Source organism: Giraffa tippelskirchi, chromosome 4 (assembly GCF_054371585.1).
Source record: "Giraffa tippelskirchi isolate mGirTip1 chromosome 4, T2T-mGirTip1v1.2.pri, whole genome shotgun sequence".
NCBI lineage: Eukaryota > Metazoa > Chordata > Mammalia > Artiodactyla > Giraffidae > Giraffa > Giraffa tippelskirchi.
In genome coordinates this window covers 209,092,653-209,213,138 of record NC_137278.1, presented here as the reverse complement: position 1 = coordinate 209,213,138, position 120,486 = coordinate 209,092,653, and the positions used below count along the sequence as shown (strand labels likewise).

The 120,486-nt window shown below is 48.7% G+C and overlaps 4 protein-coding genes across 26 annotated transcripts; 3 read left to right on the top strand and 1 right to left on the bottom strand.

The window, feature by feature from the left end:
• Window positions 1–7,630: 7,630 nt before the first annotated feature.
• Window positions 7,631–15,641, top strand: LOC145546867 (polycystin family receptor for egg jelly-like). Of its 2 annotated transcripts, XM_081594983.1 has the most exons (2): window positions 7,632–12,342; window positions 12,487–15,641. In XM_081594983.1, the coding sequence occupies exons 1-2, from the start codon at window positions 7,704–7,706 to the stop codon at window positions 14,703–14,705; spliced, it is 6,858 nt and encodes a 2,285-aa protein (XP_081451109.1). In that variant the 5' UTR covers window positions 7,632–7,703; the 3' UTR covers window positions 14,706–15,641. The 2 variants fall into 2 exon arrangements, with proteins under 2 accessions (XP_081451108.1, XP_081451109.1); XM_081594982.1 differs by having other exon boundaries at window positions 7,631–15,641.
• Window positions 15,642–22,163: 6,522 nt separating this feature from the next.
• LOC145546865 (polycystin family receptor for egg jelly-like) lies at window positions 22,164–30,203 on the top strand. 2 transcript variants are annotated; one of them, XM_081594981.1, is made up of 2 exons: window positions 22,164–27,002; window positions 27,108–30,203. In XM_081594981.1, the coding sequence occupies exons 1-2, from the start codon at window positions 22,248–22,250 to the stop codon at window positions 29,262–29,264; spliced, it is 6,912 nt and encodes a 2,303-aa protein (XP_081451107.1). In that variant the 5' UTR covers window positions 22,164–22,247; the 3' UTR covers window positions 29,265–30,203. The 2 variants fall into 2 exon arrangements, with proteins under 2 accessions (XP_081451107.1, XP_081451106.1); XM_081594980.1 differs by having other exon boundaries at window positions 22,164–30,203.
• A 9,383-nt stretch (window positions 30,204–39,586) lies between these two features.
• Window positions 39,587–47,925, top strand: CDPF1 (cysteine rich DPF motif domain containing 1). Of its 18 annotated transcripts, none has more exons than XM_081594977.1 (5): window positions 39,659–39,922; window positions 44,305–44,417; window positions 45,290–45,401; window positions 45,797–45,938; window positions 47,423–47,925. In XM_081594977.1, the coding sequence occupies exons 2-4, from the start codon at window positions 44,305–44,307 to the stop codon at window positions 45,908–45,910; spliced, it is 339 nt and encodes a 112-aa protein (XP_081451103.1). In that variant the 5' UTR covers window positions 39,659–39,922; the 3' UTR covers window positions 45,911–45,938; window positions 47,423–47,925. The 18 variants fall into 18 exon arrangements, with proteins under 18 accessions (XP_081451099.1, XP_081451089.1, XP_081451103.1 ...); XM_081594976.1 differs by having other exon boundaries at window positions 47,375–47,925; XM_081594971.1 differs by having other exon boundaries at window positions 39,659–40,365.
• Window positions 47,926–48,102: 177 nt separating this feature from the next.
• PPARA (peroxisome proliferator activated receptor alpha) lies at window positions 48,103–113,330 on the bottom strand. 4 transcript variants are annotated; one of them, XM_081594957.1, is made up of 9 exons: window positions 113,182–113,330; window positions 111,978–112,124; window positions 78,459–78,641; window positions 76,136–76,385; window positions 69,328–69,488; window positions 67,790–67,928; window positions 66,675–66,877; window positions 59,648–60,095; window positions 48,103–55,319 (listed from the first exon to the last, which is right to left on the bottom strand). In XM_081594957.1, exons 4-9 carry the CDS (start codon window positions 76,347–76,349, stop codon window positions 55,072–55,074), a joined length of 1,413 nt encoding a protein of 470 aa, XP_081451083.1. In that variant the 5' UTR covers window positions 76,350–76,385; window positions 78,459–78,641; window positions 111,978–112,124; window positions 113,182–113,330; the 3' UTR covers window positions 48,103–55,071. The 4 variants fall into 4 exon arrangements, with proteins under 4 accessions (XP_081451083.1, XP_081451084.1, XP_081451085.1 ...); XM_081594958.1 differs by lacking the exons at window positions 78,459–78,641; window positions 113,182–113,330 and adding exons at window positions 107,405–107,531; window positions 112,372–112,469; XM_081594959.1 differs by lacking the exon at window positions 78,459–78,641 and having other exon boundaries at window positions 113,182–113,324.
• Between the last annotated feature and the right edge of the window lie 7,156 nt (window positions 113,331–120,486).

Genomic DNA, 120,486 nt, shown 5'->3' with positions numbered 1-120,486 from the left:
ACTCTTGGAAGGCACAAACAGAACCTTGTGGACCAGGACCCAGGAGAAAGGAGCAGTGACCCCATAAGAGACTGACCCACACTTGCCCATGAGTGTCCAGGAGTCTCCTGCGGATGCGTGGGTTGGTGGTGGACTGCTGCAAGGTTGGGGTCACTGAGTGTGGCAGTGCCAGCATGGGACCTTTTGAAGGAGGTCGCCATTATCTTCATTATCTCCACCATAGTTTGGCCCCAGGTAAATAACAGGAAGGGTACACAGCTCCACCCATCAACAGAAAATTGGATTAAAGATTTACTGAACACAGCCCCACCCATCAGAACAAGACCTTACCCCCTCAGTCAGTCTCTCCCATTAGGAAGCTTCCATAATCCTCTTATCCTTCTCCATCAGAAGGCAGACAGACTGAAAATCACAATCAGAGAAAACTAACCAGTCTGATCACATGGACCATAGCCTGGTCTAACTCAATGAAACTATAAGCCATGCCATGTAGGGCCACCCAAGATGGACGGATCATGGTGGAGAGTTCTGACAAAACGCGGCCCACTGGAGAAGGGAATGGCAAACCACTTCAGCATTCTTGCCTTGAGAACCCCATGAACAGTATGGAAAGGCAAAAAGATAGGACACTGAAAGATAAACTCCCCAGGTTGGTAGGTGCCCAATATGCTACTGGAGATCAGTAGAGAAATAACTCCAGAAAGAGACGGAGCCAAAGCAAAACCAGCACCCAGTTGGGGATGCAACTGGTGATAGAAGTAAAGTCCAATGCTGTAAACAGCAATACTGCATAGGAACCTGGAATGTTAGGTCCATGAATCAGGGCAAATTGGAAGTGGTCAAACAGGAGATGGCAAAAGTGAACGTAGACATTTTACAAATCAGCAAACTAAAATGGACTGGAATGGGTGAATTTAACTCAAATGACCACTATATCTAACTGTGGGCAAGAATCCCTTAGAAGAAATGGAGTAGCCATCATAGTCAGCAAAAGAGTTTGAAGTGCTTGCATGCACTCTCAAAAATGACAGAATGATCTCTGTTCGTTTCCAAGGCAAACCATTCTATATCACGGTAATCCAAGTCTCTGCCCCGACCAGTAACACTGAAAAAGCTGAAGAGTTCTATGAAGACCTACAAGACCTTCTAGAACTAACAGCCAAAAAAGATGTCCTTTTCATTATAGGGGACTGGAATGCAAAAGTAGAAAGTCAAGAAACACCTGGAGTAACAGTTAAATTTGGTCCTGGAATACAGAATAAAGCAGGGCAAAAGCTAATAGAGTTTTGCCAAAAGAATGCACTGGTCATAGCAAACACACTCTTCGAACACAAGCAAAGACTCTACACACGGACATCACCAGATGGTCAATACCAAAATCAGATTGATTATATTCTTTGCAGCTAAAGATGGAGAAGCTCCTATACAGTCAGCAAAAACAAGGCAAGAGTTGACTGCGGCTCAGGTCATGAACTCCTTATTGCCACATTCAGACTTAAATTGAGGAAAGTAGGGAAAACCACTAGACCATTCAGGTATGACCTAAATCAAATCCCTTACCATTATACAGTGGAAGTGACAAATAGATTCAAGGGATTAGATCTGATAGATAGAGTGCCTGAAGAACTATGGACGGAGGTTTGTGACATTGTACAGGAGGCAGTGGTCAAGACCACCCCCAAGAAAAAGAAATGCAAAAAGGAAAAATCGTTGTCTGAGGAGGCCTTACAAATAGCTGTGAAAAGAAGAGAAGTGAAAGGCAAAGGAGAAAAGGAAAGATATGCAGAGTTCCAAAGAATAGCAAGGAGAGATAAGAAAGCCTCCTCAGTGATCAATGCAAAGAAATAGAGGAAAACAATAGAACGGGAAAGACTAGACATCTCTTCAAGAAAAATAGAGATACCAAAGGAACATTTTAGGAAAAGATGAGCACAAGGACAGAAATAGTATGGAACTAACAGAAGCAGAAGATATTAAGAAGAGGTGGCAAGAATACACAGAAGAACTGTACAAAAAAGGTCTTCACGACCCAGATAATCATGATGGTGTGATCACTCACCTAGAGCCAGACATTCTGGAATGTGAAGTCAAGTGGGCCTTAGGAAGCATCACTACGAACAAAGCTATTGGAGGTGATGGAATTCCAGTTGAGCTATTTCAAATTCTAAGAGATGATGCTGTGAAAGTGCTGCACTCAATATGCCAGCAAATTTGGAAAACTCCGCAGTGGCCACAAGACTGGAAAACGTCAGTTTTCACTCCAATCCCAAAGAAGGGTAATGCCAAAGAATGCTCAAACTACCGCACAATTGCACTCATCTCACACGCTAGCAAAGTCATGCTCAAAATTCTCTGACCCAGGCTTCAATAGTATGTTAACCATGAACTTCCAGATGTTCAAGCTAGATTTACAAAAAGCAGAGGAACCAGAGATCAAATTGCCAACATTTGTTGGATCATCAAAAAAGCAAGAGAGTTCCAGAAAAACATCTGTTGACTACGCCAAAGCCTTTGACTGTGTGGATCACAACAAACTGTGGAAAATTCTTCAAGAGATAGGAATACCAGACCACCTGACCTGCCTCCTGAGAAACCTGTATGCAGGTCAGGAAGCAACAGTTAGAATTAGACATGGAACAACAGACTGGTTCCAAATCAGGAAAGGAGTACGTCAAGGCTGTATATTGTCACCCCGCTTATTTAATTTATATGCAGAGTACATCATGAGAAACGCCGGGCTATATGAAGCAAAAGGTGGAATCAAGATTGCTGTGAGAAATATCAATAACCTCAGATAAGCAGATGACACCACCCTTATGGCAGAAAGCGAAGAGGAACTGAAGAGCCTCTTGATGAAAGTGAGAGGAGAGTGAAAAAGTTGGCTTAAAACTCAGCATTCAGAAAACTAAGATCATGGCATCTGGTCCCATCACTTCATGACAAATAGATGGGGAAACAATGGAAACAGTGACAGCCTTTCTTCTCTTGGGCTCCAAAATCACTGCAGATGTTGACTGCACCATGAAATTAAAAGATGCTTACTCTTTGGAAGGAAAGTTATGACCAACCTAAGATGGCATATTAAAAACCAGAGATGTTACTTTGCCAACAAAGGTCCATCTAGTCAAAGCTATGGTTTTCCCAATGGTCATGTATGGATGTGAGAGGTGGACTATGAAGAATGCTGAGCGCCAAAGAATGGATGCTTTTTAACTATGGTGTTGGGGAAGGCTCTTGAGAGTCCCTTGGACTGCAAGGAGATCCAACCAGTCCATCCTAAAGGAAATCAGTCCTGAATATTCATTGGAAGGAATAATGCTGAAGCTGAAGCTCCAGTACTTTGGCCACCTGATGCAAAGAACTGACTCATTGGAAAAGACCCTGATGCTGGGAAAGATTGAAGGCAATAAGAGAAGGGGATGACAGAGGATGAGAAGGTTGGATGGCCTCACAACTCAATGGACATTAATTTGAGTAAACTCCGGGAGTTTGTGATGGACAGGGAGGCCTGGCGTGCTGCCGTCCATGGGGTCGCAAAGAGTCGGACAGGACTGAGCGACTGAACTGACTGAGAAGTTGTAGATCCCAGTGCTGGGTTGCCTCAGGCCAAATAACTACCAGGGAGAGAGTGCAACCCCACCCATCAGTAGATAATTGGATTAAAGCTTCATCAAGCAAGGCCCAGTTTTTCCCATGTCCAGTTCCAAGCATCCGTTCTTTGGCACTCAGAATTCTTTATAGTCCAATTCTCACATCCATACATGACTACTGGGAAAACCATAGCTTTGACTAGATGGACCTTTGTTGGCAAAGTAATGTCTCTGGTTTTTAATATGCCATCTTAGGTTGGTCATAACTTTCCTTCCAAAGAGTAAGCGTCTTTTAATTTCATGGTGCAGTCAACATCTGCAGTGATTTTGGAGCCCAAGAGAATAAAAGCTGTCACCGTTTCCATTGTTTCCCCATCCATTTGCCATGAAGTGATGGGACCAGATGCCATGATCTTAGTTTTCTTAATCAAAACATGTCCATTGAGTCAGTGATGCCATCCAACCATGTCGTCCTCTGTCGTCCCCTTTTCCTCCCACCTTCAATCTCTCCCAGCATCAGGGTCTTTTCCAATGAGTCAGTTCTTCGCATCAGGTGGCCAAAGTATTGCAGTTTCAGCTTCAGCATCAGTCCTTCCAGTGAACACCCAGGACTGATCTCCTTTGGGATGGACTGGTTGGATCTCCTTCCTGCCCAAGAGACTCTGAAGAGTCTTCTCCAGCACCGCAGTTCAAAAGCATCAATTCTTCGGTGCTCAGCCTTCTATATGGTCCACCTCTCACATCCATAACATGACTACTGGAAAAAACCATAGCTTTGACTATGACTATACAGTCCGTAGAATTCTCCAGGCCAGAATACTGGAGTGGGGAGCCTTTCCCTTCTCTAGGGGATCTTGCCAACCCAGGGATCAAACCCAGGTCTCTCCCATTGCAGGCGGATTCTCTACCAGGTGAACCACAGCGGAAGCCCAAGAACACTGGAGTGGGTAGCCTTGCCCTTCTCCAGTGGATCTTCCTGACCCAGGAATCAAACTGGGGTCTCCTGCACTGCAGGCAGATTATTTACCAACTGAGCTATCAGGGAAGCCCTTCATCTTAATTAACTTTCTGTAATATGGTTTTTGACTTCACTGCTGTCAGACTGTCCTTGCTTTTTCTCTCTGCCCTCTGATGGATGAGGCTGAGAGGCTTGTGTAAAGAATATAATCAGTCTGATTTCGGCGTTGGCCATCTGGTGATGTCCATGTGAAGAGTCGTCTCCTGTGTTGTTGGAAGAGTATCTTTGCTATGACCAGTACATTCTCTTGGCAAAACTCTGTCAGCCTTTGCCCTGCTTCATTTTGTACTCCAAGGCCAAACTTGCCTTTGGCCTTGATTAGGGTCATACATATTGATAATTACCTTAAATGTAAATGGATTAAACACACCAACCAAAAGTCACAGAGTGGCTGTGGGTGAAAACATGTTCATGTATGCACTTCCACTCACCACATCACTCTGCTTGACCCACCCACAAATTGTATCTAATTATTTTATATTGGTAACTTAATGATGTTCCTGTTATGGATTGGAATTGTAATTATCTTTTATTTTTGGTCTGGCTATTGATTGTGAAAACTGATAATCATCTTTTACAGTTGTGATTATATAGCTATTGCTCACCAAATACCATTATATGATAATTGGTCAAGAGAAAAATAATAGAACTGTATACCACCAAAATTAGGATCTAATAGAAAAACTTGTCATCACTTTTGAAAATTCAGATGCATATCAGAATTATCTTGAAATTTTTTGAAGAAGACAAACGGTCAGGTATTGCCTTTTTTCTCTAGAGCTCCAGATATGTTTCTAATGAGCAGTCATGTTTAAAAACGACTAGACTATATGATGATCCTTTACTTTTATCTAGTTGCCTCACTTTTTCTATTTCATATTTAGTGCTCCCATCTCATTTAGTTTATGTTCGTCCATTTTTTTCATCTTTTTTTTTCTTTTGACGTTTTTTCTCAAGCCTTTATCAAGTGTAGTAGAAAAGCTTTTGTATACATATATATATACATAATTATGTATAACATATATTTTGGAAAACTTACAAGTTTTGACTAAGAAAGTTTTCGGCTAATAAATAAATTTGCCTAATAAAAAATTATCACATTTTGATTTTACTTGTTTGACTTAGCATGAATAGAATGCTAGATTTCTAATTAAAAATAGATAAGCAACAAGCAACAAAGGCTTACTGTGTAGCATACGGGACTCTAGTCAATATCCTGTAATAAACTATGGAAAATAATTTCAAAGATAGTATTTTCTGTATTTGTACAACGGAGTCACGGTGCGGTGCATGTGAAGCACTGTAAATCAACCACACTTTGACAAAGGATATACGTTGGAAACAATAATAGTAACTACATGAAATGCCGAGAGTAATTACAGTAAATGAAAACGGTCTCGGGTTGTCGCCGTTCACTGGCTATTCTTTCCCACCCGACACACGGCACTTCGTCAGGCTCCTCTGTCCTAGACCGTCTGCCAGGTTTGCTCAAATTCATACACATTGAGTCAGTGATGCAACCTAACCGCCTCATCCTCTGCCCTCCCTTCTTTTGCCTTCAATTTTTCCCAGCATCAGGGTCTTTCCCAACCAGCTGGCTCTTCTCATCGGGTGTCCAAGTATTGGAGTTATAACAATAGTCCGTCCAAACAATATGCAGGGTTGAAGGTCTAAATAACTCAATTAAAAGGCAGAGATTGAATGAGTAGATAAAAGAGTAAACTTCTATTAAGTGTGGCCTGTAAAACACTACTTATAAACATAAAGACATAAATAAGTTGAAAGTAAATGAATGAAAAAAACAAATGCCACACAGACAATATGCACGAGAAGGCAAGTGTGGTCATTTTATTTTATATCAATCCCCCCCACCGGCCACCGCCCTGTTTTATTGAGATATAATTGACATGTCATGTGGCTATTTTTTTTAACAGGCAAAGGAGAACTCAAATAAAAGACTGTCACAAAAGATAAACACATCATAATGATAAAAGGATGAGATGGTTGGATGGCATCACTAACTCTATGGACATGAATTTGAGTAAGCTCCTAGAGTTGGTGATGGAAAGGGAAGCCTGGCATGCTGCAGTCCATGGGATCACAGTCGGACATGACTGAGCGACTGAACTGAATGATAATGGAGACAATTCAGCAAAAAGACATAACCACAATTGTATATCAACCTAATGACTGCTGCTGCTGCTAAGTCGCTTCAGTCATGTCCGACTTCGTGCAACCCCACAGACAGCAGCCCACCAGGCTCCCCCGTCCCTGGGATTCTCCAGGCAAGAACACTGGAATGGGTTGCCATTTCCTTCTCCAATGCCTGAAAGTGAAAAGTGAAAGTGAAGTGGCTCAGTCGTGTCCGACTCGTCATGACCCCATGGACTGTAGCCTGCCAGGCTCCTCTGTCCATGGGATTTTCCAGGGAAGAATACTGGAGTGGGGTACCATTACCTTCTCCGACCTAATGATTAGACCTCCAAAACATAGGAAGCCAAAATTAACAGAATTAAAGAATCAAATAGACAATTCCATAGTTACAGTAGGAGAGATTATCCTCTTCTCTCAACAACTGCTACAACTAGAAAAAACTGCAGAAAAGATACAGATCTAAGGAACAGCACCACCCTTCTCCACTTGACTCCCAAACAGAGGACAGTACACCCAACAGCAGTAGAATACACATTCTTTTCAAGTGACATGGAACACACAGATGGACTTAAGACAGACCACACGGTGGACTTTCACAAGTCTCAACTCGTTCAAAAACGTGAAGCATCGCACAGAATATTCTGTGACCATAACAAAACTGAATTACAAATCAATAACTGGGAGGATTTTTACAGACCCTCTAAGTACCTGTAAGTGAAAGTGTAACTTGAATTCACAGGTCAGACCCAAACGGGAAATTAAACGACTGATTTCCTGGGCCGCAGGAAGCCCACTGACCACGCTGACCCCAGGCCCCCGTGGCCCCCGAACCCCACGCCCGCCGTGACCCCGGCCCGCGCCCTGGCCGCCCCGCGCCCTACACGCCTTGTCCGTTGGCCCTCCGCCCTGCGCCTCCGACGCAGCTCGCACCGGGCGCTGCCATGGGGCCCGGGCCGGCTCTCCTGCTCCTGGGACTGGGCCTGGGCCTGGGATGTGGGCCCGGCCGCCAGCCTCCACAACCGGCTCCGCCGCAGGCGCCCGGCTCGCCGTCCCGAGACCTCCCCGTCCCGACGCCCGCCTCGGCCCGGCGTGCCCCGTCCGAGACCCGGGCCCTCATCCAGGTGCGGCGCCCGGAGGCCGCGCTCCGCTCGGTCAGGGGCTCCCGGGACCCTGGGGAGCGGGCCGCAGGCTTTGGCGGCCTTGGAGCCGGCCGCGCCCGTGTCAGCCTCCGGGCCCGCGCGGCCCCGGACGGCGGCATCTTCCTGAGCGGCCGCCGCGTCCTCTGCCTGCCGGCCGGGCGGCCCCCGGATCTCTCGCAGCGCTGCCTCCGCGCGCACGTCCAGCTGCGCGCCCGTCGCGCGGCGGTCGCTGCTGCCGCCACCGCCGCCACCGCGCCGGTGGACCTGCAGCTGTCCGCGCCCGGCGGCCGTCTCTCCCTGCGCTGGCTGTCCCGCCTCCCGCGCTCGCTCGGGCCTCTGGAGTGGACCTTCCGCCTCGGGCTGCTCGGGCCCACGGTCGCCGACAGCCGCTCGTTGCCCCGTTGGGCTCTGCACCGCGGCCGGCGCTCCTACCCGGGATTCGTGGCCCGAACCGAGTGTCCCACGGATGGGCCCACCCCGGTCGTCTTAGAAGCTGTCAGCCCGAACAGCTCAGAACCCATTGAGTCCTCGGTGTCCTGTCAGGTATCCCGACCGGCGGTCTGTAAATTGGACCCCGTGCGGATAAATAGGAACGACGATAAACCGGTGCGACTGACCAGGGACATGGAAGGCACCCTCAATGCCACAGTCAGCCTCTTCTGTCCAGTCCAACAGTACTTTCTACAGAAGTGGTATATCTATCCCGTGGCTTCTGTAGGGGACGTGCCTGACTGGACTAAACCTTTGAAAAACCCACCAATCAAGACAGATAGATCTGTAACAGAGTTGATTATACCCCCATATTCTTTCACTTGGGGGGTGTATCTGTTTAATTTCACGGTGGTTGTCACAACACGGGATTCCCGGATTCCAGGGCAGAAGGACTCAGATAGCATCTATGTTGTCATTTTTAGACGTCCCCTGAATGCTGTTATTTCAGGGCCTTCCAACATCACAATTAATTTCACAGATGGGTTGACTCTCAATGGAAATATGTCTTCTGATCCAGAGGAAACAGGCCCTCTAGAGAAAGAGAGACTTAAGTTTGTCTGGTACTGTACCACAAACCCAAGAAACTATGATGGAAAAAAAATAACAGTGATCAGCAAGGACGTTTGTCTCCCGGAGCAGGTTGATCTCAAGTGGACATGGGCCTCTGGTCCTATTCTCACACTTTCTCCAGAAACCCTTCAAGGTGGCCGTGTATATTTTTTCAGACTTGTGATCCAGAAGACCGGCCGGTCAGCATCTGCCGATGCAACGGTGCACGTGCTTCAAGGAGACCTGGTAGCAAGCATTTCATGTATTGAAAATTGTGACCAGGTTTTGGTTCTATCAGAGAGATTCTCGTTGTCTCTGGATTGCACAGGTTGTACAGCAGGCCGAGATGTCTATCGGTGGTCCATTCTGACGTCTTCAGGTCAGGAGGTGCCATTTGACTGGACAGGGCAAACTTCAACAGGACGGAATGGTGTTTACTTGTCTATAAAAGATTTTGCTTTTTGGCGTTTCAGAGAAGATAAGTTTTGGATTTCTCTAAATGCAGCAACTTGGAGTGGAGTCACCTTGGCCTTAAGGTATCCTTTCGTTATTCGCCATGTATCTGAAACCACAGAATGCAAAATCGTTCCAGAAAAAGGAATTTCCTTCATTACTCAGTTTGTTGTCATCTGTACTCGTTTAAAGGCTAAGAACATTGTTCTTACATATAAAATAATAGTTCCCGATGTACATGGATTTGGTGAGATCAGTTCTTTGAAAGAAAATAACTTTGGGTCCATCCTGTATTTGGGGAAGAATTGCACATCGCCCCCTTCCTTTCTCCCTGTTGGTGTGTCGGACAGTCATTATGCCTTGAAAATAATTGCTCAGGCATATAATACCTCTCTGGGAGCTTTTTCTCAGGTGAACTTTTACGCCACTGTGCAGCCTCCCACTGACGTAAAGTCATCAACAACTGTGCTGGAAGAGTTATCCAACTTCACCACGGGACCAAATTCCTCCCTGTCTACCTTGCTTCAACAGCAGGATTTTCTAAATGCAAGTTATTTAATATACGTAGTAGCTTCTGTCTTGAATAGCATGAAAACCGACTTAAGTCTGCAAGCTGACAAAATTAAACTCCGAGAACACCTTTTCAATCAGACACTCATTCTTCCTATAAACACGTTGGTGAATATTAGCCAGGTGGTCATGGCTGTTACTAAATTAACAGAGAAAACCTCTGAGATCAACGCATTCTCTCAGAAACTGGCCACAGTGAGGACTTGGCAAGCGAGCCAAGCCCTGCAAGATAGTCATCGGAGAGATAAGCGCATTTCTTCTGAGCAAATAGAAAGTGTGTGCACTGGAATATTAACAAGCTTGTCTAATATCCTGAAACTGCTGGTTCATTATGAAGTGTTCGAAGAGCCTTTCCACGTGGTTGAATCTCTAGCAGACACGATATTGGCTGTGAAAGTGCCAGAGAACGAGACCACTGCCTTGAGGACCTCCAACTTTAAAATGTATGTCAAGAAAACGGAAAAGTGGAATGTTACCAAGTTCTTCAGCACCCAGAAGCACTGTCAAAATTGTTTTTATCCCACCCTAAGTGTGAACAGCGTTCCTAGTCTGCCTGCCAACGCTCCGATTTCCACGATGTTTTGTGAATTTGCAGATGACCCTTTCCCTTGGCTCAATTATGGGGAAAACATTTTGACCCAGGTGGTTGGATTCCGAATGACAGGAGTCGAGGCCACAGGTGATGTGATTGAGATCCCACCTGATGCAGTGGAAGTGTACCTCATCAGGAAAAACCTGAGCTTTGGAACGTTTAATCTCACGGTGGGACCCAGGGCAGAGCCTTATGCAATGGATGAGTCATTGACAAAGACGACAGGGGCGTTTAGCTTTGTTGTGGACAGTGCAGCAGGGAGGGACGTGTTGATCCACATCATGACAGAAGTATCCGTGTTGTTCACGGTGTCTGTGTACGCCGGCCATGAGCTCACACCCACCGCTTTTATGGCCAGCTACCTGGTGCCCCATAAAATCCCTCCAATTGCCAACAAGAGTGACCTGTTTGACCCGGAGTGTACAGTGAAGGAGGCCCGAGTGGTCTGCCTCCCTGCGGCCCTGCTGCAGCTCATAGCTCAGCGAACCGATTCCTCCGAGCCCACCGTTGCTGTGCTTCTACAGGCACCTCGTTTCGTCCTAAAGCCCAATAACAAGTTGGTGAGAATTTCTGTTTTCAGCAGTGAATGCTTGGACATGTTTGGGATCCAGAGCGATTGGAGAGAAGATACCTGTGTTGTTGGAGAGAAGACCACTTGGCAAAGAGTGCACTGTATCTGCAAGAATCCACGGCGGGCCAAACGGCAGCTGGATATAATCAAACAGGCCAACCTTCGCCTGCGTACCCACTATTTGACAGCCAAGGTGATTGTGGTCCCTAACCCTGTGGATCTACAACCGGAGGTCATCAAGAACATCACTCACAACCCTGTGACCCTCTTAACGGTGCTTCTCATTATGCTGTTGTACTTGGTCCTTGCGTTCTGGGCCTTGCACAGAGATGAAACGGACCAGTATCTTAGGAACCATGTGATAGTTCTGCTTGATAATGATCCTTATGATAATGTGTGTTACCTAGTCACTGTTTTTACAGGAAGCCGTTGTGGTTCTGGGACCAGGGCCAATGTCTTTATCCAACTGCATGGAACCAAAGGTAGCAGCGATGTGCACTGTTTAAGCCACCCGCAGTTCACAACTCTCTACCGAGGAAGCATCTGCACTTTCCTCCTAGCGACAAAAAAGGACTTGGGGGACATCCATTCCCTCCGTGTGTGGCACAACAATGAGGGCAGGTCCCCCGAATGGTATTTAAGTAGAATCAAAGTGGAGAATCTGTTCAGCAGACACATCTGGCTCTTCATGTGCCGAGAATGGCTTTCTATTGACACCTCTCTGGATCGAACCTTTCATGTGACCCCCCCAGACAAGCCTCTGAAGAAAATGGACTTTTTCCTCATAGATTTAAGTTACAAGCTGGGGAGAAGCCACTTGTGGTTCTCTGTTTTTTCTGGTGTCATTTCTACACCGTTCAATAGGCTCCAGAGGCTGTCCTGTTGCTTAGCCATGTTGTTGTCAATGCTTCTGTGTAATATTATGTTCTTCAATCTAGAGAAGCAGAATGAAGGAGAGACACAAGAGTGGAGGTTCATCGAGTTGATGGTGATCGGATTGGAAAGTGCCTTTATTACCCTCCCGGTGCAACTGGTGATCACATCTTTGTTCATCTATTCCCAGAGGAGACCTCGGGTGACTCGAGGTGAGGTCACTCCTCGGATCCATCCTTTGAAACCGGCCGCAAGTGAGCACTGGGAAGAGCGGCTGGGAAACTGGCACGCCTATGAAACTGACAATGCACGCTCCCAGGAGCCTGTGTCTAAGAGACGTCGTGCGAAACCCAAGGCTTCTGTCAAGGTCACCTCTCAAAGACAGCCCCCGGCCAATCAAGCAGAAAGCAACGTCTCTCCCACCAAAAGTAAGGTCTCCCGTACCCAAAGCAAGGTCTCCAGAGCCCAAAGCAAGGTCACTCAAGCACAAAGCAAGGTCTCCGGAACACAACACCAGGTCTCCCACAACCAGGAAAGAAATATAAACACTAATAACCCAAATATTGAAGATAATACAAATGTTTCTGTGGAGAAGCAGCCTTCCCAACCAGGTTTGGCATCCCGCAAAGAGAAGACCAGGATTGTCCTGCCGCGATGGTGTGTCTATGTAGCTTGGGTATTGGTTTTTCTCATCTGCAGTATATCCTCCTTCTTCATCATATTTTATGGACTCAGTTACAGCTATGAAAAGTCAACAGCGTGGCTGTTTGCATCATTTTGTGCATTCATTCTGTCAGTCTTTCTAGTGCAAACGTCTAAAATTATATTTATCACAGCCTATAGAACAATTAAGGCCAAGTACAGTAAAAACATTTCATGGATCGGCAACTATCGCTTCACTGAGATCAAGCTCCACAACACCTGGAAGGACCCAGAAGAAATGCAAAGGAGCCAGGCATACATCATGGAGCTCCGAAACTCGAGAATGTACCAGCCTCTCACGCAAGACGAAATCACGATATTCAAAAGAAAGAAGAGGATCAAGAGAAGAGCTTTCCTGTTCCTGAGTTACATCCTCACTCACTTCATCTTTCTGGCTCTCTTGCTGAGCCTAGTCGCCGTCCTACGCCCCACTGACAGCTTTTACTATAATCAGTTTATTCGTGACCAGTTCTCTGTGGATCTGGCAGGCGTGACCAGGCTGGAAGGCATCTATCAGTGGCTGAACAGGGTGCTGTTGCCGCTGCTCCACAATGACCCGAATCCCACGTTTTTCCCTGACAGCTCCTCTAAAATCCTTGGCCTGCCGCTGATGAGGCAGCTGAGGGCTCAACCTGGAGACAGAGCGTGTCTGCCGGCCAAGAAATTTGTGGAGGGCAGCCTCAAAGGAGAGATTCGCTGTCACCCCGAATATGGCATTGACCCAGAAGACACAAAAAACTACTCTGGGTCGTGGAATAAAGTTAGTAAGCGGAACACTGGCAAGACGACCAAAGGGCTTACTTATAAGCCTCCAGAGAAGAGATGGGCGTACTCTTCCTATGGGCTGCTGCATACCTATGGCTCAGGAGGGTACGCCTTCTATTTTTTCCCAGCAGAGCAGCAGTTTAATTCCACACTGAGGCTCAGCGAACTCCAGAAAAGCCATTGGCTGGATGAGAAGACCTGGTCTGTGATTGTGGAACTGACCACCTTCAATCCAGATATCAGTCTCCTCTGCAGCATCTCGGTCATCTTCGAGGTCTCTCAGTTAGGTGTTGTGAACACTAGCCTGAATGCACACTCCTTCTCGCTCACTGATTTCAACAGAAAAAACTCAGCCAACTCAGCAGAAAACTCCTTGTACTTGGCCATCTTCATTTTCTTCCTTGCCTACGCTGCTGATGAGGTTTACGTAATCACACAAGAAAGGACTGCCTATGTGCAAAGTGTATATAATTGGCTCAACTTTGCTCTAAAATGCATCTTTACCTTGTGGATCGTGCTCTTTTTCAGGAAGCACTTCTTGGCCGTCGGTGTAGTTCGGGCTTACCAGTCGAACCCTGAGGATTTCATTCCCTTTCACGCAGTGGCTCGAGTGGATCACACCATGAGGGTGACTTTGGGTTTCCTGGTATTTCTGACGGTCCTGAAGACGCTCCGGTATTCCAGGGTCTTTTACGATGTGCGTCTGGCTCAGAGGGCCATCCAGACTGCCCTTCCTGGCATCTGCCACATGGCATTGGTGGTGTCCGTGTATTTCTTTGTCTTTATGGCATTCGGGTACTTGGTGTTCGGCCAGCACGAGTGGAACTACAGTGACCTGACCCATGCCACCCAGACAGTAGTTTCCTACTGTGTCTCCGCTTTTCAGAACACGGAATTTTCCAATAACCGGGTTCTCGGGGTCCTCTTCCTCTCATCTTTCATGCTGGTGATGATCTGCGTATTGGTCAACTTATTTCGTGCTGTGATTCTGTCTGCCTACGAGGAAATGAAGCAGCCCGTGTACGAGGCGCCCTCAGAAGAAGTGGAAGCCATGACTTATCTGTGTCGCCGGCTAAGATCTGCTATTTGCTGCCTGTGCTTCAAACCCAGGGCGGAAGACGGACCCAAGTTCTTCATTGACATGGTGTACGGGCAGCCAGAGAAGAACAGCCGCCGCTACCTGGGGCTGAAGACCAGAAACATTAATGGGAAGAAAATGGTTTACCTCGTCGCATAATCCATGACAGTTTCAAGACCCACAGGCAGGTTTCTCCCAAAGGCTCAGTTTCTGATCAAGGAATGTTTAATGGTTCAGTTGTGTTTCTACCCGTATCCTTCACAGTGCACACCCCACGTCTGGACACGTCTGCTGTGGTGGCCTCCCCTCTTGGGACTTGAAAGAGGGTCAAGGGCAGTGTGGCCTCTGCGGAGAGAGGAGGGCGACCATCTGTGAGTCCTGGGTTCATTTCCCTTTTTCTTAGAAGCTGCTGTCTTTGGCACCGACTGCAGTTTAGAGGATTAGAGATCTAGATTTGTGGGAGGGAGCTGAAAGGGCCCCCAAGCTCATCTCAGCTTGTCAGAAGCAGCAGGTGAATGCTCCTGCTGTTCCGGCCCCCCTCTCCCCGAGGCTGGGAGGCCATGGCTAGTGGTTCAGGGCAGAGCCCAGGTCCCTCAGCCCTGCTGGCCCTTCCCTTTGCTGATGGGACTGCAGAGCCTCCCCGCCTCCTTCCTCCCACCACACACACTCCAGCTGAGCAGGACTGGAGGGGCCTCAGGAGGGGACCCAGGAGTAGCCCTTGTGCCTGGAAATGGAGGAATGTGGACCAGGGCACAGCAATCTGAAGCTTCCCATGTGCTCCTTAAGGCCTCTGCAAGTATAGATGTACAATTTAGTAACGTTTCTGCCCACGAGACATGACTTTTGTTAAACAAAAAGGCGTGTGTGTGCGCATGCACTGTGGGCTTTACAATGGAAAATAGTAAATATTCCCTATAATATGTGTTGTCATTTATACTTCTAGGATTTGGGCTTTTGGTTATTATTGGCCTGGTGGATTGTTTACAATACATTGTTTAAGGAAATGGGCTAACAACTCTTGTATTTTCACCCCAAAGCATGTTTATGTAGATGCCGCTTTAAGCTTAATCAGAATTAAATGTGCGATTTCTTCCATAAGGTCTTGCAGTGATTTGTGTGACAGGGGTGGGTACAGAGATGGCGCCTGCTCTCCTGGTCGAGTGCCAGCAAATGGGTACAACCTGCAGGTGGTGACTGGTTTGTATCAGGTGTTTATCACTCACTTGACACACTGACTTCCCTGGTGGCTCAGACGGTAAAGCGTCTGTTTACAATGCGCGCGACCGGGTTCGATCCCTGGGTGGGGAAGATCTCCTGGAGAAGGAAATGGCAACCCACTTCAGTATTCTTGCCTGGAAAATCCCATGGATGGAGGAGCCTGGTAGGCTATACTCCATGGGCTTGCAAAGAGTCAGATACGACTGAGCGACTTTTTCTTTCTTTCTTCTTTCTTCCTGACACTCTGATGGTATTCAGCTGCACTGGAATGGCCCTGGCACCTCGCACCTTTGCAGGTATGGGCACGTGCACATGTAAAAGCCTTCTATCCCTTTGTCCCTGGGGTGGGGGTGATCTTCCTTGCCAGCTTAGATAATGAGGCTTTGTGGCTTGCCCGAAACCACCCAAACTGTTACGGTCAGAAGCTCAGTTCTGGCTTTTCTAATCCCTGGTGGGAATTCATGGGTGTGGCTAGGTTCTGGTCCACTGGTTCTTAGTGAAGTGCATGTTCCAGGAGTACTGTTCTTATTGTTGTTCAGTCCATCAGTTGCGTCTGATGTTTTGCACCCCCATGGATTTCAGCATGCCAGGCTTCCCTGTCCTTACCATCTCCCAGAGCTTGTTCAAACTCATGTCGTTGACTCAGTGATGCCATCTAACCATCTCATCCTCTGTCGTCTCCTTCTCCTGTCCTCAATCTTTCCCAGCATTGAGGTCTTTGCTAATGAGTCAGCTCTTCCCATCACGTGGTCAAAGTACTGAGCTTCAGCTTCAGCAACAGTCCTTCCAATAAATATTCAGGATTGATTTCCTTTAGGATCGACTGGTTTGATCTGCTTACAGTCCAAAGGACTCTCAACAGTCTTCTCCAACACCACAGTTCAAAAGCATCAGTTTTAGGCACTCAACCTTCTTTACGGTCCAACTCTCACATCCATACATGACTACTGGAAAAACCATAGCTTTGACTAGAGGGAACTTTATCAGCAAAGTCTCTGCTTTAAAATATGCTATCTAGGTTTTTCATAGCTTTTCTTCCAAGGAGTAAGCATCTTCTACTTTCATGGCTGCAGTTAACATCTGCAGTGATTTTGGAGCCCAAGAAAACATAGTCTGTCACTGTTTCCATTGTTTCCCCATCTACTACCATGAATTCACGGTCAAGTTCATGTTCCTGGGTAGCACCTCTCATTATCTCCCGACTTCAATCCTTAATTTCCTAGGCCTATAGCCTTGCCCAGTAACTATCTGTAGTGGACTGGTGCTGGGGTCAGAGTGTGGGCGCCTGCAGGAGAACAAGTGTGAAGGGAGAAAAGGGATCCCCCCACATCACCCCTTCCTGCTCCTGTGGTTGTGACCCTTCACCTTTGGTCACCCTCTGACTTCCTGAACCATCTTACCACCCACAGGTACCCACACAGATGGCACCCAGCGGGAGGGCCCAATGCCAAGGTGTCCAGGGGGCCTTCCTGCAGCTGACCCCCTGGGTGGTGACGCCTGGTCCCCGAGCACGGAGCCAAGGTTGCCATGATGTCCCCTGTGTCCCTCCCAAAAGCCCTCACTCAGGACTGCATCACAGACCGTGTCACCTCCTGTCAAGTCCCGCCTCTATTTCTGTGAGCCCAGAGGTCTGCAGAGACCCAGAGGCCCTGTGGCCCCAGGAGGGCACCTCTGCCCCCTGCGGAGGGGGAGGGTGCTGGGAGCCCTCCAGGGCAAGGTCTGGGGGACGAGCCCTGCTGAAAGCTGGGGAGCAGGTCTGTCCAGGCAGCATGGACGGTGCTCAGGCAGCCTGGGGGAGCCTGGCGCTGCCTTCTGTGGGCTGGGCGGCCTTGGCCTCGGCCTCCCGGAGCCCGGCTGCTCTCCTGTGAGTGATGAAGGGCTTAATGCCTCGTGGCATTGCATCCAGCAGATGGACTGGGCACGTCCAAGTGAGGGCCAGCGCTGAGCCAGGCCCAGGAGCGGTTGTCACTCCTGGGTACATGGTGGTCCCTCCCTGGGCCTCAGTCTCTGCTCCTGGGAGGGGAGGCGCTGGAGGAGGGGTCTCTGAGTCAGAGAAGCCGAGGCCCTGGGGCCTGCAAGCCCGGGTGTCCAGGATGCGTCCAGGGTAGCGGCCAGCCAATGTGCCCTAGCACAGAGGGAGGGGCCAGGCCTGCGGGAAGCACTTAGCATCCCACCCAGCTCTGTGCCCTCGGCTGCGGCTCCCTCCGGTGGGGGCGGTACTCAAGAGAAGGGCTGGCCAGCAGGCCCCAGTGCCAGGTCAGGAAGCCAGCCTGCTGACATAAAACTTACATTGTTATATAAGGGGCTAAACTTCTTAGGACGATCTGTGGTCTCTGAGCGGCCAGGTCACGCCGCGTATTTCTTGGGGCCTGGCTGCACTGGAGAGTCCACTTGTCCCTTCCGTCTGCCCAGGACCCGCACTCATCTCTTGGGGACCTCGCCCCGTCTGGTCCCCTGGAAGGTCTGATCGCGCTGCCACCCGCGCACCAGGCCACCCCGGGGATGCGGGTCCGCGGGCGCTCTGCCGATGGCGGCCTCCAGGTACCCGACAGTCGCGCAGCGGTGTGGTGGCGGCCATGGTGAGCGGGTTCCGCGTCCGCGGTGCGGGCTCTGCGCGTCGCCGCGTCCTCCCGCGTGGGGGCGGGAGGCGTGGCGGGGCCGGGCGCGGTCCCCGCCCACTACTTGCTTCCGACACACCCACCGCGCCAGGAGGCTTACCCTCCCGGTGCGGGGAACCCAGGGCCACCCCAGGCTGGCAGCTTTGGTGTGAGCCCCCGCCTACCCGATCAGACAGGAGCCAGGGGCGGCAGGGGCGGAGGGCGGGAGTGGGCGAGTGGGTGGGATGAGGGAGTCTCTCTCCATGGGGACCCTCTGAGAGGTGACTGCAGAGTCCCCTGGGAGACAGAAGAGCCCTGGGGCAGCGGTCCCTTTGAACAACAAGTGGGACCAGGGGCCGTGTTGTAAGGGCCCCAAGCCTGGGTGTCTCTGTCCTGGGTGTGGCCTGGACGGTTGCACAGGGCCTCACACTTAGAAGGACCCCATGCTCACTTTAAAGCTCTGCTGTGGTCATCTTGAAATCCTTGACCATCTTTGAACGAGGATCCTACATTTTGATTTTGCACAGGGCCCTGAAAATCATGTCGTCGGTCCTCTGACAGCCAATGCATTAGCACGTGCATCTTTTCTGAATTCCCCACTGCTCACCACCTCCAGAGCCACTAACCCCAGACTGAGTCAGGACCAGCTCACTCACATACCGAGTGTTCCTGCAGCAGGCAGGCCTGTGCCTTTGGTTTCCCTGGACCCCGCCTAAGAGGCCCCTGTCCTTTCAATCCTGTCCACCTACAATCTATCTCCCTCACAGCAGGAGGATGCTTCCAACCTGGAAATCAGATCAGGCCCTTCCCCGCTCAAAACCCTCAAACACTGCCCAACCCACTTGAGATAAAATTCAAATACACGACCATGGTCTCTGAGGCCCAGCTTGCTCTGGTCATCGGCCGTCTCTCCAGTGACATCTTCTACCACTTCGTCTCCTCTCTGCTTACTCAAGCCCCACTACTCACCTCTCTCCTTCCTGCCTCCCACAATTTGTACTTACAGTTCCCTGTCCTAGTTATGCCCTTCCCTAGCTCTTTGTGAGGCATGCTCCCTCATTTCATGCTGATCTGTTGGCTCAGAGGGTACCTCCTCTAAGAGGCCTTCCTTGATACCCCATCTCATTTTCATTTTTATCTCTTTAACTGCCTTATTTTTCATCTTATCACTTACCACACTCAAAATCCCACATGGTGTATCATGCTTGGGTTAATTTTGATTGTTGCTCACTCCTATTACAATGGAAGGTCCATGGGAACTAGGCTTAGTGTTGAAGCCTAGAAAAGTGCCTAGTATATACTAGGTGCTAGAGAACCCTTTCTGAAATGACTAATGTTAAACGAATTAATTGGGAATGAAAAGCAAAAAATCAGAGATCATAAGGGATAATCAGGGATAATAAGAAACAAATAATTAGATGACAGATCTAAACAAAACATATCAATCATTATATGAAATGCTGACTGTAATTACATTAACTATAAATGGTCTTTGGTTGTTTTTCAGTAGAAAAGCCCAGTTTATTATTTGGCAAGACATGGAGTGCACCTCGCCAGGTTCCTCTGTCTTCCACCATCTCCCAGAGTTTGCTCAAATTCATATTCATTGAGTTGGTGATACTATCTTACCTTTTCCTTCTCTGCCCTCCCTTCTCCTTTTGCCTTCAATCTTTCCCAGCATGGGGGTTTCTTCCAATGAGTTGGTCTTGTCATCAGGTTCCAAGTATTGGAGCTTCAGGATCAGTCCTTCCAAAGAACATTCAGACTTGACGGTGTAAATAACTCAATTAAAAGGCAGAGATTGACTGAGTAGATAAAAGAGTAAAATTCTATGATATGTTGCCTGTAAAAGACCACTATAAACAGGAAGACATAAATAAGCTGAAAGTAAATGAATGAAAAGGCAGGTTTTAGGCTGGTTTTAGAAAAGGCAGAGGAACCAGAGATCAAATTGCCAACATCTGCTGGATCATCGAAAAAGCAAGAGAGTTCCACAGAAATATCTATTTCTGCTTTATTGACTATGCCAAAGCCTTGGACTGTGTGGATCACAATAAACTGGAAAATTCTGGAAGAGATGGGCATACCAGACCACCTTACTTGCCTCTTGAGAAACCTGTATGCAGGTCAGGAAGCAACAGTTAGAACTGGACATGGAAGAACAGACTGGTTCCAAATAGGAAAAGGAGTACATCAAGGCTGTATATTGTCACCCTGCGTATTTAACTTATATGCAGAGTACATCATGAGAAACGCTGGGCTCGAAGAAGCACAAGCTGGAATCAAGATTGCCGGGAGAAATATCAATAACCTCAGATAGGCAGATGACACCACCCTTACGGCAGAAAGTGAAGAGGAACTAAAGAGCCTGTTGATGAAAGTGAAAGAGGAGAGTGAAAAAAAATTCAGAAAACTAACATCATGGCATCTGGTTCCATCACTTCATGGCAAATAGATGGGGAAACAGAGGAAACAGTGCTTGACTTTATTTTCGGGGGCTCCAAAATCACTGCATATTAAAAAGCAGAGACATTACTTTGACAACAAAGGTTGGTCTAGTCAAGGCTATGGTTTTTCCAGTAGTCACGTATTTGTGAGAGTTGGACATAAAGAAAGCTGAGCGCCGATGAATCAATGCTTCTGAACTATGGTGTTGGAAAAGACTCTTAAGAGTCCCTTGGACTGCAAGGAGATCAACCCAGTCCATCCTAAAGGAGATTAGTCCTGGGTGTACATTGGAAGGACTGATGTTGAAGCTGAAATTCCAATACTTTGGCCACCTCAATGCGAAGAGCTGACTCATTTGAAAAGACCCTGATGCTGGGAAAGATTGAGGGCAGGAAGAGAAGGGGCGACAGATGATGAGATGGTTGGATGGCATCACTGACTCAATGGACATGGGTTTGGGTAGACTCTGGCAGTTGGTGATGGACAGGGAGGCCAGGCGTGTTGCAGTACATAAGGTCGCAAAGAGTCGGATAGGACTGACCGACTGAACTGAAATGAACTGAAATGAATGAAAAAAACAAATGCCACATAGACAATAAGCTTGAGAAAGCCAGTGTTGCCATCTTATTATACTTCATTCCATTTCCTTTACCTATATATACTGTGATAAAATTGACATATAATACGCCTATTTTTTTTTTACCAGGCAAAGGAGAATTCAAATCAAAGATTGTCACAAACGATAAACACATTTCATAATGACAATAGGGGCAATTCAACAGAAAGACAAAACCACAATTGTGTGTCTACCTAATAAATAGAGCTCCAAAATATAGGAAGCAAAAGTTAACAGAATTAAAGAATCAAATAGACAATTCCACAGTTACAGTAGGAGAGATTATCCTCTTCTCTCAACAACTGCTACAACTAGAAAAAACTGCAGAAAAGATACAGATCTAAGGAACAGCACCACCCTTCTCGACTTGACTCCCAAACAGAGGACAGTACACCCAACAGCAGTAGAATGCACATTCTTTTCAAGTGACATGGAACACACAGATGGACTTAAGACAGACCACACGGTGGACTTTCACAAGTCTCAACTCGTTCAAAAACGTGAAGCATCGCACAGAATATTCTGTGACCATAACAAAACTGAATTACAAATCAATAACTGGGAGGATTTTTACAGACCCTCTAAGTATCTGTAAGTGAAAGTGTAACTTGAATTCACAGGTCAGACCCAAACGGGAAATTAAGTGACTGATTTCCTGGGCCGCAGGAAGCCCACTGACCACGCTGACCCCAGGCCCCCGTGGCCCCCGAACCCCACGCCCGCCGTGACCCCGGCCCGCGCCCTGGCCGCCCCGCGCCCTACACGCCGTGTCCGTTGGCCCTCCGCCCTGCGCCTCCGACGCAGCTCGCACCGGGCGCTGCCATGGGGCCCGGGCCGGCTCTCCTGCTCCTCGGCCTGGGCCTGGGCCTGGGATGTGGGCCCGGCCGCCAGCCTCCGCACCCGGCTCCGCCGGAGGCGCCCAGCTCGCCGTCCCGAGACCTCCCCGTCCCGACGCCCGCCTCGGCCCGGCGTGCCCCGTCCGAGACCCGGGCCCTCGTCCAGGCGCGGCGCCCGGAGGCCGCGCTCCGCTCGGTCACGGGCTCCCGGGACCCTGGGGAGCGGGCCGCAGGCTTTGGCGGCTTTGGAATCGGCCGCGCCCGCGTCAGCCTCCGGGCCCGCGAGACCCCGGACGGCGGCATCTTCCTGAGCGGCCGCCGCGTCCTCTGCCTGCCGGCCGGGCGGCCCCCGGATCTCTCGCAGCGCTGCCTCCGCGCGCACGTCCAGCTGCGCGCCCGCCGCGTGGCGGTCGCTACTGCCGCCACCGCCGCCGCCGCGCTGGTGGACCTGCAGCTGTCCGCGCCCGGCGGCCGGCTCTCCCTGCGCTGGCTGTGCCACCTCCCGCGCACGCTCGGGCCTCTGGAGTGGACCTTCCGCCTCGGGCTGCTCGGGCCTGCGGCCGCCGACAGCCACGCGTTGCCCCGTCGGGCTCTGCACCGCGGCCGGCGCTCCTACCCGGGATTCGTGGCCCGAACCGAGTGTCCCACGGATGGGCCCACCCCGGTCGTCTTAGAAGCTGTCAGCCCGAACAGCTCAGAACCCATTGAGTCCTCGGTGTCCTGTCAGGTATCCCGACCGGCGGTCTGTAAATTGGACCTCGTGCGGATAAATAGGGACGGCGATAAACCAGCGCGACTGACCAGGGACATGGAAGGCACCCTCAATGCCACAGTCAGCCTCTTCTGTCCAATCCAAAAGTACTATCTTCGGAAGTGGTATGTCTTTCCCGTGGCTTATGTAGGGGACGTGCCTGACTGGACTAAACCTGTGAAAAACCTACCAATCAAGACAGGTAGATCTGTAGCAGAGTTGATTATACCCCCATATTCTTTCACTTGGGGGGTGTATCTGTTTAATTTCACAGTGGTTGTCACAACGCATGATCCCCAGGTTCCAGGGCAGAAGGGCTCAGATAGCATCTATGTTGTCATTTTTAGACGTCCCCTGAATGCTGTTATTTCAGGGCCTTCCAACATCACAATTAATTTCACAGATGGGTTGACCCTCAATGGAAATATGTCTTCTGATCCAGAGGAAACAGACCCTCTAGAGAAAGAGAGACTTAAGTTTGTCTGGTACTGTACCACAAACCCAAGAAACTATGATGGAAAAAAAATAACAGTGATCAGCAAGGACGTTTGTCTCCCGGAGCAGGTTGATCTCAAGTGGACATGGGCCTCTGGTCCTATTCTCACACTTTCTCCAGAAACCCTTCAAGGTGGCCGTGTATATTTTTTCAGACTTGTGATCCAGAAGACCGGCCGGTCAGCATTTGCCGATGCAACGGTGCACGTGCTTCAAGGAGACCTGGTAGCAAGCATTTCGTGTATTGAAAATTGTGACCAGGTTTTGGTTCTATCAGAGAGATTCTCGTTGTCTCTGGATTGCACAGGTTGTACAGCAGGCCGAGATGTCTATCGGTGGTCCATTCTGACGTCTTCAGGTCAGGAGGTGCCATTTGACTGGACAGGGCAAACTTCAACAGGACGGAACGGTGCTTACTTGTCCATAAAAGATTTTGCTTTTTGGCGTTTCAGGGAAGATAAGTTTTGGATTTCTCTAAATGCAGCAACTTGGAGTGGAGTCACCTTGGCCTTAAGGTATCCTTTCGTTATTCGCCATGTATCTGAAACCACAGAATGCAAAATCGTTCCAGAAAAAGGAATTTCCTTCATTACTCAGTTTGTTGTCATCTGTACTCGTTTAAAGGCTAAGAACATTGTTCTTACATATAAAATAATAGTTCCCGATGTACATGGATTTGGTGAGATCAGTTCTTTGAAAGAAAATAACTTTGGGTCCATCCTGTATTTGGGGAAGAATTGCACATCGCCCCCTTCCTTTCTCCCTGTTGGTGTGTCGGACAGTCATTATGCCTTGAAAATAATTGCTCAGGCATATAATACCTCTCTGGGAGCTTTTTCTCAGGTGAACTTTTACACCACTGTGCATCCTCCCACTGACGTAAAGTCATCAACAACTGTGCTGGAAGAGTTATCCAACTTTACCACGGGACCAAATTCCTCCCTGTCTACTTTGCTTCAACAGCAGGATTTTCTAAATGCAAGTTATTTAATATACGTAGTAGCTTCTGTCTTGAATAGCATGAAAACCGACTTAAGTCTGCAAGCTGACAAAATTAAACTCCGAGAACACCTTTTCAATCAGACACTCATTCTTCCTATAAACACGTTGGTGAATATTAGCCAGGTGGTCATGGCTGTTACTAAATTAACAGAGAAAACCTCTGAGATCAACGCATTCTCTCAGAAACTGGCCACAGTGAGGACTTGGCAAGCGAGCCAAGCCCTGCAAGATAGTCATCGGAGAGATAAGCGCATTTCTTCTGAGCAAATAGAAAGTGTGTGCACTGGAATATTAACAAGCTTGTCTAATATCCTGAAACTGCTGGTTCATTATGAAGTGTTCGAAGAGCCTTTCCACGTGGTTGAATCTCTAGCAGACACGATATTGGCTGTGAAAGTGCCAGAGAACGAGACCACTGCCTTGAGGACCTCCAACTTTAAAATGTATGTCAAGAAAACGGAAAAGTGGAATGTTACCAAGTTCTTCAGCACCCAGAAGCACTGTCAAAATTGTTTTTATCCCACCCTAAGTGTGAACAGCGTTCCTAGTCTGCCTGCCAACGCTCCGATTTCCACGATGTTTTGTGAATTTGCAGATGACCCTTTCCCTTGGCTCAATTATGGGGAAAACATTTTGACCCAGGTGGTTGGATTCCGAATGACAGGAGTCGAGGCCACAGGTGATGTGATTGAGATCCCACCTGATGCAGTGGAAGTGTACCTCATCAGGAAAAACCTGAGCTTTGGAACGTTTAATCTCACGGTGGGACCCAGGGCAGAGCCTTATGCAATGGATGAGTCATTGACAAAGACGACAGGGGCGTTTAGCTTTGTTGTGGACAGTGCAGCAGGGAGGGACGTGTTGATCCACATCATGACAGAAGTATCCGTGTTGTTCACGGTGTCTGTGTACGCCGGCCATGAGCTCACACCCACCGCTTTTATGGCCAGCTACCTGGTGCCCTATCAAGTCCCTCCAGTTGCCAGCGAGAGTGACCTGTTTGACCCAGAGTGTACGGTGAAGGAGGCCCGAGTGATCTGCCTCCCTGCGGCCCTGCTGCAGCTCATAGCTCAGCGAACTGATTCCTCAGAGCCCACCGTCGCTGTGCTTCTACAGGCACCTCGTTTCGTCCTAAAGCCCAATAACAAGTTGGTGAGAATTTCTGTTTTCAGCATTATATGCTTGAATATGTTTGGGATCCAGAGCGATTGGAGAGAAGATACCTGTGTTGTTGGAGAGAAGACCACTTGGCAAAGAGTGCACTGTATCTGCAAGAATCCACGGCGGGCCAAACGGCAGCTGGATATAATCAAACAGGCCAACCTTCGCCTGCGTACCCACTATTTGACAGCCAAGGTGTTCGTGGTCCCTAACCCTGTGGATCTACAACCGGAGGTCATCAAGAACATCACCCACAACCCTGTGACCCTCTTAACGGTGCTTCTCATTATGCTGTTGTACTTGGTCCTTGCGTTCTGGGCCTTGCTCAGAGATGAAATGGACCAGTATCTTAGGGAGCATGTGATAGTTCTGCTTGATAACGATCCTTATGATAATGTGTGTTACCTAGTCACTGTTTTTACAGGAAGCCGTTGTGGTTCTGGGACCAGGGCCAATGTCTTTATCCAACTGCATGGAACCAAAGGTAGCAGCGATGTGCACTGTTTAAGCCACCCGCAGTTCACAACTCTCTACCGAGGAAGCATCTGCACTTTCCTCCTAGCGACAAAAAAGGACTTGGGGGACATCCATTCCCTCCGTGTGTGGCACAACAATGAGGGCAGGTCCCCCGAATGGTATTTAAGTAGAATCAAAGTGGAGAATCTGTTCAGCAGACACATCTGGCTCTTCATGTGCCGAGAATGGTTTTCTATCGAATCCTCTTTGGATCGAACCTTTCAAGTAACCCCCCTAGATAAGCCTCTCAAGAAAATGGACTTTTTCCTCATAGATTTAAATTATAGACTGGGGAAAAACCACCTGTGGTTCTCTGTTTTTTCTGGTGTCATTTCTACACCGTTCAATAGGCTCCAGAGGCTGTCCTGTTGCTTAGCCATGTTGCTGTCCACGCTTCTGTGTAATATTATGTTCTTTAGTCTAGGCAAGGAGATCGAAACAGAGCCACAGGAGCAGAGGTACATCAGGTCGATGGTCATCGGATTGGAAAGTGCCTTTATTACCCTCCCGGTGCAACTGGTGATCACATCTTTGTTCATCTATTCCCAGCGGAGACCTCTTGTTTCTCTGAATGAGGTCACTCCTCGGAAGCATCCTTTGAAGCCGGCTGCAAGTGAGCACTGGGAAGAGCGGCTGGGCAAGTGGCACGCATACGAACTTGCCAAGGCACGTTCCCCGGAGCCTGAGAAATCCAACAGGCATCCTGCAAAACCCAAGGCTTCTGTCAAGGTCACCTCTAAAGGACAAACCCCACCCAAGCAAGGAGAAAGCAAGGTCTCTGGCACCCCAAGGAAGATACCAGGCACCCAAAGCAAGGTCTCCAGGCCCCAAAGAGATGTCTCCGGCACCCCAGGAAAGGTCGCCGCCTCCCCAAGGAAGGTCTCCGGCACCCAAAGAAAGATCTCTAGGGCCCAGGAAAAGAATAAAAACACCAATAACCCAAATGTTGAAGACAGTCAAAGCATTTCTTCCGAGGGTCTGCCTCCCCAGCCAGGTCCGCGCGCCCTCAAAGCGAAGCCCAGGATTGTCCTGCCGCGGTGCTGTGCCGGTGTCGCCTGGCTCTTGGTTTTTCTTACCTGCGCAGTATCCTCCTACTTCATCATCTTTTATGGACTGACTTACGGCCTCGAAAAGTCAACAGCGTGGCTGCTTGCATCGTTTTGTGCATTCACTCTGTCAGTCTTTCTAGTGCAGCCGTCTGAAGTCATACTGGGGTCCGGCTACAGAACAAGTACCGCCAAGTATTCGAAGAACCTTTCATGGGTCAGCAACTATCGCTTCACTGAGATCAAGCTGCAAAACCTCTGGAAGGACCCAGAAGAAATGGACAGACGCCACCAGTTCGTCATGGAGCTCCGAAACTCAAGGATGTACCAGCCTCTCACCCAAGACGAAATCACGATATTCAAAAGAAAGAAGAGGATCAAGAGAAGAGCTTTCCTGTTCCTTATTTACATCCTCACTCACTTCATCTTTCTGGCTCTCTTGCTGAGCCTAGTTGCCGTCCTATGCCCCACTGACAGCTTTTACTATAATCAGTTTATTCGTGACCAGTTCTCTGTGGATCTGGCAGGCGTGACCAGGCTGGAAGGCATCTATCAGTGGCTGAACAGGGTGCTGTTGCCGCTGCTCCACAATGACCCGAATCCCACGTTTTTCCCTGACAGCTCCTCTAAAATCCTTGGCCTGCCGCTGATGAGGCAGCTGAGGGCTCAACCTGGAGACAGAGCGTGTCTGCCGGCCAAGAAATTTGTGGAGGGCAGCCTCAAAGGAGAGATTCGCTGTCACCCCGAATATGGCATTGACCCAGAAGACACAAAAAACTACTCTGGGTCGTGGAATAAAGTTAGTAAGCGGAACACTGGCAAGACGACCAAAGGGTTTACTTATAAGCCTCCAGAGAAGAGATGGGCGTACTCTTCCTATGGGCTGCTGCATACCTATGGCTCAGGAGGGTACGCCTTCTATTTTTTCCCAGCAGAGCAGCAGTTTAATTCCACACTGAGGCTCAGCGAACTCCAGAAAAGCCATTGGCTGGATGAGAAGACCTGGTCTGTGATTGTGGAACTGACCACCTTCAATCCAGATATCAGTCTCCTCTGCAGCATCTCGGTCATCTTCGAGGTCTCTCAGTTAGGTGTTGTGAACACTAGCCTGAATGCACACTCCTTCTCGCTCACTCGTTTCAACAGAAACTACTCAGAAGAAATCTACTTGTATGTGGCCATCTACCTTTTCTTTCTCGCCTATATTGTCGATGAGGTCAATGTCATCACGGATGAATGGACTGCCTACGTGAAAAGTGTATATAATTGGCTCAACTTTGCTCTTAAATTCTTCCTTACCTTGTTGATCGTGCTCTTTTTCAGGAAGTACTTCTTGGCCATTGATGTAGTTCGGGCTTACTTGTCAAATCGTGAGGATTTCATTCCCTTTCACGCAGTGGCTCGAGTGGATCACACCATGAGGGTGACTTTGGGTTTCCTGGTATTTCTGACGGTCCTGAAGACGCTCCGGTATTCCAGGGTCTTTTACGATGTGCGTCTGGCTCAGAGGGCCATCCAGACTGCCCTTCCTGGCATCTGCCACATGGCATTGGTGGTGTCCGTGTATTTCTTTGTCTTCATGGCATTCGGGTACTTGGTGTTCGGCCAGCACGAGTGGAACTACAGTGACCTGACCCACGCCACCCAGACAGTAGTTTCCTACTGTGTCTCCGCTTTTCAGAACACGGAATTTTCCAATAACCGGGTTCTCGGGGTCCTCTTCCTCTCATCTTTCATGCTGGTGATGATCTGCATATTGGTCAACTTATTTCGTGCTGTGATTCTGTCTGCCTACGAGGAAATGAAGCAGCCCGTGTACGAGGCGCCCTCAGAAGAGGCGGAAGCCATGACTTATCTGTGTCGCCGGCTAAGATCTGCTATTTGCTGCCTGTGCTTCAAACCCAGGGCGGAAGACGGACCCAAGTTCTTCATCGACATGGTGTACGGGCAGCCAGAGAAGAATAGCCGCCGCTACCTGGGGCTGAAGACCAGAAACATTAATGGGAAGAAAATGGTTTACCTCGTCGCGTGATCCATGACAGTTTCAAGACCCACAGGCAGGTTTCTCCCAAAGGCTCAGTTTCTGATCAAGGAATGTTTAATGGTTCAGTTGTGTTTCTACCCGTATCCTTCACAGTGCACACCCCACGTCTGGACACGTCTGCAGTGGTGGCCTCCCCTCTTGGGACTTGAAAGAGGGTCAAGGGCAGTGTGGCCTCTGCGGAGAGAGGAGGGCGACCATCTGTGAGTCCTGGGTTCATTTCCCTTTTTCTTAGAAGCTGCTGTCTTTGGCACCGACTGCAGTTTAGAGGATTAGAGATCTAGATTTGGGGGAAGAAGCTGAAAGGGCCCCCAAGCTCATCTCAGCTTGTCAGAAGCAGCAGGTGAATGCTCCTGCTGTTCCAGCCCTGCCTCTCCCCGAGGCTGGGAGGCCAGGGCTAGTGGTTCAGGGCAGAGCCCAGGTCCCTCAGCCCTGCTGGCCCTTCCCTTTGCTGATGTGGCTGCAGAGCCTCCCCGCCTCCTTCCTCCCACCACACACACTCCAGCTGAGCAGGGCTGGAGGGGCCTCAGGAGGGGACCCAGGAGTAGCCCTTGTGCCTGGAAATGGAGGAATGTGGACCAGGGCGTAGCAATCTGAAGCTTCCCATGTGCTCCTTAAGGCCACTGCAAGTTATAGATGTACAATTTAGTAACATGTTTCTGTCTATGAAACTTGCCTTTTGTGAAACAACAAGTTATGTGTTTATGTTGAGGGGTTCACACTGAAAGGTAGTAAATATTCCATGTAATGTGTGTTGCCATATATACTTCTAGGAGTTGGGCTTTTGGTTATTGTTGGCCTGGTGGATTGTTTATAACACATTAGTTAAGAAAATGGTGTAACAGCTCCTGTATTTTCACCCTAAAGCATGTTTGTTTACATAGATGCCACTTTAAGCTTGATGTGAATTAAATGTACGATTTTTTTCTAGAGGCCTGCAGTGACTTCTGTGATAGGGGTGGGTACACAGATGGCGCCTGCCCTTCAAATCCAGTGCCAGCAAAGGGGGACACCCCACAGGCGGTGGCTGCTTTGTCCCAGGTTTTTGTCACTCATCACCCCTGGAGCACGGAATGGCTCCCCACTCAAGGATTCGGGCCTGGAGAATTCCATGGACAGAGGAGCCTAGGAGGCTGCAGTCCATGGGGTCGCAAAGAGTTGCACATGACTGACTAACACTTTCAATTTCACTTGGCACCCCGGAGTTCCTGATCTGCACTGCATGGCTATGGCACCTCACACCTTGGCTGGTATGGGCGCATGTGCAGGTATAGGCCTTCCATCCCTTCCTCCCTGTTGTGGGGGCAGTCTTCTTCATCAGGTGAGTAAATGAAGAAGCTTTGTGATTTGCCCAAGGCCACCCAAACACTTAAGAGTCAGAAGCTCAGTTCTGGCTCTTCTGTGTACCCTGGCGGGAAGTCCTAGGTGTGCCCAGGTTCTGGTCCACTGTTGTGAGTGAAGTTCACGTTCATGGTTAGCACCTCCCATTAGCACACAACTTCTGAACTGGTTGAGAGCGTGGAAAACTGGGGCTAACTCTTTACATTGGGTTCGGGTAAGGTGCACTCGCCCATGGAACACAGGATTGTGCAGTGTAAGCCCTGGCAATATGCAGGAACTGTGGGCCAGGCTCCCCTTAGAGGCTGGGAAGACCCATGGCAGATAAGGCAGTCTCAGGTGCTCTTTGGGGGAGGGTGGGGAGCGCCCAGACATTCTTCCCAAATTTAGGCATCAGCTCAAGTCTCCACCCCTTCTGATGCTGTGGGAGGCTAAGGGTCACACTATTTGGGCTCCCTTCCCTGGAAATAAGCCCCCAAGTCAGCACTGCATCTCTTGATCCAGAGGTGTGACAGAGTCAGAAAGGCAGCGCCCAAGTGGGCAGTCCAGGAACAAGGCTGGGGACGGGGAGCCATCTGAGACAGGACCAAGGACAGCAGCTGAATGCCCTGGGGAGCCACGACTCTCCACCTGCGGCTACAGAGAGAAGCCTAACAGATTCGCAGGGCTGTTCCCATGTGCACTGGGAACGAAGGGAGTGCCAGGGGCCTTCCAGTGTCAGAGAGCAATGACACATATTCTTATAGTTTAGAAATCTCAGAGATGCCAATTATAACATTGTCAGCGTGGAAATTAATAAAGGGAAACCTCACTAAAATGGAGTCGGGAGGCCAGATGCAGGGTTTCATGCATATCCCACTCAGGTCAACACAGATCCCAACTGGAAGAGAGGTACTGGCAGAAATGATGCAGGAGGAAGAAAGATTTTCTCCTTGCCTGGCAACTGCGTAGCCAATGAGAGGCTGTCACAGCTCAGCCAGTGAAAAGCTATCATAACAGCCCCTCCCAGCTACCCTTTCTCTATTAAAGACTTCTCTTTTCTTTGCTCTACCAGACGTACTTGTCCCAAACTACAATTCATTGCTGCTGTGAATGAATCCCCTTTTCTGATAAAAATAACTGGCTGTTTTATTGTTTTAGGTTAACATCAGGAAAACAAAGTAATGAGGAAACTATAAGTTCAGGTTTCTTTAGAAGATCATTTTCCTGGAACATGGCATCAATTTCTAAAGGAGTCTTTTAAGATGCCTTTGTTCTTACCACGTTTCCAGGCATAGGGCAGGCATTTTTCAGAACAACTTGGAAACAGTTATTCATGCCTCACGAGTGTGCATTGCCCAGGAAAACAAGATAGATGTTCTTGGATTTGTTTTTCACTCAGAGGAGTGGAACAAGCTTTGTATGCAGAGAGGTGGCACTGTCTGAAGCTACATGTCCTTCATCTACCTTAAACTGTTGTGTTAATTAAGAAGACTTGTATTTGTAAAGCCTGCTTCTGTGTGTATATCATACTCTTCAGTTCAGTTCAGTTCAGTCGCTCAGTCGTGTCCCACTCTTTGCGACTCCGTGAACCGCAGTATGCTAGGCCTCCCTGTCCATCACCAACTCCTGGAGTTCACCCAAACCCATGCCCACTGAGTCAGTGATGCCATCCAACCATCTCATCCTCTGTCGTCCCCTTCTCCTCCGGCCCTCAATCTTTCCCACCATCAGGGTCTTTTCAAATGAGTCAACTCTTCGCATGAGGTGGCCAAAGTATTGGAGTTTCAGCTTCAGCATCAGTCCTTCCAATGAATATTCAGGACTGATTTCCTTTAGGATGGACTGGTTGGATCTCCTTGCAGTCCAAGGGACTCTCGAGTCTTCTCCAACACCACACTTCAAAAGCATCAATTCTTCTGCACTCAGCTTTCTTTGTAGTCCAACTCTCACATCCATACATGACCACTGGAAAAACCATAGCCTTGACTAGACGGACCTCTGTTGACAAAGTAATGTCTCTGCTTTTCAATATGCTGTCTAGGTTGGTCATAACTTTCCTTCCAAGGAGTAAGCGTCTTTTAATTTCATGGCTGCAATCACCATCAGCAGTGATTTCGGAGCCCAGAAGAATAAAGTCAGCCACTGTTTCCACTGTTTCCCCATCTATTTCCCATGAAGTGATGGGGCCAGATGCCATGATCTTAGTTTTCTGCATGTTGAGCTTTAAGCCAACTTTTTCACTCTCCTCTTTTACCTTCATCAAGAGGCTCTTTAGTTCTTCTTCACTTTCTGCCATAAGGGTGGTATCATCTGCATATCTGAGGTTATTGATATTTCTCCCAGCAATCTTGATTCCAGCCTATGCTTCCTCCAGCCCAGCGTTTCTCATGATGTACTCTGCTGACCTCCCCAAGTTGGTAGGTGCCCAATATGCTACTGGAGATCAGTGGAGAAATAACTCCAGAAAGAATGAAGGGATGGAGCCAAAGCAAAAACGATACCCAGTTGTGGATGGGACTGGTGATAGAAACAAGGTCTGATGCTGTAAAGAGCAATATTGCAGAAGAACCTGGAATGTTAGGTCCATGAATCAAGGCAAATTGGAAGTGGTCAAACAGGAGATGGCAAGAGTGAACGTCGACATTCTAGGAATCAGCAAACTAAAATGGACTGGATGGGTGAATGTAACTCAGATGACCATTATGTCTACTACTGTGGGCAGGAATCCCTTAGAAGAAATGGAGTAGCCATCATAGTCAACAAAAGAGTCCGAAATGCAGTACTTGGATGCAATCTCAAAAATGACAGAATGATCTCTGTTCGTTTCCAAGGCAAACCATTCAATATCACAGTAATCCAAGCCTATGCCCAACCAGTAACACTGAAGAAACTGAAGATGAACAGTTCTATGAAGACCTACAAGACCTTCTAGAACTAACACCCCCCAAAATATGTCCTTTTCATACTCTTAAATATTTACTTAAAAACTATACAACAGTTAAAGGCATTTTGTCTCTTGGCCATAAATTCAATTCTCTAAATGCATGCTCCCTCCACCACCCTACAGAGGGCCAACCTTTCTTGAGCCAGAAGAAACCTCTAGTGTCTTGCATTGTGGAAGACTTCACTCGGGTGCTGGATACACTGTTGTATTTACTTTGTGAGATTTCACCTTGCTGCACACTTAGGAAGTATGTATTTTTCTGCATGTATGTTATACTTGTAAGAGTTTACTTAAAAAACTAAGGCCTGCTTCTGGCATTTCATTCAGCACTAAAAGCAAAATGCCAGTCTTTTGGAGCTAAATTTTACTGGAAGAAATGGAGAAAGGGATGAGTACGGTTGTACTTAAGTGAGATGAAGTGCATAAAGAATGAACCCTCCAGAGTACCCCCTTTTGTTGCTAGTAGCAATGCTTTGCTTTAAATTCTAATCTGCAGCCAATTTCTTATTTTTCAATTTTCAAATCTTTCTCAGTCTTCACTTAACTAAAAATGTATAATATCAATAGTATTTCCAATGTTCTGCCTTTTCCTAGAATGTCATGGAATTGGAACCATACACTATGTATCCTTTACATATTGGATTCTTTCAAGTAGTTGCGCTTACATGTCCTCTATGTCTTATCATGGCTTGATAGCTCATTTCTTTTTCATGCTGAATAATATTCCTTTGTCCATAGTTTATTTATCCATTGACCTACTAAAGGACATATTGGTTGCTTCCACATTTTGGCAATTATGAATATGAATAAAGCTGTAATAAACATCTGTGTGCAGGTTTTTATATGGACATAAGTTCAATTCCTTTGTTAAATACCAAGGAGCACACCTGATGGATGATATGGTAAGAGTATGTTTATTTTTGTAAGAAACTGCAAAACTGACTTCCAGAGTGGCAGCACCATTCTGCATCCCCACCTGCCATGAATGAGAGTCCCTGCTTTCTGCATCCACAGCAGCGTCTGGTGTTGTCAGTGGTCCAGATTCTGGCCATTCTAATAGTTGTGCAGTGGTATCTCATTATTGTTTTAATTTGCATTTCCCTGATGATATAGGATGTGGAACATCTTTTCATATGCTTACTTGCCATTATGTATCTTCTTTGGTGAGGCATCTATTTAAAGTCTTTGGCCATCCTTCACTGGGTTGTTTTTATTATTGTTGTTGAGCTTTAAGAGTTCTTTGTATATTTCAGATAACAGTCCTTTATCATATATGTCTTTTGCAAATACTTTCTCCCATTCTGTGGCTTATCGCCTCTTTGTTAATTGCTCTACAATGTCGTATTGGTCTCTGCCATACAACGTCAATCAGCTGTGAGTACACATATGGCCCCTCCCTATTGAACCTCCCTCCCCCCTTCCACCCCATCCCACCCCTCTAGGTTGTCAGAGAGCACTGGGTTGAGCTCCCTGTCCTATATAGCAACTTCCCACTCGCTATTGTATCTATGGTAATGTATATGTTTCAGTGCTACTTTCTCAGTTCCTCCCACCCTCTCCTTCCCTTGCTGTGTCCACAAGTCTGTTCTCTATGTCTGTGACTCTAGTCCTGCCTTGCAAATAGGTTCATCAGTACCATGTTTCTAGATTTCATGTATATACATTAATATACAATATTTGTTTTTCTCTTTCTGACTAATTTCACTCTGTGTAACAGGCTCAAAGTTCACCCACGTCACTAGAACTGAGTCAAATTCATTCCTTTATTCTGAAAGAGATGGGAATATCAGACCATCTGACCTGTCTCTTGAGAAACCTGTATGCAGGTCAGGAAGCAACAGTTAGAACTGGACAAGGAACAACAGACTGGTTCCAAATAGGAAAAGGAGTATGTCAAGGCTGTATATTGTCACCCTGCTTATTTAACTTACATGCAGAGTACATCATGAGAAACACTCAGCTGGAAGAAACACAAGCTGGAATCAAGATTGCCGGGAGAAATATCAATAACCTCAGATATGCAGATGACACCACCCTTATGGCAGAAAGCGAAGAAGAACTAAAGAGCCTCTTGATGAAAGTGAAAGAGGAGAGTGAAAAAGTTGGCTTAAAGCTCAACATTCAGAAAACTAAGATCATGGCATCTGGTCCCATCACCTCATGGGAAATAGATGGGGAAACGGTGGAAACAGTGTCAGACTTTATTTTTTTGGGCTCCAAAATCACTGCTGATGGTGATTGCAGCCATGAAATTAAAAGACACTTACTTCTTGGAAGGAAGGTTATGACCAACCTAGATAGCATATTGAAAAGCAGAGACATCCCATGGACAAGGGAACCTGGCAGGCTACAGTCCATGGGGTCCCAAAGAGTCAGACATGATTTAGTGACTGAGCACACACACACACACACACACACACACACACACACACACACCATCTGTTGAGGTATGTGCTGTCTTGAGCTGTGGTTGTCCCATTAAGATCTGCAAGTGTAAGGCCTCACTGTAATGGAATGCTTGGTACAAAGTGAGGTCACCCAAGGATCAAGTTCTGGGGAAGAAACTAGGCTCACAGAGGAAACTGGACTGCCAAGGGTGGAGAGGACTACAGGAAGTGGGGCCAGATTTTGAACAGTCTGGATCTCTACGGTAGCCCCTGGCCACATGTAGCACTGATCACTTAAAACATGGCTAGCCCAAACCAGATCCAAAACCAGGTGCAAAAACACTTCAGATTTTGAAAAACTAGTGCAAGATAAAGAATGTAAGATATCTCATTAATAAATGTTTACACAGTTACACACTGAAATGATAAATGGATTAAATAAAATATATTATTCAAATTAAAAAAAGAAAAAAAAAGAAAAGCAGAGACATTACTCTGCCAACAAAGGTCCATCTAGTCAAGGCTACAAGGCTATGGTTTTTCCAGTAGTCATGTATGGATGTGAGAGTTGGACCATGAAGAAAGCTGAGCGCCGAAGAATTGATGCTTTTGAACTGTGGTGTTGGAGAAGACTCTTGAGAGTCCCTTGGACTGCAAGGAAATCCAACCAGTCCATCCTAAAGGAGATCAATCCTGGGTGTTCATTGGAAGGACTGATGCTGAAGCTGAAACTCCAATACTTTGGCCACCTCATGCGAAGAGTTGACTCACTGGAAAAGACCCTGATGCTGGGAAGGACTGGGGGCAGGAGGAGAAGGGGACGACAGAGGATGAGATGGTTGGACGGCATCACCAACTCGATGGATATGGGTTTGGGTAGAGTCCGGGAGTTGGTGATGGACAGGGAGGCCTGGCATGCTGTGATTCATGGGGTCGCAAAGAGACAGACACGACTGAACGACTGAACTGAACTGAATATTCCATTGTATACATGTACCACAACTTCTTTATCCATTCCTCTGTTGATGGACATCTAGGTTGCTTCAGTGTCCTAGCTGTTGTAAATGGTGCTTCAGTGAATGTTAGGGCATGTGTGTCCTTTTGAAATACGGTTTTCTCAGGGTACATACATGGCTTGTCTTTTCATTCTCTTGATATAATGCCTATTTCACATGCAGTTTCTTTTGGGAAATGATTTTTCTAAAGGTTTATTAGATATTTTAAATCCTTTTGGATTTTTTGTAAGCTTTTTCTTTTATCAGTAACTGTTGTTGTTCAGTCCGACACTTTGCGACCCCATGGACTGCAGCACGCCAGGCCTCCCTGTCCTTCACTATCTTCTGGAGATTGCTCAAACTCATGACCATTGAGTCAATGATGCCACCCAATCATCTAATTCTCTGTTGCCCTCTTCTCCTCCTGCCCTCAGTCTTTCCTAGGATCAAGGTTTTTGCCAATGAGTTGGCTGTTCACATCAGGTGGCCAAAGTATTGGCGCTTTAGCTTCAGCATCAGTCCTTCCAATGAATATTCAGGGTTGATTTCCTTTAGGAATGAATGGTTTGATGTCCTTGCTGTCCAAGGGACTCTCAATAGTCTTCTCCAGCACCACCGCTTGAACGCATCAATTCTTTGGCGCTCAGCCTCCAGCTCTCACATCCATACATGATTATGGAAAAACCATAGCTTTGACTAGACGGACCTTTGTTAGCAAACTGATGTCTCTGCTTTTTAATACACTAAGTTTGTCATAGCTTTTCTTCCAAGGAGCAAGCATCTTTTAATTTCATGGCTGTAGTCATCATCTGCAATGATTTTGGAGCCCAAGAAAATAAAGTCTATCACTGTTTCCATTGTTTCCCCATCTATTTGCCATGAAGTGATGGGACCAGATGCCATGATCTTAGTTTCTTGAATGTTGAGTTTTAAGCCAGGTTTTTACTCTCCTTTCACTTTCCTCAAGAGGCTCTTTTAGTTCCTCTTTGCTTTCTGCCATAAGGGTGGTGTCATCTGTGTATCTGAGGTTATTGATATTTCTCCCGGCAATCTTGACTGCAGCTTGTGCTTCATTCAGCCTGGCATTTCGCATGATGTACTCTGCATATAAGTTAAATAAGCAGGGTGACAATATACAGCCTTGACGTACTCTTTTCCTAATTTGGAACCAGTCCATTGTCCCATCTGATGCTTGTTGACCGGCATACAGGTTTCTCAGGAGGCAGATAAGGTAGCCTGGTATTCCCATCGCTTGAAAAATTTTCCAGTTTGTTGTGGTTCACACAGTCAAAGGCTTTAACGTGGTCAGTGAAGCAGAAGCAGATGTTTCTCTGGAATTCCTTTGCTTTTTCTATGATTCCACAGATGTTGGCAATTTGATCTGTGGTTCTTCTGCCTTTTCTAAATCCAGCTTGAACATCTGGAAGTTCTCGGTTCATGTACTGTTGGAGCCTAGCTTGAAGGATTCTGAGCATTACTTGCTAGCATGTGAAATGAGTGCAATCAATAACCGTGGACAGCTCAAATCAAAATTAACATTATTTTCTGCCTAAGACCACATGATTTGCTCTTCGAATATTATTTCACTTAATTCTTTCAGTGCAGCTAGGAACTTGCCCAAACTAATGGCTTTGACAGCATTCATGGGATAAGCTGTCATATATCTGAGAGTGGATTTAGGTCAAATTGGAACTGCTTCATCAAGATGGTCCATCTATGGCCAGATTCAGAAATAAAAACCAACAGTATATAATGGTTGAATTGACCCCAAAAATGCCATTGCTGTAAGCACACGTCGAGGTCATGTTCTAGTAGTAAAATAAAAGTGATTGCTAATTCCTGAGGCTCAGGACAGGAGCATTCTTTGGGTCAATTCAAAGATTATATAGTATTGGTTTTTATTTTTGAATCTGCCCAGATGACGAAGGGCACTGCAGGCCACTGAGATCACTTCAAGGCTTTGGAGGAGCACAGTGACAAGTCCCAGGTGCACACAGCTTTTAAGGATAGCAGGAAGGGACAGGACCGATTTTGAACCCATTTCATCAGTTGTCTCAGGGGACACAGTAACCACTGCCTGCAGCGCTCGCCCCAGAACCCGGGCTTCCGTCCTAGTGAGGGGACAGGTAACAGGAGAACTAAGACCAGCGCATTTCTCAGAAGCCCAGGGTGAGCGAAACCGCCTGGGGCTACAAACCCCAGGGCATGGGCGGTCTGTGGGGCTGCACAGTGGCAGCACCGACTCTGCGGAGCTGGACGGAAGCCGAGAAGGAAGCTGAGAGCCTCTGAGCAGCCAGGACGGCAGGCCAAGTCGCCGTGAACTAGTCAAGGCACGCCAACGGCTGCCCAGCCCCTGCCAGACCGCAGATCTTGGGTGCGGGACGCCGCTGCAAGGCGGAAGCGAAAATGAAAGGCATTCAGTAGTGTCTGGCTCTCTGCGACCCCAAGGACTGTAGCCCCACCAGGCTCCTCTGTCCACGGAGATTCTCCAGGCAAGAATACCGGAGCGGGTTGCCAGGCCTCCTCCAGGGGAATCTTCCCAAACTAGGGATCGAACCCGGATCTCCCGCATCGCGGGCGGAGGCGCCACCTCCTAAGCCGCCGGAAGCCAAGCGGAGGCGAACAGGAAGTCCGCCACGAAGCCCCGCCCCCGCCGCGCAGGCGCCCGGGGCCGACGGGCGGCAGTGGGGCGGGGCCGCGCCCGCGCCCGGGGCCGGGCCTCGCCGCTGCGGAGGCAGCGGAGGTGAGTGGCGGGGCCTGGCGGCCTGGTGGGAGCCTGAGGGAGCGTGTGCGGCCGCGCGCCGGTCACCTCACCGGCGTCTCCCGCTGCCCTGGCCGGGCCTGCGTTCCTCCGCGGAGGACTCGGGGGTTCTGAGGGGAGAGGCAGGCGCCTTGAGCCCAGGCCGCGGAGCTTGCGCCCAGCTCGTTCCCGCGCTGCGCCGCGCTGCCGGCCCGGGAGCCGCCCGAGGGCCGGTCGGCTGACTGGACAGAACGAGGGGAAGGGTCAGTGAGCTCGACGGCAGGGCGGTAGACACGACTCTAACTGAAACGCAAAGAGAGGGACAGCAGAGGTTCGGGAACCGCGGGGACGCTACCCGAGCTCAGCGTACTTGCTGTTGAGATGTCCGTGGTAGACGAGAGTGAAGGGGGCTGAAGAAGAAATCCATCAAGTGGTAACGGTTAAGGATTTTCCTAAACTGCAGATATTAAGCCACAGATCAAACTGCTTAATGCAGCACAAGCAGGATGAGTAGGTTTAAAGGGGGAGGGCGGGGAAGGAGATATACATTCAAACCCCTGAAAGCCGAAGGTGAAGAGAGAAACTTCAGGCCAGGAACGAGGCGGGGAGGTGGGAGAGCGCGGGGAACGCGTGAAGGATGCACCGCAGCCCAGCCTGCTGTATGGACAGTGGACGGCGGAGTCTTTGGGAAAAGATAATTCCTGAGGTAAAGAGGCCTCACATGCCCAGGAAGGTTTGAAACCGCTCAGAGCCTTGATTTTTGTAAAATCCTGTTGAATTCTCTCATGCTTATAATTTATGCGTCTCCTGAAATGATGGTGCCCTGTTTCTTCCTGTATTGTTACTCTCCTGAGTTGCATTCACTGGTTTTCAAATGTTGAACCAGGTTTGCGTTTCTGAGTGGAATCCAGTCTGCCCTGATGCTCTAGGCTTCTTATGTATTATTGGATTCAGTTTGCTAATATTTTTTGAAGAATTTTGTGAAGGTTATTGCTCTGTTGTGTTGTTCGGTGGCTTAGTCGTGTCCAACTTTTTGTGACCCCATGGACTGCAGCATGTCAGGCTTCCCTGACCTTCACTATCTCTGGGAGTTTGCTCAAACTCATATCCATTGAGTCAGTGGTGCCATCCAGCCGTTTCATCTTCTGTCACCCCCTTCTCCTCCTGTCCTCAATCTTTCCCAGCATCAGGGTCTTTTCCAGGGAGTCGGCTCTTCACATCAGGCCAAAGTATTGGATCTTCAGCTTCAGCATCAGTCCTTGCAATGAACATTCAGGGTTGATTTCCGTTTGGATTGACTGGTTTGATCTCCTTGCAGTCCAAGGGACTCTCAAGAGTCTTCTCCACACCACAGTTTGAACGCATCAATTCTTTGGTGCTTAGCCTTCTTTATGGTCCAACTCTCCCATCCCTACATGACTACTGGAAAGACCATAGCTTTGATTATACGGACCTTTGTCGGCAAAGTGATGTCTCTGCTTTTTAATACACTGTCTAGGTTTGTCATAGCTTTGTAGTTTTCCTATAAGCAGTTCACTTCAGACTCTGAGTTGTGTCCGACTCTTTGCAACCCCGTGGACTGCCACACGCCAGGCTTCCTCATCCGTCACCAACTCCTGGAATTTGCTCGAGCTCATGTCCATCGAGTCGGTGATGCCGTCCAACCATCTCATCCTTTGTTGTCCCCTTCTCTTCCTGCCTTCAATCTTTCCCAGCATCAGGGTCTTTTCCAAGGAGTCAGTTCTTCACATCAGGTGGCCAAAATATCGGGGTTTCAGCCTCAGCATCAGTCCTTCCAATGAATATTCAGGACTGATTTCCTTTAGGATGGACTGGTTGGATCCCCTTGCAGTCCCAGGGACTCTCAAGAATCTTCTCCAACACCATAGTTCAAAAGCATCAATTGTTCAGCACTCAGCATTCTTTGTAGTCCAGCTCACATCCATACATGACCACTGGAAAAACTATAGCTTCGACTAGACGGACCTTTGTCAACAAAGTAATATCTCTGCTGTTTAATATGCTGTCTAGGTTGGTCATAACTTTTCTTCCCAGGAGCAAGCATCTTTTAATTTCATGGCTGTAGTCACCTTCTGCAGTGATTTTGGAGCCCAAGAAAATAAAGGCTGTCACTGTTTCCATTGTTTCCCCATCTATTTGCCATCAAGTGATGGGACTGGATGCCATGACCTTAATTTTTTGAATGTTGAATTTTAAGCCAACTTTTTCACTCTCCTCTTTCACTTTCATCAAGAGGCTCTTCAGTTCCTCTTCATTGTCTGCCGTAAGGGTGGTGTCATCTGTGTATCTGAGGTTATTGATATTTCTCCTGACAATCTTGATTCCACCTGTGCTTCATCCAGCCTGCATTTCGCCTGATATACTCTGCATATAAGTTAAATATATGCAATATACAGCCTTGACATACTCCTTTCCCAATTTGGAACCAGTCCGTTGTTCCCTGTCCAGTTCTAACTGTTGGCTTCTTGACCTGCATATAGATTTCTCAGGAGGCAGGTGAGATGGTGTGGTATTCCCATCTCTTGAAGAATTTTCCAGTTTGTTGTGATCTACACAGTCAAAGGCTTTGGCATAATCAATAAAGCAGAAGTAGATATTTTTCTGGAATTCTCTTGCTTTTTCTGTGATCCAACGTATGTTGGCAATTTGATCGCTGATTCTTCTGCCTTTTCTAAGTCCAGCTTGAACATCTGAAAGTTCACAGTTCACATACTGTTGAAGTCTGGTTTGGAGAATTTTGAGCATCACTTTACTAGTGTGTGAGATGAGTGCAGTTGTACAGTAGTTTGAATATTCTTTGGCATTGCCCATCTTTGGGATAGGAGTGAAAACTGACCTTTTCCAATCTTGTGACCACTGCTGAGTTTTCCAAATTTCCTGGCATATTGAATGCAGCACTTTCACAGCATCATCTTTTAGGATTTGAAATAGCTCACCTGAAATTCCGTCACCTCCACTGGCTTTGTTCGTAGTGATGCTTCCTAAGGCCCACTTGACTTCGCATTCCAGAATGTCTGGCTCTAGGTGAGTGATCACACCATCGTGATTATCTGGGTCATGAAGATCTTTTTTGTGTAGTTCTGTGTATTCTTGCCACCTCTTCTTAATATCTTCTGCTTCTCTGAGGTCCATACAATTTCTGTCCTTTATTGTGCCCATCTTTGCATGAAATGTTCCCTTGGTATCTCTAATTTTTTGAAGAGATGTCTAGTCTTTCCAGTTAATGCTGTCAGGTATCAGGGTATCAGGTATCAGCTAATAGTCTAGTCCAGTTAATGGTATCAAGGTAATACTGGCAGTTTTGGTTGTTCATGTGATACTAGCCTCAGAATTTCTTTGAAAGTATTCCTTTCTCTGTATTTTCTTTTTTCCTATGATTTATTTATCTGCTTTTGGTTTCACCAGGTCTTTGCTGCGAGCGGGCCTTCTCTAGTTGTGGTGTGTGGCTTCTCGTTGCGGTGGTTTTCTCGCTGCAGAGCACAGGCTCTGTGGTGCGTGGGCTTCAGCAGTTGCGGCTCCCATGCTCTTTGCTGCATGGGCTTAGTTGCTCCTCCACATGGGGGACCTTCCTGGTATCAGGGATCCATCCTTTGTATCCTGCATTGGTGGGTGGATTCCATACCACTGAGCCACCGGGAAAGCCCACCTGCTCTGTATTCTGAACATTTCTGTAGGCCCTAAAGTAAAATTTAAAATTACAGATTCACTTTTCTTAATAAATATAGGTCTTTTCAGGTTTTCCATTTTGAGTCACTCTTGATAATTGGTGTTTTTTTCAAGAAATGTGTCTATTTCATCTAAACTGTCAAGTTCATGTGGTAAAAAAGTCACTACATTCCCTTATTATCCTTTTAATGTCTGTAGTCTTAGTGATGTCCCCTATTTTATTCCTTATTATGGTAATTTGTATCATTTTTCTGTTTTTCTTGATCAGTCTAACTAGAGGTTATCAACTTTATTGATATTTAGAAGTAACCAGCTTTGGTTTTATTGATTTTTTTCCTATTGTTTGTCCATTTTCTATTTCTTTGATTTCTTTTTTCTGTTATTTCCTTTTTTTCTGTGTATTTTGGGTTTAATTTGCCTTTTTCTAGCTTCTTAAAGTAGAAAGTTACATGACTTATTTTAAACCTTCATTTCCAGTTTAGGCATTTAAAGCTGTGAATTTCTCTAAAATCAGCATAAACTGCATTGTGTATATTTTGATAGTTTTCATTTAGTTCAAGCTATTTTCTAATTTCTCTTGGGATTTCTTCTGTGAATCATGATTTATGCAGAAATATATCATTTAATTTCCAAATATTTGGGGCTTTTCCATGTATCTCTTTGTTACTGATTTTAATTGAATTATTTAGGGGTTAGAGAATGTACTTTATGATTTCAGGCTTTTAAAGTTTGAGGCTCGTTTTTTGGCCTAGCCTATAGTCTTATCTTGGTGATTACCTCACGTACACTTGACAAGAATGTGTGACCTTGAGCAGGTCTTGTAGTTGCCCTGAACTGGAGATTGCTTGTCTGTAAGGTGCCCGTCTTCTCTGTGGGTAAGAAGCAGGCAGTGGGGAGCTTTGAGATGTGGGTGGTTCTTGGTTCTGTAGGTGATATGCCCCATCTCTTGACCTTGCAGATGGCATGTGAGACAGAGCGAAACCCCCTGGGTGTGTTCAAGTGCCAGCTCTGTGCCATAACAGCTCCGTACAGCTACAAGGGGCTGCAGCCCTCTGACAGCCAGTCTGTCGTGTGAGTACCAGTGTCCCAGCCCAGGGGCCCTCCTGGAGCTCGCTGGCCTGAATCCGACAGAGAGCTTGGGTGCTGTGTCTGGGCCCACCCTGCCCAGGCTCTGGGTGCTTCAGGTGTGACCAACACCTCAAGGGTTCAAGGGCCACCTGGCTCTTCTGGAACCTCCCATTCCCTCCCTCCGTGTTCGGCCCAGGGTCCAGCCTCGGGTGGACTTGCCTGCCCGCGGCTCCTGTTCTGGTGGGAGTGAGCCCTGAGGGTCAGCATCTGCCCAGGGAAGGCCTGCAATAGAGCCAATGGATCCCAGGCCTTGATTCTTGACCTTCAGCTCGTCCTTCATCAGATGCCACCTTGTGAGGATCTGAGCAGTCCATTACATGGGACGGGGGTGGAGGCCAGGCCTCTTCCCTCTGGCCGCGGGGATCCTGGGGGTGTTGCCTCGGGAATTGCTTGGTCTCCTTTCCGATGTGCAGTGGAGGCCAGCAGGGCACCCCCCGGGAGGCTGCATGTGCCGCCTACGTGGGAGCGGGTCGCTTGGGAGTGGGCGTCATCCTGGGGGCGGGGAGAGGACTCGGAAAGCCCGGATGCAGGCCTCGTGCCTGCCCCCAGCCCCATCCTGCTGAGTCAGGCGGGGTCTGGGGTGGGCCGAGGAGGAGCGGCTCGCTCTCGGCGGCTGTCGCGGAGTCTGGAGCAGGCCTCGTCTCAGTCCCAGCCTGACCCCTTCGCTCATCTCTGCTACTACTTGGTGGTACTGGGGGCCCAGCCCCTCCCTGCGATGAGCTCCCACAGGGGCGGCCCCCAGGGAGGTCTGTGCCGAGGCCCAGCTCCTGTCAGCAGAGGTCCGGGCCTTTCCGCCCCTACTTCCTGTCCTGCAGCCTCCTGGAGGAGAGCTACGTGATGAGGGACCCCTTCACCCCCGACAAGGGCAGGTTCCTGATCGTCGGCTCGAGGTGCAGCATGTGCAGCAGGCTGGTGTGTGTGGGCCCGGTGGGTAAGCTGCGTGCGCCTGCGGCCGCCTTCTCCCTTTACCCCGTGGCTGGGACCTCACGTGTGTGATCTCGGAAGAGGTGACCTTTGTGCCTTTCCCAGGGGCAGTGTGAGCGGCAGCCTTTCCTGGCCTTGGTGGTCCTGGGCCCCCTCACGGTCACTTAGTGGGGGCAGCTGCTCTGCCTCATCATGGGTGGGTCCCTGCAGCCAACAGAGTCTCGGGGACAGGCAGGCTGGGGTCAGTTGAGGGTCTCAGTGGGGGTTGAGGAGAGAGATTCTTGGAGGCTCTGCCCCCCCCCCCCAGCCCCTAATCACCTCCCCTCCCCCACCACGTGCAGCTGGCATTATGCTTTTCCCTCCCTGGGACCATGGCCTTCTTTCTAATCGTCCTCCAGGGCCCTTCCAGAGGAAGGGGCGTGCTTTCTGGAGCGTTCGTTGTGTGCCAGACCCTGTGCTTGGGACGTGTGTTGCCAGCAATGCCTTTTTCAGTCCTATTCCAGCCTAGTTAGGCAGAGCAGTGCTGCACCCATTTTACAGGTGAGGAAACTGAGATTTAGAGAGGTGGAGTTGGCCCAGTTCACTGGGCTAGCTGAGCCTGTTGTTTGAAAGCCCGAGGACAGATGGAAGTGCAGCTGTGTAGACCTTTACCCCGAGTGACTCTGCAGCCCAAGCATCCCTGAGTATTCTGCCTGGGGGCCAAGGGCCAGCAACGGAGGGGCAGGGGAGCTGTGTCACAGAGCAGATTGAGATAGCCAGTCTCCATCCATCAGAAGTCAAGGTGATGAGACTGGCAGGTGGGAGGAAGCCTCAGCTCAGGCAAAGGCCCAGAGGGAGCCACACCACCGTTGGGCCATATGAGGAGACGGGCAGCTGGCGCAGCTGAGGCCCTGTGTGGACGGGAAGCAGCTGGAGTCAGGGGAGTGGGGCCAGGTGGGGGAAAGCCAGGACTGCCACCCTGGGAGTTCAGGCCACACTTGGAGACAGAGAGGACGGGGCCCCATGCAGCATCAGATCTCCACGGTTGTCTTGGTTGAGGCACAGCCTGAGCTCCTGGAAGGAAGGGACCCCGATACACGTGGCAGAGGAGACAAACAGAGCCCAGCCCAGGTGGTGCTGGCTGACGGGGCACGGCTGTGGTCCTCGGCACAGGACCCATCGGGTCCCCTGTGGAAGTCGCCGCTCCCACCATCACATCTACATCCCCATTGGTGGGAAGGGACAGGAGCGCACACGCCTGTTCCTTCAGAGGGCATGACCAGGAGGTGGCACACCGCTGTGGAGACACCGCTGAGCAGACTCAGCCACATGGCCACACCTGGCTGCAGGGCGGCTGGGAGGCAGGTCTGGGCCCTGTGCCAGATGGAGACCAGTGCGGTGTTAGTGGATGCCACGGTCGCCACTGTACGTGGTGGAGCAGTTCTGACCTCCTGCCCAGACCAGCCACTCGGCCGTGGCCTCCGGCTCCGTGGGCTGTCCCTCTCGTTCCCGCTGCTCCTAGCACCGGTGTCACCAAGCCCCTGTCCCACCGCTGTGATAGCCAGGAGAGGGCGGGACCTCAGGTTTCCAGCCCGTTCCGCCTGGCCTGTGCTCACCCTCGGCCCACGGCGGAGCCCCGCCCTGCAGAAGCCAGGCTGCAGTGTCTCTCCTGGCCACCTTCGTGGGTCTCGCCCAACCAGTCCCACGGCCTGCGGGCTCAGGCCCTGGCTCTTTTGCCCCCACTGCCCTCCTGGAGGCCCATCGGCTCTTTTTCTCTTAGATGAGGACCACCCTCCTGGAGGTGGGCAGCCAGGCCCCTGCGCCCCCCTCTCCCTCTTGCTGTCTGGCTCTGGCCACACACCCCTACCTCCTCTCTGCTGCTGTGTATCTGGAGGCCTTGTCTCGCCCCCCTGCCCCGCCTGCAGTGAAGGGCTGCCCTCTGGGAGATGCTGCACTGGGCTTCCTGTGGCACTCAGCACCCCCCGCCCTTCTTTCAGGAATGCAGTTTATTCTACACCAAGAGATTTTGCCTCCCCTGTGTCCAGGACAACGTGGATGCTTTCCCTCGGGAAATTCAGCAAGACTTGGAGAAAAGGAAAGGCCCCTCCACGAGGCCTGCCAGCCAGCGCAGTTCTCGACCATGAGTGCAGTCGGGTACCAGGTCCACAGCGATGCCCACCCGGGGCCCGTGGCCCAGGTCAGAGATGGGAGCCGCTGTGCCAGCCTTCTTTCTGGGCCACTGGGAGCTGTGTCTGCAGCCCAGGGGGGCTGGGGTCCGCCTGTAGCAGCACCAGGGTCAAGAGCAGGCAGAGAAGGTGCCCACAGGCAGACCCCAGACGCCAGTGCTCCAGGGACCGCAGCTCCCCCCCCACAGCCCCCGCCTTAGCAGCTGGTGAGACACTGACCGTGGGCTCGCTGAGTACCCGCTGGCTAGTTGGAGGGTAGAACTGCTCTGTCCAATTCTGTAATTTCTGCAGGGCCAGCGCACACTGCCTGGGGGTGATAGAGACATGTCTGATGAGGGGACGAATAAAGAGCTTTTACTGACCGATGTTGGTGCTGGGTTTTGTCTTGTGGGGCCACGCTGTCCCAGGTCCACTCTGTTACCAGACCCTGACAGGTGGAGACAACCTCAGGCTTGGGTTCAGGGCAGACCCTATAGTTGGGACTTGTGTTTCCAGACAAGCAGTTCATCTCACAGCATCACTCAAAACTCCCCAAATAATTTTTAAAAATAGTTTATTTTTTAAAACCATTAAGGCAATACTGTACCCTGAAATTAACTCTTTACATTCATCAGTCTTACAGTAGGACATTCCAAACATATAACTTCCCATCAACTCAGGATAGAAATTAATATATATGATCAGTTCAATCTCCTAAAGGGAAAATGAATAAGATCCAATTTTTTAAAAAAAAATTAACGTTATTTTATAGCCATTTTCTAATTTCCTGGCACGATCACCAGGAAAATGACCAAGGAGATCCCACTCGCTGTCCTCTGCATACCCCAGCGTCCCTGACCCCAGGTGCCCCACCGATCACACCCAGGGGGCTGAGCCACAGAGGTCATTTGGAGCCCACACAGAAAAGTTCTGCTTTGGAATTGCTCCTGTTTAGTATGATATAAAAGGGGTCTGTCAGCCCCTGAAGGCTTTGAGAGCATTAAGGCACCAAAAACAGTAACGGACCAACACACACCAAGGAATCACGCTCAGTCCTGGCTTTGGAAGCTGCATGGCTCTGCTGCATGTCTGGCAAAGGCCTCCTCTGTGCCCCGTGTGCCCCAGGCACAGACACGCGTCAGGAAGAAGCCCGCCCAGGTTTGGAACAGGTCACCTGGGAGATTCACGGGGTCTATGGCTTCCGCTCTGTGCTCCAGACTGCACTCTGGAGGCTGCCAGAGGAGCAGCCGGCAAGAGTCCCTGTCTCAGCAGCTCTCAGATTGCAGAGCTCTTTGGTAACAACCCCCAGGTAGTCATTCCCTGAAGAGCAGACAGCTGCTTACTACACAGGAGAAGCTCCGGGCCTCCAGCGGGACCAAGCCTGCTTGTGTGAAATCGGTGGCTTCTAACCTGGGTCTGCCTTGCTGATAGATAGACAGGCTTGCCTGTGCTGCTCACGTGTGAAATGAAGAGAACAGATTCATAGGGAAATAAATTCCAGATGGCTCAGGAGAGAAGGAAAGCTCAGATGTGTGTGTGTGTGTGTGTGTGTGTGTGTGTGTGTGTGCGTGTGGTGTCTGGGGAGGGGCGGGCCTGTGTGCGCATGCAGTTGTATTTCTGTTGTGACGTTTCAGCTTTTTTTGTGTTTCCAACAGGTCCAAGAGCCAGGCTACTAAACAGTATACATCAGTTCACACTGCTTTCAGAAGAATCCCAATATTTGTTGTTAGATGCATGATTGTAGGTTAGTAAAATATTAGGATTTAAAAAAAAAAAACAAAAAACCTCAAATCACAGTATTTAAAATGTAGCTATTAACATAGTTCCTTTTACCATACAGTGTAGAAAAAAAAAAAAGTGATACTCGAACACAAATACTGTAGCTGTAGGGCACTGAGTGGTATCCATCTCGTGTGAGGTACGTTGTTTTTTAGGCCTGAAAAAAGGACCAGACCATCTGTGCCTGTAAAAAGAAACTTCCCCAAAGTGAATGATTTTTCCTGGAAAAGATCAGCTACTCGTCTCCAGGCCCTCTCACCTCGTGGCCCCCACCTTCTGTCTCAGGAGGCATGGCTGGTGGTGGGTCTTGTCTGCGCTCCAGCAGGGCTGGGGGTGAGGGGGAGGGAAGGCAAGAGAGGAGGTGGCTGGTGTGTTACCTTCTCTGGGGAAAACAGGCAAGCTGTTCACATTCGACCCAAACTAGCAAACACATTTTTAAATGAAAAAACCTGACCCAGGTCTCAGTTTGCTGTTTTGCGATGTAAAAAGTTGGTATTTCTTCGATTTTTTTTTTTCCAAATAATGCATTTAACAGCCATGGGGCCCCTGAGGTCCTCGATGTTATGAGTTGCTCAGTTGAGATGTGACCTTGGCATGGATGCAGTGTGGTCTGTTCTGTGCAGAGGATTCCAGAAGCACATGGCTACGTGTCTTCCAGCTGAACCACATCACGTGGCCCCCTCTTCCTCAGGGGGTTTATACTTCTCCCATCTCAAACTGAAATTCTGAGAAGCAGACAGTCTAGATCTGAGGAGTCTGGGCACCTCAAGCCAGGAAAAGGCATGTGGAAGTCAGCCTCGGGCAGCGGCCTCTCTGTTCTAATAAGTGGGCCACACCCATAGCAGGCCACTCTATGGGAATAAAGTGGGAACCTGCTGCACCCACAGAAACAGCATCATGGAAGGCGTTCTACGACTCTTCAAATGAAGACGTGTGGTCTTTTTTCCCTTAGAGCACTTCCAGTACCACATTTTAGTCTGCCCAGCAGTTCCCAGAGAAGCAGGAGGGCCTCCTGTATTCCCAGTCAGACCCCAGTTGCTGCCCTTGTTTTCACTCTGGTGTGTGTCCCCGGCTGAGGGTTGATAACCATTTTCCTAATTGTGCTAAAAAATAGTGCCTAAAAATAGATGTAAATGTCAGCCAACACTCAGACCGCAACCTTTGGAGCCTAACCTTGGATCTTCCTGGAGAGAAGTTCCCCAGAGGAAAGCGTGCCCCCAGAAAAGTCCTAGCCCTGGGAAGGGGGAACGCACGCAGGTAGTGGGGCGCAATCAGCAGCATGCAGGCCGACTGGTCAGCATTCACCGCCACGGCCCCCGGTCTGCTCCTCCCAGCAGGGCTGTCCACAGAGCCTCCCTGCTGCAGGTGGGCCGTGCCGTCTGGAGAGCTAAGGCAGGAGTCCCGTAGCTGACCACTCCAGGCAGAGCAGAGATTTCGTTGCCTAGAATCTATCATCCCAGGGGAGCCCCATAAGTCCGCTTGGACCAAGACTTAAGAATAAATACAGATATAGTCCAGTGCCTGCAGCAACAGCGCCGTGAAAACCCTCCCTGGACACCTCTTGACAGTAAGCCCTCAGTTGGTGGCATCGGTCTTAGTGTGTGACACCTAGGGACAGTACAATTTCCTTGCCTCTCTTGAATCAACACCGCTGTTGTAAACTTAAAGAGCCAGCGACCCCTCCAGGAACGCGTGCGGCCAGGGGAGCAGACTCAACCACAGGAGTCACTCTGAAGCACCCTCACCTGCCTTAAAGGCAGGGGCGGGAGCGGGGAAGCAAGCCACCCCCGGGGCCCAATCTGCACATCCAAGCAGTCCTTCCAAGCCTGGTGTTTCCACTTGAAGGTGGGATGACACAGTCCGACCCCCTCGAGGGTCTGAGGCCTGGAGGTGACGACTCAGGTGGGGAGCCGGGAGCACCTGCATGTCTTCCCCGCCAGATCCGCGTTTTGAAAGGCCGTGCGGGTTGAAGAAGCACTTTCAGGTGAGTGGTTTTCCAGGGTCCCTGGAAGCCCCTACTGAAGGCCAGGCCGGTGGCCAAGTTGGTCTTAGCTGGAAGCACCTGACTCCCTGGTTGAAACAATGGACTTATATTTAAACAGGACTTTTGAAGCATTCCAGAGGCGAGTGTGGTCATTGGGTCAAGACAAAAAAGCCCTCTCTCGTGCATCTGGCCGCAAGCCGTCAAAATGTGCCTGGTGTCACAGTGGCTTGAAAAGGAGTCAGGCACAGAGGGGCTCCGGTGCGACTTGGGGGTGGAGGCTGCGGGGAGCCGTGGGCTGACTAAGGCTTGCACAGAGACATCTCTCTCTGCCCTCGCCTGCCAGAACTTCCCAGTGAACAGGATCCCCCTCGGCCAGCAGGTGAAGCTGCAGTCACCTGGGCCCTCAGCAGCGAAGGCGCAGAGTCCTAACCCCCGGACCACCGGGGAATTTCCAAGGCTCCTTTTAAATGATAAAATTTCCTTTAAAAATCCACATAGGCTTCCGTGTCTCAGGGTGCACACAGCAGAGGTGGGCACACGTCTCTGAGCCCTGATCACAGACAGTCTGACTAGGGATGCACCGAAGGCCCTAGTGCTCCGTGGACCCTAGATTTAACAGAGGCTCGTGACGGCCCTATCGACGTGGCTGTCCAGCTGCGGGTTTGGGTAAATAGTAGCTGCTCAATTAATAGCTTTCTCATCATCAGTCATCCAGCCAACGGCCCAACCTGTGCCTGGAGCTTCTGCTCAGATTGTAGGCTGCCGTGTTCTGTGCTCTTAAGTTGGAAGGAAGGGCTCGCTTTAACAGGGCCGGCCCTCGGGCGTTCTGGAATTCTTTCCCTTCGATTCACAGTCACCATTGACGCCTGCGCGTGTATCCTCTTTGGGAAGATGCTTTGAGCCCCTCTCCCCAGAGAGCTGTGTAGATGTCACAGGGTTCCCGGAGGCCAGGCGGGCAGCGGGCAGGGCTGCCATCAAACTGCTCCTCTGATGGCTGGATCCTGTTTCTGACAACACTGGACATCAGGGAGGTGGCGTCCTGCGCGTGCAGCCCTCAGGCTTCTCGAAGTGTGGCGGGGACAGAAGTGAGCCCGTGGGACCCCCAACCGGAAATGCCCAGGAGGCAGAGAGGAGGGCCACTGGGGGGCAGCGGGGCGGCCGGAGGAGCCCCACGGTCCACCCGTCCAGACAAAGGGCACCGGTAGTCTGTGGCCTCTGGGGAGTTTGGCACTTGGCGATAAGTGAGGGAATGAAGAACCAGGTTTAAACGGTGGCTTAAGAGCGGATCAAGGTGGTGAAAGGGGGTCCCGCCATGACCTGCATCCAGCACTGCGGGCGGCTGGCTCTATACTCGGCATCTGAAGTTTCTGGAACCTGCTTCCACTGGACCTTATGCTGATGTCTGCTAAAACCTCATAAGCAAGAAGCGTGCTCCTTAAATAGCTTCTCTTTGAAACACTACCATGTACTAAACTGGTGAATAATTCATCAATAACTTGATTATCAATGCTCGGAGAAATCTTTGATTGTGTGACCCCAGATATTCTGAGTGGCTCTGTTATTTCAAGTGAATTTCTTCCTATTAACAAGTGAACGATGTCAGGTTGCTTTCAGGCCAAGTTCCTCTGTGGCTTCACCATGGGCCTCCCTGGTGGTCTGGCCGGACCCCAAGAGGACCAAATGCTCGCTGACACCTTGGATGCAGAGCTTGGGCCGGCAGTCAGTTTGTTCAGTGGCAAGCATGAGCTGGGAGCTGTTTCAGATAGGTCCTATGAGAATCTAAACAGAACTAACAAATCTTCCAAAAGAAAGCCTGAATCTTGAGCCTCACTTTCCAAAGCCGTGTCTATCTGAGTAGACCTGTCCCGAAACACCAGAGTGAGAGGCAGCACGCACACAGCATCCAGCCCGCGACCCCAGGACCTCGGACTAGCCACAGGCCTCCAGGCTCATCAGCCCAGGGAGTTCCCATCTTAGGGAAGAACGGGGACACGGATGCACCTGTGACTCAAAGCTCACCTCCTTTCTGACTTAGGGTGACCCCTGACTGGCGTAAGTTCTAAAGCAGAAATGCTTTCATTTGTTTCCAGCAGGTCCTTTGATTGCAGCTTAGAAAAAATAAAAGGTAAAAGCATCACTGAATGTGTATTGTGTACAAAGATGTCCTAATTATAAGGCTTGGTTTGTTTTAAGCTGAAGTCTCAGTTTTTTGTATGATAATGCTGATCTTGGGGACTTTTTCAAATTCAATCTAGCCATTCTTTAACAGCAGATAATACTGACCTTATAGAACCAAATTTCCTAAAGACGGAGGGGGAGGGGTGTCAAGGGTCAAAAATGCTGCCAGTCCGGGAAGCATCCAGGGGCAGAACCGGCCGGGGGCTGGGGAGGCACTCTGAAAGCTCTCTGACGGGACAGTTAATCTGAGTGGTGGACAGGACCATGTGCTCTAGACAAAAACCATAATCCACACTGCCTCCAAACTGGACTGAGGTTGAAAACTTGACCTTTAAGGCTGAATCAGACATTTTAGATTTTGGTAAAACCACCTTATATATGTAGCTGGAAAAGGAGACAACTCTTGAAATCCTTGCAAAAACCACCAGCCTGTTGTGAATCCTGAGACCAAATAAAACCATTTCATTTCCCCCCGACCCTGCCCCCTACCCTGACCCATTCTCCAGGTGAGACCCCTGTCCCCAGCCCTGTGCCCCACCCCCACGCTATAAAGTCACAGGTGCCTTGTCCTGCCCACGCCAAGGAGCAGCTACCAACAACAGGGGTTAAAAAGAAATGAAGCTGCATATTTAGAAAAGCAACATCGAAAAAGACCAAGGAGCTGCCTTGACAGAGGGGGCCTGGAGCAAGGTTTACGGACAGCTTGTCAGGTTGCCCCTGGAGACGCGACCCTGGCCCCCCAACAGCTCGGCTCGGTGGGTTCAGATTCGATAGGGAATTGAGCCGAGAGGAACGGGAGGCGGACTGCGCCTCAGAGTCCCTCTTGCTCCTGTTGACCACAGGTGCCAGCTTACAACGGCGGGGACCGAGTGCAGAGGGGCCTTGAGATACGGCTTTCTGGAATCTTCTACACACACCTGGGAACAGGCTTTTCTACATACTAGTTACAACCACAAAAACAGCAAACTGAAACGAAACAACCAATGCATTTCGATAAGCTTATTGAAATCATTCTTTGACATTCTAAATCCTGTGATTCAAAAATACCACGTTGTCTTTCTCTGAATTCAGGAAACAGAACCAAAATCTTCCAAATAAATATTTCGCTGCTTTTAAAATACTTAACCTTTGGAGACATCTATGTTTACAGGATTATAAAAATTAAAAAAGTGCTGATTAGTTTTCAAAATTATAAAAGAGCACAACAGTCAAAAAGCAGTAAAAAGGGAAGACAGACCACATATTTTGAGGTTAATTCACTGGTAAATTCCTAACACGATATAAAGAAATCTGCATTGATTCACATCAGGCACATTAAAAATCAGACACCATTCTCCCTCATTTCCCAAGTCCTGACTAGTAGCTGCTTCTCACCAGCATCTCAAGACTGTACTGCTCTCAGAAGAAGTGGTTACAAAAAAGAAACGTGGAATAGCGTTCCGGTTACCTAGCGAGTATACTTCCCGTTGTTCCAAGGTTTCCATGGTGGACATTTGTGCAAAGCTGCGTTGCTCCCGTCTCTCCTCTGTAGTGCCGTTGCCTCTAAAAACCCGTGAGAAGCCCCTTTTCTGCGTGCGTGTCTGGGACATCAGTACATGTCCCTGTAGATCTCCTGCAGCAGCGGGTGCAGGGCGGCGTCCGCCTCTGTCTTCTTGATCACCTGCACTAGCCGTGCGTGCTCCGTGACCAGCTGCCGCAGGTCTGCCATCTTTTGCAGGAGTTTTGGGAAGAGGAAGACGTCGTCAGGATGGTTGTTCTGTAGGTGGAGTTTGAGCACGTGCACAATGCCCTCCTGCATTTTTTCAATGTGTCCTACGTTTAGGAGGCCGGGCCGATCTACCCTCAGGAGAGAGGAGAGAGGTTTGAGTGGGGTAACCAGCACGGTAATGCCTAGTAACAGTCTTCCAGTCTGAGAAACCAAACATCCCGACTGGACTCTGCCTTTCCTACCCAAAGCTCAGCCGCTTTTACACACAGTCCACTTGCCTAGAAAACAGAACTACATTTTCCCCAAAACACTGGGCCTGGGATAGACAGCAGGAATACTCATTCCTAAATATTTCTTTTTTTTTTAAATGTATTTTATTTATTTGGTTGCGCCAGGTCGTGGCTGCAGCTCACGGAATCTTCTGTCTTCACTGGGGCCTGTGGGATCTAGTTCCCTGATCAGGGATCGAACCTGGGCCCTCTGCATTGGCCTTGAGGAGTCTTAGCTGCTGGACCACAAGGGAAGTCCTCTCAGTATTTCTATGACCTTAAAACAACTAGCTACCTTATGGGGTGGCTGCTTCATTTAGAGTTTATCTGCTGACCACCTGTCAGGGGAAAACCCCCAAAACATTAGTAGGAGCAGCTATACATACAACTTACTTGTGCCTAATATGGAAAATGATATCCTTCTGCCTGCATCTTCTTAGATACTCGGTTTCAACAATATTTGAGGAGTGTGATTATGTGCAACGTAGGTTTTGTGGTATAAAGTACCGTTACAGGTACCTTCTAACATGTGTGAGTATGCATGCTCAGCTGCTCAGTCGTGTCCGACTTTTTGCGACCCCATGGACTGTAGCCCACCAGGCTCCTCTGTCCATGGGATTTCCCAGGCAGGAATACTGGAGTGGGTTGCCATTTCCATCCCCAGGGGCTATTCCCAACCTAAGGATCGAACTCGTGTCTCTTACGTTTCTTGCATTGGCAGGCAAATTCTTTACCACTGTGCCATCTGGGAAGCCCACCTTCTGATATGCTGCTGCTGCTGCTAAGTCGCTTCAGTCGTGTCCGACTCTGTGCGACCCCATAGACGGCAGCCCACCGGGCTCCGCCGTCCCTGGGATTCTCCAGGCAAGAATACTGGCGTGGGTTGCCATTTCCTTCTCCAGTGCATGAAAGGGAAAAGTGAAAGTGAAGTCGCTCAGTCGTGTCCAACTGTTAGCGACCCCATGGACTGTAGCCTACCAGGATCCTTCATCCATGGGATTCTCCAGGCAAGAGTACTGGAGTGGGGTGCCATTGCCTTCTCCGCCTTCTGATATAAATCAGCCAAAAAGTAGGTGGAGCCAGAAAGGAATGAGGGGATGGACACAGGCTGGAGAGGGGGCGTGTGAGGCTTGCAGCAGGAAAAATGAGGTGGACCCCAGGTGATCTACCCAGGGTGGCTTAGACACGGGCACCAGGCACCTGGGACAGCTCAGACCATGCATCCTGCCCTTGATCCAGAAAGATCAGCCCCTGCCATGCATATTCAACAGGCAGCGCTCTCTTTAGAATCCCACACATTACTAGGATTTTCAAAAGTGTTGCTCACAATGTGGACTTGTCATTTTTGGGGGGCGGGGATTGTAAAATAAATATTAGGTTTTTAAAGGGAGAAGTTTAAAAAAAAATAATAAGTGAATCCCGCTTCATAATTGTAGCCCCATTATACAGATTTCATGTATGTCTCACCAGATATTTTTCTGATCTGATTATAATTTCTTTTATAAAACTGTGGTCACGCTACTTATATAAACAGTCATGCATCACTTTCCCCACCACACTGCATCTTGAGCATGCAAAGGACAGTGACAGATTAGGTACGACTGCCTCGCCACTCTGTGCTTTTTACCTCCACTTGACTGCCCAGCTGGATGGCCAGAGGGACAGACCTGGCAGGGCTAGGCCACCCTCACCCAGCTCCGTGTCTGGAGTCGGGGCCGCTGCGGCCAGCCTCATTTCCGAGAGTGAGGGACTCACAGCGGGCACTGCAGCTTCAGGCAGCAGTGGCCCCGTGGGCCTCCCTCGTGGCTGGGTTGGGCCAGCTGAGTTTACAGTAGAGGGATGACCTTCTAAGACCCAGGATAGGGCTATTTAAAGGAACGCAAGTCTGAGCCAAAAATCTGCAGAGCCAGCTCCCCGCACAGAGGCCCAGGTTTTCCTTCACTGGAATCCATTTCCTCTGGCAAAGCATACTGTGCAGTCGTACCTGTTAGCTAACTACTTATGTTTTTCATTATGAAATTGCATAAGTACACCAATACAGACAGCAACTGGAATAACATCCGCATGGCACTTTATAGAATACTGTCTGCAACGTGGACACAAGATTATAATAACAGTTATAACACGGTCATCCCACAGTATCTGTGGGGATTGTTCCAGGACCCCTTGAGTGTCCCTTGGACTGCTAGGAGATCCAACCAGTCCATCCTAAAGGAGATCAGTCTTGGGTGTTCATTGGAAGGACTGATGTTGAAGCTGAAATTCCAATACTTTGGCCACCTGATGTGAAGAGCTGACTCATTTGAAAAGACCCTGATGCTGGGAAAGATTGAAGGCTGGGGAAGGGGATGACAGAGGATGAGATGGTTGGATGGCATCACCGACTCAATGGACATGAGTTTGGGTAAACTCCGGGAGCTGGTGACGGACAGGGAGGCCTGGCGTGCTGCGACTCATGGGGTCGCAAAGAGTTGGACATGACTGAGCAACTGAACTGAACTGAACTGAAACACCCAAATCCCTGAAAGTTCAAGCCCCTTACATAGAACGGCACATAACCCGTACACATCCTCCCAAACATATTACATCACCGCTAGACCACCTGTAATGCCTCAGGCAGTGTAAACAGTATGTGAACAGTTGCCAGTGTGTGGCAAATTGAAGTTTTGTTTTTTGGAACCTTCTGGAATTTTTTTCTGCATGTTTTCCATCCACGATTGACTCTGCAGGTGCAGAACCGACGAGTATGGAGGGCTGACTGAATATGATGGTGTTGTTATAACGTAGTACCATTACTACGATTATATCTGATATATAATAGTGGTTATGATAATAATGAAAGTGAAAGTCGCTCGGTCGTGTCTGACTCAGTGTGACCCCATGGACTATACAGTCCATGGAATTCTCCAGGCCAGAATCCTGAAGTGGGTAGCCTTTCCCTTTTCCAGGGGATCTTCCCAACCCAGGGATAAAACCCAGGTCTCCCGCATTGCAGGCGGATTCTTTACCAGCTGAGCCACAAGGGAAGCCCATGATAATAATAGATATCACTAAATTTTAATTATTAATGATACCTAATATATTTTGTTGTTGTTTAGTCACTCAGTCATGCCTTACTCTTTGCAACCCCATGGACTATAGCTCGCCAGGCTCCTCTGTCCATGGGATTTCCCAGGCAAGAATAGTGGCGTGGGTTGCCATTTCCTTCTCCAGGGAATTTTCCCAACCGAGGGATCAAACCTGCATCTCCTGCATTGACAAATGGATTCTTTACCACTGAGCCACCAGGAAAGTGCCACCTAATATATTTTATTAATTGAGGGGGTTGCCATTCCCTTTTCCAGGACATCTTCCTGACCCAGGGATCGAACCCAGGTCTCCTGCATTACAGGCAGATTCTTTACTGTCTGAGCCACCAAGAGAGCCCTGATATATTACATCCTGTTATAAATAAAATATGTATCTATGTAGCTGCCAAGGGGACAATCACCACTTTACAGATGTGCTGTTGTCTCGTCCCTCAGTCACTCGGTCGTGCCCGCCGCGTCTGGACCCCATGAACTGCAGCCCAGGAGGCTCCTCTGGGTTGCCAGTTCCTTCTCTATGGGACCTTCCTGACCCAGGGATTGAACCCACATCTCCTGTTTGGTAGGCGGATGATGTGTTTTATGTAAAGTAATATGAAGTTTGGGATTAACATAGACACACTCATACATAAAATAATACAATAATCATACATACATAAAATAATACATAAAATACACAAAATAATCATAACATAATCAACAGAGACCTACTGTGCACACAGGGGACTCTTATTCTATAACTACCTAAATGGGAAAATAATCTGAAAAAGAATAGACATATGTGTATGTGTATCTGAATCACTGCGCCATACACCTGAAACTAACAACACTATAAACCAACTATACTCCAGTATAAAATAAGAACTGTTAAAAATAAAAAGTTAAAGCTCTGGAACAGAAAAAATTACCTTTGCTACAACATGATCCGACACTGATCTCACTCTCACTGAGTCCTGGTTAGTGTCACTGTGGGAGCTCGGACGCCCTCCCCACCTCCCCCTATCGGTGGCTCCATCCCACTCACATCGGATTTACCACTGCCAGGTTCTCGAGACAGGAGGCGGTAAGTGCCCTGGCACCGACGGGAAATCAGTGACTTACCTCCGCAGCAAATGATAGCAGCCACAAAGAGGGAGATATCACTGTCGTCCAGCTCCAGCGCATTGAACTTCATTGCAAAGTCGAACTTGGGCTCCATGATATCACAGAAGGGTTTTCTTAGGCTTTTAAGGAATTCACGGGTTATGAAGCCATTCCCATAGGCTACCAACATCCCGTCTTTATTCATCACAGAAGACAGCATCGCAAATATGGCTTCGTAAACTCCATACTTCAGCAGAGTGACTTGGTCATTCAAGTCCAAGTTTGCAAACCCCGGGATGGACTTGGCGAACTCTGTGAGCTCGGTGACGGTCTCCACGGACGTGCACTGGCAGCAGTGGAAAATGCGGACTTCCGCCTCCTTGTTCTGGATGCCGTTGGCCACCAGCTTGGCCACCAGGGTCTTCTCGGCCATGCACAGCGTCTCCATGTCGTGGATGACAAAAGGCTGGAAACAAAGACGCCAGAATAAGTTGGGTGACTAGTGACAAGCTGTCTTCTTAATTATCATGAAACTGATGAAGCCACCTGCGAATGAAAGCCACTGTATTTCAGCCACCTGAGAATCAAAGTATGTACAAAACACAGTTCTCATCCTTAAACAACCTCAAAATTAGTTTGGGACAAAAAGACATTTATTTAATAGAGGACAATACACATCAGTAAGAGAGTCGTCAGCATCGCCTGAAACTGGGTGGGGATTTCACTACTAAGGAAGTGAAGGACTTCCCTGGCAGTCCAGTGGTTAGGATTCCGTGATTCCACTGCTTTGGGCCAGGGTTCAGTCCCTGGTCAGGGAACTAAGATCCCGCATGCCTTGCAGCACCGCAACAGTAACAAAGTAAAGTACTGATTTTGGCAATAAAGCTCACAAGAAAGAGAATATTAGCAAACCACTCTAAATATTTGATAATTTTCTCTGGATTCCCAAATACTACTGCAATAGCAAGTCATTACAATAATTCTTTTTTTCTATAAACAATGATGGTGGTGGTTTGGTGGTTTAGTGGTTTAGTTGCTAAGTCATGCCTGACTCTTGCGACCCCATGGACTGTAGCCCACCAGGCTCCTCTGTCCATGGGATTCTCCAGGCAAGAATACTGGAGTGGGTAGTCATTTCCTTCTCCAGGGGATCTTCCCACCCAGGAATCGAACCCAGGTCTCCTGCATTGCAGGCAAATTCTTCACCAACTTAGCTACAAGGGAAGCCCTGAGCTATAAACAATAATGGTTCATTTATTTCAGAGACTCTAAAAGAACAAATCTTAGTATTTATTTTGGGAAAGTCATTTAAATCAATGAAAAGTGATAAAATAAATGAAATGATCATAGTCACTGATCAACGGGGAATATGTGCTATTTTAATTATGAACTTTGGTAAATTGGGATTCCCTGGTGGCTCAGATGGTAAAGAGTCTGCCTGCAATGCAGAAGACCCAGGTTTGATCCCTGGGTCGGAAAGATCCCTTGGAGAGGGAAATGGCAACCCACTCCAGTATTCTTGCCTGGAAAATCCCATGGATGAAGGAGCCTGGTGGGCTACAGTCCATGGGGTTGCAAACAGTTGGACGCGACTGAGTGACTTCACTTTCATTTGCTAAGTTATTCATACGTGCGTGCGTGAGCGCTAAGTCGGTACAGTCATATCTGGCTCTTTGCGATCCCATGGACCATAGCCCGCCAGGCTCCTCTTGTCCATGGGATTCTCCAGGCAAGAATACTGGAGTGGGTTGCCATGCCCTCCTCCAGGGAAATTATTCATAGAGTAATTCTTAGTTTTTCCATTTTATGAATGTTAGAGAAAACCATCCTTATCCAACACTGACTGTTGAATGAATAAATTTCGCATGTAAATAAATGTAACTCAGAAAGTTGGCATCTGTGTAGAAGTAAACGAACAAGCACTGTTAAACCCTTGCTCTCAGGGGATAAACCGGAAAGCCTCGCAGGACCCCCTCTCCTGGTGCAGGAGACTGAAATCTCCCCAGCACTGCTCCACATTCTGAGACAGTCTCCACAATCTCCAAATGCTTGTGGCAGCTCCCTAAACGTGGCCTTACCATGTGCATCTAAACCCACTGGTCCTATCATTTTATAAAGCTTTAATGGGCTTCCCCGGTATCTCAGATGGTAAAGAATCTGCCTTGAATGCGGGACACCTGGGTTCGATCCCTGGGCCGGGAAGATCACCTGGAAGAGGGAATGGCAACCCACTCCAGTGTTCTTGCCTGGAAACCCCATGGACAGAGGAGCTTGGGGGGCGTCAGTCCATGGGGCTGCAAAGAGTCGGTCACGACTGAGCGGCTAACACCCAGTGGAGGACAGAGCAGATGCTGGGCCACGGATCTGGAGCCAGTGTGCTCGGAAGAGACGGTGTGTCCGGTGGGGCTGGGGAAAATGGGCACAGATCACACTGCAGGCGAAACACAGCCAGATTTTTGTGCGGAGCGGAAGAAACGGCAGGCTCCGAGGGAGCTCTCTGACTCTTCTCCAGGCCGGTGATGGAGCGGGCTGGCGCTTTATGTTCAGTCCCCGCTGGACAAACCCTGAGTGGACGAGCACCAGCCACCAGCCTGGTGATTTTAAGAACCACTCTGCAAGTGGGCAGATGACGTCACTGATGACGCCTCCGGGCCCCACAGCGTGACGAGTGCCCTTTCTGGGCTCACGAGCATCGGGACGAGCCACCTGCAGGGCACCTGTGGGGTGTACCTGGCACAGAGGCGGAGGTGCTGGGGTAATCTGACGCACTGTCTTTGAAATGCCTAAACAGAATTAGAACTAGCAACATAGTGTTGGACCAAAAAAAAAAAAAGATCTGATTTTGCATCTGAGGCAAGGGGGTGTTTTTTAAATTATTTGCGAAGGACTGCAAACATTCTGAATATAAAACTTAAAGCCAAATTTCTAATGATCTCAAGTTTGATGGAGAAAGACTAAAACTATCTTCTTCCAAAGACTTTAAAAGCAGGCCAGGTTGACCTTTTGGGGGGGAAGTTTGAGGGCAGTTTCTCTGAAGTTGGAGCTTGGATTTAAAGTGGACTACAAAAATATTTTTAAAGAATAGATGGCAGTGTTCCCTCAATTGCAGAAAATACAATATAAGGCCACCTTGACTTTATGCAGATCACTGGCTTTTTAAAAGCACATTCATCAGAAATAAAAATGTTCAATGAATTTTTTAACAAACGAGTTTTGTTGTTAAAAAAAAAACTGGAAAAACACAGAGCTAAATGAAGTTAGAGCCTGCCGGCGTCTTTACCATAATGAGTGTACCGTCGGTCTTTAAGAATGGGGTTAGTGACTTCCTTGGTGGTCCAAAGGGTAAGGCCTTGCAATGCAGGGGACGCCAGTTCAATCTCTGGTCGGGGAACTAAGACCCCACATCCCACACCGCTGAGCCCAAACTAGAGAGTCTGTGCACCACAACGAGAGATCTCATGTCTCAACTAAGACCTGATGCACCCAAATAAATATTTTTTAAAAAAGATATCACCTGCTAAAAAAATTTATTAAAAAAAAAAAGAAATGGGTTAGCGTAAGCAGTGGTTTCCAGTGTTTGACAGCACAATGCCTATTATTGTTATTGGTAGGACATTTCATAGGACTAGCACAGACTGGCTACATAATTTTCAGGGCCCAGGGCAACATGCCAATCGCTTAGAAGCGGTTAAGACTTTCAAGACAGTGACATACAGCATGAAACCGCAGCACAGGGCCCTCTAAGAGGGGGGCGGTGTGGACAGGACACTCTCCCAGGATGCCGGCCCCGGACTAGTTTTACGTGAAACATTCTCTCATAGACAAAGACTTCGATCGTAACAAGTATTTCATTTTTATAAAATTATCAGTTGGGTTTTCGAAGGCAGGCCTCATTAACAGGCAAAATTAGAAACCATTTGGACTCAAAACAAGTGCTAACATTTGAAATCATGTTTATTACAGCCAAAAAGAAATTGTAGAGTAAGACCCTTGAAAGTTTGCCAAACTTTATTGAGAAATATTCTCCATTAGACTATTTTAGAAGTCCTGGAAGCTTTCATTTAACTTTGGAATGTGCCTTTTCTACTCAAGCTTGAATATGAATATATCTGAGGTTACAGTGGTCATTTCAAACCAATGAAGAAAAAAGTTTAAACAGTACAAGGCAGAGAGCTGCCCACTTTCCCCTCGGAACTGTGAGTGCACGCGTGCTAAGTCCCTTCAGTCATGTCCGACTCTTTGCATCCTATGGAGTGGAGCCCGCCAGGCTCCTCGGTCCAAGGAATTCTCCAGGCTCAAATACTGGAGTGGGTCGACATGCCCTCCCCCAGGAGACCTTCCTGACCCAGGGATCGAACCCTCGTCCCTTCAGGTCTCCTGCATGGGCAGGGGGCTTCTTCACCACTATTGCCACCTGGGAAGCAGCCACCCAAATCACTCCAGGCCAAGTCCAGAAGGCTCCCCTCACTGATACATATATTTTTTTTGCTCACACCTGAAGTGTTCTATGTGTGTTAATGATGTTCCTTATAAGAGCTCATTTCTGAAACACATTCAAAGAGCATTTTCTGTGAAAATTTAGGCAGTGCCATCTTTTAGGAGAAATCTAATTGTGAGTTATTTGGTAGAATTGCTTTGGATGATGTTATCTAATAAGCCCTTGATGAGGTTTTACTACACGTTTCTCGATACGGTATAAAACAGTATGTTTTTCAGCCTACTGACAACTGAAGTTATAAGTATAATATTTCCAAGTACCATAGCAGGTCAGACTCCAGGGTGTGGTGTGAGGGGGTGTCAGTCCAAAACCCACCTGGGCAGCTCTGCCTCTGTCTGAGCACAGATGGAGTAGCAGAGACTGCGGCCCCGAGCTGGATGCTCCAAGCTCTGGCGTGTGCTGGGCAGGCCAGGGAGACAGGGGAAGGGCCACGTCTCCATGTATGCAGGCACGGGGTGGGCAGTGAGCCCACCTTGGAGCAAACAAGGTCATCAAAGGCAGTGACTGTCCCCTGGACACTCCCTTTCAAACCGGTACCCGTGATGCTGTGGTTTGGAGGTGGGGGCAGAAGCAAGCCACGGACCCTTAGCGGTACCCTGAACTCCATTTTTCCCATCCAGTGAAGCCCAGTCCTAGACTACTTGTCTATTATTTATTTCCTTAAGGCCAAAACACAGATTCCTCTCCCCAGGTCACTGTGTGACAGGCCTCAGCTGTCCAGGTTTCCACACTGGCCTCGGGTGACGGGCTCCTCCTTGGAGTGTGGACCTCAGTGGGGTATGGGAAAGATAGTCTATGGAAATCAAGTTAATATTAAACAAAAGTGTTTGGCTCAGAGTTCAGTTCAGTCACTCAGTTGTGTCCGACTCTTTGGGACCCCACGAACTGCAGCACGCCAGACCTCCCTGTCCATCACCAACTCCCGGAGTCCACCCAAACCCATGTCCATTGAATCGGTGATGCCATCCAACCATCTCATCCTCTGTCGTCCCCTTCTCCTCCTGCCCTCAATCTTTCCCAGCATCAGGGTCTTTTCCAATGAGTCAGCTCTTTAAAGATGACTTTTAAGTTTGCTTTACATTCTGAAAACCCAAGGGAGAAGTAGAAGATCTCAGCAACATCTCAGAAGATTCAAAGAGATAAAAGATTTGGACTGCAAGATCAAACCAGTCAATCCTAAAGGAAATCAACCCTGGCTGTTCATTGGAAGGACTGATACTGAGGCTGAAGTTATAATACTTTGGCCACCTGATGGGAAGAGCCGACTTACTGGAAAAGACCCTGATGCTAGGAAAGACTGAAGGTGGGAGGAGAAGTGGATGACAGAGGATGAGATGGTTGGATGGCATCACCGACTCAATGGACATGAGTGAGCAAACTCCGGGAGATAGTGAAGGACAGGGAAGCCTGGTGTGCTGCAGTCCACGGGGTCGCAAAGAGTCAGACATGATTTAGCGACTGAACAACAACAACTTGGGGCTATACCCATCATTTCCAGGATAGAAATTCAAAGGTAAAAGGTTACTTTGCTTTTACCCCTGTGATATGGAAAGGATTGAGTCTGTGCTGGCCCAGCGTGGGTGCAGCTTTACCAATTTAACAAGAGTTCACTCGAACCCTTCTAAAGTGCCTCAGCCTATTTCACTGGAGAAATCACCAAAGAATGAAAAGACTCAGTAAGAAAGAGGCTGGGTGTGTTCATGAAAGTAAGCAGCTTGTGAAATGCTTTATTTTCCTGTGACTAAAAGTTCCAGCTTGTAATTCCCAATAGGGATGGCTTCAAGCTACTCATTAGTACAAATTAAACCTGCTCCACCACGCTCATAGGAAAGAGGCAGAATGTCTTGATTTGCCAACCTTGGGCCATCCCCTGCTTTGAAGGCCACTCTGAGATCAGTCCTGTAACGGAGACAAAGGCTTGGCTCACTGTGGGGTGGGGGCCGGGTGGGGTCGGGTGGCACTAGGCTGGGCAGGCAAGTGTTGGCGCCCACAAGGGGCATTCTTAGTTGCTCCCAAGAAGGTCCAGAACGGTCCAGCAGACAGTAAAAATAAAGTTGCTGAAAACAAAAGGACCACTTCTAAGCCCATAGACGTCATTTGCTTCTCACTGGAGAAAAGGAAGATGAGGGGTGGGTAGGGAGGGGCCCCCTGGAGAGCGGAGGGTACATTTTTAGGAGCAAGGATACAAGGGTACGTTCTGAGTCGGAAGGGAATGGTTTCATTTTCTGGGATTAAAAAAAATCACTTATACAGCTCTAGAATCTGGTAAACTATTAAACAGAGTTTTGGGGCACATTAATTACACAGCCATTATACTAACTTGGTTGCTGGGAGCTTTGAGGTGGATCAAATGGACGGGAATTGCTGTCAGGCTGAGTTTCATAGTCTCTGAACGAAAATGTTGCCATTGCATTGTCTGTCGTTTGCCTTGGGAATAAATATTTTCTCAAAGTTCAGAACATACTTCCTCCACCCTCTGCTACGACTCTAGCTGACAGGTTGCCCAGGGAGCCCGTCAGACTGTCACAAACAGAACGGAGCACCCACCGGATTGTTGTTGGCCTTCCCGGCAAGGATGACCCGGGCCTTGACCTTGTTCATGTTGAAGTTCTTCAAGTAGGCCTCATAAATCCTCTTGGCCAGAGACTTGAGATCTGCGGTTTCGGAATCTTCTAGGTCATGTTCACATGTAAGGATTTCTGCTTTCAATTTTGCTTTTTCAGATCTTGGCATTCGTCCAAAACGAATCGCTGGGGGTCAGAGGGGAGACACGGAATCATGGAAAACAGAGAAATGAAGGACATAATGGGGAGTGATGACTAACAGCTGCATGGAAAGTTCACACCACGGGTTAAACTGTGGGTGAACATTACCAGGAAGTTAGAACACACTTCTCCACTGCTCAGCTTTCTCCCTTGGAGAGGTGAACAGACAACTCAAACTCCATATATCCTAGACTTTTAAAACAAAAAGGTCAAAATAAAAATCAGCGCCATTGCTCACTTCATCAATAGGACGGGCTCAAGGTCACTTCCTGTCCTGACGTATATAATTGCCCCTTTCAATAAAGAGGATGAAAGTGAGCCTCAGAAGAAGGCAACTATTACCTATTTCTTTTTCAGAAGATAGACATGCAACTCTTACAAATAGTATTTTAAACTTACTTTCAGGTAGTAATTGGTATGTTTTAAAATAAGAGTAGGGGGCCTTCCCTGGCGGCCCAGTGGTTAGGACTCCACGTTTCCAATGCAGGGGGTGTGGGTTTGATCCCTGGTTGGGAAAGGATCCCACATACCACATGGCTTGGCCAAAAAAAAAATATTAAAATAAGAGTATGACTGAATGTAATTAAACTTATAATATGGTACAATGTTTGAAATGGCACATACTTCATATATATGATATAAACATTATCTCTGTGATTTCCAATTGGTTGCAAAATCTTATATCCAAGTTTCACCATTTGAAGTTTCTAACCATAATTCCAAGGGCTCTACTGGATCTCTGCTCTTTGAGACTTACTTTCTTAGGCTCTTGTGTTACAAAATGACCTGAGTATTAAATGCTGCAGCACATTCATTCAAAGTACAGTGCGTTCCAAGCCCACAAGGGAGGCAGACGGAGGCACGGGTGGGTAAACTTTGAGAGACAACCTTACCTACCGTTATGGGACATCCCGACTGAAAGGCACTTGTGGAAACGACAGTATTGGCACTTATTCCGATTCTTTTTCTGAATCTTGCAACTGCGGTCACATTTGTCATAGACCAGCTTCAGCCGAATTGTTCTCCTAAAGAAACCCTGCAGATAAACATACAGTTTGTTAAAGAATAGGACCACTGACAAATCAGTGTCATTCCTTTATTCACGCTTTTGCTTCATCTATTGTCTCTTTTAAGATGAACTAAATGGAGAGAAATGGTTCATCTAAAAAGCCCGATGCAGGGACTTCCCTGGCGGCCCCGTGGTTAAGACTCTGCGCTCCCAGTGCAGGGGCCCGGGCTCGACCCCTGGCTGGGGAATCAGACCCCACGTGCAGCACAGCATGGCAAATAAATAAATAAAGTTCTTAATTTTTTTTTAAAAAAGTCTGATATAATTGAGGCAAGTTGAAAATTTGAAATTTCATTACATGGAAAAGGAAAAGTAAGAAAATGAGGCAAAATTCAAAGTGATACCAATACGTCCTCACCTGGGAAGCCACACAGTCTCCCAAAGAGTGACTCCACCCAGCTAAGGCTGCTACAAATGCGACTTTCTCTTTTCAGAGAACAGGTCCATATGGGTGATGAAAATGTTCTAAGCATTTTTGTGGGAGAACATAAACTCTCTAAAAGATAAAGATTATATAATAAAGGGAGGCCAGTTGGTTGTAAATAACTTTCTTGCTTTATAAAACCATCTTAAACTTAACCCAGTGAGAAACAACTTTAAAAAAACCCAAAGTAAACAATGTGACTAGGTCACGGCCCAGGGGAAAGACAGCTTTGCAAGGAGCAAGACCCCCGCGCGGGGCCCGCGGTTTGGGTGGACGGGCTCCCGGCACGAAGGACAGGCTGCAGGGCGGGCCGCACCAGCTGGGGGGACTCGGCCCGGGGTCTGGCCATCGGCCAGCACGTGCCGCAGGGTCCTGATGTCGCTGATGGTCGTGAGGACCACTGCCCTCTGTGGCCTTCTGAGGACGGTGGAGAGAGAATGTACGCCGAAGCTCTCTGACTTCGCGTCCCTGTGAAGGGAGCAGCCTCAACGTGGTTCATTCTCTTTCAAACAGCACACCTGCTACATCTTGTATAAAAGGCAGCCCAGCAATACGCCACAGGCTTAGAGAGAAATGAACCTGCTGCTGGGGTCAGTTTCTGATCTACAACTTAACGTGCTTGTGCTAAGTCACTTCAGTCGTGTCTGACTCTTTGCCACCCCATGGACTGCAGCCCGCCAGGCTCTTCTTGTCCGTGGGATTTTCCATGCAAGAATACTGGCGCGGGTTGCCATTCCCTTCTCTAGGGGATCTTCGCAACCCAGGGATTGAGCCCGAGTCACCTGCGGCTCCTGCACTGCAGGTGGATTCTTTACCACTGAGCCACCAGGGACGCCCTTTAGCAGATCTTTCTTACTAATGACAGACATTTGTATATAAAATAAAGGGAACCACACGTGGTCCCTGAAAGGCCACTTTTCTCCGCATCCAGGGTCCCCGTACCTTGCAGCCCTCACATGCGTGGACGCCGTAGTGGTAGCCAGAGGCTTTGTCCCCACAGATCCTACACTCGATGTTCAGGGCGATACTGGATGACTCCTCGGCGCTGCCAGGGACCGCGGGGTAGGAGACAGACGAGGGGCTTGAGGCTGGGGACAGGGTGTCTAGGAAAAGAAGGGGAAAGTGTATGAACTTCCATGCTCTCACCATCCAACATCCAGACCAGCCTTCTGAGGATCTGATCCCCGCCTAACCCCACCCCCCAACTCCCCCCACCCCACTGCCCTGGGCTTTCACCGGGGAGGCGTCAGCTGGTGGGTAGGGCTCCTTTCCTGTGTCAGCCCTGGCCCGGCCCTCCCACAACGACCAGGGCGGGGACATCTGGAAGCTTCCCCATCCAGGGGCTCCCCAACAAAAACAAAAAACAAAAATCAAAACTATACTCTTTAGCCCATAAAAATCAAAACAAAATGGACCAAATCATGGTCCCATTGAAAAGGCCACTTCCCAAGCAGCCTATACACACGAATGCTGATAGAAGCTTTATTCTTCACTGCCAAAAATCAACGTGTCCCACACAGAACTTGTTGCTTTTTTTGCATCCTCCCTTCCAGCCCTTTTGTACTTGTTAACTCAGTAAATCGCACCAGAAAGACAATAAAAATCCATGTGGGCAACCGAAAAGCACAATCCAAGAGAAAAAGAAGCTGGGCTTTCTTAAAATTAAAAACTCCTGCTCTGCAAAAGACACTGTTAAGAAAATGAAAAAGACAAGCCACACACTGGGAGAAGCTATTTGCAAACACTTACCTAATAACAGACTTGCATCCAGACTACACGAACAAATCTTACAACTTGACAGCAATGAAATTAAAAAACTCAATTAAAAACAGGCAAAAGATCCGAATCGATATCTGGCTGAAGAAGACACACAGATAGCAAGCAAGAACATGAAAAGATGCTCCCCATCACTGGTCACTGGGAAACTGAATTAAAACAACGAGACATCACTACATAGCTATTAGAATGGCTAAAATCTGAAAAACTGACACCACCAAATGCTGGTGAGGAAGTGGAGGAAAAGAAGCTCTCATTCCAGAATGGTGTAGCCACTTTGAAAGACAGTTAGGTGGTTTCTTATGAAGCAAAACAATCTTAAAAGAATTAACACCGCTAGATATTGACACATGGTGCTAGAGAAGACTCTTGAGAGTCCCTTGGAGCAAGGAGATCAAACCAGTCCATCCTAAAGGAAACCAACTCTGAATGTTCATTAGAAGCACTGATGCTGGGAAAGATTGAAAGCGGGAGGAGAAGGGGACGACAGAGGATAAGATGGTTGGATGGCATCACCGACTTGATGGACATGAGTTTGAGCAAAGTCTGGGAGACAGTGAAGGACAAAGAAGCCTGGAGTGCTGCAGTCCATGGGGTCGCAAAGAGTCAGACCAGACTTAGCGACTGAACAACAACAATATTGACAAAAGTGACTTGAAAATGTGTGTCCACACAGACACCTACCTGTGAATGTTTTCAGCAGCTTTATTCTTTTTAAAAACTGTTATTGAAGTATAGTTGATTTACAATGCTGAGTTTGATCGCTGCCGTACAGAAGAGTGACTCAGTTACACCCATAAGCTCGTTCCATCACGGTCTGTCACAGGACATTGAACACGGCTCCCTGTGCTATACAGTAGGACCTCGTTCATCCATCCCGCACATACTAGTCTGCATTTGCTAGTTCCAGCTCCCAATCATTCCCTCCTCCCCCTTGGTAACCATAAGTTTGTTCTCTGTCTGTGTGTCTCGGTTTTGTAAATATGTTTATTTCTTCTCACGTTTTAGATTCCACACGTAGGTGATGTCATATGACATTGGTCTCTCTCTTTACGACATACTTAGTATGATAATCTCCACTTGCATCCATGTTGCTCCAAATGGCTGAGAAAAATGAAAAATTACTTCCTCTTTTTTAATGGCTGAGTGATAGTCCATTGTACGTACATATGTACCACGTCTTCTTTACCCATTCCTCTGTCGGTGGACGTTTAGGAGGTTTCCATGTCTTGGTGATTGCGGACAGTGCTCTAGCAGCTTTATTCTTAATTGCCAAAAATTAAGAGGCCAAGAGGCCCCTCAATAGGTAAGGTCAATTCCGAAAGGCTACATATGTGGTTCTTAGTATCTGACATCTGGGGAAAGGCAGAGCTATAGGTGGTAAAAGGTCCGTGGCTGGATGGGGATGAGGGAGGCAGGGTTGAACAGGTGAAGCACCACGGCGCTTTCCAAGTGGTGAGACTATTCATGTGAAATTATAATGGTGAATACACGACCTAATTTATTTGTCAAAATCCACAGAGTTTTACAGTTCAGAGTGAACTTTAATGTGTGCAAATAAACAAAAATAACTGAGGAGGTCCAGGGGTCCCAGAATGGCACACAGAATGCAATTATACAAACCTAACTATATCACAAAGGTGGGAAAGATTTGCAGGAAACCTTGATGACGATGTTCGCCTACATGACCTTGGAAACGCATGGAGTCTGTGAGTCCAAAGGAAAAGGGAACTGCACCCGGTCACTGTCCTCAGCTGATAAGGCTGTTTCCCACAGGGCTCTGGGTGAGCAGTTCTGATGTCACTACACTTGCTGTTCTGTCACTCAGTCGTGTCCGACTCTTTGCGACCCCACGGACTGCAGCACGCCAGGCTTCCCTGTCCATCACCAACTCCCGGAGCTTGCTCAGACTCATGTCCGTCGAGTCAGTGATACCGTCCAACCATCTCATCCTCTGTCGTCCCCTTTTCCTCCTGCCTTCAATCTTTCCCAGCATCAGGGTCTTTTCCAATGAGTCAGTTCTTCGAATCAGGTAGCCAAAGTATTGGAGCTTCAGCTTTAGCATCAGTCCTTCCAATCAATATTCAGGACTGATTTCCTTTAGGATTGACTGGTTTGATATCCTTGCTGTCCAAGGGACTCTCAAGAGTCTTCTCTAGCACCACAGTTGGAAGGCATCGATTCTTCAGTGCTCAGCCTTTTTTATTGTCCAGCTCTCATATCCATACATGGCTATTGGAAAAAACCATAACTTTGATGTAGGCAAAGTAATGTCTCTGCTTTTCAATATGCTATCTAGTTTTGTCATAGCTTTTCTTCCAAGGAGCAAGCATGTTTTAATTTCACGGCTGCAGTCACCATCTGCAGTGATTTTGGAGCCCAAGAAAATAGTCTGTCACTGTTTCCATTGTTTCCCCATCTATTTGCCATGAAGTGATGGGATCGGATGCTATGGTCTTCGTTTTCTGAATGTTGAGTTTTAAGCCAGCTTTTTCACTCTCCTCTTTCACCTTCATCAAGAGGCTCTTTAGTTCCTCTCTGCTTTCTGTCGTAAGGGTGGTGTCATCTCCTTGCTGTTCAAGGGACTCTCAAGAGTCTTCTCTAGCACCATGTGTCAATATCTAGCAGTGTTAATTCTTTTAGTTAACACCTTACTCCTTTCCCAATCTGGAACCAGTCTGTTGTTCCATGTCCAGTTCTAACTGTTGCTCCTTGATCTGCATGCAGGTTTCTCAGGAAGAAGGTCAGGTGATCCGGTATTCCCATCTCTTGAAGAATTTTCCAGAGTTTGTTGTGATCCACACAGTCAAAGGCTTTGGCGTAGTCAATGAAGCAGAAGTAGAAGGCACTACACTGGAAATGAAAAACTAAATGTTCACTTAATGATGGTGGATGGATGGATGGATGGTGGTTAGATGGACGGTGAATACTGTTGGAGTGTGAGTTCACAGATAAGAAGAGGAGGCTAGAGTGGTCCATGAGGTGGTGGATTGGAGGTACAGACATTTGTTTGAACTCGTATTACTTCATCATAGACAGACAGCTGTATATAGAAATACAGACATGTGTACATATTTGGGTTTGAATGTACACATATGTGTCTGCTCCATCAGCTGAGAGAGCCTAAAAGGAAAGATACTCCAGGGAACTTCCTGGTGATCCAGCGGTTAGGACCCCAGGCTTTTACTGCCAGGGCTCGGGTTCAAACTTTGGTCAGGAAAACTAAGACCTGGCAAGCCGTGGGGTGTGGCCAAAAAAAAAAAAAAGAAGATAAAGAAAAGATACTCCAAGAGCAACCTCAAATGCTTGGAGGGAACAGTATGGAGTATCTCAGATTCTTAGGACCCTGGGTAAAACACTCAAAAGGGTTTTGCCTCGGAACTGGGGCAAATTACCTCCAGAATCAGCACTGCTCCAGTCCCGTCTAAGAAAGCTTAACCACAGGACCTGAAAGGACATGATCCATTCTACTCCCATTTACCCAAGAGAAGCGGAAGCGTGTTCACACGGGCGTGGACAGGAACCTTCCCAGCGGCTGTATCTGTAACAGCCAAGACCCGGAGACAACCGGACGTTTACCAACAACATGGATAAACAAACCATGGTAAACCCAGACAGGGAATTTTAAAAAATGAACTGTTGATACACGCTGTCAATGCAGATGAATCTAAAGATAACTTGGCTGAGTGAAAGGAGTTAGACTAAAAAGAGAACACGCTGTATGATTCCATTTATATAAAATTCTAGGAAATACAAACTGACTGATGACAGAAAGCAGCCCAGTGGTTACTCTGGGAGGGAGGGAGGTGTTGGGGGGTTACAAAAGGGCACAAGTAAACCTTAGGGTGACGGGCCTGCCATTTCATTGTGCTGACGGTGTCACAAGTCTCCGTGTGTGTGTGTGTGCACGCATCTGACTGCACTGTTTGAATATGTGAAGTTTTTCTGTCAATAAAGCTGGCTAAGAAAAATCGGGGGTAGGTCGGGAAATACAGATTGGTGGAGCAAACAGTCTCACCCATCCAGCCTCCTAGGTGTGAAGTTTACCGTGAACACATTTTATAGAGGGTCCTCCCGTATCTGCAATTTGCATAACTTAGAAATATCACCAAGGGAGCCATTAGAGACAAGGATGAAAAATTGAATTTACAAATAAGAAATCATTTTATCTCTCAAATGACTTGGTAACAATAGCAATGGAAAACCTAGCAAGGAGACAAAGATTTTACGGATTACGAGATGGTTCTAAACGATCAAAAGGTTTAATTAACCATGATAAGGAGAACTGGAGGGAAGTAAAAATGGATGACCACACACCCACCACCTTAGCGGCCAGTCGCTGCGAGTCAAGGACGTGTGTCTGGTCACTTTCTGTAGGCTCCCCTTTCTTCCTTTCTGCCATGGTGCACACGCCGTCACAAACACCACCGCAGCACAGACCCCTGTGCGTGAGGTGAAGCAGCGTCCTCCCCAATAGGCTCGCTGGGTTCAGGGCTCTTGCGCTCTCAGCCGCGCTCTCCACGACCCGGGTTTATCCGTGAACATGGCTGCCAGCCAGCCGCCAGCCCCTCTCTCCCAGCATCACTGAAGGTCAGCGCGCAGTCTCGGAAACCATCTTCCCGGGGCGGGGACACAGGAGAAGACGGCGGGGGAGCAAGCCCTGGACACAAGGGGAGCCGTGGAGGTGGAGGAACAGGGACCTTCCACCAGACGCTGCCAGGAGAACCTTCTCGATTCCAAGGGAGCCGGGATAATCCGCGATCGGCAGGGAAAGCCGCACACACGCTCCCGGCCAGTTCAATCCTGACTCCTCCAGTCCCAGCCCAACGCCCACTCCTGCCAAGAAGGACAGTGGAGTCAAGTCCACCACCAAAGGAGCCTCCTTTAAGTCAAGGGTGCAGTCTAAACCACATTATCCCAGGGTGGCTTTTTTCGGCGGGGGGGGGGGCATGCTGCAAGGCTTCAAGAATCTTAGTTCTGCAACCAAGGGACTGAACCCATGTCCCCTGCAGTGGAGGCATGGAGTCCTAACCACTGGACTGCCAGAGAAGTCTCCGGGGTGGCTTACAAGTTGCCCAGAGAGATGGGCTCTGCTGTGACTTCCTCTTTCCCAGTGAGGTTACCAGACTAGACCCCACCTTTCACTGCTTTGTATCTGCCTTGCCTGATGCCTGAAGTAGTTCTTTGTGTTTTTCTACCGTAACCATCTTGAAAGTCCTTTTTTTTTTACAGTTTTAGTATTTTTTTTACTGAAGCATAGTTGGTATGCCACGCTGTGTTAATTTCTGCTGTTCAGCAAAGTGATTCAGTTGTACACATATACATATATACATTCTTTTTTAAAATATTCTTTTCCATTACGGTTTATCATATGGAAAAGACCCTGATGCTGGGAAAGACTGAAGCTGAAAGGAGAAGAAGGTGGCAGAGAATGAGATAGTTGAGTGACATCATCAACCCAATGGACGTGGATTTGAGCAAACTCCGGGAGATGGTGGAGGACAGAGGAGTCAGGCGTGGTGCAGTCCACGGGCCGCCAAGAGTCGGACACAACTGAGCGACTGAACAACAACAATGACAAATTTAATACCGTTCTCCACGCTCTGCAGAAGGACTTGGTTGTTTTTCCATCCTATACATGAAAGTTTACAAAAGAGTAGGGAGACGGTTCATATCCATTTCCAGACACGAGTGTGATTTTTATTACAATAGGAGTCTCTGCTTTAAAGAAACATAAACTCACAACATTAAAAAAAATCTATCTGCCAGCTGAATTTGAAGCATTATGTGATTTATGGCCTGCTTTTATGAAAAGGACACACTGTGAGATGCCTCAAAAGTCCAGCGGCGCTGAATGTCATGCTCTCATGGCTGAAGATTTCAAGGTAGAAAGACGCGCCTTCTCCTCCAGGTGAAGAGAACACTGTTCTCTGCGGAAAAGAGAGTAGAGCTTTCCAGGAAGTGGTGCACTTACCTGTAATAACGGAGCCATCAGATCCTGGACCACTTCCTAAGTACTGGTATTCTGTAAAACTGAAGCTTCCGGAACTGTCCTCCCCAATAGACTGAGAAATCTCTTGAATGGTTCCCATCTCTTGTAGGAAGTCTGCCGAGAGCGGGCTTTCCAGGTCATCAGCCTCCAGCGGGGAGAGGGGACCGATGGGGCTCTCTGTGTCCACCATCTCCATCGGGAGGAGCTGGTCCCACCGCCCAGCTCCGATCTCCTGGGGGGAGAGAGAAGCCATCGGTGAAAACGCTGGAAGACCCGGAAGACCGCTGGCTTTCCTTGAATGGAAGCATCACTGGTCAGTGGAGACACACCTGAACTCATAATCGAAAGAGTAACATTGTTGGCCATCCTCCGCTTGACTCTTGATAAGCTCAGTAAGAAAAGGAACATATTTTATTATTATTATTTTTTTATTTTGGTCAAGCAGCTTGCAGGATCTCGGTTCCCTGACCGGGGACTGAACCCAGGTCCTTGGCAGTGACAGAACTGAATCCTAACCACTGGACCACCAGGGAACTGCCCCCAAAATGAAAATCTCTAAACAAGAGCTCGTCTCAGGAACCAGAGCTGACCCGGCTGGGAGTCCCTCCTGTGTGTGTGCCCTCTGTGTATCGGAGGAAGACGGAAATAGCAGCGGACACATGCTTAGTCCCCGCTGCCCCGGGGCAGCCTTTCCGGTGGGGACACATCTGGACTGTCTGATGGGCACACAAGGATGCGGGCGGGGGGTGGGGAGGGCACGGCTCCACAGGGCTGGCCAGGGAGGGCCTCGCCTAAAAGGGCGCAGACCCCTGCAGGAACAAGGCAGAGAGCTGTGCAGACGTCTCGGGGAGAATGTTCCAGCGAAAGGAGCAGCAGGTGCGCAGCCCCCAGGATGGATGCCTGTGGGGGTACTTGCAGGCACAAGCGGGTCAGTGTGGCTCGGCTGGGGTCCCGGGGGGAGCAGGAGGGGCAGGCAGCTGGCAGGCACGCTGGGCACAATATTATATGTTCTCTGTGCACATGGGATGCGTCATGCAGCTAGGTGTTCCTAAAGTGACTACGCTGTAACAAACACATCTAATGTTACAAAAATCTCAACAGGTCAGTCCCCGACAGTGCTAGGCTGTTTCAACTCAAACACAGAACGCTCTCTACATGGGCACTTTCAGGCTGCAGCGTGCCCCCCCAGATTCCTGTGTGGGAGTCCTGACGCCTGTGCGTGCCTGCTCAGTCGTGTCTGACTCTTTGCGACCCCATGGATTGTAGCCCGCCTGGCTCCTCTGTCCATGGGAGTCTCCAGGCAAGAATACTGGTGTGGGTGGCCATCCCCTCCTCCAGGGATCTTCCCAACCCAGGGATTGAACCCGCGTCTCCTGTGTCTCCTGCATTGGTAGGTGCATTCTTTACCACTGAGCCACCGGGGAAGCTCTAGGGCCCTAGAATGGGGTTGCATGTGGACATAATAAAGGGGTGATTACATTAAGATGAGGTCTTCAGAGGGGGCCCTAATCCAATGTGGCTGGTGGAAATCTGGACACACAAGAGACACTGGGGTGTACATGGGGTGTGGCGGGCAGCCCATGAGGACACAGTGGACGGCAGCCCTGTGACCTGAGCAGAGGGGCCTTCAGAGGAACCAAAGCCGCCCACACTTTGATCTTGGACTACGGGCCTCCCAGACGGTTAGAAGCAAACATTGTCGGGGGCTGCAGCCCGTGACCCGCCGCGAGGGCAGCCAGAGCACAGGTGCAAAGTCAAAGCACAGGTCCTCCTCGTGCTGGCTGGGTTCACGCTGTTGCCCAAACCTCTGAAACCACTTCCTGTGACCTTCAGACCAGGGCCCGGCCTCCTGCACAACGTGGGCCCTGGTGACAAACCTTCCCCACCTAGCCCAGGTTACTGGCCCCCACGCCCCCGAGACCAGCGGCCCCGGGTCATCGCCCCGTCTAGACTCCCAGCGCTGGCTCTGGCCCCCTGCCTGAACCACCCTCCCCTCCCTGCCTTCCTGAGGCCCCCTCCAAGTTCACCCCCCAGCCCAGTCTGGTCCCTCCTCGCCAACGAGGCCGACGAGGTGACATTCAGCTTCTGAAATGGTCTCAGGGAGGCCCATGCGCACGTCCAGGACACGACCTGAGGGGCGTGTGCCGCCAGTCGTGGCCTGGGCTCAGCGGGGCGAGGGGCTGCAGTCCCTCCACAATCACAGAAGGCTGGGCTCTTGGGACCAAGGAAGAAAAGAAAAGAAAGAAAGAAAGGGAAGTCGCTCAGTCATATCCAACTCTTTGCGACCCCATGGACTGTAGCCTACCAGAGTCCTCTGTCCACGGGATTTTTCAGGCAAGAATACTGGAGCGGGTTTCCATTTCCTTCTCCAGGGGATCTTCCCAACCCAGGGATCGAACCCAGGTCTCCTGCGTTGAGGGCAGACACTTTACCCTCTGAGCCACCACGACCACGGAAGGCTGGGCTCTTGGGACCAAAGGAGAGGACCCTGCGAAAAGCAGACCCATGGAATGTACTTGTGTAAAAGCATTTCCCATCTCAGCCTGGCTGCAAGTCAATAGCAGCTTCAAGTGCAAAGATGAAGGGATGGTTTGCTTCCCTTAGAAATGAAAAATGGGTCCAGTTCACATGCTTTTGTGAGATTCACATCTCATGCCAGGATTCTGACAATAAATGATCATAGTCAACAATAATGCCACAACGAAAAAGAAAAGGGAATCATTAAACTTCCATAAGATTAAGAAGGAAGGTTACGGCCAACCTAGACAGCATATTAAAAAGCAGAGACATTACTTTGCCAACAAAAGTCAGTCTAGTCAAGGCTATGGTTTTTCCAGTGGTCATGTATGGATGTGAGAGTTGGACCGTGAAGAAAGCTGAGCGCCAAAGAATTGATGCTTTTGAACTGTGGTGTTGGAGAAGACTCTTGAGAGTCCCTTGGACTGCAAGGAGATCCAACCAGTCCAACCTAAAGGAGATCAGTCCTGGGTGTTCATTGAAAGGACTGATGTTGAAGCTGAAACTCCAATACTTTGGCCACCTCATGCGAAGAGTTGACTCATTGGAAAAGACCCTGATGCTGGGAAGGATTGGGGGCAGGAGGAGAAGGGGACGACAGAGGATGAGATGGTTGGATGGCATCACCGACTCGATGGATATGAGTTTGGGTAGAGTCCGGGAGTTGGTGATGGACAGGGAGGCCTGGCGTGCTGCGATTCACGGGGTCGCAAAGAGTCAGACACGACTGAGCAACTGAACTGAACTGAACTGAAGCGAGATCCCTGGAAGTGAGGCAACACCATGACCTCTGGCCAGAGGACCGGCCGCCACACATCACTGGACGCACTGGCCCTGCCTGCTTCCAGCCTGAGAGATAAGGGACACTGCCCTTTGGACGTTTCCGCAGGTAGAGTCGAGGCCACGTGGCACCCGCCCTACCCCGCTGGTCTGCGCTTCTGGTAGCCTCTGTACACGCTGTCTCCACATCACTGTCACCTCTGCTCTGGCATCAGGGAGGTCACGGCAAGTCCCTGCCTCTGGAACCCCCAGAACACGGCCACCCCTGGTCCGTCAGGACGGGCAACGAGATGCCAGTTACCGTGCCCTGTGCCCAGGGTCCTATGTCCTCCGGGGCTTTAGGAGGGAGAAAAAAAACATCACCAATGATGTCTCAGCAGCTCCCAGTGTAGCCGAGAGGCAAGACATCAGGAGATGATGCGAATAAAGGTCAAACAGGCCTCGGTTTCTGGGCCGGGAGAAGCGAGGGAGGGAGTTGCGGGTGTTGAGGACAGGTAATAAAGCCGAGTTCCAACAAAGACGTGGGGAATGCATACTCCATCCCCCTTCCTGGACAGTCCATTCTGAGACTCGCTGGCTTCTAAATACATTTATTTCCCCCCTTTCTCATCCAACTTAAGTGTTAGAACTGCATCCTGTATATGGGAAACTCAAATGTAAACTGCTAAAATTCTACTTTTAATAGAACATTTATCAGTCAAAATATTGATGGTCCAGTGGTTAAGACTCAGCTTTGCCAACGCAGGGGGTGTGGGTTTGATCCCTGATCAGGGAACAATTATATAACCCCACATGCCGAGCGGTGCAGTGAAAAAAAGATTTAAAAAAAAGTTAAATGAAAAAAAGAGAAATTAACAGAGTCAATCATAACCATTATAGGATTTAAAAACTAGGCCCGAGAGACCAAACAAACAAAGCAAATCCAAGCATCGCTGTGGTTTGTTGTTGTTTAGCCGCTAAGTCACACCCAACTCTTTGCGTCACGGTGAACATAGTGGACCGCAAAGTCCAAGTGGGCAGAAAAGGCTTCACACGGGGAGGCGGGCGGGCGGGTGCGCCTTTATCCTGAGGGTGGGGACCGTGCCCGCCGCCTGGGCAGCCGACTGGCACACATCACAGACCGCTCAGGAGAGGCGTGGACAGAGCACCAGCCTGACTCTACCAGAGAAGCAGCAGAGAGAGAACCTGGAAAACGTTCGGTGAGAAACCAGCGCTTTGAAGGAGTCACGAAGTCTCATCATTTGACTGGAATGGCAGACAGGGCGGGGCTCACGTGGCTGTTGGCTCCCGAGGCTGTTGCTGTGTCTCACCCATTTTCGTCCCCTTACGTTACTTCTTTAAGTTTTTTAAAAAAGTATTTATTTATTTAATTAATTTATTTGGCTGTTCCAGGCCTTAGTGGTGGCATATGGGATCTAGTTCCCTGACCAGGAATCGAACCCAGGCCCCCTGCATTGGGAGCGTGGAGTCTTAGCCACTGGACCACCACGGAAGCCCCAGCCCCTCACATTATTAACAGAGTTTCTTGGACCTAGAAGGCCTTTTGTTTACGTTCTCTGAAATAAAGTACTAAATAACTAAATAAAAGTTCACCATCTAAACATATTTCTGTGCTGTGACATCAGATACTCAAGAAAAAGAACAAGTGGAATTAGGCTACAGTTCTCTCACTCAGAACCTGTTTGACTCAAAAGGGTCCAGCTAAATTGCTGAGCCAAAGTCAGTCTTTTCCTTTGCTGCTCTTTCCCTTTCTCTGTTCAGCTCTTACTATACGTAAGGCCCTTGTAGATGATCCCTTCTCAGGCTTCATAATGCCACCTTTGAGCAATCTGCTGACAACTGTCTTCATCAGTTAAGTCTGACTAGACTTCATTGGGAAAAGGCAATGGCACCCCACTCCAGCACTCGCGCCTGGAAAATCCCATGGACGGAGGAGCCTCGTGGGCTGCAGTCCATGGGGTCGCTAAGAGTCAGACACGACTGAGCAACTTCACTTTCACTTTTCCCTTTCATGCACTGGAGAAGGAAATGGCAACCCACTCCAGTGTTCTTGCCTGGAGAATCCCAGGGACGAGGGAGCCTGGTGGGCTGCCGTCTATGGGGTCACACAGAGTTGGACACCCTGAAACAACTTAGCAGCAGCAGCAGCAGACTTCATTGAGTGGTTAAAGGTAAAAGAGGGAATTTTTGTCAAAAGAGTACCATTTGTGGAGCAGACAAGCAGCTTTCAGACAGAAAATTTTTCCACTTTTCATCAACTCTAATTTACTACCTTGTCAGATTCTTTATACTTTCCTGTATACTTTATAGAGATTACACAACTATTGAGATGACTTTTGGCTTAACTTGTTGGGTTAGGACTGGAAACAACATTTCAAAATAAACAAAATAATGCTAAAAAGCCCTCTGCACCTTTACCTTGCACCTGAAGTTCACTGAAATAGATTAATCATTAGTGCCTGTATAATGATTAACAAACTAAGTATAGAAAAGGCCTAGGAAACACGTTTAAAACAGAAGAGAAAAGTACCAGAGTATCATAATAAGAAAACAAAGGACTGTGTACTTTAATGAATTAAATCAAACACACTAGGAGTAGTCTGCACAAGAGGTTTGACGAGAGCTTTCTAGATCTTTCCCAACGAGGCCTAAGGTGTAAATTTTGTAATCAAGAGTCTGGCCGGCAGAAATGGGAGACAAAAGGAGAGTTGTGAGCCTCTACACCTCTGTCTTTAAAGGTACAAAGAGAGTGTTCCTGACCATTTCCAAGAAATCTCCCTCCAGTTTTATACAAAGGTCACACTCTATCATGAATTTGTTCCAGCACTTCAAACCCAACTCCTTCCCATATTTCTGAAAATGGAGTTATCGTTCTTAAATACAATCTTACTTTTGTGGATGGTGATACCAAAATAATTACAGGAAAGTGGCAACTTTGGACACGCATTGCGGTCAGCTACAATGGAATTTGAGTGAGCTGAGAAGCTTGATATAGGAACCAAAGTCAATGGATGCAGCCACTATGGAAAACAGTACGGAGGTCCCTCAAGAAACCAAAAATAGAGTTGCCATGTGATCCAGCAATCCCACTCCTGGATGGATATCCAGATAAAACTGTAATTCCAAAAGATACATGCATCCCTGTGTTCACAGCAGCACTATTTACAACAGCCAAGACGTGGAAGCGATCTAACTGTCCATGGACAGATGAGTGGCTAGAGAAGAAGTGATAAAGATATACAAATGAATACTACTCAGCCATAAGGAAGAATAAAACAAAGCCAATGGCAGCAACGTGGATGGACTTAGAGATTATCATACTAAGTAAAGTAGGTCAGAAAAAGAGAGACAAATACCATACGATATTGCTTATATGTGGAGTCTAAAATACGACACAAATGAACCTATTTGGGAAACAGAAGCAGACTCACAGAGAGAACAGATTTCTGACGGGGGGTTGGAGAGGGATGGTCTGGGAGTTTGAGGTTAGCAGATGAAAACTATTACACATAGAACGGATGGACAACAAGGTCTTCCTGCATAGTACAGGGAACTATATTCAGTACCCTGTGACAAGCCATAATGAAAAAGAACATGAAAAAGAATATATATATATAAGGCTACTATGTAGCTCAGTCAGTAAAGAACCTGGCTGCAATGCAGGAGAGCCAGGTTTGATTCCTGAGTTGGGAAGATCCCCTGGAGAAGGAAATGGCAACCCACTCCAGTATTCTTGCCTGGGAAATCCCATGCACAGAGGACCCTGGCAGGCTACAGTCCATGGGGTCGCTGAATCGGACATGTCTGAGCAACTAAACCATCACCGTGTGTGTGTGTGTGTATAACTGAATCACTTTGCAGCAGAAATGAACAGAACATTGTAAATCAACTCAACTTCAGTTAAAAAATAAATTTAAAAAGTTATGAGTGAAAGTCCACAGAAATGAAACTCATGTTTACGACACAAACACTTTGACCCAATGAAGATGGAAGCAGGAGCAGCGGGGAGGACACTGAGCTTCTACCACTCAGACGACAGACAAGCAGTGGAGGACCAAGGGCCTAGATGGTCACAAAACTGAACAGCAACACTCCAGGCAAGGAGGGCCTGATGGGTGTTGGTAGGAACATCCCACAGACGACAGGACGTGAGTCAAGCTGGGGCTCACCGCTGGGATGGGAGCCGTGTTTTATGAACTTGGTGGACCGTGTGAGTTCCCCTGAGCTGGTGGCCATGCTTCTCCTGGAGACAACTTAGGGGGGACCCACAGCTCCAGGGTAGGGGTGTGGGAGCTGAGACTGGGGGGGTGCGGGGAGCACCCCTGGAACCAGGCCTTCCGGAACAGTTACTGCAGTGCTTTCTCTATGGGTCCACACTGGGGCAGGGGAGGCAGCCCTGGTCCCACCGACAGAGGGGACCAGAGGCTCAGAGAGGGACACGCCTTGTGCGGCCTAGATGTGAAGAGAGAGAAATAAGCAAGTGATGGCAGAGGCAGTGTGACGAGGGCCATCTGGGAACATCATGAGGGTCGGGGAGCCTCCACCAGGGAGGGCATGTCCACGCTGAATCCTAAGAGGTGGCCAGAAAGAAACGCAGCAGAAGAAAAAGGTGAGGAGACGTTTCTAAGAAAAGGGCACAGTCCGTGTGCAGAGTTGACCTGAAACATCACTGAGTAGCCAAGAAGGTCGGGATCACCCACGTTGAGGGGGCTGGGCCCGTGACCCGTGGCTGGCAGCAAACAACCCCACAGCTCAGCGGCTTGAACTCTATCCACTGTGTTTGCTCACAGTTCTGTGGGTCAGCAACACGGGCTGGGCTGGCTGGGTCTTCTGCGGTCAGTGGGTCGCCGTGGCTGGGGGGCCGGTGGGGACGGATGCTGGGTGCGGGCTGGGCCCTTCTCACCATGTGGCCTCTCTCCTAGGAGGCCAGCCCTGGCTCGTGCAGGTGCCTTTGTCTTCCAGGAGGGAGTGTGGAAGCTTCGCAACCTCACTCGTAAATACTGCTTCACTTTGGCCAATTTCTGCAGGTCGAAGCAAGTCGGAGGTGAGCTGAGATCCAAGCGGTGGGGAAATGAGCCCGGCCTCCGAGAGGGAGCCCCAGAGAACCTGGGACCCTTTTTGGTGCAGCATGGATTGGGGGGGCCCTGCACTGGGGGAGAGGCTGCAGTGCAGTCAAGGTGCATCACCCCTCACGGCCCAGGACTCAGCCTGTGGCCTCCACCTTGCAAGCAGGAAGCAGCCACGGAGGGATGCGGGCAGGACGGTGACATGGGAGGAACTGTACCAGGCTTGTTCTGACAGCAGGTGGAATCCAGAGTTGAAAGCAGGCCAAGTGAGAAGCAGCAGGACTCCTTCAGAGGATGTGGTAACTGCCCCCCCATAAGAGGCAACGCACCCCTGGGGCTGATCTGGGCAGGCGGGAGGGAAGAGGACAGAGATCTGCCATGGCCGGTGGGCGGGGATGGAGCAGGGAACTGGGACAGAGCCTGGCACACACCTCCTCCCTGGCTCAGGTAACTGGGAGACGAGGTGGCATCATGAAACCGGGAACGTGAAGAGAAAAGCTGGTTCCCAGAGCCAAGAGAGTCGTGGAGGGGGAAGGTGGCGAATTCAGGGGTGGGCTGTGGTGATGGTGTCTGCGGGACACACAGGCTCAGACTCTGTCAACGTTGCCTCCTCTTCTGGAAAGTTCTGAGGATGTTACTACTGTTCGTCTCCTACAGCTTTTAGCAGCAGCAGCATCGGGCGGGCAGATGAAGCCCCATCCTGCTCTGGGTGACCTTGGATACCTGAAACGCAGTCTCAACAGCTGTGATTGGGGTTACTAACATCCACATGCTGGTTGGCCCGAGCGTGTGTGGAACGACTGTCCCTCCTCCTTCCTCAGGTCTCCCCCTGCCCCAGCCCCACCTTTAACCTTTAATCACGCCCTTAAAGAAGGCTGAGCGCTGAAGAATTGATGCTTTTGAACTGTGGTGCTGGAGAAGACTCTTTAGAGTCCCTTGGACTGCAAGGAGATCAAACCAGTCCATCCTAAACGAAATCAGTCCTGAATATTCATTGGAAGGACTGATGCTGAAACTGAAGCTCCAATACTTTGGACACCTGATGCAAAGAGCTGACTCATTGGAAAAGACCCTGATGCTGGGAAAGATTGAGGGCAGGAGGAGAAGGGGATGACAGAGGATGAGATGGTTGGATGGCATCACCAACTCAATGGACATGAATTTGAGCAAGCTCTGGGGGATAGTGAAGGACAGGGAAGCCTGACTTGCTGCAGTCCATGGGGTCGCAGAGAGGCGGACACGACTGAGTGACTGCACAATAACAATGGTACAACAGCTGGCATACAGGGGCTCGCAGCAGTACCAGCTACACCACCGCTGGTTTTACATTTGTTTCTGGACATTGTCGACTTGAAACAGAGATACCGTATGACTGTACTCACAAGTATAACCACTTGTAGAGGATGCACGCACACAGCAATGTACACCAGACACCTGAACCAGCTGACATGACTGGACACGCAAACGCACGTTCAAATCTTTGAACGTTTGCAACGTGAAGGCTCCTATGTAGGCGACTTGACTTACTGCTTCAGAATGCTCTTGAATTTCTCAACAGCAGCACTGGGAGCAGAAGACAACAGGACAGCACGCTTACAACGGGGAAAGGAAGGGACTCCCACTCGTAACTCAATATCCAGCTGAACCGGCCATCAGGTGGGAAGGTGGGAAAGCTCCAGTGTATTCTTTTAGCTTGGCAACTGTGTCTCTCTCTGAGACTCTGGAGTCTCTCCCTCCCGGGATAGCCTGGTACTTATCTCGTCTCACAAGCAATGATGGGGAAATGTGTTTTTTTCTAACGGAGTTATGAAATTCAACTCCAGCATCTCTTCTAGCCATCTAACTTGTGGTGAAGAGTTGAAAATTGCCCGGGTCTCCTCTGTACCACGTTGCTGTGGTTTTACAGGCTCTTACGCATCAACGTGACATCATTGGCCACCATGCAGACACTGTGCTGCTCTAAATTTAGAGATTTTGTTGCCGTGCATGATGGAGGCTAATGCTCCTTGAGTCTTCATCACGTGCCAAGCATGCGTTAACTCATTCCATCCTTGCAACAACCCCATGAGGAAGGTCCTGTGAATACGCTTAATTTAGAGGTAAGGTGACTGCAGTACCCAGAGGTCACAGCCCCAGGCCCAGGGTCTCAGCACGGGTGGAGGTGGGGTTTGAGCCATGCCAGGCAGCCTCCAGTCTCCACCCTAACTCACATGCTATTATCCCCGGTAGAGTTCACGGCATAAAATCTCCCAGGGCTCATGTTTCACAGCCTTCCGGTCAACTGCTACAGAATTTTGAGATTTTGAGATTTATTGTCTAGTTCCTGAATTACCCACAGCTGTTTTTCCTTCCCAGTTTAATCTATGTTAAGAACAGACACTCTGTTGCAAGAATGTTATTCTTAACTAGACTGTTTAGTAAAGTTTAGAGCTGAGAAAAAAAATAGCATCATTTCAATTTGTTTATTAAGTGGAGGTTGGAGGTTTAAAGTCATGGCAAAATGAAACATAGATAATTAATGCAATTTCCAGTTCTCATGCTGCTGTTTGCATATTAAGTGGAGAACTGTCTACTCAACTTTGCCAACGGAGTCATTTTTGCAAGTGTCTTTACGTTGGGCCACGTGAGTCTTAGCTGATGACTTCAGGGCCAAGCCTACAGTTTTAATGCCAATTATGAGTGAATCATTTTTTTGTTTTTAAAAACCGGCCTTACTGATGTATAACTGGCATACAATAAACTGTACATATTAATTTTTTTCAATTTGTATTATATTTTTTAAAAAACACAATTATTTTTCTGTGTCAAGTCTTAGTTGCTGCCCATGGGCTCTAAGGCTCTCAGCAGTCAAAGCACACAGGCTTACTGGGACCTACAGCACGTGGGACCTTAGATTCCTGACTGGGGAATTGAACCTGTGTCCCCTGCATTGGAAGGCGGATGCTTAACCACTGGACCACCAGGGAAGTCCCTGTATGTGTTTATAGTACATGGTTGGAGAAGTTTTGATATACGCGCACACCTGTGAAACCATCGCTATCAAGACAGTAAAAACACCTTTTGCCCCCAGAGTTTCTTTCTGCCCACCTGTAACCTCTATCTCTCACCCCTCTGGACCCCCACCCTACTGATCTGCTTTCTTTCTTTCTTTCTTATCTGCATTTTCTAGAGTTCTATATAAATGGAATCACTTGGTGTATACTCCTTTTGTTTGTTTCCTTTCACTCAGCGTACTTCTTTGGGATTGTTGTACACATCCAGAGTTCATTCCTCTTCATTGCAAAGTAATATTCCATTCACCTGTGGATGGACATTTGGACTGTTTCCAAGTCTGAGTTATTACAGATAAAGCAGCTATAAACATTCATGTATCAGTCTCTATTTGGACAGATGCATTTTTTCCTCTTCACTAAATACATGGGCGTGGGATTGCTGGATCAAATGAAATGGTAGGTGTTTAACTTTTTAAGAGATTGCCAAGCTGTTTCCCAAAGTGTTTGCATTGTTTTTCATTTCTACTAGCAGTGTATGAGAGGTCCAGTTCCTCCATGATATGGCCAACATTTGGTGTGGTCACTCATTTGAATTTTAGCTCTTCTAATGGGTCTGTAGTAGCACCTTATTACCTCTGTGAAAGCTGTGAAACCCTAGTATAGGGATTGTAAGTTTAATTTGCATTGCCCTGGCAACTAATGATGTGGGACATTTTTTCTCATGCTTATTGGCTACCCACGTATCTTCTTTGGTGATGTGTCAGTTCAAATCTCTTGACCATTTAAAAACTGGGTTATTTTCTTAATGAGCGAATTTCCTAAGTTTTTTTTTCCTGTATTCTGGTTATATGTCCTTTATCAGGGTTATGCTTTACAAAAATTTATTTTCAGTCTGTAGCTTGCATTTTCATTTTCCCAACACTGACTTTTGAAGGGCAAAAGTTCATTTTGATTAAGTCCAATTCATCAATTTTTTTCCTTTTGTGGATTGTGCTATTGGTGTCATAACTATGAAATTGTTGCCTAACCCAAGCTCACATAGATATTCTTAATTCTTGCTTTCTCCTAGAAGTTTTATAGTTTAAGATTTTACATTTAGATACCTATGATCCACTTTGAGTTCATTTTTGTATGTGATGTGAGGAGCAGATCAAAGTTCATTTTGGGCACATGGATAAACAGTTTTGAAAAGATTGTCCTTTCTCCGCTGCACGGCTGTTGTACCTTTGTAAAAAACAGTGATTTCTCTTAGTAGCAAATACGGAATTTCATCAAAAGCTTCTTCTACATCTATTGAAATGATCATGCAGTTTTTTTTCATTCTGTTAATTCGGTGAATTACGCTAATTTTTGACTGTTAAATCATCCTTACATTCCTGGGCTGAACCCATTTGGCTATGATATAACATTATTTTATACATCATAGATTCAATGTCCTAAACTATAAATTAGAATTTTTGTATCTATGTCCAGAGGGATTTTGGTATTTCGTTTTCTTTACTTGTAATGCCTTTGCCTAGTTTTGGTATCAGATTAATGCTAGCCTCCTAGAATGAACTGGAATGTACTTCCACCTCTTCAATTTTTTGGAAGATTTTGTATAGAATGGTATTATTTATTCTTTAGATATTTGGTAGAATCTACCAGTGAAGCCATTTAAGCCTGAGGTTTCTTTGTGGAAAGGTTTTTAACTACAAATTCTATTTATTTAATAGATGTAGGGCCAGATAGATGATCAATTTATTCTTGAGTTTAGTTTTGGAAATATGCATATTTCAAGTAACTTGTCTTTTTATTTGAGTTGTCAAATTTATTGACATAAAGTTCATAATGTTTTCTTATTATCCTTTTGATAGCTGTAGAACCTGTAGTGATGTCACCTCTCTCATTGCAGATATTAGTAGTTCGTATCTTTTCTTCTTGTTCTGAATAAAACAGGCTAGAAGTTTATCAATATTATTTATCTTTTCACAAGAACCAGCTTTGTATTAATATTTCATTGGTCTTCTCAGTTATGTTTGGCTTTCTGTTCATTGATTTCACCCTGATCTTTATTATGTCCTTTTTTCTACTTACATTGGGTTTAATTTGCTCTTCTTTTTCTAGTTTCTTAAGGAGTTCTTTCTTCTTTTCTAGTAAGGTGCTTAGTGTTATAAATTTGCATCTAAGTACTGCTATAGCAGATTCCACACATTTCAACATGTTGTTTTTAATTTTCATTCATTTCAAAATACTTTCTAATTTCTTCTTTGATTTCTTTTTTGATACATGGCTTATTTGGAAGCATGCAATTAATTTCCAAATATTTGGTGATTTTTCACTCATGGTTTTGTTAGTGACTTCTAATTTAATTCCATTATGTCAGAGAATCTACTTTATATGACTTAAACCTTTTAAAGTTTATTGGGATATGTTTTATGGCCCAGAATACAATGTATCTGGTAAATATTCTGTATGCACTTGAAAATGATGCATATTCTGCTGTTGTTTGGTAGATTGTTCTATATAGAATGTCAGATCAAATTGTTTGATAATATTGTTCAAGTCTTCCATATCCTTGTTGATATTCCCTATATTTAATAAATTATCTGACTATAATTTTGTTTTTGTCTGTTTCTCCTTGCAGTTCTATCAGTTTTTGCTTCATGTATTTTAAAGCTGTGTTATTAGATACATAAACTTAAAGAACTGTAAATCTTCCCAAAGAACTGATCCCATTATTTCTCCAAATGTTTTTTTTTTTCTGTCCCCCAGTTTTCCCCTAGGGTCTCCACACCAGTATATATCAGTTTTGGGTAAGTTTCAACTCTGATTTTTTTCCCCCCTCATTATGGATCCTCTTTTCTGGCTTTTTTTTGCTTATCTAGTAATCCTTGATTAGATGTCAGACACTGTAATTTATTTTTTACCTTATTCAGTACTGAGTAATTCTGTATTCCTATAAAGATTCTTGAGCTTTCTTCTGGGATGTAGTTAAATTACTCGGAAAAGATCCTTTTGTGTATTAATGTTGAGAATCGTCAGGCAGGACCACAGCAGCATGTAATCCAGTGCAGCTATCCCCCTACTGAGGCAAGATCTTTCTGAGTACTCTGTCCAATTCCTCTTGAAGGATGAGCTTTTGCAGACTGGTAAGTGGAAACAGGCACTGTTCCCAGCCCCATGTGAGTGCCAGGCACTATTCCTGGTCCAGCTTGGCTGCTGGACACTGGTCCTTCTAATCCTCCCAGATGGTTCTTTTACTGGCCTCAAGCAGTTTTACTCACATGCCTGCACCAAGCAGCACTTAGCGGGTGTCCGGAGCTTTCACCTCTGGTGCTCTGCCCTGGGAACACTAGACACTTTGGTCTCTCCAGACTCTCAGCTCCATCTCCTCAACGTAAAGACCCTGCCAAGCTCTGCCCAGGCTCCTCCTTCTGGCACCACGGCCTGGAAACTCACTTATATCACACCTCTCACCTGGTTTGTTTTCAGTGCCATTCATTGCCTGACGTCCAATGTCTTGAAAAACATTGTTTCATATACTTGTCTGGATTTCTGGTTGTCTCTGGCAGGAGAGTAAATCAGCTCCATTCCATCTTAGACAATGGAGCCAATCATTTTTACACACATAGAATAAGTTGGTTACAAGGTCACAACCACTTTCTCTCAATCTTTTTAATGTGAAATGTGAAACGGTTAACATAAAGGTATATGACTCATCAATTGCACTCTTGGGTATTTATGCCAGTGACATGAAAGTTTATGTTCACAAAGAAACCTGAACACATACCAAGGGCACAAGTGCCAAAAGGAAAAGACAAATTGGATGTTGAAATTTTTTTAAAAAGTGCTATAAACATTATCATCAAGAAAGTGAAGACAACTCACAAAATGGGAGAAAAATGTGAAAATCAAATATCTGACACAAGACTTCTATCCAGAAGATATAAAGCACTCTTACAACTCAACAACAAAAAGGCAGATACCCAATTAAAAAATGGGCAAAGGATTTAAGCAGACATTTCTCCAAAGGAGATATACAAATGGCCAACGGGTGCATGAAAAGATGCTAAACGTCACCGGTCAAATCAAAACCACAGTGAGATACCACTTCACATCCACTAGAATGACTGTAATACAAAAGACAGACAATAACAAGTATTGGTAAAGATGCGGGGAAACTGGAACCCTCACATATTGCTACTGAGATTGTAAAATGATGGAGCCATTTGGGAAACAGTTTATCCGTTCCTCCAAAAGGTTAAACACAGAGTTACCACATGACACAGCAATTCCACTCCTAGAGAAACGAAAACATACATCTCCACAAAAACCTGTACATGAAACGTTCACAGCAGCATTATTCATCACAGCCAAGAGTGGAAATTACTCACAAGTCCACCAACTGATCACTGGATGAATAAAGCACACGAGGCCTGCATGCCTGTGTGTGCTACTGCAGTCGAATCTGACTCTGTGCGGCCCCACGGACTGCAGCCCGCCAGGCTCCTCCCTCTGTCCATGGGACTCTCCAGGCAAGAATGCGGGAGTGGGCTGCCATGCCCTCCTCCAGGGGATCTTCCCGACCCAGGGGTCAGACTCACATCTCCTGCATTGGCAGGCAGGTTCTTTACCACTACCACCACCTGGGAAGTCCCAAAACGTACTATATGGATACAGTATTCTTGGTGACAAAAAGAAATGAAGTATTGATTCGTGATACAACATGGATGACCCTTGAAAACATTATGCTAAGTGAAAGAAGCCAGTCACAAAAGACCGTGTATTGGGTAAATCCATTCAGATAAATTGTCCCCCACAGGCCAGTTGTAGAGACAAAGTAGATGAGTGGGTGTCGAGGGCTGGGGGTGGGGTGTGCAAGGAAGGAGGCATGATTGTTAGTAGGTGTGTGGTTTCTTCTGGGGGTGATGAAGATGTTCTAAAATTAGATTGTGGCAATGGTTGCACAGCCCCATAAGTATAATGGAAACCATGGAATTGTGTACTTTGAACCATTGTTTAAACATACCAGTTACATACCAGTGTATCGTATGTAAACTACATCTCAATAGAGCTATTTAAAACCTGCACAGCAGCTTTATTCATAATAACTCATAACTGGAAAGAACCCATATGTCTTCTGATGGTGAATGGTTCTACAAACTTGGTACATCTGTTATGCGAATACTACTCAGCAAAAAAAGGAATGAAGTATCAATACATCCAATAACCTGTATGAATCTCATGAGAGTTACGTCATATGAAAAAGCTAGCACCAAAAGGTTACATGCCATTTTTTGTTCGTTGTTCAGTCATTAAGTCCTGTCTGACTTTTTGTGACCCCACAGACTGCAGTCCTTCACTATCTCCCAGAGTTTGTTCAAACTCATGTCCATTGAGTCGGTGATGCCATCCAATCATCTCATCCTCTGTCGTCCCCTTCTCCTCCTGCCCTCAATCTTTCCCAGCATCAGGGTCTTTTCCAACGAGTCGGCTCTTCACCTCAGGTGGCCAAAATATTGGAGCTTCAGCTTCAGCATCAGTCCTTCTAATGAATATTCAGGGTTGATCTCCTTTAGGATGGACTGGTTGGATCTTGATTCTCATGAGTCTTCTCCAGCACCACATTTCCAAAGCATCAATTCTTCGGTGCTCAACCTTCTATTGGACTCATTATGTACCATTCTTGAAATGACACAATGATAGAAATGGAGAACAGGCCACCAGGGTAAGGAAGAGGCTGGGGTTTGAGAGATCGGTGTAGCTCTGAAGATGACGAGAATGTTCTGGACACATGACTACATCCTGGCTATGAAGTAGCACTGTGGTCTTATAAGATATTTCCATGGGGGGAACAGTGTAAACAGGACAGGGATCTCTCTGAATTATTTCCTACAACTGCATGTGAATCTACAATAATGCCAAATTTCAAAGATTTTTTAATTTTAAAAAAGTACTAAAAGGGAGATAAATTAGGAGTGATATTTTCAGAACAAGTGAGCTCAGCCTCACATTTTCTGATCTGCAGCTTGGTAAATGAACATGGTAATAAATGTAGCTGCGATACAGACGGTAGAACCTCTGCTTTTTTGTTTGTTCGCTTTTTTTTTCACTTGGAAGTAATTTCACTTACAGAAAAATTGCACACACACGCAGAATAGTATCAAGAACACTGTGAACTCTGTACCCTTTATCATATTCACTGATGATTAACATTCTACCCACTTGCTCTGTCTTTGTAGGTAGGTAGCCATACAGCGTGTGTGTGTGTGTGTGTGTGTGTGTGTGCGTGTGTATGTGTATGTATTTGAAGCATGACCTCATCTCCCTCAATAATGAAGTACCTATTTTCTAAGAATCAGGATATTCTCTTACATACTAGAGTATGTTTATCTACAGGACACTTATCAATTTCAGCCAATTGAATAGAGATACAAGACTTTAAGATTCAAAGTCAAAATTTGTCAGTTGACCCAATAATATCCTTGACATTATTCCCTCCAGTACAGGATCTAGCAGGTGGTTCACCTATGGCATTTTGTTGTCATTTCTCTTTTAATGTGAAATAACTTCCACTGCTTTAGTCTTTTCATGAAAGTGACTTTTTAAAGGCTCGCCATTTCTACTCCTGTTTTTAAAGAGAATGTAGACACTTCTTTAAGGGAATGGCAACCCACTCCAGTATTCTTGCTTGAAGAATTTCATGGACAGAGGAGCCTGGTGGGCTACCATCCACGGGGCTGCAGAGAGTCAGGCACGACTGAGCGAGTAACACGCTCATAGCAGCTTGTGTGTCGGTAGGTATCTGGGGAGAAGAGCCAACGCTTCTGGAGAGCCTCTAACTTGAGATATCGCAGGTTCCCTTCCAGAGCTGGTGCTTCAGCTGCCGCGTTGCCTCTCTAGCAACTTTTGTCTGTTTGCCAGCTGGAAATGTTTGCCAGGCTTTCCTATTTGGAACTAGAGGTTCCCAGAGCCACATAGCTTCCATTCCTATTCACCATGACAAATAAAACTGAAAACACAATTATTCTGTAAATTCCCAAACAAGAAGAGGTTGACCTAACGCTGATTTTCAGCAGCTCTATAATTCCAACATTTAGCAAATGCTGGTAACAAGCAACCAAGGGCCCTCTTCCGTAGCAGGCTGTAGATCAATTGCTTTTCTAAAGAAACCAGGATGAATGGGACTTAAAGTGACAAGGACACGAAAGGAACAGAAGCAATCAATCTGTTTAAGGGGAAAAACTGAATCCACTGCTATCAAGTCAAACTCTGCATGAAAATAAGACAACCAGGAACCCTATGAAGGGTTTATTCATAAGACCCAGCGCCAGGGCTTATGAGGAGGAGATGGTCCTATATCTGCGGTAATGGGCTATTTGCGTTCACTGGACCAAATCTGGGAGGGGAGCGGGCTCAGGTGCCGATCAAAGCACCAACGACTGGCATGCAGGAGGCTCTGCCCGGCCACGCTTCCAAGGGGAGAGCAGGTCTGAGGCCAGGAACAGCTGTCCACATGCCTCACAACCAGCATGTCCTGATGTGACCTTGGTCTTTTAGGGCTGACAGAGCTCCAGCCTAGAGTCTTTGGACAGTCTGGTTTGCTTGCTTCTTATTTGTTTTGATAGATTGCTTTCTTTCTAATTATTTGCCTCTATTCTGTCTCTGCCCAGCCCATGGCAGCACTCCCCTCCCCTACCTGGACTTCGGCAACATCCTCCTAACTGGCCAGCTAGCCAGCCGCTCCCCTCTCTGAGGGTCTCCTGTGATGCTGCCAGTTGCATCCTGAAGTCCAGCCCTGATGGCCCCACCCCTGCTTTACGCATCCCCCTGAGGTGTATGGGTTCCAAATACCTGGACTTACAGGTAAGGAAGGAAATGACAGCCCACACACAGAGGAGCCTGCCGGGCTACAGTTCATGGGGTTGCAAAGAGCTGGACACGACTGAGCACCTGTGTAGGAGCAGACCTAGGGAAAAGCATCACCCAGGGTCACACGGCCACCCAACTGTCAGTCTCTCTGCCCCACGCGGGGCCCGTCCACGCCACCTGGCAGCCCGAGCTGCTCCCCGCCGGGCCCGCGGTGAGCCCCGAGAGCTTCATGGCCGGCCTGTGGCTTCTGTCCTCAGCCCCAGGCGACAGCCAGAGGGGGCCTGGAACAGATGAAGAGCAGTGCGCGGCAGCCCCCGACTCAGCCCCTCTGCCGGGGGTGCTGCGTTCACAGAGCGCACAGCCAGAGCCCTCGCAGCGTCCCCACGGCCCTCCACGGGGACCTGCTGCCACCTCCCTGCCGGGCCCACGTGTCCTCCTCCGCGGGCTCCTCCGGCGAGCCTGGCCCCGGGACGCTCCCCCCCCTGCGATGTGTGGAGCCTCTCACCTTCCAGTCCTTTCTCAGACGTCGTTTTCTCGGTGAGGCCGCTTGGCCGTCCTTCCAGTGCCCTGGCCCTCCCCTGCGTGCACGGCCGCCTGCCTGCCCACACACAGCATCTCTGAACACACCAAGGCGAGCACAGATGTGTCCACTGGGCTGACCATCCATCTCTCCCCACCAGAGAGCCAGCTCTCCAGGAACAGAGATGTGTGGATTTTTGCTCCCTTATGTGTCCCCCGACCAATGCTTAAGAATGATGCCCAGCACAGAGAAGGAGCTCAATAAACACTCGCGGAAGTTTCATCCTGAGCAGGTCCAGTGTCTCTTCATTCTCCTGTGCAACTCTGTGTTCCAAAATAAACTATTCAGGGTCTTGCCAGACCCACCTCCTATTTTCCGGCCTCTATACTTTATCCTAGTCCTCTGCCTGGAGTGCCTCCCATTCCCATAAACGTCGGAGGAAGCTCAAATATAATTCCTCCCCGAAACTTTCCTGGATTCATCCAGATGGAAGAACCCCAATCCTCACATCACAGGAACTGACTGAAATTGATTGATGTCTGTAGTTTGGCTACTTGATGCGAAGAACTGACTCATTAGAAAAGACCCTGATGCTGGGAAAGACTGAAGACAGGAGGAGAAGGGGACAACAGAGAATGAGATGGTTGGGTGGCATCACTGACTCGATGGACACGAGTTTGAGCAAGCCCTGAGAGTTGGTGATGGACAGGGAGGACTGGTGTGCTGCAGCCCATGGGGTAACAAAGAGACACGACTGAGCGACTGAACCGAACTGATCGATGTCTAAATGCCCAGCTGATCTGGGACTCCTTAAGGCAGCGTTCACACCCCAAAAGGCAGGTGTTCAATAAATACAGACTGATTCAATCTAACATCAGTGCTACACTCTGGACATGGATCCCTTTCTTACAAAAACACCTCATATCATTTTAAGCAATGAACCAGCAAAAGGAGTTTACGTGGGGAACACAACCAGGGTTCAAAGGGCAGAGGCCAGGCATGAAGCAGGTGCTTTTCTGAAGAAACAGGGGTTTATGCAACTTCAAGTGACAAGAAAGGTTTAAGAGGATCCGTTTAAGAGGAAAAAAAGATGGCAAAGTTCCTGAAGCACGTTCGAAGAAGTTCTGGGGACTGGTGCATGTAGGGGTGTCAGGGCCGATTAAACCGTCTGTAACCAGTTTGCAGAGTCCACACCATCCAGCTGAGCGCAGTCGAGATGCCCACGTGAACTTGGTGGTGAACTTAGAGGTTATTTTCCCTGGTTTGGTACATGAGGCCTTTCCAGAGAGAGCTGACCCCTCCCCAAAATTGAGTTGTCTCCTCCAGAAATACCGTACAGCCATCTGTTTATTGGGGCTACATTTAATGTCAACACTCAGGTTCGATCCCTGGGTCGGGAAGATCCCCTGGAGAAGGAAATGGCAACCCACTCCAGTATTCTTGCCTGGAGAGTCCCATGGACAGAGGAGCCTGGCGGGCTACAGTCCAGGGGGTCCCAAAGAGTCAGACACAACCGAGCGACTAAGCACGTATCCATGTTGATGGCAACAGTGGGATCAATTATCTGAGTAGAGGCCTTGCGTACCTGTTTTATTAATAGGTTTATTCTTAGGTATATGACATATACAGTCTAATCTAATCCTTAATAGAATGGATTTTATTAGAGAAATTTGTTTCCAATTATTTAAACTGAAGTATAGTTGATTTACAATGTCGTGTTCATTTCTGCTGCGCAGCACTTGATTCAGTTATACGTACACATACGTCCTGGTTTTAATATTCTTTTCCATTACTGTTATCATCAAATGTTGAATATAGGTCTCTGTGCATACAGCAGGGCCTTGTCGCTGACCCGCCCTATATATAAAAGCTTGTATCCGTTAACCCCAAGGTTCCACTCCAGCCCTCCCCGAACCCCTCCCTCTTGGCAACCACCAGCGTGTTCTCTTTAGTGTAGTTCTAGTTTACAGAAAAACTTACAAGAAAGTACAAAGAGTTCCCATGTTCTCCCATCAGCAACATCTGGGTAGGGTCATCACCACAGATGAGCCAATGTCAATGTACTAATTAAAGTCCATAGTTTACATCAGGGTACACTCTTGGTGTTGTACATTCTGTGGTACAAACATATAAGGATATAAATAAGCTATGGTTTTTCCAGTAGTCAGGAACGGATGTGAGAGTTGGACAATAAAGAAGGCTGAGTGCCAAAGCATTATTGCTTTTGAACCGTGGTATTGGAGAAGACACTTGAGAATCCCTTGGACAGCAAGGAGATCCATCCAGTCCATCCTAAAGGAGATCAGTCCTGAATATTCATTGGAAGGACTGATGCTGAGGCTGAAGCTTCAATACTTTAGCCACCTGATGTGAAGAGCTGACTCACTGGAAAAGACCTTGATGCTGGGAAACATTGAAGGCAGGAGGAGAAGGGGACGACAGAGGATGAGATGGCTGGACAGAATCACTGACTCCATGGACATGAGTCTGAGCAAACTCTGGGAGATAGTGAAGGACAGGGAAGCCTGGCATGCTGCAGTCCATGGGAGGAGTTGGATACAACTGAGCAACTGAACAAGTGCCTATTACAGTATCACACAGAGTAGCTTCACTGACCGAAAAATCCTCTGTGCTCTGACTCATCCTTTCCTCCACCCAACCCTGGGCAACCACTGATCTTTTTACTGTCTCCATAGTTTCGCCTTTTCCAGAATGTCACAGAGTTGGAATCATATAGTCTGCAGACTTTTCAGTTTGGGTCTTTCAGGTATATGATATTTTCGGTAATAGCGTCAGTGATATCACTTGCCAAAATGTTCTACCAAGAGGTGGTACCGCTTCACACTCCCATCATCAGTGTGAGTCCCTGCCGCACCACGTCCTCACACCTGACACTCGGTCAGTCTTCTTGATTTATCCATTCTGGTTGGGGTTTAATATCTTTCTACTACTAACAGCAGACTGCCCTGCTGCTCGGACAGGGAAGAATCTGCCTGCAATGCAGGAGACCCGGGTTTGATCCCTGGGTTGGGAAGATCCCCTGGAGAAGAGAATGGCAACCTGCTCCAGTGTTCTTGCCTGGAGAATCCCAGGGACGGGGGAGCCTGGTGGGCTGCCGTCTCTGGGGTCACACAGAGTCGGACACGACTGAAGTGACTTAGCAGCAGCAGCAGCACTGACTAATGATGTTGAACACCTTTTCATGTGCTTACTTGCCATCCAATACCTTTTGCTGAAGAATCTGTTCAAATATTTTGCCCATTTTTGCTTTCATTCTTAATTGGCTTGTTCGTTGTCTTCTTATTGAATTGTGAGAGTTCTTTACAGATACAAGTTCTTTGTCGGATATATGTTTTGCAAATATTTTCTCCAAGTCTGGGGCTTGTCTTTTCTTAAATGCCTTTTGATGAGAAAAAGATCATATTTTTAAAAATGTTATTTATTTACTTATGGCTGTGGTGGGTCTTCATTGCTGCGTGGGTTTTCTCTCGGTGTAGCAGGTTGTGGGTGCTCTTTGTCATGGTGCGTGGGTTTCTCGCTGCAGCGGCTTCTCTTGTGGACACCGGCTCAGTAGTTGTGGAACACGGGCTTACTTGTTCCACGGCCTGTAGAATCGTCCCAGACCAGGGATCGAACCCGTGTCTCTGGGATTGGAAAGTGGATTCTTTACCACTGAGCCACAAGGGAAACCCCAAAGTTTATAATTTTGATGAAGTCTAATTTATTAAATTTCTTTGGTACTTTGTATTTTTTTAATTATAATATTTACCAACCCCGAATCACTAAGATGTACTCTGTTTCTTACAGAAGTTTCTATAGTTTTCACTCTTAAGGTTAGGTCTATGGCCCATTTCAAGTTCTTCCTTTTTAATATGACATGATATGGGGGCTGAGATTTGTTCTTTAGCAAGTAGCTATCCACTCGTTCCAGCACGAGTTGTTGAAAAAATTATCTTTTCCCACTGAAATAATTCGTCACTCTGTTCAAAACCAGTTGACCATCTAGTTGGGTCTATTTCTGAACTTGCTATTCTGTGCCATTCCTCTGTTTTTCTATTTTCATATCAATACTATATTGTCTTGATTACTGTGGCTCTATCATTCAGGGAGTCCAAGTCCCTCATCCGCATTCTTCTTTTTCAAAGTTGTTTAGCCACTCCAGCTCCATTGCATTTCCATATAACGTTAGAATCGGTTTGTCAGCTTCTACAGACAGGCATGCTGAGATTTGGCTTTGATCACTGAATCCGCAGATCATCTGGGAAGAACTGCCATCCTGATGATGCTGAGCCTGATAATGCAAGAGCGTGCTGAGACTCGTCATTTATTCAGGTCTTTCAAAATTCCTCTCAGCCACGTTTGGTAGATTTCCTTGTTAAGATCTTAGGCATTTTATCCAGAAGCATTTCATGCTTGCTGATGTTTGATTACTTTAAAAAAATTTTCCAGGTTATTTTACAAAATTAATTAATTTCTGGTTGTGCTGCATCTTCACTGCTTCGAGGGTTTTCTATTGCTGCTCCGAAGTGTTGGGGCTTCAGCTTCGGCACCAGTCCTTCCAGTGACTATTCAGGAAGGTTGGTTGATGTCCTTTAGGATGGACTGGTTTGATCTCCTTATTGTCCAAGGGACTCTCAACGGTCTTCTCTAGCACCACAGTTTGAAAGCATCAGTTTCTTTGGCGCTCAGCCTCCTTTATGGTCCAACTCTCACAGCCATACATGACTACTGAAAAAAACATAGCTTTGACTAGAGGGACCTTTGTCAGCAAAGTGATATCTCTGCTTTTTAATACGCTGTCCAGGTTTGTTATAGCTTTCCTTCCAAGGAGCAAGTGTCTTCGAATTTCATGGCTGCAGTCATGGTCTGCAGAGATTTTGGAGCTCAGAAAATCCTCCTTTCTAAGTTTGAATCTGCGTCCATCGTTTTATCCTTTGTACTTTCAATGTTGTGAAATATCTTAGAGTTCTATTGATGTGATTGGGGGAAAGGGCAAGGCTCACTTCCTGTGTGACACTTTCAACCATTTTCCTCAAGCATGTGGATAAGTCACTTTCACTAAGCTCCTCTGCCTGCCCCTCTAGAGTCCTAAATAGCAGCAGTGTCCACATCCCCACTTTTGAGCCTTTAAAAAGCAGAGAACCTTCGCTGGCTGAAATGAGGCAGAAGGGGAGGTGGGAGAGGCTCAGAGCATGAGAAGGACCACACCCACATAGAAGATTTTGAAAACCCCACGGGGCTACAAGCCAAGGAATGTGGGCACCTCTGGTTGACCATCAGGAAGAAAACAGGAATGGAGGATGCTCAGAATGCACAGAACTGTCCATCCAAAAAGATGGACTTTACTGCATGTAAATTATACCTCAGTAAACTTGACTTTAAAAAGACCTCAAACCCATCTCCACTGTCTGGATTTTAGGGACAGGTGGCTCAGTGGTAAAGAATCTGCCTGCCAATGCAGAAGACACACGAGATGGAGATTCAATCCCTGGGTCAGGGAGATCCTCTGGAAGAGGAAATGGCAGCCCACTCCAGTATCCTTGCCAGGGAAATCCCACGGACAGGGGAGCCTGGCGGGCTAAAGTCCATGGGGTCTCGAAGAGTTGGATGCAACTGAGCGACTGAGCGATACACAGAGGTGAGTTTGCTGTTAGAAGCTGACCCAACACACATCATACCCTTGGAGCAGGGCAGCCACGGAGGTTCTCCAGCATCTCCAGGAGCCAGCCCTGCTCCCACCTGCTGTAGCCGAGCTCCTGACCTCCTGGGCAGGATACAGCCCTCTCTCCCCACCACCCCAGCCACAGGAGCAAGAAGCCAGGGGCCCCAGAGGCACAGATATCAGCCGTCTATGGTCCTAGGAAAGGGGCTTGCGTGTGTCTAAGGAACAGTTCACCTCATTCGCTTCTGACACCAAGCAATGGCAGGCTGATGGCACACCCGATCCCTCATGCCCCTGCTCCTTCAGGAAGCAACTACCCTGCTTATATGATGAAGACAGAATCACCGCTCGGCGGGCTCCTCCTCTCCTCATGCCTAACCGTCGGCAACAGAGACAGCAGACCCCGCAAGCATTAAGTGCGGTGCTTCCTGGAGACAGGTCATTAGGTGCTGGGTGGGAGTCTCTATGCTTCTAAGGTTTAAACCCAGGTGACCTAAGGGGGTCAGAAGGATTTCAGCTGAGCACGTGATGCCAAGTGAAATAAGAAGGTGATCATCAGAAGAACTGAAATGGGTGCGACAACTGCTCGGATCATTTACATTCCCTTGTTTCCTTCCTCCCAACTCAGTTCCTTTAGTTCAGGGGTCCCCAAGCCCTAGGCCTTGGACAGGTACCGCTCTGTGACCTCTCAGGAACTGAGGCCCACAGGAGGATGTGCGCAGTGGGCAAGTGAGTGAAGCCTCCATCTATATTTACAGTTGCTTCCCATGGCCCCCCCATCACCCCCAAATGGGACCGTCTAGTTGCAGGAAAACAAGCCCGGGGCTCCTGCTGACCTTGCATTATGATGAGTTCTGTAATTATTTCATGACATATCACAATGTAATAAAAACAGAAATGAAGTGCACAATAAATGGAACGTGCTCGAATTGTCCCCAAACCATCCCCCGGCCCCCACCCTGGTCCGTGGAAAAACTGTCTTCTACGAAACCAGAAATTGTCTTCTAACCTGCCCTGTGTCAGAAGGGCTGGGGGCTGCTGCTCCAGTTGAAAGGACGTGTTAGAGACAAATATTTCTTGAGGCGCGAGTACAGACCCCTATTAAATTGCTGCTGTCCCCCTGGCCTCCCAGAGGCTCGGAGAAGGCCAGCCTCACCTGTCAGGTCCCCTGGGTTGGCTGTCACCACGCAGCACCGCCTTGCTTGGGTACCTGCCTCTTTCCTGAGCCCAGGGGTCCTACTTGCCATGTGATGCAGTGCTTCCTGACGGCAGGGAACACTGCCTGACCTTTTCCACTGCTGCCCCCAGCACTTGGAACACTGCCTAGCCCATAGCAGGTGCTCAGGAAAGGTGTGTTGAATAAACAAATGAGCTCAGGAATGAATGACTGAAGTACGCAATAAACAGCTGCAGAGGTGAAGGTAGAACATGTCCAACCAGAGAGACTCAAACCGTGGTAGGGTGTCTGAGTGACAAACTTCCTGCTTCTCTCTCAGGTAGGAATCAAGGAAGGCTTCCTGAAGGAGGCGGTATTTGATTAGGGCTGGAAGGAATCTCAAACGGAGGGTAGCCGAGCCGGAGCTCACACAGCTTGTCCTGCGGCCCCTGCTGGTGCACATTCTGGTGACTGGAGCGTGAGGTACCTGTGGTTTCCTGCCCCAGAGGGTCTGCAACTCAGCCGGGGAGGGCGACTGGTACTAAGTGGCCACAATGGACACGCGACGGGCAAGTGCACAGGCAAAGTGCCGGACAATGTGCCAGACAGACCTGGCCTGGGCAGGCAGCGCTGAGAGGCTTCCCCGAGAAAGTGATCTTCACTGAGACCGCTGGGGTAGGGGCAGGCAAGGAGGAAGGGTGAGCGGCAGGGTGAGCGAGCCTCCCTGGCACAGACGAGGAGCTGGCCGCGGAGGAAGCACGTGGGCCTCTGGGCGTCAAGGCCCTGCCCTCCAGTCACCACCAGAGCCGATACACAAGGACTAGTACGTCCATGTCACAGCTAGAGAGCTAATACCAAGCCAGGAAACAATAAAGCCCCAACAACAAGGTCCTATTGTGTAGCCCAATGCCCTATGATAAACCACAGTGGGAAAGAACGGGAAAACGAATACACACGTGTGTATGTGTGTGTAACAATCTTACTTCCTGTACAGCAGCAATTAACACAACACTCTAAATATCTATACTTGAATAACCACTGGAAAAGTCATAGCTTGGAGTGTATGGACCTGTGTCGGAAAAGAGCTGTCTCTGTTTTTTAATACACTGCTTGGGTTTGTCATAGCTAACCCTGAATGAATTCATTGGAAGGTCTCATGCTAAAGCTCCAATACTCTGGATGCCCGATGCGAAGAGCAGACTCACTGGAAAAGACTTTGAGGCTGGGAAAGACTAAGGGCAGGAGGAGAAGGGGGAGACAGAGGATGAGATGGTTGGATGGTGTCATCGACTCAATGGACTAGAGTTTGAACAAACTCAGGGAGATAGTGAAGGACAGGGAAGCCTGGCGTGCTGCACTCCATGGGGTCATAGAGAGTTGGACGCGACTTTGGCGACTGAACAACAACAAATTCCTGAATAAAGCAAAATTTTTTTAAAAAGGCTTCTTGGGCATTCTCTGGTATTCCAGTGGTTAGGACTCTACTTTCACTGCGGGGGGTCCAGGTTTGAACCCTGGACAGGGAACTATGATCTCACAAGCTTCAAGGAGTGGCCGAAAGTAATGATAATGAAAATAAAAGGCATTCCTCCTCTGCACCAGGCAACAGCCTCCCACTCAGAGCACTGGTATCCCCGACCTGTAGACAAGGGGCACGGGTGAGTGGGTGATGTTGGTGGCCAAGAGCAGCTCAGCTGTCAGTACCGCTCCTGCCTCCATGGCCCCAAAGGGAGGCCACTTATTGGACTAGGAGGAAGACCAGGATCAGGGAGGGGAAATTCGAGGGGCTCAGAACCGACATTCTGAGTTTGAGTCTCAGGGAGGCAGGCTGGTGAGCATGGGGCCCCCAGTTACAACAGTGATGGCAAAGGGGCGCTCTGGTGAACCTCTGCTGCCATGCTTCAGTCTAAATTCATGTCTACAAAGATGAGGGCTTCCCAGGTGGCTGAGTGCTAAAGAACCCGCCTGCCAATGCAGGAGCTGTGGGTTCGATCCCTGGGTCAGGAAGATCCCCTGGAGGAGGGTATGGCAACCCGCTTCAGTATTCTTGCCTGGAGAATCCCATGGACAGAGGAGCCTGGTGGGCTACAAAGAGTGTAGCCTGGGGTCTGAAAAGAGTGGGACATGACTGAGCACACACACACACAGACACACACAGACACACACACACAGACACACAGTACAGAGATGAAGACCTCAGCTGGGTGGAGATATTAATACCTTCAGTTGGAATACCATCTTCCCATCTCTTAAAAGTGATTCCTTTTCTAAATTTTATTTACTAGCTTTTGTCTCTCAGAAGTCTCGTTCTCAAAGAGACTGCACCAGGTCTGACACCACGAGCGGCCGTGGATGTTTCTGAAACGTCTTCTAGGAAACGATGTATCCCACCGTGAAAGCCCACGTTTGAACTCATTCATTCCACACCGAGTTACTGAGCCCGTCCTCGGTTTTGTGCCCTTTCACCAGTCCGTGAACCAGTCGTGGGTTTATCTGCTTTCCTGGCTATTTTTTTCTCTTCTAGAATTTTCTTTCCCTTAAGTCCTGTGCCTCTCTTAGTATTAAAGATTATCAGCCGTCCTTGAATGTGGTTAAATATTCACTTTCACTTAGACTTCTGACCTAGACACTGAAAGCTAACTTTGCTGCATTCATCTAAGTAAAGAGAAAGCAGTAGGGAAAAAGTCGATAATTTTTGGTTTCCAGAGTGAAAGAAAATACCCTATTTTTTTTATATTGATAACCTGCTAGGTACTCTTGTTTAAAAAATTTGTTTTACTGAAATATTGATTGACAGTGCTGTGTTCTTCTAGGTACTGACATCCACACACAGAGCTGGACTTGGAAAGAATTAGTCCTGTTCTTCACGGAACCCTTCTTCTTGTCACCGGCCACTGTCACCCTCGGCCAGGATGGGGACCTTCCTCTTTCTGTTCAACGCATCAACCCTGGAGGGGGACTTCCTGCCCCCGTGCTGGGGTGGGGAGGGGGTTCCAATCTTCGGTTTCCAGGCCGCTCGGGTGGAGGGTGGCAGTGCCCCCCCACCATTGGAGAGCCAGCATCTAGCCGGGTCCTCCCTATCCCCTCCCCAGGGATGCGGGCACCCTGCCCTTTCCTCCTTGCCCAGGCCCAGGACCTTCCGTCTCTGGCCCAGACACCGGTATTTCCACCCCCAGGACCTTCCGTGATCGTTTGTCCGACCCGTCCGTTTAACCTTGTCGGTGCTGGTTCTCTCTCTCCGGCCTCATCTGCCCCAGCGCCTGTGGACACTCGGACGCCTCTTCTTTGTCGAGGGCTTCTTGGTGGAGTGTCACCCCCCACAAGCTCCTGCCGTGTCTTTTCGCACAACTGAACTTTCTGAGCTTTTTTCAACCACTCCTCTCTGTCGGGACCCCTGCCTGAAGGTGGTGGACGAGCTTTACTTCTATGGCTTGAGAAGCACTGCACTGGAATGCCTTTCTTCCTGGAAACGGCTCTCAAGAACTGAGAATTCTAAGGAAAGGAGAGAAAGAAGGAGGCTCTTTCCTGAACCTGCGTGTGTTCTGGACCGATTGCTGTGAATGGTCAGGAGGGCCCTGCAGAGATGGGGCTGGAGTCCCTTTGCCTAGAGGTGGGGGTATGTTCTGCAACAGGTTTCAAAGCGGGGAAGAAAAGGTGATCATCATAATATTCAAGCAAGATATACACCCCACGAGTCCTAAAGTCCAAGGATATTGTAAACACATCCAATACTACCTTTTTGTTTGGACTATAAATAACTTCAGTACAGCAAGAGATGCTTCTATTTAAACCAAATTTCAAATTGCTCTGAACCATTTTCCTTTTATACGTCATTCCTGTTAATACCATTCCCAATACACAGATAGAAAATCAGAAATAAAGTGAGTGGATAGAGAATAAGACAGTAACCCACTTATCAAACCGTTCCGTGAAATGAGCCAAAATGAGATTACCGATTAGAATTTATCAAATTGATTCACAATCCTTCACAGAGGGGACATACGTTCTTCATGTTGGCAGCCTAACAGATGTCAACTTGTCCAAGGAGGAACACTGACTGAAAATGCTTCTGAAAATTTTTTTGGTTAAAAAAAATCCCATTTAACATACAGGTAATAGAAGAAAACTTGATTTCAGATCATCAAGATCTGATTGTCATTTGAGTCCTCTGTTTTACTAGCCACATTGCTTCATTGTAAATATGCACTTAAATACACGTCAGGCTAACAGTTTCTGAGAACATTTCAGAAAGGGATATGACCACGTGTCAAGCTCTAAATGACTTGGTCTGTTTTACTAGAACTTGGCAACTTGTCGCCTCAGTGTGGTTATCTCGTAACCACAGATGTATGCAGTTACAAATGGCCTCAGGGAACTTGGTACCTCATTTGCTCTTTTTTTTTTTTTAAATAAATTTATTTATTTTAGTTGGGGGCTAATTACTTTACAATATTGTAGCAGTTTTTGTCATACATTGACACGAATCAGCCATGAGTTTACATGTGTTCCCCATCCTGGACCCCCCTCCCACCTTCCTCCCCATCCCATCCATCTGGGTCATCCCATTGCCCCGGCCCTGAGCATTTGTCTCATGCATCGAACATGGAATGGTGTTCTGTTTCACATATGATAATATACATTCATTTGCTCTTAAAAATGGGGGAGGGGGCGGGTAAGGAACTACGGTATACTGTTTACTTAACTGTATTATCATTTCCAACCTTTCCTGTGAAGCTTCATAACCTTTGAGACCGTTCATTCTGTCTTTGCTTCCCAAACTTTTCCTGTTTCAAGGGGATCCTTTTTCAAAGTTTACTTGTGGTCTCTGAACTAAAAGTGCAAAAGAAAGTAGATCAGAAGAGAACTCACCACTCTTTTTCATTTGTAAATCTCTTTGTGTGTGTGTGTGTGTGTGCACATGTGTGTGTGCACGTGTGTGTGTGTGTGTGCTCAGTTGTGTCTGACTCCTTGTGGCCCCATGGACTACACACTGCCAGCCTCCACTGCCCACGGGATTTTCCAGGCAAGAATACTGGAGTGGGTTGCCATTGCCTCCACCAGGGGATCTTCCCCATCCAGGGATCAAACCCCTGTCTCTTGCATCTCCTGCATTGGCAGGTGGATTCTTTACCACTGTGCCACCTGGGAAGCTCCACAAATCTTTTTAAATAAAGCAAAGTAAAAGCATTCAGATGGGAACTATATTCAGTCTCCTGTGATAAACCATGATGGAAAAGAATATGAAAAAGAACATATATATATATATATATATGTATAACTGAGTCACTCTGCTGTACAGCAGAAATTAACACAACACTGTAAATGAACTCTAATGAAATAAAATTTTTTTAAAAATTAAAAGCCATCTGATGAGTGTAGCACCTGAAACAGAGAAGACAAACCTCTGCAACACTTTCTCTAATTTCTCCTGTGTGTATCTTATCTTCACAACTGGAGGCCCAACAGGACCCTTGCCTTGTTAAATAATAGCACACGTCCCATCTCACAAAGATTTAGAACACAGCTCTTTCCTTCTGAGTCAATTGTTTGGAATTAGAATGCATGATCTTGCAGAAAGAAAGAGCATTTTATTTAATTAGCTGCTCAGGCCATCTCATAAAAACTCTATTTCATACTTAATATACCCCAAATCTGGGCATCCCAGGTGGTACTAGTGGTAAAGAACCCGTCTGCCAATGCAGGGAACATAACAGACGAGGATTCAATCCCTGGGTTGGGAAGATCCCCTGGAGGAAGAAATGGCAACCCACTCCAGTATTCTTGCCTTGAGAATCCCAAGGACAGATGAGCCTGGAGAGCTGTAGCCCATAGAGTCGCAAAGAGCTGGACACAACTGAAGCAACTTAGCACGCATACCCCAGATCTAGTGATAATTATAAACAGAGTAATTTGAACGGCAGCTGCCACCTTCAGAACTCCTATGCCATGGGAGCCATGTGTGGGAGTCCAGCAGGTGTGCAGGAGCATGTCCGTCTAGTGCAGATGGAAGGAGAGGTTCTGGCCATCTGGGTGTGAGAGAAGTTGCAAAATGCCAGGGGAAATCCTCCAGCAGGGGTGGGTAGGCCCCTGCTGGACTTCTAAGTCCCCCCCACCCGACTAGCTCCCACCCACATCTGAGCACTGTAAAAGAAATCAACAAATACTTGCTGAATTCAATCCTGTTCATGTCTTAGTGGTTCAGTGAACAGGCACAGTCCTCCGTCAGCATCCTCAAGGATGGTCCCAGGCCCCTTGGGGGCACGAAAACCTGCCCACCACGCTCAAGTTCCTTAAATAACATGGTGTAGCATTTGCATACAACCTACACACATCCTTCATAGACTTTAAATCACCTCGAGATTACTTGCAATACCTAATACCACATGCATGCAATGTAAGTAGTTGTGGATAAAATGTAAATAGCTATTGGCAGGTGACAAATTCAAGCCCTGCTTTTTGGAACTTTCTGGAATTTTTTTCCCCTCGAATATTTTCAATCCATGGTTGGTTGAATCTGGGGATACAGAATCTGTGGATGTTGAGGTCCTATTCGGGATACAGGGCGAGCCGGACAAAACTGACTGACATACTGTTCTCATTGAGTTAGACCGGTGGAAGAAGACCACTCAGCCTGCATTTCCAGAGACCCTCCAAGGATGAGGAACAACTGCTTTCAGGGTCTGGGGATACCAGAGGAAGGACCAATGCAAAATACATCGCCACCGAAACCTGAGCACGTGGACTTCCCTGATGGTCCAGTGGTTAAGACTCCATGCTCCCAATGCAGGGCGCCTAGGTTTGACCCCTGGTTGGGCAACTACTGAGCCCACGTGCCGTAACTACTGAAGCCAAAGCACCTAAGTGTGCTTCGCAAGAGAAGCCACAGGAAGGAAAAGCCCCCACACTCTGCAACTAGAGAAAAGCCTTCACAGCAACTAAGACCCAGCTCAGCAAGGGATGAATACGTAAACAAACAAAAATTTTAAAAAAGAATAAGAAAAGTAAAGAAAAAAGTTGTTTTAATACAAGTGTATATGCAGGGTGGGGGACGTGCTTCTTTCCAAAAGCCTTTGAAAAATCATCCAATGGTCAGAGCCAAAACAACACAGGTACCAGATCCGGGGAGGTGGTACAGGCGTGCTTCTTTAGACCCTGACTGGGCGAGAATGGCTTCTTACATGCCACAAGGAATCTTCACCCCCACTTCTTTGCTACCACTTTTGAGATTCCAACCCTTCAAAGAGGTGGAGCGGAGCAGAACCCCATTTCGTGATGAAAAACCAGCATCTAGAGAGGGGGACAGAGATCCCCTGGCCCAGCGGGCGGCCCTGAAGGGACAAAAATCAAACCTCGCGATGACTTAACGTCTCCTCCACTCTGTCAGACTGCTTCTCTGATGCGACCGCTAAACAAACGCAGCTCAACTACAAAAATAACTATATACTAGGTCTGACTTAGTAAGGAGTCAACTCTCCATCTTGTGAAGTGCATAAGTCCCTCCCCAATACTGCCACGATAAGATGCTAGCTAAATGTTCTAGAAGCAAAGAATGAACACAGCTCCAAACAACAAGCCAACCGGACTAGGTGAGGTCTGTTCCCCACAGGACAGGTCGCTGCATGTAAGTGACAGAAATACTGGGAAGAAAAAACAAGTTCTGTTAAATCTGGCCCACTGGGACATCAAGGGCTTTCCCTGTTTGGTTCTTAACCTTAAAACTGTCTTCACACCAAGTTGGAAATTAAAATTCCTTGCCTAATTTTCCCCAACCACATGGCCTTCAAAGTGAGCTAGCCTGTTCTATGTAATTACCAAGGCAGAAATAACAGACACAGCACATGTCTACCCTACAAACAGAAACTATGGCATTACTTGAAGTGTCTATGAAGCCTATACCAAGCCACCAAAACCAGAAATAAAAACAGAGGCCCTCAAATTCCCAAAAAGCCACATCCTCTAACTGCAATGGAACAAAATTAGTACAAACATTCACCCCAAACGCCGGCCACTTGGAAGTTAAGACATTCATCTTAGTTGCCGTTAAGGATATATTCATTCACACACAGACTGAAAGAGGAAATAGAGAAATGTGGCATGTTTAAAATCTGTTTACAGTAAGCAAAGAAACGTTTTAATAGAAGTTTTTAAAGAAGATTACCTAATCCTTATAAAAACAGATGTTCACAGACAACATATCAAAAAAAAAAAAAAGCACTTAACAATCATTTAACCACAAGGTGTGTGGCAAAAATAGATTCCCTTTCTGCACCCCAATTTCATCTTCTTTCAGCTCCTTTTTTATATTCTGGTATAAAAATCAGCTTCATGAGCAGATTCACGGTTGCCTTCCCCAATACTAAACACAATATCCCAGGGCAGCTAAAAACTCAGTAAATATTTATAGAATATATGAATTTTAAAATGTACATCTATTAAAGAATTGGCTTAATAATTATTCTATCTAAGCATGATGAAATATATGATACAGACACAAACACATTTATTCACATGAAAAGATTTCCCATAATCCAATGCTTAATAAAGCAGCTTATAAAATAGTTTCTATAGAAGAAACACATTTTTTTCTTCCCTCTCTCATGCTCTCTCCCACATACATACACGGTGTTTAAAAATCTGGGTACAAGTTGGACAAACATGAGCTAGTAACAAGAATTACTTTATGATTATGAAATAACTTTCACACATCCAAGATGTGAGAAGAGGGAAAACGTTGTTTTCTGTGGTCAATTCATTTGCTGTTGCTTCCAAGTTGTGTAGAAGTTTGTCAAGCTCACTGCCTGGTCCCTCAGTGACCAGTGAACCACTCAACCTGTACCGTCTCCTCCAGGGTATCACTGTCCTGGCTGATGGCAGTTCTAGACCTGGCCTACCAGCTTGGCAAGCATCTGCTTGATATTCAAATTGGAATTAAAACAGCTAAGAGATGGCACGACTCCTGACTTGTCAGCGTCTGTAACTTAAGTGTCTGTTAAGTGAAAACATTTCTCACAGTCATATTATCTAGTTTTAAATTACGTGGAACCAGCCTGCCTAAAGAAAGGAAGTTCCTAAAGGACACTGACACAATCAAGTTTTCAGAACTTAAAAGGGAACCTTATCCACATTTATCTTACTTTCAAAGAAACGAAAATAGACCTGACTGTGGCATCTCAAGGTAATAATTAACCCTCAAATTGCTAGTCTGTAGGGCAATGGAAGTCAAGACTTCAATATTTCAGTCTGGAAAAAAATGAGTAAATCAAACCTCCTATTTACCTGTGATGACAACGTCTTGGTTCTGGGCTGCTCCGGCCACAGACGGTTACTTCCCAGAGGAGGTAGGGCCCTCCTCCTGCGGCCTCGGCGGCAAGAAGGTAAAGGAGGAAATGGTCTGTGCTCTGGTTCTCCCCAACTCTCCACCACCTTGAAAGAGGAAAGTCACCGTGACCCTGCGTCTTCAACCGCTGTGGTGTGGCAGGGTCGTCCCAGGGAAGCCCAGCCCCGCCTCCCCGCCCCAAGCACCCCTTCCCAAGCAGCCTGGGGGAGGAGGGGACTCCCTGGTTTGGGGAGGGGCGGCGGGGGTTAGGGGTGGGCAGGAGGCCGCGAACGGCCCAGGGCGCTCCGCGAAGTCCAAGGCAGTATACAAGCCCAGACTTTTCTTAGAAAGAACCTTGACGTTTGCGGCGCAGCCACCAGCGTTTAAACTTCAGAAGGCGAGGAGAGCACGGGTGTGCCGTTGTTCCCGGTTAGACTGCGGAGCGCGTAGGGGCAGAACCAGCCCTCCGGACTTCCGCCAGGACCGCCGCGCGCAGCCGGGGACACGGGGAGACCCGGGCGCGGGCGCCCAGCGCCAGACCCGCGGGCCCCGGCCTGGGAGGGCCGTCCCGCGGCGGAGGCTGCCCTGGGCTCGCCCGGCTCGGCCCGTCCGGGTCTCCCGATGGCGCTTAGGCGCAAAGTGGGGGCAATTCCTCAAAGCTTAACTAACCCGCGTGTGTCTCTCCCATCAGGGCTTAGCCGCCCGGTGCACGAGGGTCAGTCTGCCAGACCTCGGGCCACCTGGCCTAGGGGATCCTCGGAGGTCTCGGAAACGCCCCCAGCTGGGGACAACCAAACTCGACCATGCAGAAGGAAGGGCAAGCCTGATGTCCCCGCCTGGCGGGCCTTCTCTCCGGGGTGGGGGACCACCTGAGCACCCAGTGTCTCTGAGGTCCCAGACCTCGACCCCTGCCCAGGCCCCAGCCCCAACCGACAGCTGCGGACGCCGGGGCTCCAGGCAGGCCCCGGGCGCTCTGAGGGAGGCCGACCAAGGGGAGGCCCCCTGGGCCCCGGGATCCCCAGTACTAGCCAGCGGCGAGCGCCCTCACCCCGCACCCCGGGGCCCCGCGCATGCGCCACCCGGCCCCTCCCCGTCCGCCGCCGCTCTGAGGGGGAGCCCGGCCCCCGGACCCCCGCGCGCGCCCGCTCGCCCGCCGCCTGGCACCTGAGGCCGCGCGGTCCGCCGCCTGCCCGTCCGCCGGGCGAGCGCGCCGAGGGAGGCGGCGCCGGGCAGGGCGCTAGCGGCCGCCTCCGCCCCTGCCGCTCGCTGCCCCCGCCGTGGGGCCGTCGCGTCCCCGGCCCCTGCCCGGCGCCGCCTCCCGGCTCCCGTGCCAGCCGCGCCCCGGCGGCACGCGCCGCCCCTCTGCCCCCCGCCCCAGGCCGGGCGGCTCGCGCGGGCGGCCCCTGCAGGAAGCCCCGCCCCCGGCCCCACCCCGCGCGGGGACACAGCCCCCGGACGGCGGGGCCCGATTGGCTGCCCGCGGGCGCGGGGGTGGGGCCGCTCTCGGCGTGGGGCGCCCACCTTCTGTCCCACGGCGGCAGCGCCAGCGGGGAAACTGAGGCCGGGGCGGGGGTGCGCGGAGGTTCAAGGTCACCCGGGTGGGCGCAGCGCCCGTGAGAGCAGCCGCGTGTGGCGGACCTGGGCGCGCGTCCGGCCCCGCTCGCTGGGGGAGGGCCGAAGCCTAGGAGGGGCGGGCGCGAGGCTGCGGGCAGGGTTGGGGTTCCCGCCCGCGGCCCGGGCCACGCTGGCGATGCCCCGCCTTCCCTCCGGGAGCCCAGCTCTGCCCGGCCCGCGCGAGGAGCTTGGTCTAGACCCGGGACCCAGGCGCGGGGTGCCCTCGAGTCTGGGGAGAGCGCAGGGCCAAGGGCGGGCGGCGAAGGACCTTGTCCCGGGGACCTCGGACTGCAGAGGGTGGGGGAACGGGAACTCTGGCTGGGAGGGTGCGTCAACAGGTGGCGGAGTTGCCGGAGGCGGCGGGCGGGGGACGGAGACGAGCGAAGGGCACCGGGCCCAGGCGCCCGGAGGCGCTGTCGACTCTGACCAGCCTCCCCCACCGGCCCGGCCCCGGCCCCAGGCTGTCCTTTGGGCCTGCCCTCCCCCAGTGAATCGGGGGTGAGGGGCTGACTCTGTGCCCAGCCGAGGCGCTGGGCTTCTGCCAGCGCAGGGGGGGGAGGTCGCGGCCCGAGACCAATGGCGAGCAGCAAGAGCGCGAGCTGCAAAGCGGCTTTGTTTGCGCGGTGAAGCCCGAGCTCCCCGCGCGAAGGCACAAAGCCCCAGGTGCCAGCGCATCGGGACGCCCCTCCTTTGGGAACGAAATGTGTGCTACGTCGGCCCGCTCCTTGCCCTCCCGCGGCTCCGTCCACTGTTACATTTGTGGCGGCGAGCGCCCAGAAGGACCCAGTGGGGCGGGAAACAGCTCCAAGCAAATTCCCGCATGACACGCAGACGCTGGAGACCCGGCGGACGCGGCCCCTTATACGGATGTCTTAGGCTCATCCTTGCTGATTGGCTGCATACCTGTAGCCAACTTTGCCCCACCCAGCAGACACCCTCAACACCTTCCCACTAACACACACGGACAAGCCCAACTTTTACTGCCCATGCTATATAGCGATGGGCAGTTTTTGTATTATGTTTCAAAGTTTACGAAGTGATCTGTGTACATTACATCCTGGATATCTCACAGGCTGAGCAGGCAACAGTATTGTTTATTTATGGAGCTAGAGGGCCCATAACTGGGCTCCTGTCCTCATGAGGGCATCCAAGCTTGAGATGTCACCTGACATACCTCAGATCAAGAACCGCAGAGTTGAAATAGAGGGGTGTTGGCTTCTCTCCCCAGACACACCCTTGATTGTCTGCTGTAAACCCAGTTAAACCAGGCAGTTAGAGAGACCTAGTTAAAACTGTTTTGAATAAGGGTGAAGGAAGCTGCCTAGGGGTCAACAGAGTTGTGTGTACACCCACAGACATACAGAAATGATGTTCTTGGGGCTCCCAAGATTTCAGGCAGGGAAAGCTTGTTTTCCATGCATGTAATCAAAGCTATCACCTTTGAACAAATGCTCTCAGCCGGTCCCTTGCTTCCCCTTCCCCAGGAAGAAAGTAGAAGGATGCTCAGGACTTTTCTCATGGGAGTAGTCATGTGAGGTTTCCATACACACAGCCCCCAGGGGACTGTGGGTTCCTGTTTACCTTGAGCAGACTGCTGTTAGTCATGAAAAACCCATCACAGCCAGAAAGGAGATATTGTCACAAAGGACATCCCTCTCCCAGCCCCCGGCTCCTGGAAGTCTCTACCCCCCCCCCCAACTTCTGTGTTGATGACAAAGCTTGGGCAACACAGCAACATAGACAGCCTCCTACACTGGGACAGAGCAGTACCTTGTAACTTCAGGGACACGTTAGTGCTCCTAAATACGCCTCTGAGCATTACCTCAGTTCCTCTTTGCAGCCTTGGTAAATACCAGGAGCAGTGTGTATCTTCGTTCATAGCTTCCATTTATTTGGTGCTGATGCTCTTTCAGGTCCTGTTTCACATTTTCTAATCTTGGAGATGTTTGGAGAAATAATTATTCTAGTGCCCACATTACAATAGGGGGACCGAGGCACACACACCCCACCCACCAGGTCACACTGACCAGTTGCAGAGCCCAGGATAGGAAGCCTGTCTGTGGTGCCCAGACTTCAATGTACCTAATCCCACGGGAGCAGACAAGACTCTCCTGCGGCCTCTGGGGAGAAATCAGGAAGCTGGGGACGTTCAGAGGACAGGAAGGGAGTAGCTGGCGGAGGCTCCCGTCACCAGATACCAGACGGCAGGTTAGACCCTGAATGTGTAAGCAGGTGAGGTCATCACCTGTGTTCAGAAACTGGCCCTGACCCCTGCAGGGGTGAGGCGTCTGCCATGGGTCGGTTCCAGGCCCCAGAAGTCTGTCTGTTTGCCGTGCGGTCAAGCTAAGCCCTTTTCTGGGAACTGTGCGAGCCTCTGCGGGTCACTTGCTTGCCCTTTGCTGATGTGCAAAGCCTCCCAGTGGGACGGAGTTTGTGCTTCTGGGGTGTCATCAATCAGGCCAGTGGCCTCTGATCTCCTGGACGCGTGATCTCCAGTGAGATGGTGGAAGTCAGCAGGGGCAAGGGACACGGGCTGAGAAAGGGCGAGCTCACTGTTGGCCGGTTCGGAGCCGCCCTGTGGTCCGGACTGGACCTCAGCGGGGACCAACCCTGAGTGTGTGCATGGCTGCTCTCCTAGTCGTGATGGCGAAACCTCAGGGGTCCAGGTAACCAAGCCTTGTCACCTGAAGGCTGGAACTCACAAAGGTCCCGAAGAACAGCTGGGTTCATCTCATTCTGCAGAGGTGGAGACACAGGGAGCGACCGCCCCTGGCCGAGGTCTGCGAGAACGAGCGGGAACCTGGCTCTCCGAGCCCAAACCCACTCTGCCATGGGTGCAAAAGAGTGCACCAGCCTCGAGTAACCCCCGATGCAGCTGCCTGGTCCCCAAGCCTGTGATCTCCTGGCCTGACGCCCTGGCTGTCTCTGACAGGCCCAGGAGCCGACTGTGAAGGACCAGTCTGGGTCCAGCGCTTCAGCAGGGCCGCAGGACACGCACAAGCTTGTGGCTGGAGAAAGAGGCCGTGTTCAAGGGGAGAGTGGACAGGGCACAGGACAGGTGGAGGTGGGCAGCGACCTGTTACCCGGTGGGGAGGCCAGCTTGGCTCCATCACATGACTAACAAATTGCAAATGATACATGTTAACCAGCTGTTATCATGGAAGTGGGGGGGGGGTATGGGTGTGGGGGGGGGGTGGGTACAGCGCTGCACCCCCTTGAGGTCAGCAGGGTCTGGAATCTTCTGCAGGTCCAACAACAGCTTCCATCAGATGCCAGGCCCTTTGATTACTCTGCTGTCCCCAGCCAAAGACCCCAGACTGGCTCTCCTATAGTCTCCCCCTGGGCATGAGTCTCCGTCTCCAATCTCTGTCTCTGTTGTTCTTGAGAACCCCCAGGCAGCCCACCCATAGCCGTGCTCCTCCAGCCCCCACCATCCCTCCCTAGAGTCAGATTCCCTCATCATCACCATGGACTACTCCGTCCCAGGTGGCTTAAGCTCCTTGGGACAGGCTGGGTCACTGATGTCGTTTGCTGGGTTCAGAGCTTGGGCTTGGAGCTTCAGAACCTGAGTGATCCAGGAAGGGAGAATCTCACAGTAAAGTATGATGGATAGGTGCTGTATGACGTATAAAGCATCGTCCATATAAAGCACAGTACATCATGTACATCAACATACATATAAAGCTCAGTAAAGTAAGATGTATACAGAAAGCTGAGTGCCGAAGAATTGATGCTTTTGAACTGTGGTGTTGGAGAAGACTCTTGAGAGTCCCTTGGACTGCAAGGAGATCCAACCAGTCCATCCTAAAGGAGATCAGTCCTGGGTGTTCATTGGAAGGACTGATGTTGAAGCTGAAACTCCAATACTTTGGCCAACTGATGCGAAGAGCTGACTCATTGGAAAAGACCCTGATGCTGAGAAAGATTGAAAGCGGGAAGAGAAGGGGACGATAGAGGATGAGATGGTTGGATGACATCACTGAGTCGATGGACATGAATTTGAGCAAGCTCCGGGAGTTGGTGATGGACAGGAAGGCCTGGTGTGCTACCATCCATGGGGTCGCAAAGAGTCGGACACGACTGACCGACTGAACTGAACTGATAGATGCTGTGCCATGAGTGCGTGCTCAGTTGTATCCAACTCTTTGCGACACTATGGACTCTAGCCCGCCAGGCTCCTCTGTCCATGGGAGTTCCCAGGCAAGAATACTGGAGTGGGATGCCATTTCCTCCTCCAGGAGACCTTTCTGATCCAGGGATTGAACTCGCGGCTCCTGCATTGGCAGGCAGATTCTTGACCACTGAGCCACCTGGGAAGCCTGATATATGGATGAATTTGGTCAATAAAGGACATTCTGCCCTGCTGGAGTTCTCAGTTATCTGACCCGGGGGGGGGGGTCCTGAGTGTGAGGCACACTGTTGTGGGTGGGTAAGTTCTGGGGAGTGGGGATGCAGAGATAAGACAGGTGTGTTGACCCACAAATGCAAAATAGATTCATGTATATGTAGGGATCACTGCCTCTCTCTGGGGCACACCCAATTCCCTCATGAAATTAATAAACAGAACCTGGGATTTGGAGTCAAACAGACCTGGATTCAAAACCTTGCTCTGCCTTTTACTCATACCATAATCCTAGACAAATGGCTTGAACTCCTACTTGGACTTTTTCCTCGAGAAAGTGGAGTGGCAATGCCGAACTCCAGAGGTTCTGGGGTGAGAATTAGGAAGGAGGGTAGAGGAAGTGCAGGGACAGGGCCTGATACGTGGGTCACATTTAGGACCTGGCGACCACCTGCCTAAGGGCTCTGCCATGGGTCACCTCCTCCAGGAAGCCTGCCTGGCATCCATCCCACCTGCAAAGCCACCCTCTTCCCTGTGTTGCCACCACCTCCCACCACCTTGCTCTTGTCTAGTTCAGCACTGTCTTTACAGTGGCTCTCCCCTGCCTGCCTCGCCACCCAGAACAGCCGACACGATCGAGTCCTTGAAACTTTCTGACACCAGGCAGAGTACCTGTTCCTTGTTCCCTCTCATGGTCCTCAAATCTACGCTGCTACCCACTTTTAGGGCTTTCTGGGTGGTTCAGCCATAAAAAATCCTCCTGCCATGCAAGAGATGCAAGAGACTCTGGTTCGATCCCTAGGTTGGGAAGATCTCCTGGAGAAGGAAATGGCAACCCATTCCAGTATTCTTGCCTGAAAAGTCCCATGGACAGAGGAGCCTGGTGGGCTACAGTCCGCCTGGGGCCACAAAGAGTTGGATACAACTGAGCATGTACCCACCTTTTACAGAAGAGTTCTGCCAGGCAGTCAAGGGAGTGTGACCTCCAGCCTGAGCGGCCTGCAGGTCCCCACCCCAGCTGCCAGCTGCCCTCACCCAGGTCTTCATCCCCAAGTGCCCAGGGCCTGGAATCCACCCCACCAGCCCCCATAACGTACCAGGGAGCGGCCGGCATGTCTGCCAGCATCTCCAGGCCTTGGTGTTCACTAACATGATGAAGTGGCCAGTGGTCCCCAGTCCCCTGAGGGGACAGGCCATGTTTAACAAAATGTTCCCTGTCTGTGGCAAAATGGACAAAGGAGCTTTTGGCGAGTTTTCTGTAAAGCTAGTTGATCTAAAGAAGGGTCCTCTTTGTCCCTGGGTGTGTCCTTGACACTTCCCTGGTTTTTTGCTGAAAATGCCTTTCTTACTAAAAAGGTCCAGGCCGAGGCGCTGATAATAACTGATAATGGCTGTCTTTTGACTCGGCGGCCCCACGGCCGTCCCCCAAACCGGGTGAATGTGGGCCTGTGAGCCCAAGGTCCACACCCCGCTGGACCCGGTGAGCTCTGTTTACTGATAAACACACAGCACCTTGCGAAGGCCTCCTGATTCTCCCAGTCTCCTGGCCCAGCTCTCTCCTCCAGATTGCCTTCTGATGTTTCTTTTCCTGTCAACACTTCGGCTTGTGTTGAGACTTGCAGCCGGGAATATAAAATCCTACATGAGGGCCTGATTTTGATCTCTGACAAGGTATGGGCGGCGGCCTCGGGAGCTTGCATGGGTTACACCCACTCGGGGCCCCAGCTCGCATGCCACCTGCTGCCCTCAGGTCGGGGCCAGACCTGGGGAGGGGGGCTTCCTCTGCCTGGGAACCTGAGGTGTGCGGGGCCGGACTTTCATGGGAGGCAGGAGGGAAACTGAAATCTACACTCTGGAACACTCTAGAAGGTGCCAGGCATGCAGCAGAGAACGTGAGACCAGCATCCTGGCAGATGGGGTCCTTCGGTGGCTGGTGGGAGAGACACTGGGGACTGTAGACCCATCATGTCTTTTCTCTAAGTTGAAGCACGTTAGATTAAACCAACTTTTCGGGCAAGCGTTAGTGCTGAGTTTAATTTCAAAACGGTCCCTCCCTGCAGGGAGATCTAGTGATCATTAAGTAGATGCCAAGGACTGAGATGGCCCCTTCCAACAGTGATGCCAGTTTCACCACCCAGGGACCCCAGCCCTGACTTCCTCCAGGAAAGCAAGGCGGGCTGTGTCCCCTTGTTCCTGGCTCCCCGGCCTCCAGCTTAAAACAAAGAAGAATCCCTCAATTAGATGCCTCTGATCTTGACTTCTGTCCTTACATGTGCCTCCCCCCACCCCAAGGTCAAGGTCCAGCCTTTCTAGGTTGGCAAAGGCCCTCAGGGCAAAATGGCTGTAGCGCCATCTCCCCATTCCTGCTCCCCGCGCCCCCGCAGACTTAGCGTCTGGTGGTTCTCCGCTACCTTGGACACACTTAGAGGCTTGTAACAGGCCTGTAACATAATTTTTAAATAACTCCTTTAACCAAAATGTTTACTTGCTTCTGGAGAGAGTCAGTGCAAATA

Coding starts and splice junctions, on each gene's coding strand:
- LOC145546867 (XM_081594982.1), top strand. CDS start 7,704: ATGGGGCCCGGGCCGGCTCTCCTGCTCCTGGGACTGGGCCTGGGCCTG.
- LOC145546865 (XM_081594980.1), top strand. CDS start 22,248: ATGGGGCCCGGGCCGGCTCTCCTGCTCCTCGGCCTGGGCCTGGGCCTG.
- CDPF1 (XM_081594961.1), top strand. CDS start 40,297: ATGCACCGCAGCCCAGCCTGCTGTATGGACAGTGGACGGCGGAGTCTT. Junction 40,366..44,304: donor GGGAAAAGATAATTCCTGAG/GTAAAGAGGCCT, acceptor TTGACCTTGCAG/ATGGCATGTGAGACAGAGCG. Junction 44,418..45,289: donor TCTGACAGCCAGTCTGTCGT/GTGAGTACCAGT, acceptor CCTGTCCTGCAG/CCTCCTGGAGGAGAGCTACG.
- PPARA (XM_081594957.1), bottom strand. CDS start 76,349: ATGGAGATGGTGGACACAGAGAGCCCCATCGGTCCCCTCTCCCCGCTG. Junction 69,489..76,135: donor TGATGGCTCCGTTATTACAG/GTAAGTGCACCA, acceptor TTCTTTTCCTAG/ACACCCTGTCCCCAGCCTCA. Junction 55,320..59,647: donor TGCTATCATTTGCTGCGGAG/GTAAGTCACTGA, acceptor TCCTGAGGGTAG/ATCGGCCCGGCCTCCTAAAC.